The sequence below is a fragment of the Nyctibius grandis genome, chromosome 9, assembly GCF_013368605.1.
Source record: "Nyctibius grandis isolate bNycGra1 chromosome 9, bNycGra1.pri, whole genome shotgun sequence".
Lineage (NCBI taxonomy): Eukaryota > Metazoa > Chordata > Aves > Nyctibiiformes > Nyctibiidae > Nyctibius > Nyctibius grandis.
This window is the reverse complement of record NC_090666.1, coordinates 9,417,047-9,558,326: the sequence shown is the minus strand read 5'-3', so window position 1 is coordinate 9,558,326 and position 141,280 is coordinate 9,417,047. Positions and strand designations below refer to the sequence as shown.

The following is a 141,280-nucleotide window of genomic DNA, read 5'->3' as shown; positions in this document are numbered from 1 at the left end:
AACTAAAAAGTCGTATTCTTTCCCACTCTTTTAAAGAGTTCCAGTTCTGGCAAGTTCTGTATTATACTAGGCAACAAAATATCACCAGGCAACTTTAGTTCTGTATGAAGTACTTATTTTTTGTCAGTAAAACCATATTCGTATCTATGCACGTATCAAAAGAATTCAACAGTAATTCAGGTAGTCCCCTCCTAAAGGAAAGCTTTCTCCTGCTGTTCTTCCACTTGAGATTTGTGTTCAATTACTTGTTAAGCGTGGGTGGACGTTTCTAAGCTATGGTTTCATAATCACACAACAGTGTCTTTTTACAGCGGCCTCTGTTTAAATTTTCCGTGTTATGGTGCATTCAAGAATTTTTCTTCCTCCATTGCACAATCCAAGCCTGTATCTACACCTGTCTTCACACATAAGGGTGTTGCTTATCTGTGTCTGCCCAGATTGCTTAAAAAATCCGCTGCTTCAGCATAATGAGAGAAATATGCAATAGCTGGTTTCCCACGGGAGATTAGAGAAACGTTAAAAGCCTACAACTGAAAACAAGAGACCTGAACTAAGGTCATATTATTAAACCCATTTCTGAGGGAAAAAAAAACCCCAACAACCCCAAAACAGATCTAGCATTAACTCAATCAAAAAGCCAAACTAAAACTTTTCACTTTCTGATAAAACCTACCTAAACCAGGTACACCATGAAAACCAAGCTATTTCTAATGACAGAAAATGAAAAAAGTATAAACCCTGTAGTCCGTTCTCAAGCATATGAAATAATGTGTTTTGAAGAAGAAAATAACTATCAGAGCTGTTGAAATAAAACTCAGCAAAGACGCTACATCCCAAACCAGAAAAATCACGAGCGGGGCTCACAAAAAGGCGCAGCCCCCGGCTCGTTGGAGCAGGCTCCCAGCCCTCGGCTGGAGAAACCCAAGGCTTTTCGGGCCCGTTCAATCCGCGTTAGCACAGCTACGGGGGAGGAGAACCGCCCGGGCCGGACGGGCGGCAGGCTGCGCACGGCCGTCCCCGCTTCGCTCAGGCAAACGCCACCGCACACAGCCGCCACCCTTCACAGGGCCGAGGGCGCCGGGAGCGGGGAAACGGCGGCGGAGGGGCTGGAGGCTCCCGCGGGGGCGGCGGTACGCCTCGCCCGGCGGCACGGGCTCGCTGCCCGCCGCGCAGACGTGGCTGGCCCGGGACACGGCCGCGCAGGAGCCCGAGAGGGCGGAGAGAGTCGCTGAAGCGAAGGAGGTGCCCGAAGCCGGGCAGGGAGCGGCGGTGCAGCCCCTCAGGCCTGGGCGGGAAACAGCAGCTCCCTCCCTCCCTTCCCCTCCCACAGCGCAGCCCTCTGCCCCGCCCGCGCCGCGCCGACCCGGAGCAGGAAGCAGAGCATGGCGGCCCTTGACCCCAGCGTGGCACGGAAGAGCTCACAGGGAAGTGATGGAGGTGAGATGGCGCCGGGGAGGGAGCCGGGCGGCGGGAGCGGCGGGGATGCGCGCCGCCGTGCCGGGCGGGGAGAAGGGCCCGGCTGGGGGCGGGAGGGGCCGTTGGGGCGGTGTCCGCGCGCTGCTGAGCGAACCTCCTGCGCGCGCGTCCCCTCAGCCCCCTCGGCGGCGGGGAGCCCCTGCGGCGGGCGCGGGCGCCTCGGCTGTGCGTGGTGGGGCTCCCCCCAAACGCAGCGGGCCGTTGCCCCTCTCAGCCAACGGCGGGCCCTGGGAGCTGCCTGCGGCTCCGACCCGGGTGGCGGCGGCGGCTGGGCGGTGAGACGGGGCGAGCGGGGAACCGCGTGGTGGTGGCGCAGCAGGGACGGGACTCGGAGCCCGAGCCGGTGCTGTGTGGCGGTGGGACAAAAGCAGCTCCTGAAGTAGGTTACCGCCTCCCTGTTTGTGCTGATGCCGTTGGCAGAGAACTTTGTTTAAGGGAGCGTTCTTCCCCTTGTTTTCCCTCTGTCTACCCAGCACAGACTTCCTCAAGTGAAGGGGCAGTAGAGGTTTTCGTGAGGTGTTCTTAGAGGAGCAGTTTGGGTTGGCCTTTTTGCCCCTTTCAATTTATTTTTTACCTGTTGCAGTGCAAGAGTGACACTGTCTGGAAAGTTTCTGTGACACTTCTGTATACTACCAGAATGCACCACTGATTTATTTTTTTTTAATGTGTACATTTCATGCCTTTTGGTTGCCTCTTCATGGATTTCTCCTGTTAAGTGGGACTGTCTGAGGCTTTTCAGCCTCCGGCTGCTGTACGCAGAGTAATTTGATAAAACCAAAAAGAAGCATTGGTGTTAGAGACAGCTGAAGTGACCTGCTTAGAAATTAACCAAATCAAACATTTCTGTATGTAGCCGGTTGGTTTTATCTTTGTTACAATTTACAGGATTTTTCAGTAGTAAAATGTTTAAGCTAAAGCTTGTACAGATGTAATTTACTTTTTTAATCTAACAGTGTAAGATATTTACAGTTGGAAGTATCTTAACTAAGCTAGAATTTTGCAGGCTTTGCATGGACATCTGAAAAATCCTTTGTGGATTTATAGCTGTAGTTTCTGTTTTGATAAAGTAACGATTGCAGTTAGGCTGTTGCAGATTTTGGCAAAATAACTAAGGTATCTACACAGCAGATTTCCTTTATGTTACTAGCCTGTGGTTTGAGCCTGCCTTCAGATGGTAAGCAAGCTGTATACAGTTTGAGTTCAGATTTTATTCTTTGTCCTGTACAATAGTGTTCTTGTAAAACACTTGAGATAAAGACAATAGGTTTTCCTCTCTTGTCAGCTTTGTACGTAAGTATCTCTGAAGGATCTTCCTCTGATCTGATGTTTTTCTGTCCGTTACTAAGCGATAGCCAGGCTTTTATAAGTTTTACCTACCATGGCCCTCCTCCAGTGGGAAAATGCGCTCCATCGAATCTCCTCGAACTATAGAAAGATGACGAGGAGATCCAGACTGGGGTAATTCAGTATAGTTATTTTCATAGCCCTGTGCTGTTTAAAGTTACTACACTGCTAGCTCAGTTTAAATGTGCATGAGTCTCAACCTAGGGCTGTGAGCTACAGAATTGTACTTGCAGAGGAGTGAACTCTTGGTAGCGCACTGCTGTTGAAATTATTCCATGAAATATGGAAGTAACGAACCGTTGGAGTAGTTTTCCTTCAACATATTGCAGTTGCAACTGCCTGGCATCTCTGAGATGAAACTAGATATTTGTATATTTGAGGTACTTCAATCCAGTTTTGGGGTAGTGGACGGGGATGAGTGGTTGTGGTGCCCCTGCTGAGTATCTGACAGCCCTGTCAGTGGGGTAGCCTCCTCTGTGGTTGCTACACTTTTACTAAACTCCACATTTGTAGCTTTATCTTAAGAATATATATATAGTAAGACCTTTAAAAATTGTAAGTTGACTTCGAGTACATGGAACAAGTTTTTTTCCATAAAGCATAATTTATGAAAGCTAGTCTTTTGTGTTTTTCCTTCGCTTCCTTTTGGGTCCAGCTGTGTGTAGGACCCAGAACAGGGTGACTGATATCAGCTGATCTGTCAAGAAAGCTTTTCTCAGTTGCTTGATGAGAAGGTTTATAAGAACAGCGGGGTTGTTTGTTGTTTTGTTTTTGTGGTTTGGTTTTTTTTTTAAATATTATTACATGAATTGATACACTATGGGAAGGAGAACGAGTCTGGTGTTTTGGTTGAGTGTTTTGTTGGGGGGCTGGTTTTGGCTTTTTTTTTTTTTGAGTTGAATATTAAGATATTCCTTCTGACCATAACTGCAATAACAGCCCTGCTATTTTATAATGAGCAGTGCATAGTCGGGGAAAGAGCAAAACCAACAACAAACCACACATCTGTCAAGCCTAATGGTATGTGGCCTCATATGGGAGCATCTTTTCTACATATATGAGAACAGGGAGAAGGGAAGAAATGATTCTTGTAAAAACAGTTCACAAAGGATAAACAGTAAAAGTGGTTGATTTGAAACTTTAAGTTTGTCATCCCACAATTACATAAATGGTAAGCCAAGAGCAGATCTAAGAATTGCTAAGTCCTGAGTTTTGAGACAGGATGTGATACTTTCACTGTGATGCCGGTGACAGTGATTGTGCAAATTATTGTGCCCTTTCTGTTTTCCTGTCTGTAATGCTAATACTTCATTGAGTATACGATGATTAATTTATAAAATGCTTTGAACATCCAACCTACTGTGAAATTTCCAGTTAATGTCTTATTGCAATATCTAAGTAGTTTATGTAACATAAGCAAAATAAAATATTGTTTTTCTGAGCAGGTTCATGAATGATGCTCAAAATGGGTTCGTTTCAATTTGGTTAATATTGAGGAATTTGTTTTGTTTTGTTGTAGAAGTATACTTAATTTCATAAGTGCTAGCATCCTAAATGACAATATTTAATACATAGGGACTATGAGGAAGAAGGGAGGAACAAAGTTACTTCAGAAGGAACGGTTGATGTTTATGTAGGAAAGACTGTGAAAACAACTTCCATAATAAAAAAAATGAACTGTAGACTTCAAAAAGAGATTTATTCATTTTATCGATTGATGTGTTTGCAAAGTGGTACAGAAAAATTTACATGCCTTAGGGCATGGAAAACATGCATTATTAACTCTATTTTAAAAGGCTCTTTAACTTCATTGTTGCTAGATGGGATGAGAAAAGATAAGTGTCCTGCACTGCAAATGGCCTCCTGTTCGACGTTTATTGTTTGCTAGTCTGGAGTCAGCTTTGGTGGATGAAGAAGGTTGATGATTCTAAGGTTTGTACTACAAAGCTAATTGTGTGCTTGCATCCCATAATGTAAAAGTACCGTGAGACTTGGAAGCCCTTTGTGATTGGGCACCCTAAAGCATGTAACTGCATGTTGCTGCAGTCTTGGTTTAATTTAAAATTGTGGGATTCAGTATTGGTTTGCAGGTCTTCTGAGCAATAAGTATTGCTTTTCCAGTCTGGGTAATGATTTTGTGTGGTCTCGGTCTTGTATGGTTTTTAGGAGCATACATCTTTCATCTTTATTGTGAAGGCAACTTAGGAAATTAAGTAATTAATTACATGAATTTGACAAGGCTATTGCTTAATAATCTAACAGAGTCTAAGCTGTATTCATAAGTGTAGTATTTGACTTCGTTAATCAGATCAGAAATTAGCGCCTTCTATCAAAGCTAACGTGCATTGTTAAATATAATATTAGGGTAACCTAGTAAAGCAGAAATTTATTTTTACAACACAGCTTCCTTTAAGTGAAGTCTTGGTCTATAGCTGAAACAATATAGTGCGTCTGAACAGCTTGGAGCTTGGACTGAAAGATGAACTTGAGGATGGGCTTTACTGTGTTTTTTTTTTAATTTTTTTATTCTCAGTTAGTTTATTTTTTACTTACAGATGTTTGACAGAATCAAACCATCTGATGAAGCTTCTGCTTCTTCAGCACAAGGTGAGGAGTTTAAAGTAGATGTTTTTCTTGCAGTTATTCTTTTTTTAATGTAATAATTCACAGTAGAAGCATTAGTTCACATTGTAGTTTCAATTGCATGCTTTGATTACTGAAATTTCATTATGGAACTTAGACGGAAGAAGTGACTTCTGAATCGTCCACAGAGTTTCCATGTAGATGTAATTTTCTTGTCCCATAATAAGCTGTTTAAGACATGCTGCATTTTATCTCAATGGTCACAGATGTAGCAGTATAGATGTAGATTGCCTAGTCTTGATCCCAGACAAATCAGTAGAAAAATTCCCACTCATCTCATCCGTGAAAGAGTAAAGCTTACTTTCTGAAGCTCTTAGAGGGACTTTGAGGACAAAAGGATCTCTCTCTACTGCTTTGTTGAACTTACTAAACTTTTTATCTTGCTTAAAAATAGTAGTTTTGACAAATGCAATGTAAGAGAATTAACTAATTGCAGGTAAAACTCTATTCCATCTCTTTGATATACTGTTTTGTTCTGTGTTTTTTTTTCTGTAGGAATCAAAAGACATGGTGTTGAAGGCTCTCTACGACAGGACAGCAATAGCAGGTAAGTTAGGTGATGATCTAACTGGCATCTAGCTTACTGCTTATACAAAGTAAAACAGGAAGAATCTGGTTTTTAATCTTATCTGTTATCTTGTGTAGTGGATGACAGTGATGCAATATAGATCAAGTGTATGACAGAGGTCCTTTTTATCTTGTACCCCCATACTATTACAAACTGTGGGGAAGGCACACTGTAGTGTGGGTGTCAAGATTTCTTTCTCTTTGGTCTATTTTTAATTCCAAAATACTAAAAACCAGAAGAATGAAAAGATGACACTGCCTTTTTCTGGAGAGACAGTTCTCTTCAGATTTCAGCCAACTGAAATCAGCATTTGTGCTAGCTGTGCATTCAACCTGTTATCCTTTGTTCTGCATTTAAGAAAAATTTTCTCTAGTGAAATTTGCTTGGGAATACCTTAAATGCGTAGTCTTACTTGCTATTACAATTCTGAAATAGAAATGTTTATCTTGCAAGTTTGTTCCAGCTCTATAGTAAGATAGATATTCAGAATTTCCATGTTAACAACGTGAATTAAACAACCCAACATTTCTCATTTTTTTACTGAAATGTCTTGGTTATATTACCTGCTTCTTTCAGTTTACACATAAGAGGGCAAGAACATCCTCGGCCTGGAGTATCCACTGTGCAAAACAGACAAGGCTACTGCAACTGTTGCCACGTACACTACAGTAATCTGGAACAGGTGAGAAGGCTTCTGCATAATTCAGCAACAGGTAGCAAGGAGTACCAAAAGGCTTATATCAGCTTATAAAATATCAGTCTCTACACTGAACAACCAACACTGAATGAAAAATAGTCAATTTGTGAATTGCACAATGTATGCACCTAGAAGAAGATACCCTTTCTTATCTGTTGTCTGTTAAAAAGATGCTGGTGGAGTGGCATGGCTACTGCAGTCTGCTTTTCTGAAGTGGCACACTGCTGTACGTTGCATCCATTAGGTTTATTTCTGTGGCTTTAATCTTGAGATCTATATATATTTTAAAGAATTAGGATTAATATGTTAGATATCAAGACTGGAGACATTTGCTCAACTATTTTCTTTTCTGTTCTTTAACTCTGTCAGTCTCCTGTCTTTTAGACTTTTTTCTAATTAGAAAGTTGAAGCCTATTTCACTTTCTGTGCTTATGAAAATTCTCCTTAATTTGAGTGAATTATAGGATGTTTACTCATACGAAGTTCAACAATATTTTAATAGTAATTTATAGATACATTTAGAGTATTTGTACTAGTTACGAGAGATTTGTGAGCAGCTGTCAGAGCTACTAATTTAGGTTCCAACTCAGAAAGATGTTTCAATACATTTTAGTATTATTTGAGACTCCCTAAGCATGCTTAAAAACCTCGTTGAATCAAAACCTTAAAGTAGAAAAGCCTGAAGATTTTTCTTTTTATTTAAATATTTTCTTAACAACATGTAATGTTTAACCTGGGAAGTAATATTTAGGCTCATGCCAGTGTGTTAACAGTAGTATTAATCTAGTCATCTGTTTTTATCTTTCACCAGCATGTTTTCAGCTCCCAGCACAGACATTTTACCACTTACTGTAGGAATCGTATGGGTACCAGTAGCTTGATGGAGCGTTTCCTGCAAGATGTTTTACAGCATCATCCCCACAGATACCATGACAACAGGTATAATACAGCTGGCTTTTTTTTTTTACTAGTATTCTTATATGTATTATGAGTTCTTATTTCTGTTCCACTGCTGAGCAGTAAATTTTGCCCATTTGAGGTGAAACTTCCGCATTGAAGACAATTTAGTAAGGAGTGTATTTATATAAACATTGTCCCAGTATATTGCTTTTGTGTTGTCTCTGCACTTCTAAACTTTGTTTTACTACTTAAGGATTTGATACAACACTATTGGTAGCAATGAAATGTGAAAACCTGAAAACAAGAAGGAATATATGGGTCAGCAGGTATAATGGCAGACTGTACAGTCTGACATGCATTTACAAATTCTTATAATTTGGGCTTTATATATAATTATAATTTTTATAATCTGGGCTTTATATATATAGTAGTATATTTTATGGTGTGTTTTGAAAGAGTTCATAATTTTGGTTTGTTATTTGCAGATAATGTCAGGTGAATATTTATATGTTTGTTTTTTCATTGTCCTTGCAGTTCACACATTCAGTTAATACTTACATGGATTACATTAATTGCTGAATTCATTAATGCTCAGATTTTGTAAAGTGTTCTCTTTACTGATCATGTGCATGTTTAAGAGTGATAAGAGAGTCAGTGTGTAAGTTTTCTCTGTAGATGAAGGGAAATCAATTAAATCTCATTCCTCTGCAAGGCAGACAAAAATCCCAGCCTGAACCCAATATGGTATATCTTGATATACAACTCTGCTCTGGATCTGACAAACAAGTAGAAGGGTATTTTGTCTGAAGGCAGTCATGTTGATATTATTAGGAATGTGACAGAACAAGCTAATAGGCATGTCTATGACAAATTAGCCCACGACATGTACACATCACTACAAATAAATAAACTAATCCTTCCATCTTAAATAAATAAATTTAATCCTATCTTAAGAACATCCACAATTTTTTGCCATGGAGAAAATACAGGATTCACTTTAAGTCAACACCCAAATGAAAAAAGCATCTCTTGAGGTGTCACTAATACAAGGTTATTCCTTTGCTGAACAAAGACACAATGGCTCTTATCTTCTAACCTCTGGAAAGTAAACAAAAGTAAATTTTTGCAATATGAATTTTTCAGCATTTAGTGTTTGGACTCAGGAAAAACCTGGACTCAACTTTACCTATGGAGCCATAGGTAGAGAGTCTGTAATAACATCTTTTTTTAGGTGGTGTGTTAATGCAACTTGCACCATTATTCCAAATCAAGTATTGGCAGTCAATATTTGATATGTACATCACTTTAGTGAATGAAGAATAATATGCTAATAGCCAAAGTAAAATATAAGTTACTTCATTCTGAATAGCATGCAATGCTTTATCACTTTTTATAGCCAGTGTGATTTTTGTTACGAATTGCAATGATTGGAGAGGACTTGACTGCCCATGTGTTTCCTTGGAAGGCTTTTTTTTTTGTTTGTTTGATGGACACTTGTATTTGAGGCAGTCCTACAGACAGAACTGCCAGTTACAGAATATATCAAAATCTGCTGTTGTCACAGTGAAGCTGAACAATCATAACTTGGCTTTTTATAGAAGTGAGTCAGAAGCTGTGGTGTCTGTGAGAAACAGTAAGCGTGGAATTCTGTGGCAACATGTGCAGAGTTCCTATCTGGCAGTCATGTGTTGTAGGAAAAGGGGCATTTATACTCAATAGCATTTTTATACTTTGCCATGTTATAATGTTCCATTTCTCTACAAAAGCTCAATGTTAATTAATTATAGTTTTACCAGTGAAATAACCTCTTTATAAGCTTACAGCTTCAAACAAAGGAAGTATCTATACTTTTTCTTGTTTTGCTGTATTTATAAAATGATTGTAATGTATGTTTGGCCATTCTTAATGGGTGGTTGCATGAAGAGGGTAACTGACTAATGCCCAAATTGTTATCTTTAGCTTTGTGGAACGTTCCCCCCGCTCCCGTCTGCCCTTTGTAAAATGGAATATCTCTGCTAAAGTAGCAGAGCTGGTAACTTGAGTTTGTTCATGAGGTGTGATGCACTCTAGGTAATTATTCCCTTTTTTTTTAAAAAAAAAAAAAAACAACTGTGTGAAAAATCTTAAGCATATTTATAGTATTTATATAAGGTGTTTTTTTTCCCCTCCTCTTTAGACCAACGTATGATGACGTGCCATTCCCCATCACTCCAGAGGCTGCTAGGATTGCTTGCCTGACCCCAGAAGAGATGGAGAAAAAGAGGAACAGAGACAGACAGGAGATTTCCAGCAAAGACCAGGAGTCCATTGGAGAAATATGCTCTTCTGCTCCATGCCGGTCTCATGAGGGCACAAAGAAAACTTCTGTAACACAAGCATTTATTCAAAAACTAGAAAGAGGGCAGGAAGATGTTATAAGAATATCACAGCAGTCTATGGGCATTTGTAGCAATGAGAAATGGGATACCCTGAAAAATGCTCAAATTGCAAATCATAGCCGTGAAGGCCAGTTTACAGCTGTGAGCCCTGTACCTCAGCATTTTGCTGTCAGTCCTTTAATCCATAGTTCTGTTAATCCTAAAACGGGAAAAAATGTTAGGAATTTGACAGCATCAAATCTGATTCCGCATAGTGGATGTGGTAAGACAGGAATGGAGGTATGCAATAGCAATGTGTTATTAAACCCATGCTTGAATCCTGCTCCGGCACTGGTTCACCCAAAATGCCCTTCAGTTTCTCATCAGAATCCTATGTGCAGCCACAACAGTTCTTTACATATTACCTCAGGTCAATCTCTCTCAAAACGAGATGGTTTACGAACTCAGGATGAAACTTTGGTGTCTGATTTCCATCTCAGGGATACGGTGGGTACCAGAAGCTCCCTAGATCTTGGGACATCCCCACAACTAGCAAGATGCAAAAACGTGAAGACGAACAGAGGTGATGAAAGTTCAGTGGATGAAACTATTGAAGATGTTATTTTGAAATACTGCCATGGAACTACATCTGAAGAAATTTATTTCAAAGAAAAGAATAATCCCTGTTTAACTTTTTCATCACTTATGGATGATACTCATTTAGAGGGTTCTGAAATGAGTTTTGACTGTGATGCACCTATTCAGGCAGGAACAGACTTACCCAAGGCAGCTATAAAAGATATAGAATTCCTAAAAGAGGTCCAAATAAGTTTGCAAGATAAAGACTATGGAACACAGCTCTCTTCTGTTTTAAAAAGTGAGTCAGTAGAGAAAACAGAAGCAGTGAAACAGGATGTCGTAGTTCATACCGAAGAACCAGTTCTTCCAGCTCTGCCTCATGTGCCTCCCTCTTTTGTGGGAAAGACTTGGTCTCAAATAATGTATGAAGATGATATAAAAGTTGAAGAACTTGTGCGTGATTTCAGGGAAGGTCGTTTTCGCTGCTACTTTGACAGTGAATCCTCAGCCAACTGTACAGGGAAGAGAATGAAGAAAAAAAAGCAGAAGGATGAAAAAAAGAACAATATTGTTGAGGGTAATAGAACAGAAAGTACATCAGTTAAAGCATTGCCAGAATTTAATGATGCTTTAAGTGGTGACTCTGATTTTGATAACCCATCTTTAGCCTCGGATACACTATGCAACCCACAAATTCTTAAAATGCCTAGAAAAAGGACGTGGCGCTTGGCTTCAAGATGCCAGGTAGTTAAAGTCAGCCATGGCACCCAAACAAGTCTATTGAACTACCCTGTAGCAAAAAGAAAACTGTCTAGAAGGGAACCTGATCCAGCTGATCAGAAAGCAAGCATTATGTGGCCAGAGAATGAAAAAACTCCAAACATAAAAACCAGACTATGTGCCCTTAAGCTTCCTGAGTCCTATAGCAAGATTATGAGTCCTGTACAGCCCAAGACAGTGGTGTATGTACTTTCGTGCCCAGAGATAAAACAAGGTAAACCTATAGATATTCCCAAAATGAGGAGAAATCGTAACTCCACAGATAGCAAGGACTATGTAAGATACAAATACAAACAGTGTTCTTTTAAGTATTATGACCCACTGACAAATCGAATTCTGAAAACACCTCCAAAGAGTGCAGTTGGAGAAAAGGCCAAAAAGCCCTCCCATGTTAGACAGCTTTTCAGAAGTCTCAGCTTTGATACAAACATGAGGAAACTTGCTGATGAACAGAGAGAAAGTAGGCCATCAAAGTCACTCAATTGGTCACACTTCTATAGTTCATCTTCAGCATCTTTCCTGACAGATCCAGGTAAAGGGAATGATGTGGCCTCAAGTCAAAAGGCAGATGGATCTTCTGTTTCCAGAGAAAGAACAGATTGTCTGGTATCTGGTCACTCTGAGAACTGTTTTGAACACTTGATCATTTCACCTTTGGACTCTCATCAGTCTGCAGTAGAAGGAGATGGTAGATTAGCTCCATTTAACAGTAGAGTTACCAGAACTCCTCTGACCTCCATCAGGAGTGAGCGGTTAGAGAGGGAGAATCCAAAGGCACTATGGAAGAGAAACGAAGGCACTAATAAAGAACCCTTTTTTTCCAGAAAGGCTGCAGGACCTATGTCTGTCAGATGTACTGTTCGGAGGAGAGGAAACAGAGTAACCACAGGCAAACAAACTTCCAGAACTAAAAAACGGCAGAAAGAGGGGACGAGAAGGAAACTTCGTCCTCGTGCCCAGAAATCTGCTTTCTCCATCCATAGGTGCCAGACAAGGAAAACTACACTGGGAAAGCACCTTAAGAAAGAAAAGCCTGATGCTAAAAAATTAAAGGTGAGGAGGAAACCAAAAAAGACCTTTCTGAACTCAACAGTTGTCACAGGGATTCCTGAGAAGAGGCAGAAGGTCACATCAGAATCTTTTCCCAAGAAGCCAGAGCAAGCTGCTTCTGAAGTCAGGAACTGGGAAGTGAGCGGAGATCGTGGTCACCCTAGCACTGTGAACCAACGCTCTAGAAGAACAACTGCTGTACCATTACTTTGAAACTGTCTTGTTCTACCAGGTGAGAGCTAGCTACCAAAAGAACTTTTTTTTTTTTATAGCCCACACCTGGAAAAAGATTGAAGAAAAGGAAAGGGAACAAAAGGAGATCACAGATGAAGCAATTGAAGCACTAGAGCTGCAGAAAGTGCAAAGCCAGTCTAATGTGAAACAAGTACAACTGTAAACTCAGCTCTTGTTCCTGGGATATGGGGACGTAATGTATTGCACTGTTCTACTGTGTAAAGCTGCAGAAGTTGTGCATTTGAGTTAAAAGCACTTAGAATCCTATTTACTAGAATTCACCTGTACATCAGAAGAATGAGCTTGAATAGTATCATATTGGTTTTTTGGTATTATCAGTGCGTAATAGTGCACTATAATAAGGTAAATTAGAAGCTGTATTAATTAATTGTGCCTATTCTGATTTTTCTGCATAATTCTAAAGTGCAAAAAATTACTCGGTTGTTATGCTAGAAATTAAATGAAGATACATTAATCTGGGCTGAATTCTGTGTATGTATTTTGTGTTTGTGTATATGCACACCTCCTTCAATACGTAATACATACTTGCCTATGGAGTGGCATTAAAATTAATACAGTATGATACAATTCAGATCAATTCAGTGCTTCCTTGAAATTAAATATAATTGTACATGTTTTTATATTGACTTTTTTTTTTTTTTCCTGAAACCATGTCCAAAGCAGTTATTTTGGACAAAAAGTCACTGTGGGCTCTCATCAAGCAATAATGGACCATGCTGGTAAGGAAATATGTCTCTCTATGGCTAAAGTGAAATCTCAAATTCCAAAAGAAATGCAGGCTTAGGGTTTGGGTTGTTTTTTGGTGTTGTGGTGTTTGTTTGTTTGTTTTAATAGCTTATTGATTTAAGTTTATAGGTGAATTTCACATTCCTTAGTGGGGGGATGAAAAATTGTACTACAAACAAGCAGCAGTGAGTTGTTCTAGAATTTCAACCTTGAATTTGAGTTTCTGTGCTTTTTTGATTTTAATTGGATGTACTGTTGGTTACATTTGTATGTACTATACTTGAAACTTTTTTTTAAACTTTCAGCAAAATATTTAAATAAACCTAAAGCAGCATCCATCTAAATGTATTAGAGTTCAAATATCTGTTTAAACATATATTTGAGTATCTGTTTAAAATATTTAGTTGAATTAAAATTACATTCCATAGTGATTCATGTTTGGCCATTGATGCTCTAACTACTATGATTTTATGGCAAAAAAGACCATAGTGGTTTGTGTTTTTTGTTTAGGTTTTTTGTGGTGTTTTTTTTTTTTAATAGTTGTTATGATGACACCTTATTTAATCAGTTTAGGAGACATAAACCCCAGTCTTGCAGATGTTTCTATGCTTTAAAATCCAAGATTAATTGTTCATTTGTATTAAGTTAAGCATATAGTTAAACATCATCACACTCAGGGCTCTGGTTTGTAAATCTGCAATTTGGTATATTATATAGTCTATCTTACTTTAAAGGTCTTTGTAAATTCTGTAGTTGTACATACATCTTTCAGAACACAAGAAGAACATAGAAAAGACCAGACCCTCCTCTCTCTGCCATTGAACATGATATCTGTGCGTTTTGCCCTGAAAAACCAAAATAATTCTTGATTCATTTTCTGAAGTGTCAAGGGTCATTGGTTTGGATTGAGATAATGGTGGACTTTGAAATGTTTTATTTTAATATACAGTTATCTGAAGGAGATACAAAAACTGTCATCATAAACCACTTGTTCAAATAATATTTTGGGGATTTTTTTTTTTTAGTGTATGTGCATATTTCCCAGGATAAATAAAAGATGTGCATGTACTTAAGCCAGCTGGAAACTAAGTTCCTTTACAAGTCAAATATGGTCTAACAGATTTTTTTTTAATTTATTTTATTTTTTAAATAAAAGTTGATTTCTGTGGATAAATATTCCTATGGTTGTCAGTAGACACAGAATCTTATGACCATATTGCAAGCCACTGGAAAATGAAGGGTTATAATGTGAGTTCTTGTAGCTCTCTTAACTAATTGTGCCTGTATAATTTAATATTTTGTCTAATATAAACCTGATTTTTTTAAAGAAAGTTTTAAAGGAATGGTTTTTATAGAAAGGCTACTTTTTAGATAAAGAAAAGAAGATTTTTAAATAAAGTCTGTTTTAAAGCAAAGCTTTAACTATAGATAAGTCCCATTCTAACATTTTTATGATGCAAGAATGTTTTCCTATCTAACTTCTTCCATCTTATTTTTCACAATATTGTACACATGAAAAGCACGAATTGTTTTGTGTGTGAATAAGGTTTAATGCACATTATACTTTAAGATCACTAGTGCATATTTGTTTACAGCCAAAAATACTGTTCTCCACACTCATTCATTGCCACCTTGTGTTTTTCCAGCGCACAACTTTTCCTTGAAACCTTGAGTAATAAAAATATCTTGAGGACTATAGAATGACTAATATTTTTAGCCTGTAATGTCTTTTTTTTGTAAATAATAGACCACCTTGTCAGGGTGGGGTTTTTGAAAAGAAAAGGGTATTATATTTAAATAAAAGTGTAAGTAGCTATATATTTTCCTTAACAAAAAAAAAATCAACAATAAGTATGAAGTGTAACAATTTTTTTAAAAATGAGACTTGTACCCCAAGTCTGGAAACATTACTGTGGTTGACAGTGTCAAAATAAGATTTACTGTAAGCTTGGATGTTATCCTATGCCTTACTTCTGACTGTTAAGAAACCTCTTCTGTGCATGCTCAATGACTACTCGGAAAAAGAGGGGAGATTGTGATATGAGAAGTAAATGTAGAAACTACTTTGGAAAGAGAATTGATGAAGATAAGTGCAAAACCTAAAAAATTGCAGACACACTCAAAGTATCATGTGCATGAAGGAGAAAATAAGTTTTCTGGGGTCTTGAGGAATTAGTCAAAACACTTTCCTATTAGATAAATTATATAGATTCTGCTGCCATTATTGAATAGCACGTTGTTTTATTAGCAGCATGGCTGAAACTTCAAAACATGATTGTGAAGTCTACACCAGTGGAAAACTTAAGAGCTGAAATACTTTCTCACTGAAATTGATGGGAGGGTGGGTTGGTTGGTTGGCGGGGGGGGTGATTTGTTCGGGTTTTTTTTTATTTTTTTTAATGTTGGTGGACAAAGATGTTTATCAGTATGCTTGCATGTCAATCTAGAGAAGCAAGAAAAGATAACTGGATTAAAGAGGAATGAAGTCATGCTTTTTGAATCTAATTGGCAGCAGTTAGATGCAGGATATTTTATAATAGTGGAGAAAAATGTTTCTTCTTCTATGCATATGTAATTTGGACATTCTGCAAGTTCATACTTATGTTTTTTATACATTTTATAATTTAAAAAAAGTCTCTCCCCCACAAAGTACTCATTCAACCTTTTAAAACAATCTCATTCAAAGCAGCTTGATTTTATTATTTACTGGTTTTGCAAACCTTGAGTGTGACACAGACTCGTACTGTGCCAGGTGCAAACCAAACATAGAATTGCAAGTTCCCAAAACTTTAGATGCTTTGCAGCTGTTAGTTCTTCAGCTCCTTTTCTGATCAGATTTTTTGCTTTCTAGTTCTTCCTGACAAGTTTGCACCAGTGTTCTTGTAATTGTAGTATGAAAGTGCTCCCCTCTGGGAGTTGTATTTATAATGAGACTATGACTTATTCTGAAGTTATGTATAAGTTTCGTGCTAAATTTGTGCCCAAATGAGAATACATGTTTTTGTGGTTTTCATGTTCTTGTAATTGGTAATGTATTTTGCAATACTCTTGCATGATGCTGTAATTTTTTACCTGCTTCTCTGTCTCTACTGTCTGTGGTCATTTGCAACAATGTGAGTTTGTAAGAATACAGTGATACTACAGACTTGTCCAGTGCTATTGCTGGATGTTCTTTCTTTGTATCTTCAGCTCATTTAATTTCAGATTTATTGTTTCCATGTTTTTCCTCAGTCATGCATTTGGATTTTTTTTTTAATGTTATGAAGAGCTAGATTACAGGACAGGATATTCTGTTTGGAAGTAAATCAGTTACGGGTTACAGAAGTGGATGGTGTCCTGATCTGAAGTGCAGAGGACAAGCTGGTATACGTGCTCCTGTGCTTGGGAGTCCACTTACTTCACTAAGTAGTGCAAAACAGGAGTGGGATGATGATTCTTGATTTCTTTAGCTGTCTTCCTTTCTCTTTCCCCTAAGGTAACTCTGCCAGAGAATGGAGTAATCTGAATTCATGCTTACTCTGAAATAGAAAAGTGTTTTAACTGTTGATGTTTTGGGGACAGAAGAAAAGTAAAATGTATGTCACTTGCGAATGCAATTAAAATCCCAGAATTTTTGTCTTTAATGATTTATCTGCTATGAATTACAGCATTCCTGATAATCTTTTTCAGAAAACTTTGTAGTAGCATAGGGCTGAGCATGCCCAGAAGTAAAGGTTTTGTTCCTTGTTTGCTTATGTTTTGCAGTTATGAGTTTATTCATTCCTTCAGCAGAACAAATCTTGTTTTAATAAAATAAAGACTGAATTTGCATTTTTGTAGTTTCTTTATTCTTGAAGTGAAATTTACCTTGAAACTATTTGCTATAATTATTGTGGAAAGAACACCACAGAATGCTATGGAATAAGCTACTACTTTGAAGAAGGCCAGTCATAATTTAAACAGCTGTTCACAACTGTATGGTATCTTGACCCAGTGAAGTCTTCTGTTGACTTCAGTGAAGCCAAGATTCATCCCATCCTGTGGCAACTGAAGCAATGACATCCTAGGATGGCATGAAAAAAGCATCAGATGTATTTGAGATGTCTTAATTGCATTTTGGCAGCAGGAAACCATGAGGCACCAACCACATGGCAAGCCAGATCCCTGCAGAACTTACTAATGAACAGTTTTTTCAGAATGTGCACTTAATAAATGAGGGCAGGGGCTGGAAGTATCATAATGTTAAGTAGCTTTCTACTTTATGCAAAATGGATTGGCTTCTCTCTAATCATAGACCAAATCAATCCTGGTTATGATCTTACAATGCATGCAGAACTGTTTTCAAAGCTATGTGCAAAAATACTCTCAAGAGATTTTTCTCGTAAATAAGAGTACTGGAATACCTTGAACAATAGAATACCCTCTATAGAGTATATAGTGTCCATGGTCAAATCCACACTTGGGTCACGAGCCCATCCTTGATGGCCTGAAGCATCATGGGCCCACTCAGCTAAATAGTTCACCCTTATGTTGCCAGTCTAGGTCTACTTGAGACACTTCAACCTTAGCAGCCTCATCCACCTGCTGGTTGTTTTGATGTTCCTCAGTGGCCCGACTCTTGGGTACGTGGGCATCTATGTGACATACCTTTACAACCAGCTTCTCTAATGGGGCAGCAATATCTTCCCGCAATGGGGCAGCCCAGATGGGTTTGCCTCTGCGCTGCCAATTGTTTTCCTTCCATTGCCTTAACCACCCTCACAGGGCATTTGCCACCATCCGTGACTCAGTGTACAGATAAAGTACTGGCCATTTTTCTTATTCAGCAGTATGTAGAGCCAGCTGGATGGCTTTTACTTCTGCAAACAGACTTGACTCAGCCACTTCTGTGACTTGTGTAGGACTCCACACAGCAGCTTTCCACCTTCACTGTTTTCCTACAATACGACAAGATCCGTCAGTGAACAAGGCATGATGCTTCTCATTTTCTGATAATTTATTATATGGTGGGACCTGTCCATGGTCACGCAGGGGAAACCACAGGGTGCCTCATGATGTGTACTGTCCCTCCTGAGCAGGTCTTGCAGGGGAATGCTTGCAGCCTAATGGCTGAGATACTCGTTGGTACAGGCAGGGTGCAGGGCATATCCTCTGTCCAGGACAAGTTTTCCAGCACCTTACCGAGCAGTTCTGTGGATTTGTCACATGGGTTTTCGACAGCTGAGAGGCTGGCCCGTGAGGAGGAAGAGAGACTGTCTGCATATTACTGCATCCAATTATCTATGTCACCCACCACTGGTGCCTCATCAGCTTTCCAGCTAAATAATGGTAATGTGTTGGCATCCGACGGTGGCACGCTCAGTACTCACTTGTGCCACGTGGGTCCGGTAACTCTGTGTCTGGATCTAGTGGTGTCTGTGGGTCATTCAGGTCATCAAAAATCAGCTCCCACACAGCTATTTCCCTCAGATTCTTAACACCTCTCTCAACAGTTGTCCACTTGCCTGGGCGGTATATGACATCATCACCTGTTCCTTATGCTTTGCGGGAGTCGCCTCCAGAGAGTGAGGGGCTGTGCCTCTTTTCCAAGGCCTGTGATAATACCCACTTCTCTAGCCATCGATCCTAACTGCTTGGCTTCTTTACCCTCTACGTCCAAACCATCGGCTCTGTTATCCCAGCATCGGAGCAGCCAAGTAACAAGTTGCTCGCCTTCATGACAGCTGTAATCTTTACGTATACCTGGCAGCTCACTTAGGGATAGAGATCAAGTGGTTGCCTCTGGTTCGTCCTCCTGTGCTGTCCTTGGTAGACCTTCGCGACCTGCTCTTTTTCTGTATTTCTTCTTCTGTTCAGGGGCGACTGATAGCAGCGCGGGCTGATTGTCTGAGTGAGCTGCAATGCTTGTCGCCGAAGTCTGGGTAATCGCAGTGGGTGTCGCCTGGACTTGAGTAGTCACAGTACCAAGTGCAGAAATTTGAGTAGCTGCTGGGGTAACTGCAGTGCTTGCCATAGGGGCTGGGGTAGCTGCAAGACCCATTGTAGGGGTTGTGGCAGCTGCACAGCGCCCACCTCTATACCGATGTTTTACTCTACAGACCAAGGAGTGAAAGACATTCAAAAGGCCTGACAATACGTGCATGGTGGTTGAAGCATCCCAAGGGTATTCAAAATTCTCAAAAGCTGTTGAAATTATCCTCGAGGGAAAAGGAAAGCCACAAAGAGATATTCCCCCCCCGCCTGACTGTGCAAAATAAAACCAAAGGCATAATTATAAACAGAACCCAGTAGATGGCTCCCGAAGCGTGCGAAGGAAGCCACTGCTGCTGGGTGCCTTGGCACTGCGCCCACTCCCATTCCATAGAAATCAGAAATTGGCGCAATTACAAAAGAATTTATAGTACCTTAAACTAACACCAAACAACATAGGAAAGCAATACCTCTAACCCCACGCCCAGAAGCGATAAACCCCACAAAACCAATAACAAACAGTGGTAAAACCACCCACAGTTTCAAAAGCAACTCTGAAAACAAATACCGGAGAATTCCACCCAAAGCCCGTCCTGCCCACACCAACATGACGAATGCTCGTAACAAATTGGGTCAAATCTGTTAAAACTTCAACCCTTCGAGGCTCTCACATTAAAAGTCTGCAGTTCTCCCAGGTGAGCTATTTACGTTGGGCACCAAATAAACTGTCTCCGTTTAGCCAACGTCCAGGGCTAAATGATGGCCAGCTATTCTGTCACCCAATGACCCCTCCTCAGCCAAGAAGGGGAATCGGGAAAAGCAAAGACGACCTATGGATTGAAATGCAAACAGATTTAATAAAAAGATAAAAAAATAACTAATATTAATACCAGTGCTAGTATAAAGCGCACAGGGTTATACTCAGCCCATGTAGTGGCCGTGAGCTGTGCACTCCCTGCAGCGAATGCCCGACGTCAAACACTGCGAGCACCACAGCTCCAGCGACAGCGCGATGGTCACAATGAACAGGAGAGCAGGCCTTGGGAGCAGAATGACGGGTGAGACCCTCCAGGAATGGCAACCATTGAAGAGAGAGCCGTCCCCAGCAAACTTCCCAATTTCTAGTGAGCGTGACGTTTACGGTATGGCATACCGCCGTTGGCCAGCCTGGACCAGCTGCCCTGGCTTTCGCTCCTCCTGGCTTTAGCACCTGGCTAACTCAAAACTGCTAATGGCCTTGATCACCGTGGGAACCTGCACACCATGGCTGGCCATGAACTAAAACAAGGTGTCTTGTCACCTTTGTTCCCACCATATCGGGTGCTGCAGCCTTCTCAAAGGTGCAGCTTTTCTGAACAGCAAATTGATTCTATGATTCTATCCCAGTGAAACCTGGACATTGATTTTAAAAAAAAAAAAACATGCTGCATATGGCATAAAAAGCCTTTATGGCACTCACTGTGTGATGTCAAGGTTTTATCCATTCATATTTGTGCATGCACTGGGCTTATTTGTCAGCTAGAAAGTGTTTCATTGAAAGATGGGTGTGAAACAAATTATTATGTTGCAATAACTGAGATTTTGGAAAGTTTGGATGTGGATCCTAATTTTCGCAGTTTGAATACATGAGTTTAATAAATACAAAATAAACTTTAGAATTGCTATATCTGCTCCACTCAAGGGAGGGCAATAGGGCATCAATCCAGTAAGTTAGAGCCCAAACCATCTAAGAGAAAAACAGCAAGTTTCTGTCAGTTCAAGGGGACCTACTTCTGAGCTTCAGTTGAAATCTTTAAGGTTTTGTGCTGTTTCAGAGCCAGAATGTTGCATGTATGGCAGAATATTCATCCATATGGTTGGGTTGAAATCAGCTCATGTCAGTGCAAAAACCTCCAGTGACAGACATGAGCCTGGATCGGGCCCAGACAGGATGTGCCATTCTGTGGGGTATTCATTCCACTAGTCATACTCCAAGAATATTTGTGCCATTCATTTGACTTAAATGTACAAATTATTTTGCTATACAGTTATCAATAGTGAAAAAGCTTTACAACTACAGGAAACAGTAATTTTCACGAGTCTACCTGCCTTGTACCAAAACGCCCAAGAAGGTTAGTTGCGTTAGAGTTTCTTACATGCTGCTTCCAATTAAAAATCTATTTAGCTTAATTTTCTTCAATGGCTTACATGTTAGATAACATAAAATCAAAGACCACTTCCTATCACCCTGCCTCGAGCCAAAATGCTAATTCTTCCTGTGTTCTTAACTGGTGTTTTGGTAGCAAGTACCACAACACAGGCGACTGCAAAGATAGGCTGCCAGTGTACGCTCTTCTCCCAGCTGCGCAGCTGCCTCAGGCAAGCTAACTATAGCTTTGTTTTTGCGAGTGGTATGTCAAAGCCATCTATTTATAAACCAAACCAGAAAATGCCTTGGAACTGTAATTTTTCTTTCAGGCGCCACTTTCAGCTATCTAGGAGCTCAGTATTCCATATTCATAACTTGGTTATAAAATTTAACTTGCCTGAAGAATAAAAATACAAAAAAACCCACCCAAACCAAAGAACCCTGTTAAATTATTAAAATTTTGGAATATAGATATCAGTCATAAAAGATTTTAAAATATTTTTATACCTTTACCTGCAAGATGAAATGTGAAGGATGTGGGGATGCACTAACCAAAGAAAGAAAACGCATATTTATTTTTTCCATTTTCCATAATTTCCAAGTAGTAGTTATCCTTAAAAATATTTCTTAATGATAAACTGGTATTATGCTTGTTTTAAAGGTTGGAAAAGTGAGGTAAGATACCTAAGAGAAACATCCTAAACATGTTCACTGGTTTTGACCTTCAGTTTCAAATCAAGATACACACTGGCTAACTTTTAGAGGTTTGAATGGCCCAGATGCTGGTCCAAGTCTTTGATAGGTATTTATGAGGATCAGGCCCTAGGTAACCTGAAATGAATATAAATAAAAAGGGCATTCAACATAAATGACGATCCTTGATAATGTGAGGATAAGCAACCTTGCAGAATCCGCAAAAGAAACAAAAACCCTCCTCCTCTTTCCTATTTTCAGACCAATAAACTGTATTGTAGGGGCTTGACTTTTCTTCTGACTTTGTTGGGGCCTGGGTGAAGTGGTGGAGTTTAGATCTTGATTATATGGGCCAAACTACATTAACCTCCTGTGGAGTAATATTTTAGTCTGTAAGCAGCCAGCCTTTTCTCAGTGGAGCCGTTCTCTAAACATGAGAGCAGACAGCATGAGGAACGAATAGCCTATAGTCACCCATAGGCAGGTGATGTTAGAAGTCTATGCAAACGATTTTGGAAGTGTTTTCTTTATTAAATAACAGTCCTCTCTCGCAGATTAATCTCCTATAACTAAGCACTTTCTTTAAATATAAATGAGTCTGTGCCACTTTTAGAACACTCAGATTACTTTGTTAAATTATTAACCAGTTTTTATCATCAGTAGGGGAGTTTTTATAGAAATGAGAACAGAATCTTGCTCACTGGTTATTTTTAAAATGTGCCAACATGAAAACTTGTACTTGTGACAAGGCTCATGAAGCATAACAGAGCTGTTGTAAGGATTTTAAAGGAATTACAAAAATCAGAGATAGAGAAAATTATTTTTAGGTGTAAAGCTCCATCCAGGTTTGGTCCTTTACAGTGTATTTTATGTTCTGCTTCTGAAATCAGTGGATGCCGAGGCTGCTCAGCAGCTCTTGGTAAGTTTTTATCATATTTCAGGATCCAGCTGGTAAGCTATGAATATTGAAGCAACGGGAAAGCTGGTATTTAAGGCTTAATTTACTGGTAAGTATTTTCTGCCTTGACATAAGACATGGGTTGGCAGTAGGCTATGTCATCTCTCTCTTCTGCTTCTTCTGTTATTTGCAGTAGGGGCTGCAGGTAGAGAATCACTGAGGTTCTGTTTTGCTTGAAGGTCTGATAGGAGGACGGTCCACCCTTAGAGGTATAGCTGGTGGATTGCTGTGGATTAAATATTTGGAAGTCCTTACTCCCAAGCTCTCCATGATTTGCCTAAAGCATACCAATGTACCTGCTACCCAGCAATTCCAAATCCTGGACAACTGGAACGGGGTCAGGCATGGAGAAGTCTCTGTAATGATGTCTGCCAGCTTTTGAGCAGCTCAGCTTCTGGAGAGAAGAGACATAGGCTTTTCTGTCCTCCTTGGTAGGCAACTGAAAACAAAACAAGTCTGTTTTGCTCCAGACTGCAATGAAACATAATGCAAGAATATATCAAAATCCACCAGAAAATTGAATTACCTTTCTGCAGAGTACAACTTATCTGTTGTTGTAACTGAAAATATTTTGATGAAGGATGGTGTAATAAATGAGAGTTGAGAGAACACGGGTGTCTCTTCCTCCTAGGCCCTACAGCATTACTTTCTCCAAATAAAATTTGAAGACTCTGTTTTAAATCTCACATGCCTGTTCCAATTTTCCTATTCAGCCAGTTAATTACGTTAGTATTTGCTGAGCAAGTATGGATGTCATGAAGGTGATTTGTGAAATCTCTGAGAACTTGCATTACATGGCCATTTTTTCCTACTAGTGTCAGGGTGCCCAAAGGTAAAATTTAAGATTCAATAACATCACCCTCTGTGTCTTGTTATGCTGTGATACATTTCTAATTCTCCTTTTTGCACTACGCAAAATGAGATTTTATTTTCAATGGAAAATTACTAAATTTCAAAATTGTGTATGGATATATGCTTTATGCAGTTTGTATAGCAAAATGCTCTTCTGACATTGGCAAGGCATATTCAGCAGATGGCTGGGGAGAGTCTAATCTTCTCCCTCCTGGCACAAGGTGTGCTAATTAACATGTGCCTCAAGCAAAGAGCCTTCCAGGTATTCAGCCACCTTTCATATTGGCGCAGAAATGTCTGCTGGGGAAAGTAATGGAAAGATCTCTGTGTAAATTCCTTGAGGACATCTTCACTGTAACAATGAAAAAAATGAAGAAATATCTACTATCTCCAAACGTCAACTGGAAAAGTAACAGGGCTTGCTGTCAGCCTAACTCAGATCCCACCAGGGATTTGTGCTGGGTGGAGGTTGGGTTTGGCAGGTTAAGTGGGAAGAGATTACAGCTGCTTCCATCAAAACAGAGTCAATTTTCAGGGAAGGCAGCAAAGGATCTCTCTGTGTCTCCTCCTGACACAGCCATCTGAGACCTGCGAAAGATGTGGTATGAGGGTCACCAGGTGAGCATTTGGCACTTCTTGTCTCATTATTTGCAGTTCTGTTGAAGCGACAGTGTAGCATCACAGCAGAGGAGACGGAAACAGGCCAGGAAAGATGCTGCTTGTCTGACCGGGAAAATCGCTCAATGGAACCTGAGACACTTCACCATGAAAGCAACCCAGAGAGCTCCTGTACTGCCAGAGCTGTTCAAAGAGGGGAGGCACCCCTAATGCTGACCCAAAGTCCTCATTCGCAGGTGCCTCAATTCCAACAGCAACATGAAGAGAAGCCAAGGGATGGGAGAGACAAAAGGATACAGTGTTCACCCTGGCACCCGCAGAGACCTGGCTGCCCTTATCCAATTGCTACGGCCACCGAGCCCTTCTCTGCCCTTGCCCCTCCACTCAACACGGCAGGGAGTGTGAAAGGTGGCCTGGCTGCAACAGCAGGTCTGCTGTGGGGGCTGCTGGTGCCTGATCTGGCTGGCAGCAGGGAGCCGGGGAGTTTGGAGAGATGCTGACTAGCATCTTCACCTGGCAGTGAGGTTTTCTCCAAAGAAGAGCCTGGAGATGGCAGTGGGGACGGAGAAGGAGCTCCGTGCCTGACCCACATACCTACCTGTGTGTGTGTGGAGGGGAGCCTCCTGGGCTGTTGGGAGGCAGCCGGTCACCTGGGGGCCTCCTTGTCTGTATTTCCAGCAAAGGCCATCAGGCCTGAGCACTGCAGGTCTGGGGCATGATGCTTAGCCCTTTTCCCCGCGCGCTCTTGGAGCCTTTTACCCAGGGACTTACTCTGCCAAGATGACTCTCATGAAACAACACCCCCCCCTTGCCCAAGCCTGTTCCCAGAAGGTGGGTGCCACATGGCAACCCCGCCTCTGGAGAGACAGCAGTCTTGTGTTCTTCCAATCTCCTCTGCGGCAGTAAGCCGGCTGGGAGGATCTCCCTGCCCACAGGTTACGTAGGCAATACTGACCCATTCCGGCTGATATGGTGGCACCAGCCAAAAAAAATCCCAAAAGGAAGATTATCATTTACCCAATATCTGTGCTTTTTAGAAGTTAAAGTTGTTACTGCTATGTGCCATGTTAATACTCTAACACACCAGCTGCTAAAGCTTCTGTGCTAACTCTTTTCACATGCCACTAGAAGGTCCCATTTCCACTCATGGTGATACTGGTGGAAAAGCTCTTGGGATTCATTGCTCCTGGCCTGCACTGCTGCTGCTATGGGCCCTGCAAAGTCCAGTGCTAGAACCACAGTGGGAGCAGCTGAGAGGCAAACGGGGCAGTCCGAGCCATGGTAGCAAGCTGGGAAATGTGCTATCTGCACGCTCAGAGAGCGTTCCCCTGCCGTGTGAGCATGTTATTTCCTCAGTTTTATGGATAAAAAAGTCTTCCCTCTTCATAACTACAGCAACAGAGAATTTTATTAATGTTTGCCACTCTAAGGAAAAGGTTACTGTGTCTTAATTTTACTAGGTTGCTTTAAAACCTATAAGATCTTTATGGAAGTTAGGAGATAGCTTGTGATCAGCTGTCAGTCCTATGAGCATACTTCTTTTAGAAATGAGTCTGTAGGGATGACTCAGGCTTGGCAGCCCAACAAAAGATGTTCCCTCTGTAAAACAGTTACATCTGAAAATGTAAGACTGTTTCTTCATTGCTGTCTTGGCGGAGGGGAAAAAAAAAGATTGCTAGGATGATCATGAATATTTTAAATTTGAGCTCTGCAGTTCAGCTGCATGACAGCTAATATAAGCCAAATAACATTTTATACCCTGACTGGATAAGCACATTAGTGCTTCTAGTACAGATTCTAGTTTTGGCTCTGCAACACATTGCCTTTACACATATGTCTGGGACCAAAAAGGGTTCCAGAAACCAGCATTTAAATGTCACTTTAAACCTATTCATGTACTTACCTAGGCCTGTAAGGGCTAGGTAAGGGCTGCTCTAGCACTAGGAATCACTAAATATGAGGCATCTTTCCCTGTAGCCCATCAGCAAAGAGGAGGTACCATGTGAGCTCTGCCCAGTAATTTGCCTCTCTAAAAGTAACCCTTAAAAAAGCAATGCAGGGAGATTTAGGGTTGCTGCACTGCTGAAGATAGGACCATGGAGAATTCAAGGTCATATGAAAAGTCTGAAAGTCTTAGTTGATATCTGCACTTGGAAACCAGGGAGAGATCTCAAGCGTGGTAGCTCCTGGGTGGTAACCAGTGCTATTTCACACTGGTCTGCATGCTGCACTGCAGTGTACAGTGGGAAAGTTAAGTTTAAAATAATTGGAGTCAAGAAAATAGGGTGATTCTTTAGCTATCATAAAACAAGCCGACATCTTGAACTGTACTGTTGAGTGGCCAACCTTCTTGAAGCAGAAAAAGAATTGCATGGGTTTCTTATGGTTATAAGAATGCAAAATAATGGAAAAGAGATAACTCTGATCGCATTGCTTTCATTCTAAGCACGATTTTTTTTTTAGTGATGCTCCTTGTCCATATCTATTCAGCTATTGCTATTTCCCCCCTAAAGATTGTAGGTGGTATATGTTGTGAAAGACTGTAGTATTGCTTAAACAGTCGCCAAATCAAGGGATGGTTGTGGCTGTTTAGAAGCAGTTTTCTCTTCTACAAGAAAAGTCAATTTACCTATAGGCAGAATGAGGAAAAAGAGACGTTTTGTGCTCAGCAGGATTTCTTTGGTAAATGGAAGTTTCATTGATTATGCAACTGTGTTGGAGAGCAACATAAATTTTGGGATGGGGCTAAAATAATATAAAAAAACATAAAGGCAGGAAAACACTGTCCAGTGGGAAGGGCCTTGAACTGCCTTTAGCCTGCAGAGGTCAGATTGTGCTTTGGACTGTGCGTTTAATCTGCTTTGTACCTTTGGGCATGTTCCCCTGCTGTTTAGTGCTTCAATCCACCAAGCTGTACCAGTTGAAGCATATTTGTTTATGTATTTAAGAAATGCTTTTGCACTCCAAGCTCCACATGCAGTATCAGCACATGAGAACAATAATAAAAATTAAGAATAATTCAAGTTTCTGTGACTAAATTCTTTATTTTGCAGGCCCCATGATCCAAGTTCTGTGTATGCATTTGTTAAGGGAAGAGGATTTGGTCTGAAACCCAGTTTAATCAGAGGTGAGATTTCTTTTGATTTTGATTCTTGCTCAGGCACATCAAGCTTGCAATGCTTTGATTATCAGCAAACCGGTCCCTTTCAGCTACAAGTAGGAGCAGCTAATTTTCTGGAGTTGCTCACAATAAGCAAATATTTCCTGCTGCAACTTAATGCAATCCTACGGTTTTCTTAATATTTATGTGACATTCTGTAACTGTGATAGTGTAGTTGGTGCAACTAAACCTTAATTGGAGGTGTGAACTGCTTTTGGTGATGTCCCACTTCAAGCAGTAGCTGGCACATGTATGCATACAGACAGCTTTGCCGTGCCACTTTAGCTTGTGTGCAGCAAGAAATTGTTCTGGCATCATTATGCATTGAAGCCTTTGGTTTCTCAAGGCAACAGTCTTGAGAAAGGAAGTGACCTTCTCCTTCGTTTATGGGGCTTCTGGTGCCCACATGTAAAAGGCAGGATGAAGAGGATGAGAAACTGAAAGATGATTAAAGTTGGAGCATTTCTTAGCCATAAGATATGAATGGAATTTAAGAGAGAAAAGCAAATTAATTAATTCCCCGTAAGAAGCAATTTCATAAGTAATAATAGAAAAAGTTTTTTTAAAGTATGGGTTTTGAATAATAAACATGTTCTTGGGGGGGTAGTATAGGAAAACTAGCTCTTTTTCAATCATGCACACTACAAAGATACTCCATGCAGGATAAAATAATGCTGCTTTAATTTCCAAGGAAGTCTTAAAAAAAATGCTACATTTCCATAGTAACAACAAATAATAATGTGTGTTTAAACTTATAGTTAACTAGTGGGATAAGCAACTCCAGAAAATCACAAGGGAACACATGCATATAGAGAAATAATAAGATCTTTGAAGGGTGACTAAGTGTGAGTTCATGTGGGCGAGAGGAAGAATGGAAGCAGTGGGGTAAAGGGCGTAATTTCACATCCCCCAAGTGTGGGTTCTTGACATGACAATCCACATGGTCAGCCTGTGTGTGGCTCCTGTGGGTGTGAGAGAGGAGTAACCACTTACATGGTTGTGAGGACTTGGAGGTTTCTTGTGCTCTAGAGATTTGTGGCTGAGATTTTTGTCCAGAAAATTAGCAAGAAGGCTGAGGGGTGCATACTACATCCTGAAAGACTGTTTGGGTCTTATTTGCCTTTGTACCAAGCTGACAAAGCAGAAGAAGTAATCCCCTGCAGTATCTGCTGCATTATGGCACTGGCAGTTCGAGTCTAGTAAACTAGTGAAATATTATTGGGCTGCAATTCTTTCTGTTCTTTGGGAGATTGAAAATTTACTGGAGGTTCCTTAGGAAGCAAGAATCTGCTCAAGGAATTAACCGTAGAAATTATGCAAAGCATTCACTGGGATCTGTGCATAATTTTGACGCAATGTTACAAAACAACTATGTTGACATTACCAGATGCTGTGTTTGGCAGATGGGTCATGAGAATAACCAAATCTGACTGACATCTTTAAAATTTGTGAATCCATACATCCAGACTGATTGGTGGGGAGTAGCTGAAAGAGGACTTACTTTGGTTGTATATAAAATTTGTAAAGAAATTAGTTTAGGTCTTTGGTGGGGGGATAATAACACATCAATCTGTGATCCACATCCAGCACTGAAAGTTATTTAGGTGCCAACAAATGTATTTTAGTAACTCAAATGTGCCGGGGACACTCTAGGACTTTGGTGCAACACTTTGATAATACTTGCACTGATTTTTCTTAAAATTTCATATCATCTCTCTAGAGAAATGATGGTTAAATGTTTTAGGCTCTCTGGAGGAATCACTGCCAAATCCTAGATACATCCTCAAATAAGAATCTTTCAGGATAGTATGTTTCATGTCTGATTCATCCCTATGTCTAATTAGGGAAGAAGCAGGGAAACTGGTCCAAGTTTTTCTATAGACAAAAGGCAGGACGCCTAATTGGATATAGCAGTTTCTATTTTTTTTTCCTATTTCGTAGAGCTGCATTTTATGGAAATGCCAGGATTTTCCCCATCTGACTACCATTGCTGCTTCTCAGCTTTTTTACCTACCTTTTATAGCACAGGATGGCAGCAGTGATGGCAGCAGTGATGGCAGCAGCATCAGCACAGGTCCCTCGCTGAATGCAAGACTGTACAGAAGGCAAGACTGTGTAGAAGTCTCTTACTGAGCAGCAGCCTCCACACCTGCAAATTATTGGAGGAAGAATTTTTTTTATTTTTATTTTTGTGTGAACATAAGAAAAGCAACTCTAATACCTTTAAATGCTGCATGTCGATGCCCAGTGAACCAGCTTCCAAGTAGTAGTAGCAGTAGCTAGTAAGTTCCTTTTCCCAGTAAGGTTCAGTAGCTCATGCATTGTACTGGCATGGCCATATTCCTTCTGCTTCTCAAGCTAATGCAGTCCTTGCTATTCTGGGCATCTCTGTGCTGAAGATAACATCCTTAATGTTTTCAACTACAGTCTCATGAAATTTTCACCCATCATTTAGGCTTAGATGCTGTAAGCATCGAGAGTCTGGTCATTTCTACCCCCATTCTACCCCCATTCTACCCCCCTCCCCCACCAGCAGGGGGAATGAGCTATTAATGCTGGCGTTGGTACAGGAACAAATGGGTTTCTCTCAGGCGTGAATAAATTTAGGCTGAGAAGTAGGAGGATTTACCTAGTGGCTCTAACAATGAGCTTCTGGAACAGCTGCCCAGTGGTAGTAGAAGGGCAAAAACCCCAATTACTTTTAAATGCAACGTATGAAAGGCACAGTGCAATGCAATAGCCAGTGGTAGCTGGGGGTTGGACTTGATGACTCAAGACATCCCTTGCAGCCCTTTTCTGCCCTGTGTGTGTGCAAGTGGGTCAGGGAAAGAGTGATGATATCTTCCCTCTCCTTTGCAAAGTTGCACTGGGATAGCTGCAATCTGGCTTTTTTAGAACCTACCACTTGGAAGTATTTGATCAGCTGTGGCAAGTCCTTGAGATGTGAACATCTATTTAGTTTGAAGGAAATATAAATGAAAGTACATATTTAAGTAAGATTTCCCCTGCCACCCCGTCTTACTTTCTTGACGCTGTTTTTTACATTTTAACTCACGAGAGTGAAATGAGCTAGCAAGGAGCAGGTTGATGTCACAGCCACAGTTAGAAGTGCTTGCTTATTAGAAGAGCAGCATTTTCTGCTGGTGGCATATGTTTTACTTGCTAAGTATATCCATATCAGAACAGATGACAAATGTGTTCTGGATAGCATCACTGACCAGCATGTTTCTGTTGTTTCTCTGTCTCTTATTAATAAAAATTGGTCAATATGGTGAATAATTGAAACCTTTAGTATCATAATATTTCCTTTGATGGCAAAAATACCTCACTGCAGTATCTCATATACAATGACTTACATGCAGTTTAAACGTTGCTGAGGAATCCTACTAAACAACTTGTAAAATCCTTTGGCTATGAATGCTTAGTTAATTACACAAGAGTACACAGTGAATTAATTCTGAAATTACAGTCCGGTGTAGTTTATTCAAAATAATTTTTTCCTGCAATCAAAAGTAGATTAATGATGGTAAGTTTCACCTGGATACATCTGCAATTAATAAAACCCCTGACTCTTGTGCTATCAGCAGCACAGCTGTGTTCCCTTCCCTTCCTTGCTGAATATTACTAAGACACACTCTTTTTATCATCTTACTTTCTTCACTTGACTTTGCCATTAACGTTTCACAATGTTGAGGGGAGGGGGCTGGCAAGTATATCGTAATTACCGTGTATATTGTAACTTGTAGTGCTGGAACATACGGTAGTCACAGAAGAGTTCATTTGTGTAGTGCTGCTGGTGAGAGGAGTAGCTAATGATGATGTGCACACAGAGCTTGGTAAATGAGTGACAGTTCTGATGGAAAAGGGGCATTTTTACTGTATCTATTTTATAATATTACTGTGTTTAAAACAGTGTTGTGCCCAATATTGTACATTGTTCCACCACTGTACATGGAGGGGAAAGCTGGGTTTAGGGCTCTGTTGAACTACAGACTAAGTAGCAGGAGAAAGCTCTTCCTCTGAAGAGTAGGAGGTTGAAATAAAGAAGATGGAAACATGAAGAGAAATGGAAAGCCTGTTCTGTTAGATCTATTATTTGGAAAGTGATGCTTTCTTCAGTAGCATCTAGAGCCACAGCTCTGTTTCCTGAATCAGTCTTATGTGTTTGTCACATTACTGTGACACTTAACACTTTTTTTTCCCCACAGTCACTAAAAGGTATTTAAAGAAGCTAAAAGAAACAGTATAAATGAAGAGTACTTATTTTTCTGACCAAATGCTGGGTTGCTGCTGGGCTGTTAGGCTGGGATGTGTAGCAAGAGATGGCCACATAAAAAAAAAAAATTAACAGCCCTTCATATAGAAATATTCTCTCTCACACTAATGACTAAGGAGCTCTGAGAATAGCTGAACATGGAGAATCAGTGAGTATTCAAACACGTGTGATTAAAAAAAAGTTGTACTAATGCAATACATTGTTCATGGCAATTCCCAGGTTTCTTCTAAGTATAAATTATCCATACTTACACTGCATATGGCATACAGTAAGGAAGCATGAGTGGCATGAATTTTCAGTACAGCTTTGTCTTAGCTGTTAACTCCCTGTTGAGAAACAGAGAATGGCTACCACCTTCTTTTGCACGCAAACTACAGGCTGTGTGGATTAGTTATGTGCCAACTAATGAGGTTCTATTATTGTTCAATGTCCCCTGTGTAATTACTACTTTTTAGACCTGCAGTGTTCTTGGTACCCCTCCTAGAGCCGTTGTATTTCTCCTGTTATTTACAGCACTGTCTGACTTATTTGCTATTGAAATCAAAAAGAAATTTCTCTAACAGATCTGTCATTTTGTCCTGTGTCTGTACAGCATGGAGCACAGCGATACCTTGGCCTACGGCTGAGCCTGATAGTGATATGAATAAATCATAATCATACTTGACTACTGCGCTCACCTGATAGCAGAGTTCAGCCACGGCTGCTTCTGCTTTGCTGTTTGTGCTGTCTGTTCCCTATGGCGTTACACCCTTCATCACCCAAGGCCAGTCTTGAGCTGCCCAACTGGTACCGCCTGTTATTATCAAAGTAACTACCTTAGTCTTCCTATGCTTAACCTCCTCTTAAACTGAATATTTGGTACTGCGGTTTCCTCTTCTGTAATGATCACTGCTGTTGTAAACTTGATAAGCAGTGTTCTTAGGGCATCCTTCAAAGACTTTTTGATTAATTTGTCATCCATCTTTGTATCTCCTGAACTTGTCTCCTTCATATTCCATCTGCAACAGAAATATTCCTCTTTCTATTAAAATGGTAAACAGGTTGACTCTGTGAGGAATATCCAGGAATACCCCACCTGCTCATGTGTTACAGCACCTAACTGGATTCTTGAAATAAGTGTTAGATAAGAGACTACTGTTGAAATCCAGAAATTTTCTTTATTTCCTAGTAAGACACAGTCTTATTGTGCTCACTCAGCAAGATCAATATTATTTATGCCTTGGTAAGGAGCAAGTTTTTAAAAAAAGTATTCTACATAGAGACTTTTCCAAGTCAAGTGGTACGCTGACTTTTTTCTTTTTCCCGGTGATATCAGAAATGGCATTTGATCATGTTGGAAGGTTGTATCTTTACCACTAGGTTGACAGAGCCTGGACTAACATTTCCCAGCTGGCTGTCAATATGAACAGCCGAGACTACTCTCAACAGTTTTGCATCTGAAGCCTTTTTGATTTGAATTGCAGCATTACAAAGTTTCATCCCATATGCTCACTGACCCCCATCCTCATAAAGGAGGAAGGAATTAAAAGCTCTGGGCAATCATCTGGAGATGTGATATAAAGCTTATTTATCACCCAGACTGAAAGTATGTATATACCTTGCATAATATGCCTTTGCTCTCTAGTCAGTCTTGAAGCACTGGCTAACAGCGGTTTCCTGCGTGCCTCTGACTTACATTTCAATTTCTTTCATTTGGTACAGATGCTGCTATGATAATGCACGCTTCTGGTATTTTGTTTTCAGACATCTGCAGTGCAATCTATCCAGGATTATTTCATAGTGTCTTTCAAAGATGAAAGCAGGTTTAAAAAAACAGCAGCTGTCATTCCTAGGGGGGTATTTCGTCTTGAGCTGATTATGCTCTGTGAACTGCACATGACCATCTGAAGGTTTGTGGCAGGTTTATGAAACACAGCTTGAGTTACGTGTCCATCAGGGACTGGGAGACTAGGCATGTCTGCTTCAGATGGTTATTCGGGTGACTATTTCTGCTGCAGACTTGTACCTGAGCTAAAAGAACTTTTGAAAATCTTTGCCCTAAACAACCTTTGTAGAAAGAGGCAATCACTATTTTCTCCCCTCAAAATCTGGACAGCAAAAATAAGAACAGACAGTTTCGGAGAGCAGGTGTCTCTGGCATTTGTTGTTGCTAGACTTGGTTTTTTTGTTGTGTGGTAAAAGTTTCTGGATTTTATTATTTAATTGTATGGTCATTCTACTCTTTTGTTCTTTGCTCCTAAAATATTTTTTTTAGTTGTATTTATTTACTTTAGATCTAGATGCACTGACATAACTGGTCCTTTGATCTGTTTCTATTTTTATGGGGAGAAACAGGAGCTGCTGTTGGCTTAAATGTTCTAGTGATATCTAATGATGAGGAACAGCTGCGTGGGCTGCATGGAAAGTGTCTGGGAATGTGAGCATCAAGGAAGACCATTTTATGCAGAAAACTGGTACAGCTTTCTCCCTAGACCCAGACAACAGAGAAATCCTAAGGCACGTTTTCTGTTGTTTTTCACGCCTGGTCATCCCGTGGGTCTGTGTCTTCTGTGTGTTTGTCTGCCGTTACACACTTAGATTTTGAGCTTCCACAAGTAGCACCTATTTGACCAGCATGAGAATTCAGAATTAATTTTTTTTTAAGTAATAACACTACGGCTATGAAGTAGTCTGCATGGTAATGATTTGTAACACCGCTTATACTTTCTAAATTAGCAATGATAATGAATTCAGGCTGAAATCTAAAGAAAATTAAGTGAAGCAGAGAAAATTCCTATCTTTCTGGAAATCCATGTGGTATCCAGACATAGATTAGAAGGAATAAGCTGACAAATAAAAAGCAATATCCAGACAAAAAGGAGAAACATCTCTATTTCCTCAGCAGTGAGACCTGCACCAAAATAAAACATACCTATTCTTGGATATTAGAAGCTGGGCAAAATGTGCACTAAGAACTCAATATCTAAACTTGTCTTTGAACTCAGCTTTCAGGTTTTTCTGACTCCTGAAGCCATGGAATGAATACAAAGCAGCAGGTTAATCTTCTTATATCTCCTTGTAGTTATTTTTATCTTTGCAAATATTCTTCATATTGGTGGTTCACCCCAGGCATGCTGGACTGAAATATGAGATACTACCCCCTGTACAGAAATGCACTAATACTTCTGTTCGTGATTCAGGCTGACTGCTGCTGAACGCAGCACACCAGAGTGGATTTGCACCAGGTTACAGTTTGATCGTGTACCTTCCTGCAGTGCTCCTCTTTGCTTATTGTACACACATCCATTCTCTTTGTCAATATACATACACTCTTTTGGCAACATTTGGTTCTCGCCTCCACAACCACTTCATTGCAGGTTGGCTGCAGTCAGTAAAGATGAACGGTCACAGGGACTAAAGAACAGAATAATGGCAGAGATGCAAGGAACAAATCCCTTGACTGGAGGTGTCAGGAAGGAGGGGAGCGGAGCCTGAAGCTCCACACAACACTTGGAGCAGGAGCAGAGGAGGGTTCACGGGAAGGGCCCCTTGCAGCCCCCTGCAGCATATGAGGGCTGCAAGGTGTGAAATGGCTCACTGGCCTTACCCGTGCACGTGCGGAGCTCCCCTGGGAGCAAACTCACCCACTGCTTCCTTTGCTCGTCCCCCAGCGCCTCTTCCACGCCTTGCTTTAGGCTGCCAGTGTTCAAAGCAATTTCACTCTGTGGAAAGTTCTTAAAATAATTCGAGTATTTCTAAACGCAGCTTCCCGCAATTGTGCGCACTGCGGGAGCGGGTTTCTGGGTGTCACCCCGATCAGGAGATGATACACTCGCTCCTCGCCTGACCCAGGTGCAAGTTAAAATCCGTTAGTGCGTGTTAGGGCGGTGCGAGGCGTCGCCTGTCGCTGTCGCCCACCCCCGCGGGCAGCGCGGAGGCCGCGACCGTGCTGCAGCCGCTGCCGCTGCGCTGCGGCCTCCCCCCGCGCCGCGGGGCCGCAGGCGGCTGTGCGCGCAGGTGGCGGCGGTCACCCTCAGCGCGCGTCGTGACCCGGGACACGGCGGGGACGCGGCGTGGCGTGGCGTGCCCCGGTGCGCCCCTGAGGGGTGCGGGGGGGCTCGGGGGCGTCGTGTCCGTGCGTAGCCCCGCCAAGCGGCGCGCGCCCCGCGGCAGCACAAGGGACAGCGGCCGCGCGGCCACGCCCCATCCCACGCGCTCGCCGCGGGGCGAGGTCGGCGCGCGTGCGCATGCCGTGGGGTTGGCGGGCGGAGGCGAGGCGGGGCGGGGTGAAGGGGAAGGTGCGCGCGCGCTGCTGCCCGCCCGCCCTCACGCTGAGGTAGCGGTCTCCCGTAGCGGCGGAGAGAGGAGCCAGACGGGCGGGTGCCGCCGTGGGGAGCCGCACGCCTCACCCTGCCTCCACCCGCTGCCCGCCCGGGCCCCCCGGGCACAGCCCGCCGCTGGTGAGGGCGTCGCGCTGCCCCCCGGCTGGCCGCCCCCCGCGTCCCCCGGGGCGCTATGAGCCATGAAGCCGCCCGGCAGTACCTCCCTGCGGCAGCCTCGCTGCGGCCGCCGCCTCCCCGCCGCCTGCCGCCCCACGCTCCTGCCGGTCCTCGGCCGCCTCGTCTCGCTGCTCCTGCTCCTTCATGGCTCCTCCTGCCCCCGGGCCCGCGCGGCTGCCGCGGCCGCCGGTGGGTATGACGGGGAGGGTGTGTGTGTTGGTGTGCGTGAGGCGCCTGCTGCTCCTCGGTCCCCCCCTCCCCTAGCCCCCTGCCCCCGCCTTGGGTGATAAACCCCGATAACAGCCATTTCCCCTGAACGATTTTTTCCTCCGCCCCTTCCAGCTCTGTGTACGTGTGTGTGTTCGGTGTATAGAAAAACGGGGCTCAGAAAATGTTTCCTTGGCTTGCTTGCTTACCAGAAAGAGAGAGACGGGAGGTTCCGCCCCCGATCTTCTGAAGCCAGTGCTGCAGTGGCTCAGAGAGAGGATGCTGTGCGTAGAAATACGCTGGTGAGCTATGCGACAGAAAAAGGCTTGGGTGGCTTGTGTGTGCGTTAGGGTGCGTGTGTACGGGGATCTGACTGGGAAGCTCATTTGTTTGTTTGGGGTTGGATTTTTGTGTGTGCTTTTTGTTTGAGTGCTTTTGATTGCATATAGATGACGTGCGGGATGCTGGATGTAGTCGGTTTGTGCATCACGCTATTACTGTTACGTTGCTTGTTGATTGACTGTATCTTGGAATTTTAATGAGGAAGGATACAGGATTTCCTCTGAATAGCTGCCACTGAAGAAAAGGGCTCTTGTCAAAGTTAAAAGAGAGAGGGAGAAAAGTTCCTGTTATGTAAAAGGAATTGATTAGCATTCAGCGCGCACGGACTCCGAATTCCGCCTGCTTTGAGAACATGGAGAGCGTTCTTAGCCATTTGTAGATGTATATCTGGTGGTTTGTGTGTGTGTCTGACAGAGAAGAGAACTTAGCTATCAAAGAGGGTGTAGAGGGTAACTGCATATCCATTAAGTTTGTTTTTTTTTTTTATCTTGGAGGTTGAGAGGCATTAAAATATTTATAATCCATGACTGCACATGAAAATGTATATGCACTTAAATAAATAATGTTATTTCTGAAACCATTTTATGTGTGAAAAATGAATCGGATCTAGCTCAATGAGTAAGCTATCTTTTTGTTGCTTGAGTGATGAATAAAATATTAGAATACTGCAAGCTAAATATGTAGCTTTTTTATGGCACTAAACACATTCTGCCATCTAATTTATGGCTGGTATATCTTTCTTCCTCAGACTTGCATTGGAATGAAACGGCAGGCAGTATAGAGGGAGTACTGGCAGATGAAGAGAATGCATTTCAACAAAATAAAAGCAGTAACAGTAAAAATAACAGTTACAGCAATGCAATCCAGAAAGAAATCACGCTGCCTTCAAGACTAATCTATTACATCAACAGAGACTCTGAAACCCCTTACCATATCCTGGATACTAGGGCAAGGCACCAGCAGAAACACGACAAGGTAGGGTAAAAAGAGGCTCATCTGCAGAATTTTCAAAACAGTAATATGAGATGTGGATCTATGTTTGAATGTTTTATTCTGTAGGTCTTTGAGGCTTAATGGTGGTCCTTCCCACCATTTTTAGGAATTAAAGGAGGACATGTAATTAAACAAGAATGTAATTTCCCTTGTGTTAAATTAAAAATAATTATTTTGAATTTCAGGATGGTTCAGGAGGTGAACTGTAGATAAAATGAATGGGAATTATGCAAAGTTGACTTGTCTGATCAGAGTAGATTCCGGTGTCTTGACTTACAGTATACCATCATCAACAAAATGCTTCTTCCAAAATAGCTCTAGACTACAGAAATGTCTGCGTAGGGACTTTCTTTAGAATCCTGAACTTACAGCATGAGTTACTTGGCTTTAAGTGTATCATGCGCTACCCAATAAATGCAGTATTGGTTTCCTGCCAGTGTATGACCAGTGAAGACCACTGTAAAGTGTTACCAGGTTTTGTCAAATAATACCTGCATTTTTCATTTTTAATGACAAGATCTGATATTTATTTTTGTACAGATGCAGATAGTAAATTTTTTTTTTTTCTGAAATTGCATGTGATTGAACAAACTTTGGTTTTGTGAAATAACTTAGTAAAGAAGTAAACCTGTTCTAAACTATATCGCTTAGGAGGCACCCCTTAAAATTATTCCATCCTATTTTTATAAATTTTTATTTTAAAAATTAATTTCTTCCTACAGGTTAAAAAGGTAAAGTGAAGGTAAAGATGGTTTGTATAGGAAGAGATTGCCATAGTAGAGAAGAGAGACAGCAAAGCAGGTCAGCGTGTATGATACTATTGAAGGATTTAGCTATAAGGAAGTTCCTATCTATTGAATTGCCTTTTGTTTTGAAATTTTAGAAAGTGAATTTATTATGCATTATATGTGCTTTTGTTGATATTGATTATGTGTCATGTCGGATGTGGAATTAATACGGAGGCACTGCATAATCTTTGGAAAAAAGATGAGATAGTGGTATAATTTTGATGTTTTAATGGGGAGAAAGGTTGTTTCCTAGCTTATTGAACTTGGATACCAGTATGTGCCTTTGGGTGCATCTAAATACACCAGTATGTTACGGATGGCACAGAAAAACCGTTTGATTGCTGGAAAATGGAGCTGCTTAAAAGAATACTACATTCAGAACTAATACCCCTTTAAAGTGGTATATTTTTAAATAAACTTAAACACTAGGGACTTTCTGTTCCGCTCTTTAGAGAGGGGTGTGGGAAGAAAGGATTTGCAAGTGCTTGCAGACCTGACTTTGGGAATAGTGCTTCCTCCATGTTTCTATGTGAGTTTTCTTTTGGGAATCCACAGAGGAGAATGTCTGCCAATCTCTTTACTTACCCAGCATTCCCACAAGAACATTGCTGCTGTTGCCTATCCGTCCTCTGACCTACCTTATATCTACCTGTTGGGGTAAAGCTCTGCAGAAATCAGTGCTGACAGAATTGATATTGATTTCCTTGGGTATGCTTGGTGCTGAGTATTGTGTAAAGTGGATCTCCTTTCTGCTCACTGTATCCCTTTCAAGCGTGGGGAATGCTAACACTGCAGTTTTTCCCACAGAACAGTTCTTCAAGCTTGGGCCTTCATGGAGAGTGACATTGTGTTGACTTCATTCTTCTGGCATGAAACTTCTGTTGCTTTGATGCATTTAGTTGAAGGAAAGGGTTGATTATGTTCCTTGCCTGGATTGATTTTTGCATGTCTTGCTTCCAGAGCACCACAGAGGCCTTCCCCCCCTCTCAATTTGCATCTTGTGTCTTTCCTTGCATGAAAAAATTTCTTTGCCCTTCCATCTGTTTTACTAATAATATAATAACTATTTTGGTTATTTTGTTCTGTTTAACATTCACTCTAATCATCTCTGTAGAGCAATAATTGGGGGGGGGAGTCTGGGAGTCTGCCTAGGATGTAAAAGGAAAGCAACCCATAAACAAAACAGAATGCGATTGGATTGTGAAAGATACATGAGGGTTTTGATTTTGGGGGGGGGTGGGTGGATTTTTTTAGTACTTGCTTTTATCCTTTCCCAGAATTAAAATAAATGATATATTGTAATAAATCCTACTTGTGAGATTTTGCTGTCTCCCACAGAGATATTATTGGTAATAAAAAGAAATAACCAAAATACCTTTGAAGTTGCGTAAAGAAAGAAACCTATATTTAGGATCGATTTTTAGCATGTGAATAAAGTAAAGTCAAATTTGTTGACCTTTGTATATAGACAGTGGACAGCTGAGGAAGAAAAATACCTTTTTTTTTTTCCTTTTTTTTTTTTGTTCTTGGAACCATACATCCTTTTAACCTATATTTTCTTGTCAGCCTTAATATACCATTTATAGGCATATGATATGGATATACTCCCTAACTATGGATATTATTCAGTAGACCCCTTTCTGTGGAACTTCATTATAGTGGCCAGAAGAATATAAGCCATATGGATAGTTTGTGGGATTAGGTCTGAATGTCTCAGAAATGCTGAGTCACTGTAAGGAGAGGGGAAGAGTAGAGGAAATTATGTGCACATGGGAAGAAAGAGGTAAAGCTAGAGAAATATAATTATGTAAAATGATTTAAAATATTTTATTTTTTAAAGTCTCTTCCTAAAGGCAAGGGTCTGCAACCTTCTTCATAAAATGTATGTAGAAGTGAAGGACTGGAGGAGAAAACAGTGTACCAGGGAATCAAAAATTGAAATAATAAATTGCTGCCTTAGCACTTATCCTGTTTATCCCCTTTTGAATTTGGTGAAATGACATTGTAATGAGAGGGCATTTGTGATCTAAATGTTGGTAGAACCTCTTTCTTCCTTCTTATTCTTCCAAGCAGCTTTTTCTCACTGAAAAAAAGGAATGTTCACCATAGGTTTGACTAAGTGAAGAGGTCTGTCTCCAAGGTGAACAGAGTTCTAGCATATAATCTATTTTCTCTGTGTTCTAAAAAAAAAGCATATTTTAAATGCTTGGTGCTTGAAGACTCTAAAATCTGTATACCTGTTTCCTCATAGTCAAATTAAGGCTAGCTGGTTTTGAGTTCTGAAGTTATTTTTAGTGTGAAATGCTCAAAAATGAGCATCTGTTTATAAAAACACACTGAAGCAGCTCACAAGAATCCTTAAACTTGCTGAAGAGGTCTGAGTCATCTGCGTTCTGTGGCTCTGTCTTTCTAAACTTGTGCAGATGGAGGTAGTGTTTTGAATGAACTGGTAATCTCTTTATTGAACTAGATGACTGCTTTGATTCGTTTTTGCAGTCTGCATGTACAAGATTATTAGGACCTAATGGGAAGACTGCGTGGGACACAACTTGTCACAAAAGGCTAGGAGCAAGTCCTTATGGTGGCCAGCAGAGGGGAAAAGATCTTGCAATGCAAGATGTGATCTCAAGATAATAGGATTGCCAGAGAAACACAGCTCAGGGCAACCTCGCCAAATTTTGAGTGGAAAATAGCTTGAACTAGGTGCATATGAAGGAAGACTGTATCTGCTGGGCAGTTTCTAACTGTTTTTAGATCACTGAATCATAAGTTCTCAGAAGCTGTAAAGCAGCAATGTCTTCATGCATAATTCTAAGCTATTAGTGTAATTTTGGGGAGGAGGTAGGTGTTAAGAAAACTGTTTTGCAGACCCTAAGGACTGGGAAAAAAAAGTGTGATAGTAGTTTTGACTGTGAAGACAGTTCCACCCCCAACCCCCCCCCTTATATTAATTTTGTGCTGTTTTTCTTGGGATGAAAACTCCAGGTGCTTCTGTTCAGCTCAGGTGTTTGTCATTTAAAGAAAGTATTCCTGCCAGGCTGAATGTTACGTTTTCTGCTATGTTGACCTGCTTTAAAGGTTGAGATACAGTGCTGTCTCTGTCCTTCGTGCAACTTTGATATGTAGCATACAAAAGTTGAGAGGGAAAGCATCCTTAAGATGAAAGGAAAACAACTGTATTGCAGCCATTGCAAAGGAGGTGGTGTTGAAGAAAAAGCAGACCCATTTTGTAAAAGGTGAAAGATCGTGTTTAATAATCTCTCAAGAGGCAGCATCATATGAATTTTTACTAAAATCCGGATTAAAATCCTATGCATTAATTATTGTTTTCCTTTCCCTTGCCTGTCTTAGGCCAGGTCTTCACTTTTAATCCCCATGTAATTAAAACTGATCAAAATAATGAATGAACTTCATGTGGCTTTTGTGTATGAGTTTAAGACTGTTGGAGAATCTTTATAGTATTTCAGCTGGCTTTGCATTTTTTTCAGAATTTTCTGTGGTGAAGCTTCAATTTATACTACTTGCAAATGGGTGATTTTGTGTACTTTGTCTTTTTTTCTATTCTATATTGAATTAATGCAAAAGGCGTATCTGGACTCTGTCTTCAGTAGTTATTGACTAACAGGAGGGTTGAAATTGGTCTTCCTATCTTCTTTGCTTTCTGGGGGTAGAAGGCCATCTTCCTTATGCCAGCTTCTCCTCAAGTAGATCTACATCTTGGTTTTCTGGCTGAAATGTGGGTCATGATATTTCTAACACTTTTTAAATTATTATTTTTTAAATATATTTCTGCATCCTGTCATAAGCTTCAAGTGATAACCTGTAAAAGATTTCAGTTCCTAAATGTTAGGTAGTGCAACACTTGCGCTTGTTAGGACTTGTTTTGAAATTAAAAAAATTAAGTTTGTAGACTGTGTCTAGCATTTGTGGGAAGCTGGGCACTGCAGGAAAGTGGTCCAAGATATGGCTGCACTAGTTTGTAGAGTCTTGTGAACAAAACCCCAAGAGGGATATGATTTTAGAGGCCAGTGTCAGCACTACGGACGGGTATCTAAGTATTGTCATGTTGGGAGAGAATGGTGGGTTCTGGCCCCTGGGGTTAAAAGAGCAATAGCAGGATTGCTTTCGGAGGTAGGCCTGAGCCTTTGTTCACATGCAGACAACCGTTCATGCAAAGAACAGCCTTCAAGGCTTGAGTTTCGAGTGCGTCAAGGTAACCTCTCTATTAATCATTAAAGACCAGAAACAAGTAATCGACAGGAACTTTTCTAAAATCCTGTATGTTTTAAGCATGAGTTTTTACATGCTGCTGGGACATTTATGTATGCTGTTTCAGTATGAAATGCTTTACTCCCAATGAATGGTGGAAGGTTATCTTGGCATATGTGCCATATGGTAGATGTTTTCCAAACACTAAAGAAGGATAGCTTCTGTATGAAGTCTGAGGATAGGCAAACAGGCTAAAAGAGTAAGGAACTAATATATAGTAAATCACACTGATTTGTGACAAAACTTGTGATATTATCAGAAGGAAGGTCTAGATGAAAAAATGTTTTAATGGTGTAAAATCCATCTAAATCTGTCTTGGGTTTCTGCTTCCAAAATGGGAGTGCTGAAACCCCTTGCTCAGCTACTGAAATGACAGAGGCAGCTTTTGGCCATTATTTTAGTCAGCAGAACTATATGCAAAAACAGATTTCTAAAAGCAATAAGCTTGTCATTTGGACATCACATCTGTATGAATATAGCAAAAGACCCATAGGTAGTGTGAGTCACTTAAGTAATGCTTTTACTTTTGTTTAAAGACTTGTGACAGAACTTAGTACTTTTGAAAGGATAACACATGGCATTTGGCATAGCTTTACTGTGAAGAAAGTAAAACCAGTATTGAACTTTACTTTTTGTGATGATGGTTGTAAAATTCCTGAAAGTCTGGAAAAAGTGAGTTATGGACAAATGATGCCCAAGCACAGTAATGAAAACAATGAAAGCGTTCAAGTTGTGACATGGATCAGTAGAACTGAGGTTCCAATTACAGCCTTCTAGTCCGTTTTTATCTTGAAACTTGCAGTAAGCTAATGATTGATTTGAAAGAAACTGGAATTATTTATGTATATGGATTTTTAGCTTGCAAAAAACCTGAGAGCTACTGCTTTGCACAAGTAGCTACAGCAATCTTAGAATGTCCCTAGTATGAAGAATCTCTTATTACAGGGACTGCGCTAGTGATCTGAGCTTCCAGAACAGTGAAAAAAGACTTTTTTTCTCTAAAATCTGGGTTTAGGGGTAGTAAAGATTTTAAAAATTCAGACCCTCCTTCAGCCTGCTGCTCTATATATCATCAGTAGGTCTTTGCTGCAGAAAGACTTTATGTAATTTTGCAGCTTTGCCATTGGAGTAGCTTATAGATGTCAAAGCGGGAACCTCTGTGGAGGTTTTTAAATGAAAAACAAACATGTACAAAGGAACTTGGTCTCCTGTTTATGTAAGTAAAGAATACTCATGCAGATGTGAACGTGTATGTGTATGCAAGTGGTACAAGAAGGTGATGTTTATTTTTCCTGTGAAAAGACATGGTAAGATATCTAGTCCATATATATTATTCAAAATATATGCTAATCTACATTATATTCTTGTTTGAATTTATATTTCTATGCCAATCAGAAGAACACCGTATTTCAGATTATACTTTAGGCATTGTATTACACAGCAGCTGATAAGAGAATACTGTGAAATAAGCTGTGTAACAGAATTCCACAGACAGGTTTTTGAAATACTTCCTCCTATCTTGGTGGCACATGACGATTGTAGTGGCTGAAACATGTGGTGACAACTCGCTGGTAGCTTTCTGTGCTAACTTGTTACATGAAAAATGTCAGTTTCAGGATTAAACACTTTACTCTCATTACCTTCACCTGATTTCTGGTTTATGGCTTTCATGGGTGGTTATCTATTATTAAACTGGCTTAACAAAATCTGTATTTTGCTGTAGCAGTGGTGTATCACATTCACCTGAATTCAAAGGGTGTTTTTGCTAAACTGCAGGGATTTAAAATCCAGTGTTCTTTTTGTAACCAATGGTTTGAGCTGAGTTTGGTGGAGAACACGCCCTACTGCAAGGTAGCAAATTAGTCTCAGCTGCTTTGCAGCAATTGTTTATGTGTACAGGCTACATCTGTTAAGTGAGGCACAGTAATAGATAGCAAATGGTGTTTTTATATACAGAAGTAATTGTTCTCAGAAATAGCAATGATACTATAATCCTACAAGATGAACTTCTTCTTATGATATTGTAGACTGAGAATACAAGTTACTTTTTAAATAATTTTAAATTGCAGAAAGATAAAGAATACATGGTTGATGGCTTAGTAACTTAAAGGATGATATACATGTATTATTGAATGGGCTTGACTGAACAAAAAAAAAGCTATAGCAGATCAGACTAGATATCCATCTAGCTGTCCCTGAGAGCAATCAGTAGCAGATGCCTGGGGAGGGAAATAGGAGCATAATAGCCATGGGGTGCTACTTCCTAGACTGGTCTCCCAGACTCCAGCAATTTGTGGCTAAGGGTCTTCTGGGAAAAAGAACTTACCTTTTGGATTTAATAGCCCTTGATGGGAGTTCCTGATCTTGAGATTATCCAGGTTTTTTTTCATACACCTACAGTTTTGGTATCTGTGATGTCTTGTGCTGAAGTTTTCGGATTTTGGCATGTTTCAAAAGCTGAAGACGTTTACCAGTAGATCATGATTGTTTTTGAAGTGTGTTTTGTTATTTGAGGTGGTATGTCATCCACACTTAAACGTTTTCTTAATCAGTTAAGTAGCTTGAATCTTCTTGAAAGATATTCAAGAGTTTGGCTTATTTAGTTGGTTTGGAGTTGGCAGTTGGAACAACAGTTGTGGCAAAACAAACAAAAAAATAAAGTGGGAAGCAAAATACTTCGGTGTGTCTCTCTGGCAGGTGATTACTTAGCCTTGATGCTGCTTTTGTTCTAAAAAGTGTTTCAAAGAACACACATTTTGGGTGATGTGTAGTCAGTTAGGAAAAGTGAAAGAAATGCTGCACTTTTGTCAAACTGAAAAGTGTGTGTTTATATTTCTAAACTAACGCTGAAAAAAGTATATAGTCACTTTTGATGTTACTCTTTTTCCTCAGCTTGGCTGAGTACAGTGTTTGGGATCACTGGTAGTTAGTATTTTTTCTAAAATGACTTGTAAACATTGTTAATAATATACTACACTGGGTCAATCCTGATAGGGCGGTCACTTTTTGCCATGTTACCGTGTTGCAGAAATGTTATGTCATAGATCTGTAAATTATTATCTTATCTTAAAGGCAAGACTTAGTCTTCATAGTTTGTATGTGAAAATGCAACATACTCAAAATTACCATGTTTATCTTTGAGCAGGAGATATTTTGAAAAACTTTCAAACTGAGGTAGAGAGATACATTAAAAAAAAAAAAAAACCATAATAAAAACTAGGTACTTGAAGTTATGTAGTTCTTATTTCTCATGTTTCAGAATTATCTTAATGGAATAGTACATGTTCTTTTAAACTTTCCACATAAGTTAATATTGAAGTCCTGTTTGTGGCAAATGTATGATGACACATAGTTTTAGGTAAATGCTACATGTGAAGAAGACTCAAAGCAGTAGCTCCTTGTCCTGGTTTTGCAGGGATAAAATTTATAGAATCACTTTTCTGTTGCATTTTGTTTCAGTGTGTGGCCAGCTGTGGGATGGTGGTCAAGGCCATCAGCAGTGAGAGCCAGGGCAGCTGCCCCAGGCTGGCCCACAGGTGTATCCTGTAACGTTAATGTCAGGGTCACTATAAATGGAAAAGCTGCTGGGGAGGGGGGGGCTCTTTGCTCTGCTCTCCTCTTCCTTCTTCTCAATGGTTACTGTCTCTGGAGAGGCTTGCCAGTACTCTATGAGCTAAGTATAATTTTGTGTCTTTTGTATTAGTAATGATACTGGTTTTCTTATTTTATTAACTCTGTTTAAATTTCAACCCTTTTCCCAATTCCCTTTCTCGGTTGGGGAGGGGAGATTGGGTGATAGAACTGGGTATTGTTTAGCCCTGGGTGTAGGCTAAATGGAGACACTCCTCTAACTCTAAATGGAATCTTTATGGGATAAAACTAATTGCAACCCTTTTCCTGCAACAAATTTTTGTGCTTTTTTTTAAAAAAAAATAAATAAATGCATGTGTGTGTTGAAACGTGAGTTTTTTTCACGAAGAGATGCTTGAAAAGCTCTTTCTGACACTTTTTGCTTGATTTCACTGTGGAAAAAAGTGGAGCAGGGGCTGAAAAGCCTCTCATACTAGGCATTGCATTTAAATTGAGATTCTATGCTTTTTAAATATATATATGCTAGCTTTTATCCTTGCAGTTCCTCTTAGGTTCCCTCCATCAAGTCATCTGTTTGTCTTTATATTTAAACTGTTTACCCTGATGATTCAGAGCAGCTGTAAACTCAGTTTGCCAGGCCAGTGTTATCTCAGTGAATTAGTGAACTGCTGAGACAACTGTTAATATTCATTTACCAAAAAATGTAACGGAGAGAAAGCTTGATACTAGTTTGCATCAATATTATTTTAGATATTGCCTAGGAATGTTATCTTTAAAATTCTTGTTTAAACTTACTGTATTTTTTAATAAACAAAAAACAGGCTTTAGGTAAGAGATTGTTTAATGATGTTAGAGATCTTTAAAAAAAGGGTGTAGTTACAAAATATTTTAAAAGAAGCCTGACAACGAAGCTGTGTGACCAGGCTGAAAGGGAAATAATTATTCTGGGGGCAATGAATGATAAACTAACACAGGAAACATCACAGCTTATTTTAGTCACTATAGCAACTTTTAGAAATAGTTTTTTAAAATTGTATTGAAGGGTTTTATGGAAAGATGATGGATACCTTTGCTGAGAAATAAGATGAAAATTATTGCTGCTCTGTGTAGTGCAAGAATGGAAGAGGAACATAAAGAATTTACCTTTTGTGGAAGTATTTCTAAAGGAGAACAAAACTGTAGGCTTTGTGGGCTGTAAAAGCTAACCTTCATATTATTTAAGTTATGCCATAAACTAGCTAGAACTTTATTTAGTTTTTGTGACATATGTAAAGATTCATTGTGGTGTTTCATAAAAAAATAGTATTTTTTTTCCTTTTTATTAAAGGGCTTAGTCATAATATTCCAACTTCATGTAATTATTAATGCTGTATCAAATTAGTGTATAAGTAAGCATGATTTGATTAGAACATTATCAGGGGAGAGGTTCTATGAAATTCAGATATAATCTCTTCTGCCCTGCTTGGAACGCTGTCTTCACAAAAATAAATTCTTCGTCATCACTTATCTTCTCCTTATTTTTCTAGAAAACAGATGAGCATGTTTTGAATGTCTTTGGCTTCAATTACAACAGTATTGAATAAAGAATACAATTTATATCTCTGACAAAAACTGAATATCCTGAAAGTTAAAGTTAACTCCCTAGGCAAGACAAGCTAATGTGGGTTTGGGTTTTTTTGTTGTCATATGTTGAGCAGCATCAGTCTTATGTACACTGGTTTCATTTCAATGGCAAGTACAAAGCCTTTAATTGTGAAGGGATTACTTTGAAGAAGCATTTAATAATATGTAATACAAGCTTTGCCATGATTTTCTTACTTGAAGGCGTGTATTGCAAATGCTTTAATTATTTCAGGCTTTTTAAAGTGAATGAATGCAGTAAAATAATTAAAAGAACAGTATGCTACATATGCTTTTGTTACATAGCCATCTGGTTATGGCAAAATATAGACACTTATATGAATCTTTTTTCTTTTTTTTCCCTTCTTGTTTTTGTGAGGAATGAGTGTGTATTGGAAAGCATGCTTTTCAGGTACTGTTTGCTTCTCCTTCTTCATTTAACCTCTAAGAAGGCAAATCCTTTTGAATCTGAATTTGGTACAAGGGATAAGCTTTTCATATGCCTATGAGATTCATGAAAATAAGCATGTTTTCCATAACTTTCTTTTTCACAGGTGTTTGTCACATATTTGTTGCATATAAAACTCAGTGATTCTTTTGACCACTTTAAATGTTCTGTAAAACTGTATAGTACTCCTGTGTGTTCATGTTTACAGGCTGTACATCTGGCCCAGGCAAGTTTCCAGATTGAGGCCTTTGGCTCCAAATTCATCCTTGACCTCACATTGAATAAGTAAGTGCATAATTTGAGGTTTCTTTCTTTCCTGTTCTAATTGTCTTTAACTTATGGTACAAGGTCAGGGCACGTGAAAACCCAAGATCTGCGGAAAAATACTCTGTTATCCGAGTTTATAAATACAAAATAATATTTAGCCTTTTTTAAGCGAGGTAACTGTTACCCTTGCTGATGCCCATAACATACATACCTTTAAAATTTTATAATTCGTGATAAAATAAATGATGATAGATTCCAGTACCAGTAGTGCTTGAAAGGTGTGGATTTTTTGGTGCATTTTTTTTACTTACTGATGAACTGTCATGCCAATGTTATTTTAGTTGCTCAGGTTGGTGTGGAGGAATATTGTAAATAATTGTATGAATGGCTCATCTTTTAGTGATCTGGAAAACATGCTATTGTCACTATAATCATGAAGGTGGACATCCTAACAGTTTGGCTGTACTGAAAGGTGCACCTAGGGTCTTTTACCAGTAAGACAGACAAATTTAGATAACTGTCAGGTCTAGAAGATCTGGCTTGTAATACAGGTCAATGTCAGTTTAGTTGTTTGTATCACATCTATTTGTATCCCCAGCTGAAGGTGTGGAACTATGTGTTTTTCTAAAAATTGTAATGAAGTTTTTTGCCATTGAAAGTTTATGCTCGGAGAGTTTAAGAATAAGGTAGAAATATAAAAGCAGTACTGAATACTGGACAGGTAAAATTATCTACAGTATCGCTTAAAAGTGCATTTGCCCCCTCTGCTGCCCTTGAGCCTTTCAGCACACTTAAAAGAGATACAAATGTACAGAAACAATTGCATACTGGTTTGGGAAAACCCAACGTGTTCCTCTGGTGTTGAGGTCCATATGAGGTCTTATTTTGGTCTTAAATGTCATGTAATGAAAATTTTATTAGGGATAAAAATGCAAGCTTATTACATCTAATAGCTTTTCAAAGCAGCAAGCTGTGGCTTTTTAAGATTTGCTGAACTGTTACATGCACACATTTTGCTGCTTGGTTACTGGTTATCAGATGCTTTACTTGTAAAGGTGAACTGGAAACATTTTTCTTCATCCATGTGTGATTTTAAAGTTAGATTGCTCTTGTAGCTTCGTCTTTTAAAATGTGACACAAAGTCTTGAGTGGCTGGCAAAAGATTAATTAGTATGAAGGCAGGGAATGGTGCATAGAATGGAAGGAGAAAGAAGGCTTGAAGATAACCGGGTCTTCTCTAGTGTCTGGAAGAACTATAGTGCAAGACTATGATGTTTTATGAGAGTTGGACCCATGCAGAGTAGTTCCAGTGGGATAATAATGACTTATTTATGAGCGGAACCTGTATCTGGTGGGCTATTAGCTACAGGGAATTTCTCTTGGTCAGCTTGCCACTGTTCCTGTTTGCACATCCAGCCAGCAGTGAGACTGAGCACACATTCATAGATGGTACTATACATTGGATGTGGCTGGTCACACAGACCATCACAGAGGAAAAACATTGCCTTTACTGGCACCACATATAAATGCAAACAGCACTCAGGTGAACAAGAATACAAACAGCCTGATAAAATTCTTCTCCAGCTGATGGGAATGGGAAGTTTGCTAGTGAAACACGCACACCAGCCCTCTCCTGATTCACGAGCATGCCCACATTCACAGACTCAAATGTTAATATAGGGTTTAAGTTCATCAAACGTTTGTGTCTAGGCCTGAGGTCTCTTACTTGGTCACTGGCTTAGACCTTAAGTCTTTCCAGATACAAGTCTCTTCGTAGCTGCTGACTGACTCTGAAGTTTGCTTGCAAATCACATTGATGCAGAATAGAGAGCAAAGTCACATATAAAATATTACAAGTAGAACTCAATAAAAACATAGGACAGACTGCAGTGATGAGATGCAGGGCTGGGCCAAACAAACCTACTGACTTGCAGCTTATACTAATGACTCCTCTTTATGCCACTTTCTCTTCATTTTCCCACTTGTTCTGTCCTGATTCACCTTCCTTACCTTTGGCCCTTCCCCTGAACATCCCATAAAAATGTTTGCATGTTTCCAGATGTCCCTGCAGACATCCTGTAATAAGTTTGTTTTTTCCCAGAAGACCCATGATGATGGTGGTTACCGCTTTTTATCTGTTCTAAAGTTTGGGTTGAACCTCTTCAAGGCCATGCCTGAGTGGCTTCTTCCATGGCCTGTCAGTCAGTGACCTAACAGTGATAATAACAAAGACCAGAACTCTTATCTCCTGTTCATTAGGATTTGCGTCTCTGTTGGTTGCTTTTCCTGTCCTAGTCTCTCATGCTGAATGACTGTTAGCCAAATATTATCACAAACCTGATAGCCTTACATTCCACATATCCGTGCAATGTTACCCATTGTCCAGCCACGCTGTTTGTCCTTGCTTATTTATTATATATATTTTGCTCCAGGCAAAAATGCCAGGAGGCCTGCATGGATGAACAAGGAACTCCTCGATAAACTCGGGCACAAGAAGGAAGCCTACAGAGGGTGGAAGCAAGGGCAGGTAGCCTGGGAGGAATACAGGGAAATTGTCTGAGCAGCCAGGGACCAGGTTAGGAAAGCTAAAGCCCTGATAGAATTAAATCTGGCCAGGGATGTCAAGGACAACAAGAAATGCTTCTACAGGTATGTCAGTGATAAAAGGAAGACGAGGGAAAATGTGTACATTTACCTTCTTTAAGGACCATTTGTTATGAATCATAGAATCATAGAATGGTTTGGGTTGGAAGGGACATTAAAGATCGTCTAGTTCCAACCCCCCTGCCACAGGCAGGGACACGTTTCCACTAGACCAGGTTGCTCAAAGCCTCATCCAACCTGGCCTTGAACACTGACAGGGAGGGGGCATCCACAGCTTCTCTGAGCAACCTGTTCCAGTGTCTCACCACTGTCAAAGTAAAGAATTTCCTCCTAATATCTAATCTAAATCTACCCTCTTTCAATTTCAAACCGTTCCCCCTTGTCCTATCACTACACGCCCTTGTAAAAAGCCACTCTCCCGCTTTTCTCTATGCCCCTTCAGGTACTGCAAGGCTGCTATAAAGTCTCCCTGGAGCCTTCTCTTCTCCAGGCTGAAGAGCCCCAACTCTCTCAGCCTGTCTCCATAGCAGAGGTGCTCCAGCCCTCTGATCATCTTCGTGGCCATCCTCTGGACTTGCTCCAACAGCTCCATATCCTTCTTTTGTTGGGGCCCCAGAGCTGGACACAGCACTGCAGGTGGGGTCTCACGAGAGCAGAGTAGAGGGGCAGAATCACCCCCCTCGACCCGCTGGCCATGCTGCTTTTGATGCAGCCCAGGATTGTTGTAACAATGTATTTGCGTAATCAATGATCCTAGTATATCTGAACAATTTCTTATTTTTTTCATTTATGTATTATATACATAAACGTCTGTGATGGGCTAACAAATTACTTTTTAATGATCTCTTTTCCACCAACGTGTAAAAGACACTTAAGTTGCTGTTCTTTTGTTGAAGGACAAGTGTTTCTGCAGGTAACTCTTATGTCCTGCTTAAAGCTAGCAATCTTTATGTTCCGATGTAGTACTAAAACACGTGAGAGCGCAGTACTACCAAAAGCAGTGAATTAAAAATGTCTACTTGCTGTTTTTTTTGGCGATGAGGGAAGTTGGCTATATTGTCGAGCAGTTTTCAGCTAATGGTCTAGCACCAGTCTCTAAATAAAGGAGTCTCCTTCAGCACTGGGGACTGGAGCCATGCTAGAGCCTTGCCCTACTGGGGTTGTGGTGGCTGAGGCACATGCAAGGAATGGGGAATTAGGTACCTGAGCTGGACAGAAACAGAAGGTAAAAATCAAAGACAAAAACTTCTCTCCCTTCCTGTTGAAAACTTCCCTCAAAATTTAGGATTTTGGGGGAAGAGGAAAAAAAAAAACACCACCAAAACCAGCCTGTATTTTTCAACTTTTCTTTCTTTTCCCTGTAGAAGTCCACCTAGATTTCCAGGAAAATGTATTTTCTTTTCAATGAAGAAATCATATGAAAAATCTGGCATCTTTTGCATGAACTGAAACCCTACCACCTCATTTGACTGTAACAGGACTTAAATATTTGAGCCATTAAAATATGACTCTTGTGAGCAGTCAGTCTCTTATACAAAGTACAGCATTACAGCTAACATATTACAACCGATTTTATCCATCAGTTTAAAGCTTATAATTGCTGTGTAGTCTTTGTGGTGCATGTTTCCGTAGGGCTGAATTTAACTTGACTATAGTCACAGAGGAGATTACATTGTTCGCATAATTTAAAAAACAGTAGGGCAGTAGCTGGATTATTTGAGAATCTGTTTGATTCTTGTTTTTTCTCAAAATTCTTTTTTAATGGAAGTGGGAAAACCAGTCACAGTTTTCCAGAAGGAAACTTCAAATATTTATAGCATTTTCTTAAATAAAAGCCTAAACATGTAGGTACTAAATGGATCCTATAAGATATATAAGCTATGTAAATTTCATGTGATAATATTACTGTAGCAAGTTTAACTCCTGTCTGCTTTTTAAAATTTGTTACAGATGAGATGCAAATAACTCGGTGTTAGGATTGTACAACAATGAGTGTGTACTCCTGTGAGTAAGTGCAGTCTTGAGTGTCTCAGCTGTACATAACAGAGCTTTACTGCCACTCCCAGAACTGGAAGCAACCTATTAAACGTAATCATTTGCCTCAGTGGGCATTTCGCATGCAGAAAGACTTAGAGACAGATACTAAAACTTCTCCATATTTTTCAAGACACATTAATGTGCAAAAAAGCAGCTTTCTTCTGTCTTTTTTAAAATTATAAAAACCTGATGGTGTGAAGAAGCTTCCTTCTCAGTTACTGTGTTCAGCCGTAGATTAGAAGCATTAATTATAAGCAATATTTCAGTTATTCTGTCTTCTCTTAGTATTTTGTTTCTGTAATTTTAAGTGTTATGTGCAATTCTCTTCTGGCATTCTTTTCCATCCTGTCACTAAGGTTATAATAAAAATGTATATTTTATAATACTATGTATGCATGCGCATTTGTGTTCACTAATGTGCGCTGTCTAGTGTTTTACTCATTCACTCTTCCAGCAGTGCAGTAGGAGGCAGCACCAATACTGCCGTTGACCAAGGGCTTGCACTCTTAGCTCAATGTCTCAAATATTTCTCAGCAGTATTTCCAGCTCTTTGTCATCTGCTTCTTTCATTCCTCCTAGAACTTTTCAGATTAGTCCTTTTAATTTTTTTCTTATTTTTTAATCTCATTTTTCTTCTTGTCATCTGCTTCTTTGGCAAATATTTATTAAATAAAAAGTGTGTATGTGTGTCTGTTTCTATCTATGTTTTATAGGGGAGAACTTATAACTGTAGCCATAGAAATTAATGTTGCAGTCTCTGACTTTCAAGCACTCAAGTTTTGGATTCCCCTGCAGTAATTAAGTAATGTCCCTATGCCTGCTGTGCAATGCATGAGTAGAGTTGTGCTGCATAAAATTGCTATCAATAAAGTAATTGAGAGCAGAGCTTATTTCAACAGGACTATAAGTAACTCAGTATAGGCTAATTTGTTTGGAATTCCACTTTTTTTTAATTCTTGGTTTTGGGGGTTTTTGGTTGGGTGTTTTTGTTTGTTGGGGTTTTTTTGTCCTGATTTAAGAGCTCTTGGCAAGTATGTTCCTGCATGAGATCTGGGAGCCTCTGGGAAGAGGCATCTTAAAGAACTTTTTTAAAAAAAAACCCAATAAAACAACAACAACAACAACAACAAAAAAAACCCAAACCAAAAAACCCACCACCGTCCAAACCAAACCAAAAAAACAACCACAACAACAAAAAAACCCACTAAAAACCTGGAAGAACAGGCTGTTTGTCTTTTAAAATGCAGACTTTGATGTTTTGAATGCTAGCCTGTGTCAGACCACTTGCTTGTGGAGTGAAAAGACTTTATTTTGTGCACTCCTGTTCCTTGATTTAATTAAATGTGGATCTCAATGCATGTTAGCTGAGATGCAACGACAGGCATTGATTTGGTGGATTGTTAGGGTCAACAAGCTCCGGGCAAGGCAAATACACATATGGGGCAATCTGACAATGCTATAAAATTCTGTGTGTCAGGATGAGGATGTTTATTGCCTCTTCCTGTGTAACAACTACAGATATCAAATACAGGAGGAGGTTTGAAAGTAGGTGCTTCTCACAAAAAAAATAAAATGCAGATCTTCTTGTCACAGAATATTATGCCTATGAAAGTATTTACAGGAGTTAAAGTATTGGAAGAACTTACAGAAATCTAGTGAGGGCCATTGAAAACAATTATACTAACTCTGGTTTATGAAATCCTGGTGTCACAGATCACTGGATGCTGAGAAAACTCCCTGAAAAATTGCTATGTGTGTGTATTTGCTGTCAAACAAAGTGCTAAGCAGTTGTCTGACTTGATGTGTCCTTTCTCAGGTTATGTTCTTGTACTTCTTGCTCACATGAAACCACCGTAATGTGCACTGGTGAAGAACTGTTATCTTTCTAATAGAGTAGATTTTTCACTGTGTTTCTGAGATGGTCCAGTCTTGTCAATAGTGAGATCTTTATGCTGAAACGAATTACTGGGATCTCAGATCCTGTAATAGGCTGAAATCTTTGCATTTGGAACTAGTACAAAGCCTGTGTATGCTTGACATATGATTAATTTTTGTCAAACTAGCTCCAAAGAGCCTGTGTCACTGAATTTAACTTGATTCAATGACAGAGCTAAAGTTGTGCAATATATTTCAACATGGAAGCATAGATTAAAGGAACCAAAATAAACTTTTAGTTTGCTGGAGTACCAAAATGTATCTCTGATTCTGGTATAGTCATTAATCTAATCTGAAGGTGGTCAAGTCAACTCTGTATAAAAATAAACTTATTTCACTAGTTTTAGTATTAGAAGTAAAATAAAATAATAGTAAGAGTTGGTTTAAATTGGACTATTATCATTAGACACAAAGTAACAGAACATGTGGAGCATTCTGTGAATTCCTTAAGAGGAAAAGAAACCCAAGTTTCTTTTGTATATAAAAAAGCTTGCTTTAAATGAAGAAAGCTTTGGCAAATAGGATTATCATTGAATGAGACCATTCTGGCAAAGACAGACGGCAGCCCTCAACCTTACACTACAGGTTAATAAAATTCTTATTGATAATTCAAAACTACCTATTTTCCAAACTAGTGATGGAAGAAAGAGATCAATGAAAATGCAGTATTGAATGAACTTGAACAGTTGTTTAAATAAAATCTTTATTTTGTCAGTTGCTCTTCTAGGAAAGCTCTGTCATAGTAAATTACATTGAGGTATTTTCCATGACACAGTACTCGTATCTTCTGTAATATTTTCTAGCTGTTCATTTCTTCATATCCTTTTACGTAGCATTTTTTAAAGTGGTATCATCTTCAGTGCTATGGTAAAGGAAAATAGGGCAGGAACCGAGCAAGATGCTGTTCTTAATATTCTGAAGAACTCTTTAAACTCCCACTTTCAAAATGCTTGCTGAAGTAGCCATTAAAATATAGCATGCTCCATTCTCAGGTGGAGGCCTTCAGGACATAACTAGAGAAAGGATTGTGAAGAATTTGTTGTCTGAACAACCTTGAACTGACTCAGGGCTTCTTGCACTGAGGGAGGCAGACTGATCCACAAAAGAATCTCGAGCATTTTCTGTACTGTTCTATATGACTTCAGAATATGCTTTCCTGTCAGTCTTTTTTGGAGATCTTTCACCATTTCAGGACCTCTTAAAAATACCTAAAATACCACCTAGGTAATTTCAGTTTAATAAATTTGTTGTCACGTCGTCCTTTTCTCCATATGAAAGACAAGCCAAACAAAACCAAACAAGAGCCAGACCGTGCAAGAAGTGATTTTTAAATAGCTGTACTATTTACTGTTACAGAATCATTATGGTATTAATTGGACAAGTGCGTGGGGAATTCCTTTGATTCCATAGTTATGAAGAAGTTAACCTATACACCTGCATCATCAGTTCTTTCTTTTAATTGCTTTTAAACACAGATGCTAGATCCACAGTATCATGTTTTGATTTTTAAGTCCTTCGAGATAATATAAGCAAAAGTAGTGAAACCTTGTTGTGTTTTAAAAAATAACAATGAATATTTGCAGTATATTTATTCCTTGGAGACACTCTTGTCAGAGCAGCTTCAAAGACAACGGCCAAGTAAAGACTACTGTAAATACATACTAGAAACTGAATAATAAATTCCCATAAGAACAGTTGATTCAACAAAGCTTGTGGATGTAATTGAAAATTATAATAGAAACAAGGCTATAGATGGCCTTTTCATTAGATGATAGTGTCTTGGTGATCTTACGAAATGCTGTAGCAAGGTCTCAATTTGTTTTTTGCATCTTTATGTGCTGCTAAACTATATATGTCAAACAGACAAAAACATCTGATGGGCGTTCCGTTGAGTAATACAACTAAACTAGGTTGCTCAGACACTGATACTGACCTTGAATCATTTCAGAATACTTAAAACAATAAATTATTGCTTGGTAGTAAGTTAGTATAAAGATAATTTAAGAAGTATGCAAGAAAGATAATTCAACTGTAGTTCAATTTTCCGTGTTCTGCGTACCAGGTTCCTGGAAGCTAACCTGGTTACTTGTGTATGAGAGATTTTTTAGTCGTTTCATATCCTTTACCTACACAAATCAATTCTTTTCATCAGGATAGTTAAATGCTAGCTGAGGTAAGCCACTTTTCACGCTGCAGCTCTCCTGCTAATGAAAACAGCAGCAGTGAAATATGTGCCAGGGAAGTGGATGTGAGTTCTTCAGAAAGCATCTGCTGCTTGCTTTTAACAGCTGGCCTGTGTCTTCAAAGGCAGCAACTACCAGGAATGGCATATCCCTTTGCTGCTTATTTTGCATCTCTCAGTTAAATCTGATAGAAGAGCTGGTGATGCAGGACAGCTTAATAAAAATAATTACCTAAGACAAACAAGGCAGGGTGGGAGGAACACAGCAGACTAAAATTTTTTTTTTATGAGTTCATTCAGCACGTTGCAATTTGATGTATTCATTGTAAGGCATCATACTAATGTGTCACTAGCCTAAAGATGCTTTTGTGTGATGTGATCATGACTTACACAATTGTTTCAATTAAAGCATGCACTCTTTTCTGGTGCTCATAATACTGAAAAACAAATGTGCTGTACTGGATGCATTTCTGCTCGATCAAAATGTAATTGGATCAACTGAAATGTGACAAAACCCTGTTCCAGTGTAGGTGAGGCACAAATGTATTTTCTAAAATTCAGGGCTGTCTTACAGAGGTAAATTTAGGCATTCCGTTATTGATAATGAAGGAAGAAGAGTTATTTTGTGATGTGGAGACTCCTACTTTATGCATGAGTTCTGTATCTCATTCCTCAGGCACTTGTACTTCTTCTTGAGCTCTTAATCAGCGTATTCCAGGCCTTCCTTTTTCATGCCACTTGCATAAAGGATCACATCGCACCTACTGGTGAAATTATAGTGCTCTTCTGTGTATTTGTCTGTCTTGTTGGAAAAAATATTTGAAAGTCACTTTGGTTAAGTGTCCTTTCTTTTTTTCTTTTCCTTAAATAATTTCTCCTTTTGTCAGATTTGTCAGCATTAATAACAGGTAAAAGCTTTTGTACGGCTAAGTTGCAGTAACCATTTTACACTTATTTTTACAGCTGTTGTTATTCCTGGAGCTTTAGCAAAATGTAGAACAAATTCCCATAAGCAAATTCTGTCTTTTTCTTTGTGGCAGTAGTGGAATATTTTTGCTGAATTTTTCAGTCCTAGACTACTCTCTGCAATACCACATTTCAATACTAACCATTTATAAGCACAGTTATGGATGTGTTTGTACTGATTTTGCTATGAATATAGAGAACAGGACTGAGATTAGCTTTATTATAGAAGTAACTGGTTGTGTGTACTAGCAAAGCCGTGTTGGAAAACACCTGCATACATACTGTCCTCTTGCCGTTCCCCACTCTTCCCCTGGATAAGATCATGATTGTCTCAAATTAGCAGTATACATTGAGGGATTTCTGGATTATTTGAAGTAATGTGTTCTTCAGGATGTTTGCTAGTGTAGACAGATACTTGAAATAGAAATAAGTGATAGAAGGTACCTGGCAAAAATCAGTGTCCTGGTTTGTCCTGGGTTCGTGTCCCATCTGGGGTGCCAATAAATCTGTCACGGTTTAAAGCTGGGCCGGCTATTAAACCTGTGGCAGACGTTCTCTGTTAACCCTCCCCCCCGCCAAAGGGAAAGGGAAAAGGGAGAGAGACTTACGGGTTGGAAAGCTAAAACAGTTTTAATAAACTATAATAATGAAAAAGAGTATAATAATAATAATGGAATAATCAAGTATATACAAATGTATACAAAACCAAGATCGAGCTCCCCCGATGTCAGCCACGTCACCACTGGCACTGCAGGGCAGGCTCCGGGAAGGCCCAGGCTGCACCCAGCGATGGTCGAGAGCTGGATTCAGGGATGCACGGATCAGGATCGGGGGCAGCAGGAAAACGGACAGAGTCCTCTTTGGACACCGGCCATAGCAGAAAGAGAGCGAGACCCTCGTGATCCCCCCGCTTTATACTGAGAATGACGTGTATGGGATGGAATGCCTTCGTTGGTCAATTTTGGGTCACCTGCCCTGTCCGCTCCCCCCTGCAGGTGTGACCCCGCTTTGGCTCTTCACTTGTAAGCAGTGAGGAATTTAGCAGTGACCTTGGTTTCTCTAGGAATAAGTACAGCAAGAGCCTTTCTGCATAACATCCCTACCGGTGCCTCAGCGATAACTACAAACTTCGAGCGTTATCAGTTCTAGAAGCGGACACTGTCTGCAAAACATGCAGTTAGTTTCAGAAAATGCAGTTACTTAGAAGAGACTTAGCTGAAAGTAAAAATCACTGAAAGGAAAATTGGCCTGGTTTAGGCCAAACCAGGACAATCAGGTACTTACCAAGGTAGAGGCATATAGTTTAAGGAGAAGCTGACTGATTTTTTTCAATGGAAAGTTCAAAATTCTTGCTGTCCTGTGGGAAATGTTATGAGAAAAATGCCCTTGCAATATGTTGGTGGTTATGTGTAACAAGCTTAAGAACATAATAATGATCAGAAACTAATGTTAAATACCCTGCTACTGCATAGCATGAGAACGAGTTTGTGAAAGATAACAGCCTTATAAAAGATTTTCTACTCCAACTTCTAGGTGGTAGATACTGTGTTACATTTGGCAAAAGGGTGGTTTACAAACTAAAGGTGTGTTTTGTTTACAACGTGGCATTTGGGAAGTATATCACGAATAGCAGGCCTCAGTTTTCTTTGGAGGGAATTTGCTCAGTGTGGAGAATTTCGTCGATACGCCTTGTGTCCAGCAGATCCCACAGGACGGTAGCGTTGGAAGGTCAGCGATGAGAAAAGTGTAGTCTGCTGGAAAAGCTGCTGTCTGCTGCATCCTTGCTTTATACTTGTAACATATATATAGGAGTATTCCATCATAAGCATGTCATGTTAGATATCCTGTCGTGTGGGACACTCTATTTCTGAATCAGGAATCCCTTTGCAGTTGGAAGTAATGAGAAGCTAAAGAATGAAAAGGTTGGCAGATGAAGGAAGCAACTGGGTTACAACAGAAGTTCAACCAAAATCCAAGAGAAGAGCACTGAACTCTGGAAAGATTCTGCAAAGGGTGGACTAAAGTAATTTTGAGCGGCTCTTATGTCAAATAAAATGAGATAAATTAAGTGACAAATGCTGTAATTAAATTACAGTGAGTTGTGAGTCAGTAGACACAGTGGGAAATCACCTACTGCAAGTCTTAATGCGATGCCAAAAGCACTAGATAGCATTGAAAGCAGTTCTGAGGTCAGTGGCGTAAGATTACTAGAAGAGAGCAAAAAAGGGAGCATGAGAGTTTGAGCTTGATTTAGAAATGGGTAGATAAATGCTGATCCTTGAATGGGTTTGAGGGAAACAAATGGTGTCTGTGAATTCAAGCAGAAGTGTCTGTAAAAATCTGAATCTGGTCAAGGCTCTTTCAACTTGAGCATAGTTCCGGTGTTTAACCATCCTTAGTGATTTTTTTAAACTTATATCTAATCAGAATTTTCCATTTTCCTACTTATGTCAGTTACCTCTAGCCTTGTTTATACCATCCCATTAAGTACTGAGGACAGCAGTCCTTATGCTTCATAAGTGTAAAAAATGCAAAGAAGAAAAGGACATTGTCAACACTCTACAGTTTAATTGCCTTGTCTATGTAATCCTCTTTAGAAGCTTCAAACCTTGACATGTTGAAGAATTCAATGTTTGCATTGTAGTCAAGCACGCTATTTATAAAGCATTTGTATTCTCTTGCAGAAAATTTATAGCTTACTATGATACAAATAGAGAAAGTTAAAATGATTTTATGCAAGTGAATTTATTTTTAAATCTGCACTTTAAAAATACATCTATTAAATGTTGCTGTCAAAATGAATGTTAAGATGAATGATGAGACTTAAGTAATTATTCATGGCTATTAATGTTGGTTTTGCAGGCACAGAGTGCACATAATGTGGTCTTTCAGTTCTATGAAAAAGGACTTTTAAGGGAACCACTGGTAACTCTCTTCTGCAGTATCTTCTCTGATAAGTGTAGTGCCTGATAAATGCGGCATGAAGAATTGATTTTGTGAGCCAGTAGTCCCAGAGTTAAAGTGTTATCAGGATTGCTAATAGCCTAATCTGAGCTTGAGATACCCTTTATCATAAGTTGTTGTTAGTCATGAATTCCCATCAGAGCTGTTTTGTCAGACCATGCTTCCATAATGATGATATTTTTTATTCATAGCAACAATATTTTTGTTGTGATATATGTACCACTATCAGACCCTTAAATGATTTTTTTATTTGGAAGGGTAGAGGCTTGCAAAATGGTTAGAATTCTGGATCACATTAAGTAAAATGCTTATCTTGCATTTATGATGGGGCCAGTTAACACATATAATTGCTTTGCTCTCCCTGAGCCACTGGGCTGCAGCCCTGATTATAACAGGGTGAAAGGTGAATGGAGCATTGAAGTTATCCCAGGATATGTGCGGGCTAGCTAATCTTATTTAAAAAAAAAAAAAGAAATTTTAACTGTAAATTATACAGTATAGGGAATTTTTATGCTTCAGAAATTTGTCTTGCAGAGTTAGGAAAAAAATAAGAGTGAGGAAAGAATCTGAGAAGAAAAAGTGAAAGGAAGAAAAGGGGTAGTACAGTGGGTTTTTTTGTGGTTTTGGTATTTGTTTGTTTGGTTTTTTTTTAAAAATTGAGTATTTGCAGTTGTGAAAGTGAGGTACAGGTAAAGTATACACTCTTCAGAACAATTGTGTATATATTTGCTCAGCCTTGCATATAGTCTGTTTTAATTTTTATATTTTATCTAAAACTTATTTGAAGAAAATAATGAACTAAACATGCATTTTGTTGGTACCAGTTACTGGCAGCAAACAAAGTTCTAAAGCCATGGGATATTTTTTTGCATATTTAGAAGGCTGATAATAGAATGGCAAAGCTAAAATACAGGGGATTAGATTGCAGAATGAAATTCCCCTTTCTGTAATACACTCTGACTTCCAGTGCACCAGCAAACTATTTACTGGACACAAGCTGCTTGATTTTTTTTAAACTAATTTACAAGGAAAGAAAAAATGGTTTAAAAACTCGTAACAAAAAACCCCAAACCCACCCATAGCAGTAGAAATAATATTCAGATTTTTCTCATCTTGATTCTTCCTTTTCTTTGACAGTGACTTGTTATCTTCCAATTATGTGGAGATTCACTATGAAGATGGAAAACCAAAGTTTTCTAAGGTATTGTGCTCTTAAAATGTGTCAGAATGGTCTTTCTGAGGAAACAATGACAGTAAAATGCTAAAAAAGAGTTTTGCAAGACTTTTAAAAACACCAGAAGCCTTTTCCCACACAAACAAGGTAACTGTGATCTCATCTTGTAAGGATACCTCAGCAATACAAGAAGAATTGTACAAAAAAAGAAAGCTATGTGTCGGGGTGAGGTGTTGGCAGTGGTAGGTGGTAGTAGTGAAGATGATCCAGATACTGCCAGAACAATTACATCTCATAAAATGTAGGGTGTAGAAGGGTTGAAGTCACCATCAGTATAGTCTTCTTTAATTATTTACATGTACTTAGAACAAAGTGCAAGGGAAAGGGATAATGGTAATAGAAGACATTGAAACAAACAAAAAAAACTTGCAGTGACTTTTCTTTGCAAGAATTATACAGTTGTGAAATAGAAAATTAGAGACTTAACTGCAGAGGTTAAGGTTTCAATTATTACAAAACCAGCATATTGCTTGACATCCAATTAATTACACTTGTCAAACTAGCTCCCAAATTGAGTTCAGTGTCATAGGCTATTGACCGAAAGACAAAAAGATTAAAGTTATGCAAGATAGTTCAGCCCTGACTAAGGGAACCAGATCAGTGTTTGTGTTTGTTGTAGTAACAAAATTGAGGACTGGTAAGTTCCTAGGAAGGTTATAAACTACATTTTCAGGGAATGTTTTTTTTCATATTTGGTATGAATGCTGGAATATTTGTTGTGAGCTTATTACACCTGAAATATATCTCTCTTTAGAGTGGAGGAAAGCAAGCATTCAAGTTGCATTTATGCCTTCAGCAAGTCGGGACAGTTGTTTGTCCAAGTATTAAATGTCTAGTTTATTATTTTGCCCTTGTTATAGAGAATCTCAAATAAAACAATATATCACAGATTAGGGCAAAAGTAAACAATTACATTGCAATACAATTATTGCAATATACCATTTTGTTTTCTTCCACTGAAGAAGAAAAATAGTTTCATCTAACATACTAAGGAAGTTGTTTCATTTCATTAAGACTCAGTACTCTGCAGAATAGGCAAAAATGCTAAATGATGCAAGAAAACAATTCCCTCTGGCATTTAGACAAGCTCATGCAATTGTCGGCTGCAGCACTAGCATTGAGCACTGCGGTTGCTGAATCATGAATCTGACTGGAAAATTATATTAGAACTTTAGACTCAGCAAATGGACTACCTTTGCATGCTGCAGTAACTTGATGCAAACTTCCCAGGGGATGTTTTCTGAATTGATTTATTTAGAAACAATAATAGAGCTCCTGAGGTCGCATTAATCTGTAAAAGGCTTCATTATAAGTTCAGAAAATATACACACAATTTATGTAGGAGATCAAATAAGGACTGTATCCTGGTCTTTTGCAATATCTTATAATCCTTTTTAGACTTGCATAAGTAAAAGATTGTTTTGTTTCCTGATGTGGACGTAAAGAAGTGAGATCTTGATGAGAAGTATTGTATTTTCTAGAAGGGGGTGGTTTATTACAAGAGTGAAAACACTGAAGAACAAACAGCAATTTCTTTACTTGGATGACTGTCTTTTAACAAATATTCTTGAAACACTACTTGTGTGAGAAAGATAATAATGATTTAGTTCTTAAAAGCATGGCTTACGCATTCTCATTGATGGAAAGTAAATATGTAAATATTGCTTTCTGTGTAGTACTTTGATTTAAATTATGCACAATAGTCTGCTAGGAATTTCATTCAGAATCTGAATAACTCATTAAATAAGATGCAAAATGGAAATAATGCTGTGCATACTTAAACAAAGAGCATTTACATTTTTAGTACTTCCCTGAGTTATAATAATAGCAGAAGGAATGGGTCCAATATGCTAGTTGGAATTCAGATGACATGACACCAGAATTAAGAATATTTTGATGATGAATGGTACGTTTTTCAAACAATGTGAGAGAGACAACCGCACTTAAGGGTTTTTAATAAACCTTTTTGAGAATGCTTTTTATCTTTAGTTTAGCTGGGGTTATTGTTGATAGACATTAAAGACCAACTACTTAAATGAGGTAAATTAGGATCATTCAGTTTTCCTCATTTTAGCTTCACTGACGTATAGCAGCAGAATTTCTGGTGTTTAACAGCTTCTAAATTCACTAGTCCTTTTTCTTTTGAAAAGTCAAAGTAATGCTTTAGAAAGTCAAAGTAATTTTTCTTGGTTTCTTTCTAAACTTTCATAGCTTGAACAGTCTGTTAATGTTGCTCTTGATGCTTTGTTTCTGTTGATAGAAAATGAATATACTGTTCTTGTTTACTCAGTTGAACCATTCCTGTGAAGGCAGTTTATTTTACCCTTAGTCATGATAAGTAGTTCTGTAAGCCTCTAATAGTCTAATCAATTTATTCCTCAGCAATTTATGGAATTTTAGGGATTAGTAATTTTGTTGTCCAGCAATAAGGGTAGAATTAATTTCTGTATCAGAATAGAGATAAAGGATTTAATAATTTGCCACGTGGCTGCCTATGGTATGTAATCCTAAAAATATGCTATTTGCAATCAAATAATACGTAACTCTTGATAGTGGAGTAGAACTTTACTTTCATTACGTGGAGAAATTAAATCACACAAGTTTAGTACATAGAAGAAAATGAGAACATTTAGAGAAAAATGACAAATCCTGAAACTACAGAAAGTAAAAAAAAAAAATCAGATTTAAAAAGATCTTCATGAAATTACTTTAACACTAGTAATTCTTGTATGTGAGTAGATGATGCTTTGACAGAACAATTATTTCTTAACTTCTCTTCTGAATCATTTATTTATTGTAGTCTGCTGTTAAGACCTCTTCCTAGAAGCTTCCTAGCCTCTGGGGTACAGAATCATGCTCCCTCTTTATGACTTAAAAATCTTTGTGTTTTCTACAAAATGAGACTGCTTTAGCTTGATTCATGTGGAGTGCTCTGACACAAAGTACCCAGTAGCTTTGGAGATGGAGCACACTTTTAGAAGGTGGGGAGATGTGAGCTGACTCTCCTCAAGGTGACCTGGGAAGTTGTTCAGCAGTTGGGAAACCTGGGGTGAGTGCTGTAGTTGTTAGCCTGAGAGGGGCATTTGCATGTAATGGTCTATATTTTGAAAAGAAAGCCACTGCAACTCTGTTTTGTGAGGATCTGTCTTGTCACGCTGTCTTATGTGTGTTCTGAGCATGCTTAAAGTCACCTTGGATGATTTGGTTGCTTCTCTGCCCACTTTAAGGAGAGCGTAGACAGGAGCTAGTTGCTTCAGGAGAGGAGAGCTCAACTTAGCTCATTCTGTGATGAAAATCAGGCAGGTCCAGGGAACCTGTACTTTTAATTCAGAGGAAAGCGTATAGCATTCACTAGAGTTTAGTTGGCATCTAAGCAAGGCTTTTCTGGATCAGAAATTTAAGTTTTTAAGTATGTACCAATTCTTCTCTGTGGTATTTTGGTCTCCTGTGTTGTCCTGTTCCCCCTATACATACACATATTGCAACTTCCCTTACCTTCTTGTGGAGAAGTGGAAGGCTATACAGAGTTTCATTCACACCCATTTGCTAGCACATTTGGCAGGAATTCTGTTCAGCCTAATCCCTACATCAGTTGACTGTTCAAATCTTGTATTGCAGCATTCAGCAGTCTCCCTTACTTTATATCATTACGGCCTTTGAAAACTGAGGTTTTTGATTGCAGTTTTGGATGTAGTTTGCCTAATTTGTGTTTGTTTTTTTTTTTTTAAAGTCTCTAACATTTTAACACAATTGTAGGTAATTTAAATATTATTTTTTAAATAAAAGGCAGGACCTTGTCTAAAACATGACTGTTGACTTGCTTAGAGAAACACAAAACTCCTACCCTTGTTGGAATAATTTGGGTTTTGCATCTATTTGGAATTTTATGCAGTTAAAATCAAGAGTTGACTTTTAGTACTCTTGTGATATGTACAGTAAAAATCCAGCTGTATAGTGTTGCTAAACTGGGTTCACTTTCTAGCTCATTCATCATTAGTGATATTGGTACTTACAGTTTAATGATGTAACATTTTAATTGATAAATTTTTAGTGAGAAATTGGTAAAATACCAATCTAAGCCAAATACCTGCCAGGCAATGGATGAACACTGTATCACTTGTAATTTTAACAGACCTGAAAGGCATCAAGAAACAGTTCAATGCTCATTACATAATGTTTTTAAAGAATCAATTTACAGCAAAGAAATGCACTTAAAGATCAAGAATATTGTGACTTCCACAAAAGCATAACCCATGTTATGGCTTGAAGAGTTCTATAAATTAGTCTTTACTGGGCACAGTTTTTCTATTATAAGCAATTAGGGCTAGTCATTGGTATTTACTTCAGCAATCACTGCTTTCTTGGAAATTTTACCTAATACAAGGTGTTAGATTTTTTTTTGCCTTGGTTTTAAGCAACAGACATTAAATCAGGGTAATTTTGTGTGTGTGTAATTGTTTGCTTTTTAAACATTCTTAGGGTGGAGAACATTGTTACTACCATGGAAATATCAGAGGTATCAAGGATTCCAAAGTTGCTCTTTCAACTTGTAATGGACTTCAGTAAGTGCACACTCTCATTTTTCAAACAAGGCTATTAACTAATTATTACTCTTCAATATTATCTCTTAATATGTGAGGGACTGAAACTCTCCAGGCCCAAAGATTTTTGATGTTTTGAAATGCCAGTACCAGCTATACCAAACTGCTAGCACTTTTTTTTTTGTTTCATTGGGATTGAAGTCCTTTGATGCCGTCTCATGAAACCTTTGAATATGGTAAGTGCAAATAAATATTTCACCAGATGACTTATTATGGTAAAGGATAAACAAGAATTGTACATTAGCAGCTTGCATGCTCAGTATTCATGTATGATTCTGTCAGCCAATAGAAAAATTGATCTTTTTGTTAGATTGTACACAGAAAAAATGTAAGAAATTAGTCCTTACTAGGATTAGTTACTGTTAAGTGCAACTCAGCTGTTGATTATGTTCTGCATGTTAATATGTGTCTTAAGACTTTCTCTTTCCAAGGTCAAATCTTTACTCTTTTTGGTGCTTTATCATTACATTGCCATTACATTCAGCGTTAGTTCATTGAAATGCATCTGATCTCAAAAAAAATTATTAGCTTTAGCCACATGCGGTAGTAATGAACATATATGGACTTTATTTTAATATTGATCAGTTTTTCAGCCCTAAGTTTGGTTTTGTCTTATCAGAAATCGTATCCTGGAGTCAAATTAATTGCTATGTAATCCTAAATATCACCCCTTTTTCTCCATGTTCTAGTGGCATGTTTGAAGATAGTACTTATTTGTACTTGATAGAACCGATGGATCTGACCCACAGTGCAGTAAGTTTATTTTTATCTGATTTATTTGGTTTGGGAGAGTGCTCAAGGAATAGCAAATAAAAGTATTAGAATAAATCAATAAATGAGTGACCTCTCTCATGCATTTATATGAAAAACAAAAGTATCTTAAAACACTTGATTGGAGCCTTTGTTTAAGGCTTTATTTAAGCCAAGAAACGTGTAAGTATGAATTGCCTAAGATTTTTCTCTGCTTTTCTTTAATCTTTCTTTTCCTAGTTCTTGTTGATCATTTAGATGTTGGAAGCAGACTAGTAAGACTGTTTCCGTAGCAAATGGTTATGGACTGTCAAAAAGCGTTTATCAGTTTGCTCTAGTACTTGAACTAAAGGATTTATAAATTCATAGAAGGGATCTCTGGAAGTCATTTATTCATCCCTCTCTAAATAGTTGGATCAGATTGCTCTTTGACCTACCATATTTCCACAAAGAGCTTAATGAAGTAGATAATTATATCTGGGTATCTTACACTTTAGATACGTTAAGTCGGTGGTTGTTGTATAGCTTAAATGATTCTGGTCCAGCATATTCAAATATATGACTATGCTGGATCAGCATTTAGGACTGCATTTATGCAAATGTCTTGCTAACTACAATTATTTTTGTGCTCCATGTTCCGTATATTATAATACAGTTGTTCCTAAAACTTTAGCTGTTAATAGAGCTGACTCATAGACAGTAGTAAAACCAGGTAGATTTCTACCTCTTGAATGGTTCAAAGATTTGAGTGATTTTCACTGAAATCATTCTGCAACATAGAGACAGAGAATTCTTAAGGTTTGTATCCTGCTTGATCTGTAGGATATATTCCAGATGCTGTATCACAGCTCTCAAGCTTGTCTCTCTCTAGTACTTACCAGTATATGACAAATAATATAATGCTGCAGAACTGATACGTTTTAGTGACTGTAAAGCTGAACTTATAGTGCAAAGAAAGATCTGCAAAATCTTTGACTCCTGACACTTTCAGAGAAGCTGGATCAACATTCGGAGGAATCAGTGTCATTTGGATGGTCAATTATTGGGATGAAAATGAAACTATGGAGTCATGGGAAAATGTTACACCCCAAAAGATTTCTCAGTCTCCTTGGGAGCAATATTACATACCATGTGTTAAGCTATGTAATGTATTTTGATGTAGCACATACTCGTAAAGGCTGTAAGGCTGAAAACTGACAGCACAGATACAGTAAATTCATGGAGATTCTATTTGTACAATGGTATCCATATAGTAGGCAGAGGAGAATTTGACTAAACTGTTTTCTTGCTTGGGTGGACAAAGGAAACCAGAATATCTCTGTGTGATCATAGAATGTCCTGAGTTGGAAGGGACCCACAAGGATCATCAAGTCCAGCTCCTGTCCCAGCACAGGACAACCCCAGAATTCACACCATGTGTCTGAGGGCATTGTCCAAATGCTTCCTGAACACTGTCAGGCTTGGTGCCATGACTGCTTCCCTGGGGAGCCTGTTCCAGGGCTCCACCACCGTCTGGGTGAAGAACCTTTTCCTAATATCCAACCTAAACCTCCCCTGGCATATCTTCCTGCCATTCCCTCGAGTTCTGTCCCTGGTCGCCAGGGTGAAGAGGTCAATGCCTACTCCTCCACTTCCCTTTGTGAGGAAGTTGTAGACCGCAATGAGGTCTCCCCTCGGTCTTCTCTTCTCCAAGCTGAACAGAACCAGTGACTTCAGACGCTCCTTGTACGGCTTCCCCTCTAAACCCTTCACCATCTTTGTGGCTCTTTTCTGGGTACTTTTCAGTATATACATCTAGGATTGCCATGTCCCAGGTGCAAAATCCGGCATTTTCCCTTGTTAAACTTCATGCGGTTGGTGTTCGCCCACCTCTCTAATTTATCTAGGTCTCTCTGCAGGGCCTCTCTGCCCTCAGGAGTGTCAACAGCTCCTCCCTATTTTGTGTCATCAGTGAACTTGGATAATAGTCCTTCAAGTCCTGTGTCCAAATCATTAATGAAGATATTGAAGAGCATTGGCCCCAAGATGGATCCCTGAGGAACCCCACTAGTGACCGGTTGCCAGCCCGACGTACCCCATTTACTATAATTCTTTGAGCCCTACCCGTCAGCCAACTGTTCACCCATTGCGTTATGTGTTTATCCAGCTGTATGCTGGACATTTTGCCCAGGAGGATACTGTGAGAGACAGTATCAAAAGTTTTACTGAAATCCAAAAAGATTACATCGACTGGCTTCCCTTGGTCAACTAGGTGATATTTCAGTAAAACTTGGAAGTAGAGCAAAAGTTCTAGTTATAAAAGTGAGATACCATCTGCTAACTCTTGAGGATTCATGTGGAATTCTAAATGATAAGAAGACAGATGAGATGAATATTTTTCTCAAAACTACTGAAGATCAAAATAATACAGCTACAGAGAGCTTGCAGAGGCTCATTTTTTGATTGTACTACATGACATAAATATCTTGGACACAGCCTTCAGCATGTAGTTTATTCAGCTTGATTAATCTTAACTATAGTAGATGCTATATAAAGCTTTTTTTCTTCTCCCCCGCCCCGCCCCGAAAAACCCAGCAAAAATGTGCAGTATTTTCCTTCAGCGTGTTACGTATTTCTTACAGAAGTTACAGAACATTAACATCCTACCCTTTGAAAAGAATTGCTTGTTTTGGCAGGCTTTGCAGAGGAGGTGTTACGGAAGAAAAGATAGTTGTCTTCTAGAGCAGATACCAAAATATGATAATTTAGGGCATGTCAGACTTCTAAAGAAAATACGCATTAGAAGTCATCTCCTTTTTAAGTATTGAATACACCAGTAAAACAGGGTGAAATAATCCTCTTAAAGGTAGCATATTGATTAGTTTCTTACATTTTGCTGCAATTAAAAAGATTTTCTTTTGTGATAAATAGTAATAGTTGCTTTTCATCTGTGGAAGGAAGATTTTAGCTAGATATATATTCTCTAATTTGATTTATTTGAAATCAAATCTCTAACACTCAGGCTTTTAAAGGACTTTTTTTCAAGTAATCTCAAAGACATCTGTGATATTCCAGTTTTGTAGGCCAGTAAATGTGCTGAAGCAGAGAGACTCCATGATTTGCTCAGGATTGCAAATGGATTGCTTCAAATTAGTACTATGCCAAATTGGTACTATGGTTGCTTGCATTTTATGGAAAAATAATAAAAATTATAAATACTGAAAGAAGTGTCTCACTTTTCACTTGACATTATTAATTAGAAGAAAATGTCACATATTTTTCTTATCAGGAAAGTAAAAGTAGGCCACATATCATCCAAAGAACTTATGGAACACAAGCCTCCAAGCAGTTGCAGGACCTTGGTATGTTTTTGCTTACGTTATGAGTTTTTCAATGTTGGAAATAATTGTGTATATAACTTGAAAAATTTGAATATTAGGCTAACGGTCTATATAAAATTGCTGATTATTTAGAAAAACTTGAAAAATTGATACTAACCTGACTTTTTTCACAATTATTGCAATGGAATTGAGTTGTCAAAAAACAGCTGAAAGATTTCTAACCATGAAGACCTGCATTTAGCTTTCTTCTGCAAATAATTTAAATTAATCAGTGATATTAATGCTATCGAGGACACGAGACGGAAGAAAACTATATTCTAAGCCCAGGTTACAATCTTTACCTCCCCTTGCATGCTTTAATTCTAACTTTAGATTTCTAAATTACTTGAGTTTTGATATGAGGTATTTTACATTTTGTGTATTTTAAAAAATGAACTTTTCAGTATCAATGGTTCTAATTTTGGTGATCTTAGTCTACTTTTGGTTTGGACAGTGTACAGAAGTAGTTTAAAATAATGCCATGAAATTCTTAAATTGTAATTTGTACAGAGACTGAATCTAGTTCTGAATGGCCCTTTCTGTCTGAACTACAGTGGCTGAGGAGAAAGAGAAGAAAGAGAGCAGTAAGTAGAAGTGTGACCCTGAATTAAGACCATTTATAAAAACAAAACCAAAACCACTAATTTCTGGATTGTTTAATGTTGAGAGAACAAAGGCTTTAGAAAACAAATATTTTTGGTAGCTTGATATTGTCACATAATACAATTATCAAATGATAAAACAAGAAGATTATTCTTTAAAAATAGAAGATTTGGAGAAAACTGGATAAACTTTCCAAAGTAACAGCAATACTATACATCAGTTGAATGGAAGTTTAGTAGTGAAAATGAGTTTAGAAAGTGGTGAATTCTAAGTTTTGAGTCTGCTTGAGGATAAAGAATAATTTTGAATGAAATTTTCCTACTTTGTAGATATCTGACTTTATTTTCATTTGGCTTGTTAAGTAGTGTGATTAAATTAAAAATCCAAACAAGGACACCCAGAACTGGCTTATTGAGAGAATAGAAGTGGACAGTCCTCATGATCTGCACATGCATGTGTGTCACAGGGGAATAGTTGATTTAAAGAAGATGAATCTGTTTTTCTTCAGAGTTGCACAGTCCATAGCGTACGTTTTGAGGGCACATATATTTTTAGTGACTGACTTCCTCATTAAATCTGTGATGAATAGTACAGTAGACCAAGAGCTTTTAGTGTTTGAGATTTTTCGCCATTGTGAGAATAAGAGATGAGGGAAGCAGTGGTGGCTTCTGCGCTGAACCAAGAAGAATAGACATCTTAATGATGTGACCCAGATTCTCAGCCAGTGTCTATCATAACTCAGTAAGTTACTGGAGCTGTGATTATTTGCCCTAGTTGAGTGTCTGACCCAGGTTTTACAGGTTTACACACCTTATGTAATATTTATGGGTAATCCTATTAAATCAGCTGCAGTTATTTTTTAAAATCACTACATCTTCATGATTTCTCACAGAATTTCTTTTAACCCATCAGGTATCTCGTGGAATCTTTGAAGAAATGAAATATCTGGAGCTCATGATAGTCAACGATCATAAAATGGTAAGTATACCAATTCAGTGGTAATCTTCCTTTAGATTATAATTTGTAGGTTGATGTACAGCACTGTGCTGCATCAGCTACTTTTGGGTCAAAAATTTTGTTTATCAGCAGCTATTAACATTTGTACTGTAAGACAGTACAGGCCATAATACCTAATAATGCTTAATGTTACCTAAGATTTTCTACAGCAATTATATATTCAAAATACATCTGAAACACAGTAGTATCATATGGATAATTTAATATGCCGATAACCAACACAGTAAAGCAACAAAACATTTACGTCCAGAACAAACACACTGACACATTCTAAAATTACATCCGATCCTTAAAGTAATGAAGAAAGAGGTCAGAGCTTGTTACTCTGAGTTTAGGGTTACTAACATCAACTTTAATGCAGCAAAGCATATGGACAAAACTATCTGATTGTTCTTCCTGGGTATTTCATGTTCATAAACAGGCTTCATAATGAAGTGCAAGGTAAGTTGTTTGTTCGATTCAGGAAGTGCTTGTCATTTGATTAAAAAAAAAAAAAAGGGGAGGGGCAGGAAAAAAAGCCAGCTTTTTTCCCCTTTTTGTCTTGAGGGATGACTGGGAAAAAACAGATCAACTAACATGTTATGTAGATGTTACTGCTTTCACTAATTATGCCAAGTAAAGCTGTCTATGTGTCTGTGTGTTACCCCTATGAAAAATCAGGAGAGAGGGGCCTGGGGAGTAATAAGTTTTGTAAACTTAAAGAACTATTTTAAGGCCCTTCTTGAAAAGCATCACAGATTTGAGTCCAATAGCTACATTTTAACTACAGCATATCTGTTATGGAAAAATACTCAGTGTAGGTTTAAAAGTTTTCTAGTAACAAAGAATCTCGTGCAACCTACAGCGAGTTACTTTAAGAACAACTTTGTTGTGCCTCATTCTGAGCCCTTGTCTCACTTAGCTTTCTCAACTGTTGATTGACTAAGAGGCAAATAAGGGTCATCAACTCTTTGTATGACTTTGCTTTTGTTGAGCAAGACTTTTTTTTAAATCAAATTCTGTTGATAAAACAGTTTCTGCTTATTTTATATGCAAGTCAAATAAACTTTTAAGTTTCAGTAAGAGTTCCTTGCATCTCTCTACTGCATGTTTTCCCAAAGCTTTATGTTGTTGTGGGCTCTTCTGTCAACACTGAAGGATGATTTTAAAGAGCCAGAAATAGCAGCTATCAGAACAGGATACTGTACTTGCTCCAGTGCTGAATAGACAGATAATATAACCTTCCCTTATCTGTTTGATAAATCGTAGAAATAATCTGGGCAGAAATAACCTATATTTAATCTGTGTCAATTCAGCAGTGTAGGGGGAATTCAAATGGGTGGGAAGAATAGGACAGAAATTTCTTCAACTGTTTTCACTTGTAAGGCCACCTGGTAGGAAACTATTCTAAGAGTGCCCACGTGTTAGTTGTGTAGGGGTAGGGCATAGTAACTGAAGTTACGGATATTTTGTTGTCTTGTCTGAGGTCTGTGGTTGATGTTCCTTATGAAGAGATAATATTTCTATGTCTGTCTGCTATTACAAACATGCTTAAAGGACAACCATCCTGTTCACCACACTTGTTACAGACACTAACTGTTGTCTCCTCTGCAGCTTTGTTTGTTAGAACTTTAGCCCACAAGCGTTCAAGATTTTTTGCTTCAGAGTTGTCAGTGACTCAGAAGCAGATAATAATTCTTTTCAAGGAATAAAATGGATATACTTAAGGACGTGTTCCCAAGTATGAGTTAAAGCCTGCCAATCCAGGAGCTCACTAAATGTACTTTTAAGGTTTTCTGCTCACCAGTAGAGGGCAGATTTATCCTGCAGCAAGGTTCTGTGTTGGAAGAAATATCTTAAACCTCTTTGGCAGTTGTGTTAAGTGGTTATAATAATATGTATTTTCACAAAATTGTCCTTTCCTGTAACACTGAAGACACAGCTAAACGTATTTAATTAGGTTGTTACACTTTTTACTGACTTACTTGGCTTAATTTCTGGTTTAGGAGCTGTGTTTAAACATATCATGTCATATATTGCTATTGATTTTGGCATTTAAAGACTTTAATGAAAACCAGAATCATTTTCCAAAGCATATGATTTTACCTTTCCACTTCTGGGAAAGTTTGGGATTGGCTCAAAACAAAAAAACAAAGCCACACTTTCCCCCTTCCCCATTTTTTTCTAGTATCACGGTTCCCTAGGGAGCAGAGTCCTGTGATATGGATACTCTTCTTGCTGTACATCCTAAGTGCCTACTAGCACTGTAGCTGAAAGTGTTTTGTTTTGAGAATAGATATAGGGAAGGAGGTCTCTTCAAACCTATGTTGTAGGATCTTTGGATATTAAAACCTGCTGTGGATGTGCTGAGGCATTGTGGAACTTAACAGTGAATAACTGCATATGTAAAAAGTTTATCCTTCTGCAGTCAAATGAGGGAGCATCATCATTAAGTTTGGTGAACTTTTTGTTATCTCTATGGCATTTCGTCCATATAAAACTAGATTGCTTGTGCAAAAATAACTGGAATTTAAAGGGATGGAAAATTTGTTATCTAATAATACAGTGTGTGTGTGTGTGTGTCACTCTTCTGACTTTTAATTTGAGAAACAGATTATTTAACTTTAAAAGCATATATGTTTTCCGGTTTTACTTTCACCTTCACACCAAGCATAATTCTGGAAAATGAAGGATTTGTCTGTTTTGTAACTCTGATTTGGGAAGGTAGTTAATCATCTAACTTATGATGAGATGTACTTTGATGAGAGTAGCTACTCAGTTGCTCAGAGAAGAGTCAGACCCTCTTGTTTCAAGGCCTCTTTTTGGGTACTGTGTTTCGGAGTGGGAATAGCTGACAGTTTCATGGAACTTGATAATGTTTGCTCATTGTGAGATTTGTCGCTTTTAATCAGTAGTTGAAATTAGTGAGACTTTTTACTGTCTTCTATGCAATTTTGTGTTCCTTTTCTGTGAAATTTTGAACACTTATTTTTCCTGCCTGCAAATCATATTGTGTAATGCAATTTTAGTTTATAATTTTACAGTTTTTTGAATCATGGATTCATATTCAGATACCATAGCAGTATCTTTGGAAAATTTGACTTGGAACAGAGGGGACTTGTGGAGCAGGATGAGGAAAGACATGAAACAATAGTAATGACATGCACAGAAATGAGGAAGCAGAACTTGTAATATAGCTCATCTAAGTTTATAGAAATGGAAAAAATTTGAAGTTAAAACTTAAGATATTCAGCTTAACTCTTTCCACATTCAAACACAAGTTTACTTTTATGGTGCACTCCCTCTTCCTTTTTGCCTTCTGGTATAATTAATGCTATTTGTCATAAAAGTCTGGTGCTATAGTAGAGAAAGGATGCCTTTGCAAAGAGCTGTACACAGGACAAGTAGTAAATGCTTCATCTTCATGTCTCATAATTGTAGTCATGGAATGTGGCTAGTACAGTGCGATATTTAACTCATCAGGTTAAGCACAGCTTTAATGGGTACAGCAGTCTCTCAATTTTGAGCTCATGTTTATGTTCATGTTTACCTGTAATTTATGTCTCAAACATTTGAACTCTGATTCTAAATAGGATATTTCTTGTGGCTAAATGCTCCTTTTATAGATGTGAAAGGCTGTCTCGCAGACATGGCTTCCTTTGTCTTCCAGGAATTCTTGAATATAAGATATAGACTGTGATCTGGAAAGCTTTTTGAGTTTTTCCCTTACTCTTTCTTAAAATATTAATTTTCCTTTCTTGGTGTAAGAATAAAGTATTAGTAATAAATGTTTATAAGTTCTCACTGTATTCTACTTTTTCTTCTCCTTTTAGTTCAAAAAGCACCGTTCTTCAAATGCATACACAAACAATTTTGCAAAGTCTGTGGTAAACCTTGTAGATGCTGTAAGTATCAATGTTTCTTCTGAAAAATCTATCACTGACTTTGTTAGTTTAGTGCTGTTTTTAAAAAGTTAATGTTAGCAGATACCAGGATAAAAAAAAAAAAGCTATAAAAATTACATTTAAAAACTCATTTTCAGTTTCTCTGCAGAAGAATAAGCTGGGGTGAATGTGTAAGAAGCCACCAAATTATCCTTGGCATTTTTTTTCAAAGCTTGCAACTGTCAGAGTTTGCCCTTGGCAGAGGGGATTTCAAACCTGAATGAGCTTTCAGTATCTATCACTGCTTAAGAATGAGGATTAATTGAGTTTTGATTAATAAAACAAATCTAACCACAAGTGGTTGAAGCTGCCAGTATAGTTCACAAAGGATACACATATCTATTGGGAGAAAAAGAGAGTGTGAATAAAAATTGTCCTTTATAACTGTGTATATATAGCTTAAAAACAAACAAAACCCCATTGTAGTACATTATAAATGGGTGGTACTGACACAGATATCATGCTTGTATCTGTGACTAAATTTAGAACAATTTCACATAGAGCGTATAAACTAAAAATAAGATTTGTGGTAAAATTTGATTTTTTTTCTCTTTTTGATATACGTGTAGTGACCACACACTTTTCTGAGCTGTGTTTGTAGTGAAAACAGGATAGATTCTCTAGTAGTGATGAATACAACAGCTAGCAAAATTCTGACTCAAAGTCCCCTTTCCATGTGACGTTAATGATACTAGTAGAACTGTGTGATAAGATTCAGTGCAAATCATTGTCAACAGGGTGTTTAGTATGGAGGAAGCAATACAGTATTTGTTCTTAATATTTTACATATAAAGTGTTGTGTATACTGTATCTATATTGAAAATTTAGGTGAATATATAATACATGAAATACTGGAAGTGTTTTGGAATATTTTTGTGTAATGGTCTGAAGATGCCAATAGTCTGAGAAAAGTTACTAGAACAGACAAAAATATAAATAATTGAAATCATATTTCTGCAATTTATATTGGACATTCCCAAGGGTGGCATCTTCATTTTTTTTCTTATCTGATCATTATTTCTTTGTATTTCTTCTGCATTTCAACAAAAGTTATTTAATCTGTCTTTCCTTTCTCTGACTATTCCTTCTGTTTTTCCATTTTTATTTGCTGTATGTGTGTATACAGAAACATTGACCTTCTCTCCAGTGTAGAATTTAGTCCTCTTATAGAGATCTTGCAAAATGACATCTTAATGGCCTTTTCTTTAAACAAAGCATGAAAAGGAGCAGGAATTTCTGCCTTGTTATCCCCTTGTTTTCATAGGGAGTGGGCTGTGTTTCTTACTGATATATTATTGGGAAGAGGATATTGGCTTTCAGAGGCTTCCAGGTTCTCTGCCCCCTCTTCCATTCTTTCCTTCCCGTTTGCTTCAGGACATAGTTTTCCTCTCAGCAAACACAAGTAAAGTCTTACCACCCATATATAACTTTTGAGGTTTAATTTTATTGATTATTCTTATGTTGTTAACCATTTTCTGCGTACATTGTCAGCCTGTCTCCCTCAGATTGAAGCATATTAATATTCTTTTTTCCTTCAAAGTTCTTGGACAAAATTGAGCTGGTTGCTCTCTCTTTCTCTTATATTTATTGCCTTTTTTCTAAGCTGAATATTATATATTGACTTTTTAATAAGAATAATGCTGCCTTGATACAAAAGGCTGGCATGCTAGTCAGTGCTAGTTTATTCAGTATAAATATCTATCATAACTGCAGGAGGGTATTTGCAATTCATGTTGTGTATTGTAGATATAATTTGGCAAAAAGATAATAAAAGCGTATATTTAATAAGGTCCTTCATGGAAGTGACCAAATAACTTGCCTTTTGTGTATTTTATGCATTAGGCAGCGAATGGATTAATTATCCAGTGCTTTTAGATCATGACAGTATGATCAGTAAGTGTCTTTGTGTCCCATGTAGGGCTTTTGATGGGCAGTTGTCTATTGCAGATAAGGAGTGCATCTTTTGTAGATCTGCAAGTTCTGAATAACCTTAGTTAATAAAATTTGGCATTTTATGACCTGAACCTAAAGAGAGCAGCAGTTTTATTTCAGAATCAAGTGTCATGCACAAAGTTAAAATGGATATTTTAAAGCTGTTTTGTAATTATTACGGCCTGATTGTTGTTCCCTTGTCTATTGCTACAGTGACATTAAAATTAATAGAAAAATTAATATTCTTACTTAATTCTCACATTACTTGAGTAGCATTAAGTGATCATACTATAAATGAAAATCAAGCATTGTGTGAATTAAATTTTGGATATATTGGAGAACTGAGAAATTATTTAATCTTGACTTAAGAATTGGCTTTGGCTATTCTTTGTCTTTGAGATCTTTCTTTTCTTTTTCTTTGAGATCACCCAGTGTACCTTTACATTTCCTCTTTGCTGATTTTTGTTCAGTTTTTCTGCAAAAATCAGTGGTGAAATTATTTGACATGAGAATTTTAAAGGAAAGGGAGTAGCTCAAAAGAAGAGCAGCAAGTTTTTTTGTCCTCTAAAACATAAAGTCTAATTTGATCAGAATATTAACTTTTAGGAAATCCAAGGCATTGCCAGCTAACTGTTTCCCAATGTTTCCTTCCTGCTTTATCCCTCTTGTCCCTCCGCTTTACTCTTACTGGCTAACTGTGCATGTTTGACCCAGTGTTCTACTCCTGTGCCTGTCCTGTCTCTGCCCTCAGATATACAAGGAACAGCTGAACACCAGGGTGATTCTTGTTGCTGTGGAAACTTGGACAGACAGAGATCGTATTAATATCCACCCTGACCCTCTGCAGATGCTTCATGATTTCTCCAAATATCGACAGCACTACATCAAACAGCATGCTGATGCTGTGCACCTGCTCTCGTATGTACCATTATACGATGGTTTAGACTATTACAGTTTTATATACTTTTCTGTCTACTGCTTTTGTCTACCTGTCTCTTCTTGCCTAATTTTTTACTGGTAGTCACTACATCAATCAACATCTGCCTTCCTTAGGAAGCTTAATCTATTTTTTAACATGTTAGTCTATTTTTAATAAGTGTAGTACATACCATGGTCATGTTTATATATCTATAATTAAATTTTAATGTCTTTGCAACCTGGACACAGTGTCACATATTTGAAGTGTCTTCTGATGAGCCGTTAAGGACACCTGGATTTGCTAATCAGGTGTGTAATGTACTGCTTTCCCTGTAAAGAGCAGGAGAGGGCAAAGCTGACAGCATTGTGTTGCCACAAGAGCATTCTAATTACTATATTTATTCACACATGTTGCTGCAGTGATGATTTGTTAATGGAAGGTTTCCTACTTTAAAGCTGTAATGAGTTGTTTTCTGGGACACAATGCATTTTGATTCTGCTTGCATCATTAGGCACAACATCAACCTTGAGCAACAGTATTTTTTTACTTCATCGCATTGTAAGCAAAGAGGAGGAAGAGTGTGTACGCCTGTGCAGCATAAAAATCTTAAGCCTTCTCCTAGCAGCATGACATACTACAAGGATGGAGTGACAGATGTGTTCCATGTGATTCTCCTATCATTCTTCTTCTGCAGAGGAAGATAAAAATAGGGGATGAAGAATTTCCTTCAGCCTCTGTCATAGCTGTACTGCCTTAATACAGGCATTGCAATACAGTGCTCATTGTGTTTTTCATAAGATATGCAAAGTGCTGATGATGTGCACTCTTAGTTACTTTCATGCATCTATTGTGTCACTTACTGGAGAATTTGCTGGCAGGCAAACAGACACTTCTTAGGGGTGCATGGTGAAAGGTGCCAAATACAAACTGAAATACAGGAAATTCCATTTAAATATAGGGGAAGAAAACCTTTCACTGTGGAGGTGGTCAGATGCTGGACCAGGTTTCCCAGAGAGGGTGTGAAGCACCCGTGCTTGGAGATATTCAGAAGCCAGTGGAACATGGCCCTGAGCAGCCTGCTCCAGCTGAGCCTCCAAGCAAGGGGGTTGAACTAGACCATTTCCAGAAGTGCTTGCCAACCTCAGCCCTTCCTGTGGTTCTGTTTATTGTAAAGCATCTAGCTTTAAGCATTTCATATAAGTTAAGCTGCAGTTTGAAAGTTCTGATGGCTGTCAGAACATTCTGAAAAAATAAATATATACCTGTCTGGAGTATCCTGTCATTTAAAAACCAAAAGGGACATTGATCCTGCTATTGTAAAAGGATTTTATTTTCAAAGATTAGGGTCATTTTCTATGCATGCCCAAGGCTGTGTAGATTTATTATTATGCCTATGAAGTTAAAATAGGTATCTTTCGTAATAGTTTATAGACATTTTATAGAATAATTTATATCTTCCAGATCACGTTCTTAACTAAATTATTTGGAGTTTAGATGCTCTTTAAAAAAAAAAGTATTTAAGTAAAATTATCATGTGGTATATCAGTTGTTCAGAAAAAAACACACAGTGATTAACCATAAATGAATGGATGCAGGGTTAAAGAGCAGTATTAAATTACTTTCCCTGTAGGTATACTTCTCAGTCTTTTAATTTGGAGTTGAAACTAGGACTTGAATTTGTTTGGATTAAGAGCATAATTAAAAAACTTCTCAACACTGATACATTTCAGTACAGAATTCCTTCTTGACAGATTATAAATTGGAATATATTGTTATCTTTTTAAAGGAAATGTTATCATTTGGTTTTCTTAGGAATCTGGTACTCTAGCTTTCTCTGCTTGGTTTGTTTATGGGTTGCAACTGATTCTGACTCTACAAGATAAAAATAGTATTTTTGTTGAAGGTTGTATCTAATTGACTCTTGATGTCGGTGTTTGTAAACTTGCAGTTGCTTTTGATGTTAGATGACGATTAATGTGTATGCGATATATCATAGTATGTGTGAAAGTGTGATCTTTCAAAAAGTTCTCGGTGCCCCAGGTCAATGTGTTATATTTTCTTTTTTATTTGTTTGTTTGTAAGGAATGTGACATTTCATTACAAAAGGAGCAGCTTAAGTTACTTTGGAGGGGTTTGCTCTGTTACCAGAGGAGTAGGAGTGAATGAGGTAATTTTTTTTCATGACTAAAGTGAAATAAAATAGAAACTGTACATTGTAACCTTAAAGTTCGTATGTTTCAGTGTTCAGGGCTTTAAAGATAACTTACATATTAAAAAGTTAGGATTCTCACAGCCAACCTTCTTGTATCATCATTAAACTGCTGCTCACTGTGCTTTTCTTTTTAAAAAGCATTTCTCCTGTCTACCTTATTCTCTTAATAAGATCTTAAATTGGCTTTTAGTATATTTGACAGAAATTTAGACCCAAAAATCTTAGGAGTATTTGAAATACAGCACTGAACATCCTTTTGGCTCTTCTCACTATAAGAGGCTTGATCTTCTGAGGTGCTGATGATATGTCATTCTTACTGATTTTTTTTTTTAACATTAAAACTAGAAAAATTTGGTCTTTGTGTATAGATTTTTAAAAATGTTATTTCTTTTTCCTCAGTGCAGTGTTAAATCAATAATGAAAATCACCTGTTTTAACATGGGTTAATCATACCATACAAAACTATATTATGTGTATGTATCAAACAGATTCCTTTCTGTAGGTTAACCAGTGGACAGGGATTCCCTCAGGTTAAGAGAGGAAATTTTTTTCCATTAGGTACTTCATTGTGTTTATTTTCCTTATATATATGCACACAAAATTGTGATTGGCTGTACAGAATTATTTAAGTACTAGGTATGTGGTAAGACAGAATGAGCCAGTGTAGTGTTTGTTACAATAACTTATGTTTTCTTTTTTTTTTTTTTTTTTTTTTAAATTGCACTCCTCTTGAAATGCAGTATGGCCTCCCTTTGGCCATGGCACAGGAACTAGCACAAAGTCTTGCTCAGAACCTTGGAATACAATGGGAGCCAGCTGCCAGGAAACCGAGTATGTACATGGACATGGGGTCTTCTTTTGTCCTCCTTAGCTAAATATATAAATTCTTCCTCTGTAATATTTGAAACACATACCAAACTTACTGTAACTGTAGAACAAGAATTGCTGCTTTTGGAAATCTATGCACCAAAACTTGAGTTTAACCAAAATAAGAGCCACCAGTTTAGCACTCATTTTGCAATGACCTCACTAGTGTCCTGTGTCAGGAGGTTAGATTCATAACCAACATTCAAAGGTATAATGGTAAAAACACCATTAATTTAACTCAGAACTCCTTATCTATAATAACGAAATCTGTAATTCCTATAGAACTATCATTCACTTCTTAAAAATCAAAAATACCTGATTTATAATTGAAGAAATGGTAAGAAGCTGTAAGCTAGCCCAGGGTAATGTTTGCTCAACTTATTTTGCTGCTTCACAGCCAGAAGATTAGACTGATGTGGCCCTAACATATGTAGAGTGTAGGTACAAAAGGTGCTGCAAAAGCCCTTTTGGGGGCTAAAGAAAATTAGTTTTTTCCACTCACATCTTGTAAGCAATTTGGCTACCTTCTCTCTTTGTTTCTTCTTTAAAAATGTGAATTATAATGCTGACTTTATTTTGGAATCCCTTCAGAAATCTGTGAATTAGGAAACTATGGAAAAGTTTAGGGAATGTTGCTTTGTAAAGCATTGCTTTTGAAGTGTGTAAACTTGGAAATTGCTAAAATGTTTTCTATATTGTTGTTTTTTGATTACAGGTAAAACAGAGTTCATATAATTTGGAAATCAGAATTTTTTTAAACTGTAAAATAGGGGGTTTTAAAATGATAGCTTAGTTTCCTTATTGCAATACCCTTCAAAGAAAAAGATTAATGAAAGATCTGGGTAGAGCAGAAATAATCATGGAAATAATCTGTGAATATATTCTGTGGAGAAAACAGTATGGAATTGCTGTAATAACTGCAATATACAACCTTTCTTCTTGAAAATATAACTTGTTTGATACATAATTTTTGTGGGTAGTTTATAACTTCTGTTTTACCAACCATAAAATGTTGATCTTTTTATTTTATGAATTTGGTCACTGTTGACTTACATGCTATAGCTGTAAGTAAACTGTAAATCCATTTTCACTCAGCTACTTTTTCTAATGAATGTTTGATTGGTTGATTCACATATTACTATTAATAATTCTATGCCAAAGGGAAAAAACGTGGCCTGTCCAACAACAATTCACCTTCAGGGTGTTCTGTACCCGTTTTAGGGAGGAGGAAATGTGAACATTTTTTAATCATCAGTATCATGTGTACTGCACATACCCTTGTGCTGCCTCTTTTGAGAGCCTGTAGGGAAGAACATTGCCAGCTATTTTTAGCTTTCTGTACTGCCTGAAACTTTGAGTCTAAGAACGTGCACATATAGTAATTTGAAAGTACTGCGTTTATATTAAGTACGTTAGTGTCTCTTCACGTGGGCTGGATTCCTTTTTAGGGCCAGAATCTGTACAGCCAAGCAACCATTTAATCTTTGTATAATTAGTCAAAGTCCATTTTTATAGTAAGTACTTTATGTTTATTGTAAGCATATTTATAACTGCTTTCCTTTTCTGTTGTATTTTGGTCTTGTCTGAGAAGAGTGTGACTGCACTGAATCCTGGGGTGGTTGCATCATGGAGGAAACAGGGTATGTCATAACTATCAGTAACTGAGGGCTCTGGAATGAGTTCATAGTTTACATTATGACCTAAATATTTATGTATTGGGTTTTGTTCATGTGTTTTAGTACTAATAAATGAAAAACTAGAAACAGTTGGAACAACCCAAACATATAGATCAATTATTTCAATTTTCAGCAATTCATTCCCTTTGCTGTTCACATTTTCGGAAGTTATTAGTAAATCTTATATTTTGAAGTGCAATGCAGTGTATTCACTATGCTTTGCTATACTTACAATGGTTGAAAAGCAAAGAATGGATATTTTTCATTAAATAAATCCAGTTATACTTTCTACGTGCAGCTGAAAAAAGTGTTATAATACAGTTTTGATAAGTGATATTTCTATTTTCCTCCTGAATTTTAATTATTTTTCCCCAGTTCCTTCACAATTCTAATTTTGAGTGAACAGATCTCTCTGCTTCTGTTCCTGTGAATAAAAGTAGGAACCTGAAGCTTTCAGCAAGTGCTCTCAATCTTTAGTGAAATGGTCAGTGAAGTCTGAGGGAAAAGCACATCTATATAGGAGAAAACCAGGTTTCATGCTGTCTAACCTCACACGCTGCCAAAGATTCTTTTCTCTCTACTATAAGCAATTGATTAGAAAAGGATAGCTTTTGAAACACAGGTTTTTGAGTTTTATAAATCAATTCCTGTCAGAATTCTTGCTCACTGTAGAAGCTTGATTGCAAAAATCCTGGAGGAAAATAGTTAAAATAAGACAGAAGGAGGTTAGTTTCTTCTTATGGTATTTGGAAATTAATTCTTCAGTAGAATTACTGTGTGGCTTTCCTGTCAACGTGTAGTTGTCAGCCACCGTGTGAATGCAACAGAAAATTATTCAGTAAGTTTGCTTGTGGAACCTGAAGTAAGACATTGATCAGAATAGATACTACCTCCTTCCTGTGGTGAACTCATCACAGTATCAGTCTCGGAGGGAAATATCAGTAGAAGAGGTTGTGGAACAAACCTCTTCTGTAGATAAGGTAACAGTAAAAAAAAAAAAAAGCCAAGTGCAGATGATAGTCACCCAGAAGCTGCAAAAGGACTGGCTAATGAAATGAGTGAATAACTAGCTGCTATGTAAAGCCTTTTCACTTAACTCCATGAGTGCTGGAAGACATTTTTTTCATATAGAGTAATTCAATGGGGAAATGTCAGCTCAGTAGCAGTGAGCTGCTAGGAAAGGAATGGAGAACCTCCTAATGGCATGGTTACCCCTATCTTTAATAGTGTGAATAGTTCTCATTCCCAGATCTCAAAACACAGCTAGTAAAAATATTAAACAGTTTCTGTGTGAGAAATGACTAATAAAGTATGTTTTCATCAGGCTGGGAAAAAGATGGAGATGAGGAAATATGAGAGGTCTGTAATATCATGAACAACATAGCAAGTGATTACTGTTTCTTCCAGTGTAAGAACTAGAGATATGAAATGAGACTAGCAAATAGGTGACAAAAACCAGAATTAAATTGTTCTTCTACTAGTCTGTAATTAAGCTATGAAACTTCTTGCTGTAACATCTTGTAGATGCTACAAGATTTTGGGCAAATTAATGGGAGAAAATACGATGAAGATTATTAAGTAAGACAAAACAAGGCTTCCCAAGAAAGTAACTGAGCTGAAAATTGTTGGAAGCTGGAAAAATATTCTGCAAGTAGTAGTGCAGTGCTCTGTTCTCTACTCTTCCCTGGGCATATTCTCGAGGCCAAAATCAGCGATGGGATTTGGGTAATGTGGATTTTTAGTCTGACCCTATACAGCTGTTCTGCCGGCTGCAACTACTTTTGCTTTAAAAATTAATCTTATTAACAGGATCAGATGAATTGAGCAGTTTTAAAACCCTGGCACAAAATCAGGGATCTGGAATGTAATCCCTCTTTTAAACTGAAGCTGCAGGGAAAACAAACCCAAGAGAACACTGAATCATGCATGCAATCGAGAGGGTGCATAGCAGCTATTATGATAACGTGCTTTCACATTATTAAGAAGATTAGAAGACTACAGTTTCATATACCATAGATCCATATAATAGAAATATAAAAATGCAAAATATTTTAAAACTTTTGTTCTGATTTCGCTGCTTGAGAATAAGACTGAGCTGACGTACTGTTGCACACAGTGGTTGTAAGAAACTGGGATTTACAGTATTAAAAAAATGTTGTGACCCCTCTGCCCCCTTCCAGTAACTGTTGGTGTTTCAAGGCATTTACTCAGCTAATTTGTTGCCATTTTAGGGTATACCATTCCAGGAAATTCTCCAAATGCAGCATTGCGGAATACAAAGAATTTTTACTTCGTGGGGGAGGTGCCTGTCTTTTCAACAGGCCAACAAAGGTAATAAATATGTTGGTAGTCAGCACATCTGCTACACATTGTAATGGAAGTGTAATAATTTCACTAACGCCCATCTGTTCTCAAATTTATTCAAGCATCTATGTGGGTATTTTCTTGAGGTTGCTTGTAATTAGCTGACTGTTCATTCCTGTAACATGTAAAAATAATCTTAAGAGGAATGCAACTTGTTTTCCATCAATTCTTCATGCTCACACAATGACAAATATCGCAGTTGATTTTTCACAGCTAGATACATCCCCATTCAGCATAAAGGTACTACTTATTAAGCTGGAAGTAGTGCAGAATAATCCAGAAGTGAGGTCGTAGTGCATGCTCCACATACACTCAGTTCTCGGACTTTTTGCATGAGGTTGTTAAAAAGAATGCTAATTACCACACCAGGAATAAGAAATCAATAGCTTACTTCATATAGGCAGTAGCAGCTTGGGGTTTTTCTCAAAGTTGACTTCATTTCAGTTGTACATCTAGCAAACTCTGAAATTTATAACTGTTTCCTTGTACCATCCATTGCTTTTTTCACCTAAAAACTTACTAAGGTCATAATTTTCTCTAAGACAGTACTAGCGTGACATCCTCCTAAAGCTGAGTCGTACAAAAATATTCCTTGTGACTTTTTGCAAAGTAAGATCGATCCAAAGTATTAATATTCTATTTAATTATGGTGTCAAATGTGCTGTCCTTGTAGAATTTAATACCATGTGAGACTACCAGGCTGTTCTGTTTGCTGTGCTGTATCCTTTGGTAGACCACCACCTTGCACAATTAAGTAAAAAAAATTCTGCTTGTTAGAGTGTTTTTTAATTTTTTCCCAGGGTAGCAATCTTTGCTTATAGAATAAGAATGTAAGAATTCTTACAGAAAAGAGTAAGTAGGGAGAAAGAAAAACACAGCGTGATTTTTTTTGGTGATGGTTGTCTAGCAAGGTAATGTGAACAAATTGTCAAATCAACTATATACAGAATAAAAATCTGGTTTACTTCTGTGAAAAGGCTCCCAGGAGAACAGCTGAATTATCTCTATATGTTACATGTATCAGTGTTTCACAGCTTTGAAGTTAAAAGTACTTTGGGGAAAAAAAATCATAATGACATTTTGAATCCTGTTACTTGGAGGTTGAGAGGTAAGGTAGAAAGTGGTGCGTTTCATCTTTAGTTAAATAAAATGTAGTTGTGTTACAGAGTCACCATGATGTAATTTTTAATTATAACCTTTTAGTTATGCTCGGATACGTATATGAACATTTGATGGTTCCTGATTAATGCTGTAGGAAATTTGTGTGTGTTCTGTTATTTTCTTGCATTTCTTTGGTTGACCCATTTTTGTTTCTCATGAGCTACAGGTCAGATAACCAGGTCTGTCTGATGGAGAACTGAATTTCAGATTCATAATAAGAGATCTTGCCGTTTCCACTGAAGCATAGTTGTAACAGTGGCTTATAGAGAAAAAAAAAGAAATTTCAGTTTTCTGAATCATGTTGACATTGCTAGAGAAGAGGAGGACATATGGGTATTGCTACAGTGTAGTTTTGCTTCTGGCACCCAAAATTGTAGGTGCTATTGATTACCTGTGTAGTTTGTGAAACTAAAGTAAAATGTTTTCTTTCTTTTTGATTAGGCATTATGATTCTTCCCACCCTCCCCCCCCCCAGAGTACCAAAGAGGAATTCCATTCAAGTTTATAAATAATTTGTATTGTATTATATGTTACGTTTCATATCTTGGTGATCCTCAGCAGCTGTACTGCCACTAAGCCCATGCAGAAAGAACATCTTTACTCCCATCTTTTACCCTTATCTAGCTGTAGATTTATCTGTTCTCATTTTAACTTGTTAACTTCTAACTTCTCATTTCAACCACATTCTAGTGATGAATGTGTTTCTGTTGCTAACATCCCAGTAAATTGGAGATTCCTGATATTCTTATAGGATTTTAAAGCAGAATTATTATATTGAAAACAGACAAGGTTTTTGCAAAATTATTTCTGTGACAAGACTGAAAAATATCTTAAATCACCTTTAATCAAAATTATGGTATGTGAAACCAGTACAGAATCTATAATATCCTGAACTGTAGAATGTATCTGTATTCTATATATCTGGTCCTAGGAGTAACTGTTTAGCACTATCTCTATATGGTTGTGTTATTCTAACTTACCAATAAGGCACGTAGAACTTCCTCTTGGCAGTGTTTCTTAATGTTTATTATTTTCATGCACAAATATGTTACACTGGAATAGACAGTAGCTGATTGCATGAGAAAGTATGGGTGAGTAGATCCCAGAGATCATACTACTGACTGGTTTCTTGAAGGAATTGTCAGAGAAATTGGAGTCCACAGAATTGGAATGAAGTTCAAATGTTATTCCCCTGAGAACTGTTTTATTGTCTGTTTATTGTAATTTTCTGAGGTCAGCATTCTCCTAAAGAGGGCTAGCAAGCGATTTAGCTGTACATCTTTTATGTCTTAACAATTCTGACTAGCAGCACTTGAAAAACATGCTGCCTTCTCCATTGCAGTAGCACAGCATGTATGTTCTCTGTGGGAGTGCATTTCTGTAACATTGCAGAGATGGGCTGTGTGTGACAGAAAAGTCATTTGATACTAGTTTCATTCTCACTTTTTTTTTGGCGGGGGGGCCTTTTTTTGCTTTCAGCTCTTTGAAACCACTGAGTGCGGGAATGGATATGTAGAAGCAGGAGAAGAATGTGATTGCGGTTTCCGAATGGCAAGTAGAGCTCTATATTACTCCACAAGTCCTTCTTACAAAACATATTAAGATAAATTATGTGATTGGTAAGGGAAGGGGAAAGGTTATGGAAATGAATTGGCTTTGCCTATTGTTAGGGAACAACTTAAAGGACCATGTTAAAGCATTTTTTCAAGTGAAAATGAGTGCAAAGACAGAGTGTGTCCTCAGAACAGTCTTCCTTCATGCTAATGACAAGATGTAGCTGTTTCCCAGCAATTTTTTGAATTGCACTGTAGAAGCGCTTACCCTTTTACTTTTCCTGGATAGCGTGCCTGGAGTGGCAGACTCCTTATCTGTGCTGTGGAGATAGGTGCCTGTGTTCAGACAGCATCAGTAAACTGTTGTTTTCCTTCTCTATTGTGCAAATATCCCAACAATGTTTTTGCAAAAATCTGCAGTCCTGCTTCTATGATTGAAATATAATTATACCTATAATTAGTTTTCTTAATCTTTTTTCTGCATTGAATGCAATTTAACTAAGCAGCATGCATTGGCACAGGTTATTCCAAACCTGTGAAGAGGCTTCAGAAGGTGTGAATCCTCTTGTTCCTATAGCATATATGTCACTGTTTTCCCTTTACTTTAGTATTTGAGTGTTGCAAAGAATTCTTCCAGCTGATAATTTCAAGTCATCAGCGCTGAACTGAAATCTTGTGTCTGCTGGTACATAATAGCTTGTTGAAAAGATTGTGACAAAAAAACTTATTTAAAATGGAAAACTAAAGTCGTCACTTAATATTTTCTTCAGGATTGTTATGCAGACTGCTGTAAGAAGTGCTCACTTTCTAATGGAGCTCATTGTAGTGATGGACCCTGCTGTAATACATCATGTCTTGTGAGTGTTGCTGCAGTATATCTTGTTCTTTTCAGTTGTCCATGGAAGTCATATGCAGCCTGTTATAGTTCAAAGTGTGTTTTATGTAGAATGAAAAGGAACAGCTTATGTAGACTAAGACTGTTATTCCAGACAATAATGTGGTTACTGCCCCAAATATAAAGGGAATAGATTGAATTGGATATTATTAATGTAAAAATGCCTTTTATTTGCATCTATATATCAGAGAATAAAAAACCCCTAAATTTTCAAAGTATTGTATACTTCAGTTTAGCCTTTAGAATATTAAGAAACTGAAATCTTTTTCAATACTTAGAAATAACTATTGAGATTGTGGTGTTTTGTTGTTATCCAAGCAAAAAAAGACAATTATGTGTGAGTATAGTGTTTACATATTGTTAACATGAGTCATTCCAAACAGGAACCTTTCATTTTGCTTTTACATAATCTTAGTCCTGAACTGTATTTTTAATTTTCTAGTTTTTCCCACGAGGTTATGACTGTCGATATGCAGTGAATGAATGTGATATTGCAGAGTTCTGCCCTGGAGATTCTGGCCAGGTATGTGTGCAGAAGTTTTGTCTGCTTACACTATTGATGTTTGCACTTATATCAATTTACGAGGAAAATCCAGATTAACAAACTGCACTCTTATATACCCACAAATAAAATTTTTTTTTAATTCTAACAACATTTTTTAAACATAAGAATAAATTATCATAAGCTCAAAAAAAATTAAGCTAAGCGGACTCAAAATATGACTTCTGTAGGTTTGTTTTTTAAAACTCGTGGAGTTTTGTGTATCTGTATAGTATTTATGTCAGACATCCTCCTTTACTCTTTGCCTGGTCTATAGCGTCTGGTCTATAAGAATATACTGCAAATATGAACTGATTCAAAGGTAATAACAGTGAGATTTTGTGAAATAAAATAGTTTAAAATGTAAATGTAGAAAATTACAACTAATTGAGTATAGAATCATAGAATCATTTACGTTGGAAAAGACCCTTAAGATCATGGAGTCCAACTGTAAACCTAACACTACCAAGTCCACCAATAAAGCATGTCCCTAAATGGCACATCTACACGCCTTTTAAATACCTCCAGGGATGGTGACTCCACCACTTCCCTGGGCAGCCTGTTCCAATGCTTGACAACCCTTTTGGTGAAGAAATTTTTCTTGATATCCAATCTAAATGTCCCCTGGTGCACCTTGAGGCCATTTCCTCTGTCCTATCACTTGGGAGAAGAGACTGATACCCACCTCACTACACCCTCCTTTCAGGTAGTTGTAGAGAGCGATAAGGTCTCCCCTGAGCCTCCTTTTCTCCAGCCTAAACAACCCCAATTCCCTCAGCCGCTCCTCATCAGACTTGTATAAAGTGTTACATTTTCAGAGTGTGCACATGTATGATAATTTGAAAAGTTCTGGATTTTATGCATTTCTCTTGAAAACATTTAGCTAATACTCAAAAGTATAGGAATAAACAGCAACCAAAACATGGTTTTAACTTTAGTTCTTTTAAATAGTCAACATTCTGTACATCTTCCATTTTCACAGCAACTTTGATGCTTTAGGTGATATATGCTCCTTTTCAATACTGAGTATTTAGCTTCAAGATTATATAAGAACTTCACAACTCTGCTGCAGTTGTCTACAGCATCAACTTCTTAGCTTTGAAAAAGTAAGATTCAGGATAGATCACCTCTCTCTCTGGGCATTGGCTGTAATTATAGATGCCAAGAAATTAACAGTAACCTCTTTTTATATTATCATCTGAGACATCCGCACTTACAGATAAGTAACTCTTGTTGAGATTTTATTGTAAATCTTTTATTCTGTAGATGGAGCATTCTTAATGGGAGAGAGAAGGGCTTGCTTAAGCTAGAAAGACTGCCCTCAAAGTATTGGCTAATATGGTCCATTGCAGCAGCATACCCTTTTCAAATCTTCACAGGTCCCTTTTTGATGAGAAGTTTGAGAATGGTCTGCTCCTTGCTTTAGTAATCTGAGACTTCTGGACCTAATGACTTGTTCATACCAAAAAAGTTTCCAAGGCCAACAGAACATGACAATTAACATCATAAAAAAAACACAGCTCTCTAAGCAGTAGACTGGTAGGCTACAGCTAGGTGCTCGTTTACTTTCCTAGTGGAACTGAAATGAATGCAGTGGTAGTGTTGCAAATGTGGTCCCACTATTAGCTACCAAATATCCTGTTACTGAACACATTTCTTCTGCTTTTTATTTTGCCTCGCCTCCTTAATTCCTACTTGGAATATGCAGAAAGTTAGGATCAAACCTTGTATTTCATGGCTCAAGATGTTCATTTTTTTCATTTCTATTTGTAGCTATAAAGATTCCTGCGCTAATTAGGTTATGTACCCACTTTATATGTTGTGCAATTGTCTTTTAAAACTGGGAAAATTCCATATGTGATCCTTTGATGTATTACTACAGTACACATGATACAAAAAAATTCTTATTTTTTTCAGTGTCCACCAAATCTTCATAAACAAGATGGGTATGCCTGTGATTCTAATCAGGTATGCAATGTTTTAAAATCCTTGCACATCAGCAAACAGAAATCAACCAAATACAAGTTTTCATATTTTTTTTTTTTTTTTTTAATCCTGTATTCTATATTTCTTCACAAATTTTGTCTTTTGGACATCAATGTTGCTTGTGCTTTATGCACTATGAATAGTAAAAAGTTCTAGTTTGAGTAAAATCTGCTTGGTATCTTTACATTTACATGTAGATCTTTTATCTTTACAACTATGTAAATGAGAAGTATAAAGCAGCTGCTGAAATGTCAGTATGTATTAGACACCAACTACTTTGAGAATCTGGGCCAAAATGTGTACTTCATCTACCCAAATTAATGAAAACTATTACACATCCTAATATGTGTGTGAAGAATCAAAATGAGACATTTGTTGGGGGAGGGCAAGGAAATGAAATAATGTTCTGTTCTCATTGCTAACATGTTGTGTTTTATTTAGGGTCGTTGCTATAGTGGTGAATGCAAGACAAGAGATAATCAGTGCAAATACATCTGGGGATCTAGTAGGTTGACTTTAACTACCTTAAATGTATTTTATTTCTGGTTCATTTCTGCCTTTGTTTTGTATTTTTATTTTTTGTTCCTGCCATTGTAAGTTAGCTTTCTGCTCAGTAGAGTAGGCTGCAGTGAGAAACTGTGGTTCGATTGGCAAGTGAAATTTTGAGTTGTATGCCTGTGGAGCGATGACAGTGAGATTGTTCTGACGTGATGTGGTTGCAGACATAGGTAGGGCAGCAAATGCTGGACTCTGGTGGAATTAGGTGAGAAAACAGGCAAAATATTAGCAACTTAGAGTTACTGTTACCAGGGGGAAAAAGAATGGGTTTGAGGATTTTTTTGGAATAGTTCAAAACAGATGTGTTTGGGTTTTTTAATGACAGTTGTCAATTCCAGTGTCTCAGCCGTGGTTCATGGTAAAGCTGCTTCACCTTGCCTCTCTTTGCTATACCATCCTGTAGTCAGGAAAATTAGTACATTAGTGTGAATTTAAATATACATAGTATGAGTTTAAGCCCAAAGGTGCTGAGTAAAATAGAATTGCAGTTGCAATGGATTTTGCTTGCAGCTGAGAGGGGATAACTGCTCTGTGTAATGACTTTGTGACAGTTCAGCAGAGCAGAACTATCAGGCTGTCCCATACTCCAGCACTTAATGTTTTCTTTTGCATTTTGTCTAATTATAGCTGCCACTGCCTATTTGAGGCAGAAGAATCATTCCATTCTAGGGAAGATGGAAGGGGAGGGATATAGTTTTCCCGTTTATTGTTTGTCTTCTACAATACAAAAGATGCTATGTAAGCGTAAAATTTGATGGAGGCAACATTTTCTTTGTCTTCTTATGCCTTCTTGAGCTTTCTGTTGCCATCTCACATTTATTGATAATATTAAAGGCAATAGGTGTTTTTGTTAACTAATTTCTTTGTCTCTTACCCACTTATATTTTAAAAGATTTGGTTTGTCTTCTGTACAAGTGATTTTACGGAAAATACTGTCTTATTTACCTTTAATATTTTATCTTTCTCTTTATAATTGTTGTGCTTTTTTCTTTTTTTAATTGATTTTTAGAAAAAACAAATGGGCTTGTTTGTAAATAATTGTGGTTTTAAACGTATTAGTTCAGATTTCTACTGCTAAAAAGCAGTAGAAATTACACTCTGACTGTTCAACCTTGTTTTCTTTGTAAACTCCTAAAAAATAAAATAAAATAGACATTGAGTTGATGTCAGAACATATACTTATGGTACATGTCATATATAAATCATATATATACACTAAATCTATGTGCAATTGTTATGAAGTGAAGAAAATTAGACCACAGATAAATTCAAATGCAGAAGACAATGCAGACACTGTGGAGATTGCTTTTTTTAAAAGTTCAGAGCCAATTTTGAACATTGAGTATTATTTTAGAAAAGCCATCTGTAGGTATTGCAGTTCAGTCTACTAGGTTCCCACCACAGTCACTGGAAAATACCATCTGCGTGCATACACATGTGGTTGGATTTATGTTTTGTATGAAGAAAATGCAGAGAACTGCTGCAATAAATTATGCACGTTTTCAAAGCTCTCGTGTTGCCAGTGGAAAGTACATTCCATTTTGCTTTCTTCATCAATAGAGTCTTCAGGATCTGACAAATTTTGTTATGAAAAGCTTAATACAGAAGGCACAAAAAAAGGAAACTGTGGAAAGGATGGAGACCGATGGATTCAGTGTAGCAAACAGTAAGTTCAGCTTGGTAGCCATAATTTGTATTTTAAATAGATTAATGCTGGTTTTAATATTGCCTACTTTTTCATGAATGTTTCAGTAGTTTGTTTTGCATTATTTTGGATCTTCTTTCCCTCACAAGGTTTGCATCTTGAAAAAGTTGCATTCTGACAAAACCATGGGTGACTCAGCAATACACTTGTAAAGAGTTCCAGAATTTCAGAAGAATGTACTGGGACTTCAATTCTTTCACAGGAGCTGGGGGACAAGGCAGCAAAAAGTCACAAGTTCATAATATACAAACACCTCAGACTCGGTAGGGATAAGTTAGGCTGCAAATACACACACTGTTTTTGCTTGCTCTGGGATTGATACCAGATTATGCTATTTCAAGTTTGTTCCAACCTTTATTTTGACCGGAGAGGACCATTAGACATTTGGATGCTGTAGAGAAAATGTCTGATTCATTTGCATGTGATCATTACTAGATGGATATTTGATTAAATTTACTTTTCAAGTTAATGATCATTAGTGGATAGGCTTAAATTTATCCTGATTCACTTACTGGTTTGTAATTTTTAAGTATGCATGTAAAAATTTCAGTCTCGGAATGGTGTTTTCCTTCTTTGACTATTTGGTGTTTGTCAAGTGGCTTTTATTTTTTTTTTAATTACATGATTCACTTTTCAGATAGGATCATAAGGAAAGGAGTTGTTTAATGGATTTTTTTTTTTTTTTTATATTTAGATGAGAATAGTGTTGTTCTGATACGTGTATTAAAAACCTCATTTGTATAAAAGCTTTTCTTGGTCAGTAGAGAGCTGCAGAAGAATGGCCTAGCTAAAGGGCCATTTAAAATTTTTGCAATTGTAACAAATACAATTCCCAGCTTTTGTACAGCTACTTCTATGACTTAGGACAATTAGAGTAGGAGATGGAAGTTTTAAGCTGATATGCTTCTATTGAAGATTTCACATATAAAATAACATCCAATAAAGCAGATTATTTACCAGAATTCAGGCACACACACTGCATGCTAACAAGTGTTATTATGGTTCTCTTGTCATGCAAGGGGAATAAAATTCAAACTTCACATTAACGTACAGCATCCCAGCTGGTAGAGAGAGGAAAATGTAATTTAGCCTGATATGACGAAGCTTTGTACAATTTGGCTCCTCTTTATTGTAGTGTATTGTATTTAGAGCACAGATAAAGTTTTTGTTCATGTGAACATTCACTGGTACATTAGAATGGATGATTACTTGTTTCTGCCTCTTGTCATTTATATCAAATAATATTTTATTTCCAGACTTGTACTCTGAAAGTCTATCATCTGGCTTATGGTAATATATTACTTAATGTGATCAGCAGCATCATTGCCAGGCTTTCTTTTTTGTAAGTTTACTTCATATTATTTCAGTAACTTTTTGATTTATGTTTTCATTTTACAGTGATGTTTTCTGTGGCTTTTTGCTCTGTACTAATCTTACCAAAGTTCCACGAGTTGGTCAAGTTCAAGGAGAAATTATCCCAAATTCTTTTTATCATCAAGGACGAATAGTGGACTGCAGGTAAAAGATAATGCAGTGTTCCAACATGATTTTGCTCTGTCAAACCTAATTGAATTAAGATAAACATAAATGTAAAATTCTATGATTTTTTAGGTAATTAATATCTTACAGCAAAATCATTGTTCTGAGTGGTATTTCATTTGATTAAAAAAAAATAAAAAAGCCTAATGCCTAATATTCTACATTTAAAGAGGGCAAAAGGTGGGTTATCCTCCTGATTACTCTGATCTCTCCAGTAGCAGAACATCACAGTCAGAGTTTAATGCTCAGCATTATTTTTCTTTTTTTTTGGGGGGGGGCGGGGGAAGTCTTTTGGGGGGGGCGGGGGAAGTCTCTAATTGCCAAAGACCCATATATTAAACAATGTTTCTGAGCATTATATCCTCAGAGAAATAGCTGTAGAGAAATAAAGCCTAGAGGGAGGAAACTGAAGAGTTGTGGCAGCATAAGATGTTAAGCTACAGTTCTGTTAAAGGGCAGGTAAATGGGTTTGTCTACTGTCCACAATACTGGATTTGTATTTTAAAGACGTTGACAACGTTGCTGTCATGCTAAGAATACTCTCTTACATAGTTAGGTCCTAAGTGAACAATGATTCTTAACTCTTCTACTATTACACTAGTATTTTTATTTAAATGTCATCACAGGGGAAGTTAGTTTTTTAACACTTTTCTAGCAATAGTATTTCATATCATTTTGGGGGTGGGGGGAAGGAAAAAAAGAAAAAAGCATGGCCCATCAAAGACTATTAAAACAACTCCAAAGCCTAAGGTGCCCTTTTTGAGTATTTAAGTCATTATCTAGACTTCTTTTTAGTCTGACAACTGGAACACCTTGTCAATGCTGCGGACAGACACTAAAACTTAATAACTTTGTTCAATCTGTCTGTATGCTTGAATGAGAGAAAGGTATGAGGCTTTTAGTATCTACACTGACACGTTTAATATTTTCAAGAGACTCCAGTCATAATACTAATAGTATCTTACAACTTATTTCTCCCAGTGGTGCTCATGTTCTTTTAGATGATGATACAGATTTAGGTTATGTGGAGGATGGAGCTCCATGTGGACCTCACATGATGTGTCTGGACAAAAAGTGCCTGCCTATTCAGTCCTTGAACATAAGCAGCTGTCCCATTGGTTCTAATGGAAAAGTCTGTTCTGGTCACGGGGTGAGTCTGTACTGGGAGTTAGCAGCTCTCTCTGCTATATCTGACCTTAATATATCTTGTGGAGTTCTCTGCCTGAAAGTGTTCCTAACACCTGTTTGATCTGAAAACACAAATGTTAGATTCAGGGGAGGGCTGCCATCCTGTGAAGCACAGATAAAATTTTAGAAAGCGAATTGTCAAATTAGTTCTGCAATTATATCTAAAGTGTTGTTTGTGTTACTAGGAAGAATGAGCTTTGACATCAGTTATTGTAAAGAATTCTGTAATGTACTACCCGTATTTCAAGCTACTTGCCATCTTCAGTTAAACTTTTTTCTGCATACTAAATACCTTTATAAAGTTGGTCCTGTGTTCAGGGATTTATACCTCATGACTTAAATAATTAAAATTCTAAACTGTTGGACCTCAGCAGAGATCATATATTATTCTTGAACAGATGCAAAGTATACCATTTTACATTCAGGCATGTTATATTCTGTTATTCTACCCCTAAGTCCATTTGTCTAAGACATTGGGTGTGTTCTGATGAACACATTCACTGTTCGATGTCTTAACTGTAACACTGATAAAACCTTTGCACTGTGGGATTCAGTGGCCAGATACTTGCCTAAGGGGCTAGACTTTATACAAGGAGGTTTTTTTTCTTCTTCTTGTTATGTGTAACTGAAGATGAATTTGAGTGCTTCAAAGAAGAGGGTTAGGTTCAAAATCAAGAAGAAAAATTTTAAGATTGGAAAGTAAAGGATCTAGGAGATCTAGAAATCATCTTGGTACTTGTGGAGAGTGGCATGAGTGGTGAGAGAACTATGTTAGCTATTTTGTTTTGCTTTGGATTATTCCAATTCATAATTTTAAAAGAATACTTCAGTTGATCAAACCTGACATAAGATGTATTTATCTTCAGCTTTCTAGGTAAGATTCTTCAGGGAATACTTTAAGAAGCAGAGCGAGATAAAAGTTAAATTAAAAAAACCCCACATGTACTACTTACTTGTAATCCCTAGCATGTAGATTATTTTCTATTTTTTTTTGACATTATGTTCCAGTGTCCAAAAGACATTATTAGCTGATGCCTTATGACTGACTTCGCTTCTAGTGGCATTATCAAAACTTCATGCTTTGTTTTGTGTCTATTTCTCATGTCATGCTTTTTCCTTAGTAACCTTTTCTAGCAACACATTCCATGTTCTTTTTCATAGGGGAAGTTTATTGCTATTAACTCTCGCTATTGTTTTGGTATTTTAGGTTTTGTCAGTTGGATATGTTTTCCTGTATCTGATAAATGTACTGCCAATTTTAGTGAGTCCTAAGTCCTTTTTGAGAGGTAAATGTAGACTGAGGAAGAACTATTTCCTCTTTCTAGAAGATAAGCAAGCACTTCTCATTGCTGCTTAGAAAAAAACGCTGACAAAACCAATGAAAATCTTACTGTTTTTTTTCTACATGGGAGCAAGCTGTAAATGAGAGGTTGTACAACATAACCATGTCTTGAACCTTTTAAACACAAATGCTTGTATTCCTCTGGACATCCAGGCTCAAAGTCTAGATAGTTGGTTAGTGACGATCTAACTAGTCTAGATCTAACTAGCGTAGGGGTTTTTTGGATGAGAATTTCTGTTATTTTTTTTACATCCTATGCAAGTGTGTAGAGCAAGTGATGATGGAACCACTGGGAACACTTCTGCTTTTCCTAGCATCTGAGTGTATTTAGAGGGTTAAAGCAAACTTTCAGGTTATTGATGTATTATAGTCATTCTAAACACTCAGTGCTATTGTTACAATATACAAATGGATGTTTTATACTGTGAATTAAACACCTAATTATATGTTACATAAACTTAAATGTAGTTAAAAACCAACTGCTGTCATTTATTTTCTTTTCCAGGTTTGTAGTAATGAAGCCACTTGCATTTGTAATTTCTCCTGGGCTGGGACAGACTGCAGTATTGATGATCCTATCAGGGATACTGGTAGCAAGAAGGATGAAGGACCCAAGGGTTTGTGTGATTTCAGTTTTAATGTCTTTTCAAGTATTTATGACTTTTTTCTGTTGATACATGGTAGTAGAATTAGCATATAGAAAGATAATAATATTGTACAGTCCTGTTTAGACCCAGACAATAAAATTCTGCTTCATGTAGATGAAGTAGGTCTTTCTGCTTTGAGAATTGATGAAACTTTTATTTTTCTAACCTAAATTTGGGGAAGATTTCAATAGGTAATGGTGTGTACTTTCTGTTTTTTCCTTTGTCCCTTATGCCTATTTTTTACAATCATTTTCTTTGTGATTGGAATCTGTCTAAGTGTCGCTCTTATTATTTATATGATAATTGAACATTTGTTTTTACTAGAGATTTCCAGTTCCCTTAGTTGTTCTCAGCTAATTCAGAGAGCTGTGGCATAAAAAAAGGGAAGGGTGGAATGTCCCTGGTGAAAAAAAGCTTTGGTTCCTTGAAATAGGATTTCAATGGGAGGACAAATAAATCAATTAAGATTTTAAGGACTTAAATTATTCTTATGATCATTATTGCTTAGTCTTTTATTTAGTAGGTATGTCAGCTGCATATGAAGTATAAATAAAAGGGGCTGTAGAGGAAATAATTCATCAAAAAAGTTTTTCAAAGAGGAAGAAAAGCACTTGAGATTCTTTCTGACTTCTCTGCCAAAGAATGTTTTTGGATTGTGCTGTCCAGTTTTTTTTATGTCTTCTCTGTCCTCAGGACGTTGTCCAAGATCAGTCTATATTTATCCAGTGTTATGCATTTACAGGTAAAGTTCCCAGTAAACAACTGAGAAACCCAAACCAAATTTTTCTGCTATGTCCCAGTTCCAGGTTCTTCCATCCCTTATACAAGACTGATGGAGAGAAGAGAGAGTTGTTCAAAAATGTAGTTCTTGGAGCTCAGGCTCTAAGTGATTACTCTTTATAATATCCAAGGTTTCAAGGGAGGACAGGATTTTGGCATGTCCCTCCAGAATGGCTCTACTTCTGTCTTGTGTGCCTTATTCTTTTGCCCCTTAGCAGAATGGTTCCAGTAGACCTTTACGAAGAACTGCTGAAGAGATCATCTTAAAACAAGTTGCCACTGTGAAGGAGGCTCTCTAGAACAGTCCCAATTTGTATTAGGGAATCTGTGCAGGTGCTTCCTGGACTCCTAACCCCACGACGGGTCCGGGTAGAGCCACCTGGTTTGCACTCTGCCTTACAAAACTTCTTGTCATTCCATTTCCCATAAAAACCTTCCTAAACTGAGGAATGCTGCTTACAGAGTCTTAAAAAAATAGTGGAGAACAGCACTATAAGCTGGTTACTTCTCTTTGAGTGTGGATGAGGAGAGCAGTATTTACAGTTGTGACACTGAGAGCACATGAATTTTATATTGGTCATTTCCAGATCCTGTAGGTAAGAAATAATTCCCTCCACTGTAAAAAGGTCTATAGGAAAGACAACACAGAATTGCTTATCTTGGTTAGATTTTTGTAATTCAGATTAACTCGTCTAATTCAGAATGAAAATAACCTTTATGAAAATTAATATGTCAATGCTGAAATGTTCTGGGAAAAAGTCTTAAATGAATAGTATGTGCATGGATTTCTGCCAGTAGGTACAGACATAAAGTTTAGACTGCATTTTTCAGTGGAGTCCTCTGCAAAAAGGCAGAATATGTTTTTGTAGAAGGTGGCTCAATGATTTCAAAAGATGGATTATTTTTAGTTATGTTATAGTAATTTATTGATGTTGAATCACCTAGAAATGAATTTAAGAGCATGAACACTGACAGCTACTATAATCTCTTTTGCTGTGCTAATAAAGGAATTCCTTTGCAAGAAGTTGTCAGAAGAATTACAGTAGTAGTTTTCTGTATTGTAAAGATCCAATGTACTAAAGTAGTTTCCACCAAGTTTTTCCCATTATTACCAGTACTTCCTATGTCATATCCCAGTCTACAAGTCTGAGACAGAAACCAAAATGCTTGTTTTTCCTTAGCCTAAATTTCAGTTTTGTTACATTTCAGAAGCAGAACACTCATGATGTGCGAATTCACCTAATAGATTTAAGATTTTTCACACCATAAATCCAAGCATTTTTCTTACTACAATTAGAGCATGTACAGCTAAGAAGTATTGTTGTTATTTATGTATTGTTATGGTAATTGACAATTGTCTGCTACTGCTGCTGCACTTTTCAGACCTTTCCATCATCCATCAATTGCTTTTGGCTCCATACTGTATTTCAGGATTTAAAAAATAAGTGGTCCTTAATTATGTTGGTATTAATACATAAGTCTTGATTTACTCTAAACTCAGCAACCTACTGTATCCTGTACTAGCAGACCTACGCAGCATGCTAGCAGTTTTGGGAAGACAGAGTTCTTGCTAATAGGTTTTGGCTACTGCAGAAACTTGGAATTACTTTAGTGTGTTGGCTAGTAGTTTTGAAATCAGTAGGACTCCATGTGCACACAAGATTCTTCCTTTGCAATTTCATTAGCAGAATTAGGCCTTTGACTAGTGGAATAGTGTTTGTTTGTTTTTTTAATATAACACTTATGTCTCAAGTGTGTGTGTGTGTTTGTGTATATTTATGAAACAGGAAAGAATTATGAAACCATTTCAAAACAGACTTTACTCAGCATGAAGACCATAAAGTTTTTGTCACTTAAAAAAGTTCCCGTTAGGGAATTCAGCTGCTTGCTTGTGGTCTATTCTGACTTGATGAATCTATCAAGCTTTTAATCTTTAACATTGGAAATGTATAGATGTTTTTTCTCAAAAGAGTTCCCTTAAAAAGTTAAAAATAAGGCCTCAGCGTCTTAAGAAAGACTATCTGAACATGCTGAAATTTCCAGGGTGTTACCTGAAGCACATTTCTAGGGTAGGTTTTTCCTTTTAAAAGGTGTTATCTGTCTTTAGGTCATATAAATAAATAGAGAATCCTATTGATAAATGCAGTAACAAAGGAAAGTAGTACTAACTAGTAAAGGAATGAATTTAAAAGTTGGTGTTTTTTTTTCTTTTCCTGCAATGGAACTGCTTCCAAACAAACAGTTTTCATTTGCGTAGTTATATTATGGATACAGTAAGTTTCTGGTGATCAAAAGGAAGTTTTCTTATTGGTGATTTATATACATTTTGGCTGTTTTAAATAAGCAATAAGTTGAGGATGTTCCCTTTTTTAAGTAAATAATAAAATCACAAGCTAAAAGGAATAGTGTTACATTTACAGAAAACTTCTCGTTGAAATATTTGTAAGCATTCAAAGAAAACCAAATATAGCTCATTTCAGAATTTTTAAAGCTACAGTATTTGCTAAATAAAGGTTTGTTAGGAGGTTTGAATTGCTTATCGGACAGTGGATTATAGAGTAAAATATTCCTTTGAGGAGTTACTTCATTTTTTCATTTCAGACGTATATGTGATCATTTCCTTAAAAAATCTTCCCTTTTCCCTCCACACAGTGAGCATGGCCACTAACAGGCTAATAGGTGCAGTGGCAGGGACCATTCTGGCCTTGGGGGTGATTTTTGGAGGCACAGGGTGGGGAATAGAGTAAGCATTTTTCTTAGCTTGAGTTTTATGTGTGGTGCCTAGTGTGTGAGGTAACCGTATGCACCCGAGCCCTCTGTGTATTACCCCGTTAGCTTTGTCATGTGGTGACCGTATTTGTCATGTGATTTGACTGTGTCTGTGTCATGTGGTTTGCTCATGCAGTGTTGAACCTTCTCCTGTCTGGGATAATGTGGGGCATAAAACAATAAGTTTGTGAATTTTTACATTGTCACAGTAAAATGAAATGTCTAAATGTTTCCATTACACCAAATTATAAAAATAATGGGGAAAAAAGAAAGTTGGTGATTGTTTTGCAAAATAGACTAGCATGGACTATTTCATAAAATGCAGAAATTGTTTATTACAATCCGTGGGGCTTTCAGTCTAATAATAGGTCACACGACCTAGCTAGGAAGGTGAAAGCTGGTGATAATAGTATAGAGAGCTAGTTTTACAGTAGAGCTGCTGAATGTTCCATTGCCAGGAATCTGTTACCTCAAGGCAGTAGAATGCTGAAGTATAGAATTCATCTCTAGAGAATATGTATGAGCAATTTTAATTGCCTTTTCATAGTTTTAGGAAACTGTGATCTTACGTGTTAGCCTACTGCCTCAATTTTAACAGCGGCTGTTTGATTTATGCACATGTGTGTATATGCATATGTACACATACAAAAATGCCCACATAAGAACTCTCTTCATTCTGCATTCACTGTGCAAACTACAGAATAAATTGCTGTTATTCTGCTCTTCTGAGATTTCCAGCTTCACTGTGTTTCGATGCTATACGTTATCTCTGTCCTGTGGCAGTGCCATCTGTCTGAAGGGGGAATCCTAACAAGACAGTCTGTGATTTCTAATCAGGCTGTGGGAAAAGCATTCTTATATGGTTCTAATTAAGGCTGCACAGACAGACTTCTGGTAGGCAGCATTTTGTGTGGCCGAGTTTGGAGCCCTAGGTGTAACCTTTTTAGCTTTTGCTGAACTGGGCTGTTACATGAAACTCATCTTAGAGTCTCAGAAGAGTAGAGACCTTTGCACTCACAGAGGACAACTAATAGCAGGAAGAAGGTAATAGATCATCTGTTTGAGAAAGATCAGCTCTGTGTTTTACTGGTGGCTTTTACAGCTGTTTGCTAAAAACTGAAGACTCAGATTGTAGAGGTTTGGGACCGAGATTCTGGACCAGAATATTTATTTACCTACAGGTTGAGGACAGTTTGCCTTTTGCATACATTCTGCCTTGTACCCATCTGTCTTTATCTTCCCTTACCTACTGTCTCAGTCCACTCAGCTCTGACCAACGTCCCTGAGCATTTGTTCGTGCTCCTGTATCCTTCTGCTCTAATTCCAGCTTTTCTTCATCTTTCCTCTCCTCTCATCACTCACTACCTGACTCATTCTTCTTTTTGTTTCTATCCATTCTTCTTTCCTTGATCCCATCAGTCTTTTCTCTGTCCTCTGGTTCCTTCAGATACAAATGTACATTCAAGGCAAGCCGCTGCTACTTTTCTGTTGCTTGGTTTAAAGGAAGCACATGGGGAACACAAATACCCTCTCTGTTCCTAATGCCCTTCAGGCCCTGGTGGCTGTGACCATCAATGGCTGCAGGGGAGCTTGTGTTCATCACAACCTGATGCCAGGTCCTGCTCTTCTTCCTCCTTCCTCACCACTTCACTTGCAAATCACAAACTTTTCTTCAGCGTGCTGAAAAACCTTTAGTTTCTCAATGCTTTATGAATTTATTTTAATAATCATGGGGGACAAAATGGCTGACTTTTTTCCAGATTTCATCCTAAAATGGATACTTAGCTTTGATAACTTAAACCAGCACATTTGGCTGAAAAAGTGACGGGCAAAAAAAAGACAACATCAAACCACTGCAGTATGTTATTAATTACCTGCACGATGATCTGCAGTAAGCTTGCCTCTTCTCCAGCTAGCAGAGTTTCAAAGCAATGTATATCAGTTCTTGTAGAATCTCTCTGATGATGATGAAGATTTAGGGAACAGTCTGAAGTCCACTGAAATGAAAGGTGTGTTCTGTTCTAACACCTTCAGTGGGATTTGTATCAGGGTCCTAAAAGACGACTAGAGATGATGCAATAGCCACACCAAAGCAGAGCGCGCCTTGCAGGAAAGGGCGGTGTGCCAGGCCGTTACGGTGCAGTTAGTTGCAGGAGCTTCCTCATGATAAATCTGTGTCTGCAGGTTATAGCAGTACTATGGCGGAAACAGCGAGTATACCAGTGTTGTATCTTGTGATAATCTGGATGGAAGATGACCCCACAGTATGGTTGTTGTTAAAACCTTCCTCTTACTTTCGGTTTGCATGTATTTATGGTAAGCATCTGAGTCCAGTGACTAGAGAGGCTTATTTAGCTGAAACATACTGATGTATACTTTTCTTCATAAATGTCACTAACTAAAATGAGCTGATGCAAAGTGGGCTTCATACTGGTAGCAAAATTCTGATTTACTAATAATACAGTTTCCTTGATAATTCTTAATAAAACATAAGGCATACACCTTTAAGGTAAGGTATAACATGTAAAAGTAGACCCATTGTAAGTACTTCTATGTGCACAGTCCGTTAAGGTCTTAAAACAACTTACCAGTAGTCCGCTTAAATCTCTGTATTTCACAACTGGAATTCATTAATTGGAGGGCTCTGTTCTGGTAAACAAGTGGTTGCTGTTTAGTTATCATAAGTTATTTCACCAGCTTTGTTTTTATATTGAAGTCAGAAATGAGATTATAGTCTTGTTGATTGTCAGTGACATTTTACCTTGAATGTAGCCTTTTAAGTTTCTTTACTAGGAGAAATAGCTGTTTCTCTGCATTCATAGGAACTGCCACTCCCAGCATACTGTGAAACAGTTTTAAAATTACACCAGAGGAATAGACAAGCCTTTATGCACAGCCACCTATCGTTTACTCTGCTCTTAGGCTCTCTCCAGCAGATAGCCTAATTCTCACAGGCGTTTGATTTTCAGAGGTTTTTTTGTGTTAAAAAAAAAAATCACTTCTTTAGTCACTGACATTTTATAAAGTTGGGTCAGATCCAAAAAGTGTTTTTATCAGGACCCATTTATTAACATAATTTTAGTCACTTTTGTATTCACTGAACCTAATTGTTTTGTATATTATTCTCTTCTGTTTAAATTTTGATTTAATTCTTCCATATTTATACTAAATAAAACCAATAATGATTTCCTGTATTGAAAGTACAAACTGCTGTTTGCTGAATGTATGTGCACTATGAAATAGATTCCCCCCACCCAAACATTTAACAACCAGGGAACATAGTAAGAAGAGGGATGTAGAAAAGTGGCCAACTGGTACTTCCTTATCTAAGTTAAGACTATATTACTATCAGTTAATCATTGTGCCTGTTGTTGGGGAGGTAGCATTCTGTGGCTAGAAAGAAATCACCTTTAGAAGGTTTCAAGGCTTCTAAAATTTATTACAGATAAATTTCTTGCTGTGTTTTCAGTCGTTTGTTGTGTGCAATCATTTGATGAAATCCAGAGTAAGCCATAGGTCTGAATCAGATACAGTAGCTCATTAGGCTGCTGTTGAAAGCAAGCCTTAATTGGGAATGGCATTCATTTGCCTTCTGCCATGCTCACTCCTGTTGATTTGAGCCAGGTGTGACTTTAAAGGTAAGTCCAAATAAGATGCGTTCTTCCAAATTGTGAAAAATTACCTTTTAGTTATTGTTGACAAATTTGTGCACTGCTCCTATCTGTAAAGCTCACTATATTTCTGTTCAGTCTAAATCCTCTATTAATATTCCTGAATACTCTTTGTGTGGGAATTGCAGGAAGCAGTTTTTAAAGCTTGGTTTTCTTTTAGCTAATCTGATCTCCAAAAGCACTGCTATGGGAAACGCATAATGGATGCAATGAAGTTAGGTCACTGCAGTCAGTTTTAAAACTGAGGGCACGTACTTATTGTAGTGTCTGGGACTGGGCGGAAGGTTTTGTGATACTGACCTAACAGCTTAAAATTTTGGGTTGTTGCAGCTGCCCTTGCTCTTTCCTTTGCTGATCTCTGGCTGCTCCTCTTTCTTCCTTATGTTAGCTGTCTACCGTTTTCCAAACTCAGCTTCAGAACATTTAAAATAGGAAAATTTCAATTGCTGTGTAGAAGCGGTGGTTTGGGGAGACTGGGATAGGAGGTAAGAACTGTTTTTGAAGGCTGTTCCTGGAGATGTAAATGTTTAAACAAAAAGCGTGCAATACGCTGCCAAGAACTGTTGGGTTGGTTTAGTTTTGCCTTGAGCGCAGATGCAATTAACGTTACATCAAAGACTGCTCAATAGGAAACTTTTGTACAGAGCAATTAAAATGTTACTCGAGCCCATTGTCAGTTTTCCTCCACCCTGTGTAAATAGAGCACTTAAGGGTCAATTATGAATGTCTTATTTAGGTGTTCTCTTGCCCTCTTCAGAAAATTGCACAAACATTTTGTGCTCCTTCTTTTTGTTGCTTTTTTCCTGCTCCACCTTTCCCCACTTTGTTGTTAAGTAGCTTCTTGAGGATGATGAAGAGATGCTTTGATGTTCCGAAGGTGTAATGGCAATACAGCTTTTATTTCAACTTCTGTTCCTTATTATATAATCCTTTGCTTTTGTCAAACAATTGTTTGTCAATTTAGCATTGACATAACTGTAGGGAGTCTGGACTCTGATGAGCAAATGCTGCTAGATGCTCTCAGCTCAAATTAAAATACCTACCCTCTTTCAGGATGTTCATGAAAAAAGTTAGGCTTTGTGATTTTTTTTTTTTTCCCTTCTCCTTTGCTGTAGTCATAAAACATACACCATTCCTACTTTTTCCTTTAAGTTAAGGAATTATTCACAAATATTTTAGTGTCCTCAGTTGACAGTTCATTCACTAGATAATGGAATAAGTCACAGTGGAATTTACTGCCTAATACTAGATTTTTATCTGTGGTAGAAGTCAACATAGCACAATGCAGAGACCAACAGCTTTGTTCATTCTTATTGTTAAAGAAAAGTAAGCTGGGCGTGCTGAAATCGTCTAGAGACGTCACCTCGTGTGCTGTCTGTATTCCGTGAATTGTTTGACTACCCTTCAGTTGCTTCACTTAATGTGAATAAAGTGGTTGGTTCTTATGTCTGTCTTACCATAATCCTTTATCACAGGTCCTAGTGCCACCAATCTTATAATAGGCTCCATCGCTGGTGCCATCCTGGTAGCAGCTATTGTCCTTGGGGGGACAGGATGGGGCTTTAAGTAAGCAATGCCGCATGTCTTCTCTTCAGTGGCTATGGCGTTTCTCTTTCTTGCTTACATCACTAAATGTTGAGTTCCTGCTACACGACTTCTAAGGTAACCGCCCAAACTGTAACAAACTGCTTTAAAGAGAAAGAATTACACAGGCACTGAACAAGAGGAGGAAATGGATTTGAAACTGGCAGATGTCATCAGGGTGCAAAGTTGAAGAACAATAAAAGAATGAATTCAAACTGTCATGAGTTCACCCTAACACTTAAAGAGCAAGGTCTTTTTTTCACCTCTGATTAGTAGCGTTGTTCTCAGAAGCTGACTGCAGTGGTTAAAAACTCCAACAGATACATGTCTTGAAGAGCGTTTGTTTTGGATGCAGCAGTCCTTTCAAACTGATCAACTTTTTTTATAATTAAAGACTTCACATGTAAATGGTAAGTGGTGGCAGAAGCCGAGTAGTTCTCAGTAACAAATGTGTTGACATGGTTGACTTAGATGTACCACAGCTAACTGTTGTTTGTGGTTACTGATTTTTTTAATCAGTTCACAATTTTTAAAAAAAAAATTCAAGTTTAGAGAGAATGTTTTGAAATCTTGAACCATCTCCTGAAAGAGGAAAACATTTCTCATCCAATTCTAGTTCAATGTGTTTTATAACTATGAAGGGTAACACACCAGTCGTTCTGCTTGTGCCCCTTAAAGCAAAGAGAGAGCCTTGTACAAAGGTATTTAATTCTTGCCTTTTTTTGTAGTGTCAAGTCTACCTACATGCGTGGTCCATAGTTGGTAAAAAAGGATCTAAATTTAGAATCAATATTTATAACTTTACAAATCATGGAAGTGTTAAGCACAAGAACAAGTAATTTCTCATGGTATTCAAGCTGCTACTTCTTTTCAGTAATATGAATCAAGATTAAGCCATGATACAATGATAAGCTATAGTTCCTCAATCAGGTTTTTATAACAATTCAAAGAGTATTTTATATGGCTTATATTCACGTCTAAGTTGAGAAGAAAAAAAAAATTATTCCCTTATTGACGAAGAAGGCTGTCAAATTAGAATATAGTGATTGGGTCATATCTATCTGTTAATTCACTTTCAAAGGTCACCTGAAAACGCTTCTTTATTTCTGGTTTAGACTGTTATATTTTCATAGTGCCTGGTGGCTTTAATTACACATGCATATAGAAGCAAAATATTTCTAAATCTCTCTCAGCCCTGCTGAAAACAGAGAACAGACTTTGCCCCCTTCTGGACAAGGCAATTACTACTTCCTGTTGCCGTGCCTGCCACTATCGGTGCTTTCAGAAAGACCCAGCACCTGCCCCATTCCTTTTTCTCTAAATGCTTGTTCTGAGGGAAGTAAGATTCCCTGCCCTTCCCCTTGGCACTGCAAGAGCTGCAGAGCTGCATGTATCAGCTGTGGGAGTCAGTGCTCCTCGTTTGCTTTAGTAAGAAAAGATTAAATGCAAAATGTATCAAAACATCTGTCATTAAGCATGCATGTATGATCTTCATAAACTTTTTTAATTCTTGCTGATAGACTTACCTTGAGCTGCTGTATTTTTTTTTCCTTACAGCTTCTTCTCAGTTAAACAAATTAAATCCACTTATATGTAAAATAAATACCCCTAGGTCAGCTGCTAGTATTTGTAAGTTACTACAGGGCAGCTGTAAACAACATAGCTTTAATTCAGTCCTCTGTCTTTTGCATTGTGTCTCATATGGCTGAGATCTGTATTTGTAAACACTAAATTATTTTACTATTTATGCATTTTTGATTTCTTATGTTGTTTCATCAAATCTATGTTCAAAGGCAGATACTCAAATGAGGCGTGTATTTTAGAATATGCACTGACAGACATGGATTCACCTGTGTTGCTACCTGGGATTCTTTTCATTTGATGGATTGAAAGATTTCTTCTGTGTAAAGGCCTAGTCTGGGAATAATGTTTTTGGGGTTTTTTTGGGTTTTTTTTTTTGTTGTTGTTGTTGTTTTTTTTTTACAGACTCCCTGTACATATTCTATAGCATTAACAAATACACAAGTATATTTACATTTTTTCTACTCTATCCTACTAGATGCAGAATTATAGGAGAGAGTTGTCTTTTAACCTAAATAAAGCACAAACAATACATAAAGATTTCAGTTAGTTGCAGAACTGAGGGGTTTTTGTCCCTGCACTTCACCGCAGTTAGCTTTTTAAATCAATACAGCCCAATTTTCTGCGAGGCTTGTGTTAACATTTCTGTTAAAATCAAAAATTACTTAGCAATTCATATCCTTTCTAGACACAGAGTACTTGTGCCTAAATAATACATTTGTATTGCAGAAGATAATTTGTTGAAAACAGTACAAGTCATTAAAATATAAAAGCTTTAGGAAGTTTCTTCCTCCGAATCTTTTTAAGCTGTCTTGTGCTGTATCAACCTTTGCTCTTTTACATCAGTGGCGCAGCAGTCTGGGGATGCCTACGCTTGAGAGCTTGCGTGAGCACAGATCTGTAGAAGAATCCCCCCTGTCTGAAACAATACAGTATTTAATTGATTGTTTATTTCTTGTGTTCCACATCTCTCAAACTACTCTCACAAGCGTTCAGCTTTGCATCCTGGTGTCGTTTGTTTGCCCAAATGTAGAAGCTTGTTATCCCTATGGAGGACCTGTATTGGAAAGGTCTCTTGAAGCTCTTATTCTCAAAAGAGCGAGAAACAACTGGTTATTCTGTAGCAGAACCTCAAATACACTGGCCTGGCCTAGCTCACAGCTTGAAGTGCATGTTTCTTCTGGGGGTCAGAGGGGAACTGAAAAGGCTTTTCAGCTACAAAACAGGGCTAGCACACGTAGACCCTCTGATATTTTGCTTCAGATATATCTGGAGGGACAGATGAGGGTAATTAATAAAGAGGATTTTAACTTTTCCTTTTTAAGCAAGTGATACGTTTAGTCTCTGCAAATACGAGAGAAGGTAGCTAATGCTTTACAAACTGGGAGATGTGATTTCTGTTTCACAGGTTATCAGATGTTCATATGAACATACGGTACTGTGGTGTCAAGTCCATATCAAACGTAAGCTGCAACTAAGCAAACTTTGTTCATGAACTGAGGTGGTGAGGGGTGGGGGGTTGGAGGGGAAGCGTAAAAGAAGGCTTGATGCAAGTTTGGAGAAACAAAGTAAAAAAAACCAAACAACTTCCAGTTTCAAGAACCAATCCTAGGTTAATTTTTCTAATCAAGTTAATGTGTGGATAGAATAGGAAAGAAAAAAGTTAACTGACAATTTTAGAGGGCATAGAGCCTCATTACACACGTCAGGTGGCTTAGAGGTAAAGGCTGGGGAGGGGAAGCCTTGTTAAGTAGATTTTACTTCAGTTGAGCCTTGCATAGTATGTTTAAAGCTGTTAGTGTTTAGACAGCAGTGAGGGAGTCCTGCTATTTCTATGTGAACTCTTCTGGGTAATACACAGAAGTACAGCATTCATGGAATGTAAAGTTCATTTGATGTAGCTAGTCTGTACAAGATTTCAATGTACAGTGTTTAATATAGGACCATTACAGGAAGGACATTTTTACCGTTAGATTAGTTGTTCTGTGTAGTGGCTGCAGTCTCAGGGGCCTGTGCTCACTTTTTTTCCTAGCATACATTCACTTACTTTTGCAAAGCTACTGCAGTAATGTAAGCCAATTAAATGCTTTTGTTGCTGACTTCAACAGTATTAAAGCAATTTTTGGTAACAAAGCAACACTGCTAAGAGGCAATGCTAGTAAGAGTGATGTGGAAATGCATATGAAAAGCTGCTTCTCCATATCAGAATGCAAAAGTAGCTGACAGAGAAGGGTTGATTGTAGGCACAGTTCTGTTTCCAGCAATTGTTTCTTAGACGAAGAGCTGCAGGGCTTTCTGTCCTGCTAATGGATGGACCAAAGACTTACCCCTCCTTACAGATGCCAAGTTTTTAACTGGCCTGTGCAGATGCATTTAGACCCCAAAAGTTTCTGCAAGATAAGGCAGTGGAATGCTAATGGCAATTTTGTGAGGAAGGATGTTTTGGTCCCTTACCAGCATTTCCATAAAGTGTGTATCATGACCTAAATGCAGGCATCGCTACACAAACATCAGCATTAGAATCAAACATGAGATATGTTCTCACTTTTTTCCAAACTACTAGAATAAATGGCAGGTCAATGTCTTATTTTAAGCTGCTAATTTTACTCCCTCATTTTGTTAATTTGAATCAGTTTTGTAGCAAAAGGTCACCTATTTAATCTCCTCTGCAGCATTTGAACCATGCTTTAGGAGTGCCTATGAAAACATTAGCCACTTCAAATAGCTAAAGTACTGGGTTTTGGATATATCTTTAAATACTTAAGTAAAGCTTTGTATTTATGTAATCACAAAGACAAAGACACAGATTTGCAAGTAATATACTGCGTAACCACGTTCCTAATTAGTTGCAAAAAAAAAAATGCAGAGGATTGCAGCAAGGTATTTCTTATATACATCCAGCCTTTTTTGAAGCCAGTTTTCTTTTCTGAAATATTTTTCATTTGTAAAGATGACCACACTACAGAAGCAGTGATGTGCTGTAGCATGGTGTGCTTTTTTGATTCAGAATCACCTATAATTTTGTTTTTTGTTAGAGACACTTTTCCTGGTTGGATTACAGACTGAAAGGCTGACCCTCATTATTTAAAGAGGCATTAAAACATTAAATGCAAAAAGAAGTTGATGTTCTAAGATCTTCCATGTAACAAAGAACTAGGAAACACCATCATTCTCCTATGTGTCCTTTCACAGAGGACTCCTCTGCCCCTGCCTTACTGAAGCATACTGAAAGGAACCTTGTACTACTATAATACATAGCTATAAAGAGGAGCAAATATCCAGGACACGATGCTTACCTAGTTTCCTTTCTTGTAATTTTCTTGGGGAAGAGAGGAAGTTATTCTATTTGCCTATTTAAGTAAGACTACTGTCTTCATTTTGGTATTAAAATGGTTAGTAGTTCAGGATGAAGTTGTTAAAGGAGGTCAGGGAATCAGAATAGAACACCCGACTGCCTCCCTCTGTGGAGTGCTACAATCACAGCAGAGAGATGTGGCAGGCTCTTGTTAATGCTTTGCACACACGTACTGTGTTCCCTTGTTGACACTATACCTGGTGTTCCGTATTCCAGAGACTATTTCAGGCTTTTAGAAACGTGAAGATCTAAAAGAACATTTAACCTTTCTCATACGACACTGTTAGCAGAATATCCTAAGTGAGGAAAGGCAGTGGTTCGGTTAGTATCTTATTCCTTGAAGTGTGTATTTCTGCTGGATAAAACTAGGAAATGAGGAAATACACGGTTTGGGCAGATCACAGAATGCATGGCGAGGGCACAGCAGACTTTGCCTGCTGCCCCGTGCCATGGGTGCTGTCTGAGCTGTTGTACAACCGAACGGTCCTTACTGGAATACTACGCTGGTGGAGATCAGTTAGAAAAGATTTGATAGGATAAAAGTCAAGAGGGTTTTGTTACAAGAGTTGTACTGGGAAGCTTGTATAGCATCTGGTCCTCTGTACCTTGTACTAAGACTTATAAAGTAAATTTGTTTAATTAAAATAAGCTCAGATAACAGAATGTAATTCAGTGTATGTTTTAATGACTTGTCCTCTTCAAGCTAACTGGAACATGGTACTTTCCCTAGAGTAGGAGGACAAGTTACGTCACCTGGATTTTTCTCTTGCATTGACGATTTGTTTTAAGGGGACTGACTAATTAGTTGCTCATCAGTAGTGTTTGAAGTCAAGTATGCTAGACACTATTTAAAGGCTGGGGCTGGGGGGTGGTGGAAGAGAAGCAGACATTTCCTTTCCCCATTGAAACTGGCAGGACAAGCAGACACAAAGCAGGTTTTAACTCACATTTAACCAAGTTATATTATATTCATACTTCCTAGCATGCAGTTCTGCAAGTTGGCCTGAAAAAATACTTCGCTCATCTCAAATTTACCTGTAGTACAGAGGAGGATGGACTTGCAATATTGAAGTAATGTCAGCCTAATGCAAAAGGAGCATTAGTACAGTGCTCCTGGAGGGGAAATGATTGAAAGATGAATATAGTGATCTTTCAGAAAGCAGCAATTCTTAAGCATTCACCTTGCAAAAATGTAGGCACTGGTACCCAAGGAAAAAACAAAAGGAAACAAGAGATGCCCAAGAATTGCCAGTCTCTGGAAGTCTTCTCAAAAAGAAGTTGCCTTTGCATACATCCATTAGTCTCTTCAACCACCAGGCAAACCTTGTGTGTAGTATATTTATAAACGTTGTAGTAGCGATACTAGTTAGCAGGGCTGCAGAAAACAGAAAACCCTGGGGTTGGTATGTAGCTTTAGGGAATTTCTGAATTCCTGTTCTGTATTTTTTGCATGTCAGTTTGGTGGCGGTAGTGGTGCATACGCCCAATGTTAAAACTAAATGCATGAGCCCCTTGCTTGATGCCCCACATAAAGCCAGATACTGGGGAGGTTGCACCCAACTTTTGTTGTTGCTTCCTAATGTCCTGCTGTTTGACACAGCCTATCAGTATCGCAGGAGACTGGATACCACCGACCAGCTTGCTGTCCACTGTTAACTTTAAATTCTAATCACATCATTTACAAAACTGTCCAGTCTCCTTCGAATGCCGTGTCTTTGCTATGTTTTGCACCTTACTAAGATTCACAGCAGTTATGGTCAATAGTGTGGTAAGAGCTCACAGAGGCACGCACTTTTTCGTCACACTGGAGTATGTAAACTAAATTGTGGTATAGCCAGAGATGGGCACCTGCTCCGAGAACTCCAGTCTCCGTGTGCTCATGTATTGCCAGTACTGGCACTTCCAACTCGTTCCCTTAGGAGGTGCATGCTTTCTTGGCCTAGTGGGGACACATGTTACTGGGGGCTGAAAGTCTCTACAAATTTAGAGCACCACTTAAGTACTACAGAAATAATTGAATTCCGTATGCCGGCATGATCTTTAAGCTGCATAAGGAAACCAGTACGTGATACTATGCTACAGAAAGCATGCAACCAAATTCCTTAAATTGTTACTTGTTAAACTGTCTCAGTGTGAGCCTTTTACTTTACTATGACCTTAGCAATGGCTTTGTTCATGTTATATCTAACTAATGTCTTGCATTTTTCTCTTTTCATCTCCTTTTGATGTAACCTGGAAGAAACGTCAAAAAACGAAGGTTCGACCCAAGTCAACAAGGCCCTATCTGAAGAAATGCGATTCAAAAAGCTGCTTCTTGCACTACTGGATTTGGGGTATGATGCCTTTACTGTAGCTGCAGAGGAACTAAATCAGTAAGGAAGAACATGAGAAGCAGTAACTGTAAACACAATGTTGGGATGTTAGGATTTGAGGTGGTAGAAGACTGTCCTTTTTGGAGATAAGTTCAAAATACTTCCTCCATTCACCTTTCTCTTGTTAAAATTAACTGACAAGCATTACAAACTGTTTCAATATCAGGTGGGTTTTTTTCTGTCCTCAAACAAAGGAGGAGACACACAGACCAAGTGCAATAAGAGAACTGTTCCAAAACAACGAAAGAGCAGAAGAGTTTTTTCCCAGCCTGTTGCCACTCTACCTTCACTTGAGTTCGCATGACTTCCTTTTTCTTACCAAACTCCAGCGGCATGAGGAGCTAATTTTGAAAGGGTAACCTGCATGGCTCACACACAACCAACCAAGCTAGCAAGCTGACCCCAAGCAGAATCTGCAGCCCAATCACTACAAACAACTGGGAAGCCAGTGCCAGGCTCCTATAGCTTTTCCAGCCACGCAGTGCATTCTGCTGCTGGACTTTAGAGTTCCCTGCTCCGTGAGCTCGCTGCCCACCTTGCTGTTGTCTCCTGGGCCAGGAGTCTGTTGGGTATGGAAGCTGTCGAGTGATGGATGTAATTCTTCCAAGAAGGAAAAAGTGTAAATACAGAAATAAGATTTTGACATATCGTTTTCACAGATTATATATAAATATATATATGAGAGAAAAGGATTTCCATATAAAAAGGTTCTATTCTTTATGTATATCTATTTTTGATGTTGGGTTTGGTTTTGAGTTTTTTTGCTCCCCTTTTTTCGGTAGCATGTTGTACAGCGGATGTTCTGGGCTTGCTCAAAAAAGGCAGATAACAGCATGCAGATGCAGGGAGTTATGACACCAAACAGATGTGATCTAGAATTTGTATGCTTGAAACCAAAACCAATTAAAAATGTATAAATGCATATCTATGTACTGACTGTAAGTCTGGATTACCTTTTTTTTTTTGGCTGTTTTACAGATTTTCTGTAATATAACATAAGTGACACTAATCACAGAAGTGCCAAGCTTTTATTTTTTTTAAACTATTGTTACTTTTTTGCCTGTCTAGGTCCTGTGAAATAAAAACTTAAGTAAGCCTTAAAATAGTCACAAAATGTTAAAAGCCTGGAACGAGTTATTCTTCTCTTGCCTTCTGCCCACCCACCCCAAGTGGCTTGCAAAGGTGACTGACATTTCTAACTCCCTGTATCTCTGATGCATCTCACTCTTCAAAGCATAATGCAGTTACTACTCTGACCCTTGGCTACTAATGGCTAGTTACCATTGCAAAGTGTGCAAAATCCCGTGTCATTTCAGGGGCTTGTGTGTTGTAATTCCTTTTAGATACGCCTCGTGTACAAACAGAGCTTTTGGCAGAGAAGCACTGGGCAGCAGTACTGTTCCCCAGTAACCACGCTAGCTGGGGTGGATCTGGCTTGAGAAAGGTATGAAGACATCTAGTTTACGCCTCCCTTAAACTAGAGTTGAGTCTGTGGAGTCTGGCTCATCCTTTTCCTCTTGATTTAAAGCTTAGGTAATTCAGTTTGTGTAAGTGAAGTGACCTGAAAATTTCCTTGCTGCATCTGATAATCAGAATTAAAAACTTTTGTAATTTTGGATTTAACTTAAAGGTCGACTATTAGTAACAACAAAAGTGCAGTTAAGCTACGTACTCCACCTTTGTTCAGTGTAAATCCATTTCCTGAGTTAGCTTTAAGAGCCAGAACGTTAAGTCATAGGAAATCTGCAGCATTTTCTTACAAAATCCCATTTCAATTACATTTCTTATTATGATAATGTTCAATCCAATGTCTCAGAAGAAAAATACAATGTATTGTTTTGGTTGATAGTTATTATTAAATGTTTTTAAACAGCTTTAACATGATCACATTAACACTTACTGTGTTATGAGTTAAAGGTGCTGCACACAGGTAGTCAACACTGATATATATTGTAAACCTTATTCTGAAAAATTCCTGCCTGGCTTCAAGCAGAATGAAGTTAGTGACAACACTTTTATGGCAAACCAAAAATACTTACACCTGTGTTACTGTCCTCTAAAAGTAGTTTGCTTGGGAACATAATCCCCAAGTTTGTTAGGGTTCTGCTTCTAAAGCAAGTGTAACCCCCAGCAGAAACACTAGTGGTTACCAAAAATGAAAATAAGTAAAATCAACTGGATATACATAAACTGCCTGTGTAATAAACCTTTGAGAAGCATTTCACAAACAACACTGTGATTTGATGTTTTATATCTGACCACAGTGGTCCCCAACTACTATGTACATAGGGTCAGTGCTGGAGTAACTTTTTTATTTACACCAGCAGTTTCATACGAATGATGATTTCGTGACTGAGTTTATGCTCCCCTCATCAGCCGTTGTGTGTACGTGGAAGAATGCATTTGCTTTCTGCCCTGTGCATACACAAGTGCCAGCACAGCTCAGAGCTGGTACAGGCTGACGTACTTACTGGGGTGGCAGACAACTGAAAAACTTGTTTGGGTAGGCAGGATGGACATGCATACGTACATCCCGCCTTTGCTGTGCTTTGGGAAGTACATCGGCATCGCGCAGCGTCATCAGAAGATGACCTGGTCAGCACTGCCTCCATTCCATCCCCTGTGCATTTGCTCCATTATTTATCTATTCATCTGGACAAGAAACTGTGGTAACTGTAGAGCTCGTTCCAGTTTGCTGCATGATCTCACTGATTTGATCTGATCCTCTTAAAAGAGAAGTCTGCCACGCAAATCAGCTGTATTGGTGCATGTTAAAAGAAACAGCTTACTTAAGGCTGGAGGTCGACCAATTTTTCTTTACTATGCAAAGATGGGTATTGCACAAACAAATTTAAGACAAAAGCGTGAGGAAATGCCACAGAATACTTGAAGTTGTTTTAAGCCGAATCAGTCGTGTTTATATTCACTATTGCTTCCACTGTTACTCTTCCTTTTAAAAATGATTTGTAATTATTTTTTTAAGTGCGCAACTTGATGTTATAAATCAGTTTTGTTTGAAGTTAATACTCATTCATATCTTGTTGGCTGCCAATGAATGGAAATTCAATAATCCTTGTTCTGCATCTTAGCAAGATGAGTATTAAAAACGTCATGAACATGGAATGGAGTAGTTTTTAATTTTCAATCATTTTTTCCTTATTTGTTCTCTCCATTTTACTTAATTTCTGCGTTCAAGATACCACCACCTTTATAGTAGGGGAAATTTCTTTCACTGAAGATCTCTAAAACCACGTCCCATCTCACAGCGAGGTTCTGTCTGTGAGAGGACATTGCACGCAGGCTTAGGAGCATCACCTCAGCACCCAGGGCTGAGCAGACATACAGCAGGAGGGTTGCTGGGCCTGCTTCGGTCCCATCTGCTGGCTTCACTGAGTTGAATGAGACCTGTATGCATTAGTTAGTCGAGGGAAGCTTTTTGCCGTTCAAAAGTCTAAAATGATGTAATTATTTCACAAATATTTTGAAGGCCTCATAATAACCAAATAATATGGGTCATCATTTAATGGATTACTGAATAAAACTCAGTTTCCCTTTTTGTTTTTTTTTTTGCTGGACTAACTGTAGTGAAGCCAGCCTGGGAACACTAACTGCATGCCTGACAGAGTTACCACGTAACTACTGATATTTATGTGCTTTCTCCAGCTCCAGATAGGGAAACAAAGTACACTTTTGTCTTATCTCCCAAGGTTATGTATGAAAGCATGTTTCTCATTGAGAACTATAGAGTGAGGGAACACGGTCATTAACGGATCCACTTTTATTTCCTGTCATCTGAATATAGGAGGATTTATCATCTGCAAACTCAATATGAACATGCAACATTTTGTCTATAATTAGAAAGTCATTCCTAAAATAGGAGTTAAGCCTTTTGCAGTATGTGAATACAAAAGCAAGATATAGATAGATGCATATCTGCTTTTGATTTTACAAGGAAAATTCTTAAAATTGTTTTTGAAAACTTCCACAATTACAGCACCAACTACTGAAGAGTGATCTTGCTGGGGCACTATTTTCTGTTTGTTCTATTAAGAACAAAACCAATGCAACACAACAGCAAGTCATGTTGTACAAACCTGAAAAAAACCTCTTTTATTCTAAATGCACTACCCACAAGAGTGGAAAAATTAATTTAACGTGAATCATCCATCAGGAATACAATAGAGACTGTTTAAGTGCCCTCAGAATGCTTGAAGAAAAAAAAATAAGGAAGTAACTAGGAATTGTAGTAGTAGTGATGCTCAAACTCATACTATTGAAAGCAAAAGGTCACAAAAACATATCTTAAAGCTGCCCATACTATAATTCAGTTCGGAGATGTATTGTTCAGAACTCGGCAAGCACAGCAGCACGTCTTCACATTTTTGTAGGTTTGTTGAGTAAGTTATTTAGTGGAAGCGTGGAATGCAAGAGCACATACAGCCTCTAGGTAAGTACAAGAGCTACACGTCAGAACAGCATAGTCATCCACTTCACGTGTGTTATTTCCAAGCAATCAATCACAAACTGCTGAAGGTAGCATAATTCAGAACGCTCTAGTTGGTAGAAACCCAGTAACCGAGTGTCAGTCTATTTGTTCGTGTTAAAATTTTCTTTTAAAAGAGCTTGGTTTTGTCATAAGCCACAGGACACCCCTCATCTTTACCACTAATGGTGTAACAGGCCGTGCCTTAGTGTGGCACTTCCTGAGGCAGTACAAGAATTTCCCTGCCAAAGCTGGAAACTCAAAGCATGAAGGAACTAACGATGTTCTTCACCTGCAGGACACAGCTGTGCCCAGCATCCATTGTACAACCCAGGGGAAGCTGCTGCTCTCAGCACTGACATGACCAATGCATCAGTCTCCCAGTAGTCCCCCTGCAAAGGCTGGGTTTAATCTGAAGTGCTGACCTCAGAACTGGTCCTCTTTAGGGTATACACTGCTATGTGACACTTAACTGTGGAGAGGCAGAAACGGGAACAAATCTCCTGGTCCCAGTCCAGCTCTCAGACTTCATAAGCACAACACTTCACCACTTCAAAAAAATTCTCTTAACTGTTCATATATCATCTATTGATAGATTTCCTCAGCCATCAGACCAAATATTAGAAGCTTTGAATTTGCTTTTGGGACTGGGAAGCAATAGGTTTTCATCTGCACTACCTATGGCTTTGTCTATTGCTTGAAGTCCAGCAGACACAGAGAAGTGCAGGTTATTAAAGCTGTGCTTTTAACCGATGACCAAGGCGTGAGCATATGATGCGCTCATTACAGACTGGTAACATGCCGTGGTTCCATAACACCAGTTTGGCCTCTTCTGCAGAAAGGAAGTGTTCCCACACATAAACACGTGCTGCTTCTCTGTGGTCTAACCTGGACAGTGCCCAGCTAAATAATGACACAAGCCAACAGTACTTTTGACTGGTTTCCTGTCTCCAGCTAAGATGATGACCAGTTTCTTCCCAAGAATTAAAAGAATCTAGATACCTCAAAACCTAGTGTTATTTGCATAAGCTTTCATTTAAGAGAAATTTTAAAATGGTAACTTCATGGCAGCGGTGCTAAACTTGCTTCCACACACTAATTGCAAGAAGCACTGGGCTAACAACTGACAGCTCCAGGTTTCCCCATTTGACTCCTGAAAGCATTGTGTGCGTATTCGTGGTTATATGGAAACACGAACCAATACCCTTATGCACACTGCCCTCACACATTAGACCCAAGATATAAATTTGACAATTTGCCTTGGAACAGAATAAGCACTGACCTTATTAATTCAGGACAGTTTTCCGTAGATTGGGTCTTTGGACTGCAAAGGTTGAGGTTTTAAATGTCTACTACGTATCTGCTCTTTAGAGGGGACTGCTCACTACACATACTACTTGGGATGCTATGGATTCACCGAGCAGCAAACACCCCTAATCAGCACATGAAAGCGTTACTGTTCCCACACAGGAGCATTTAGTATTCCAGAAAACTGAACAGGTCTACCCCAGTGTCTAACCCAGGCAGCCTTGCGGAGCTGCAGCACAACCAAATAACTCACTACTTGTAACAGTGGAGGCATTTTCTTACTTGAGTGAGAAACAGCCCCCTCTTCCCCTCCCAGCTAGCTACCAAGCTACAGACCACCTCAAGTGGAAGTCCCCTCGCCCAGGGGGTTACAGAAGAAAATGGCACTAGCAGCAGCACCTGGTTTTCCTGTGACCCTGCAGCTTTGACTCACCATGGACAATGTCCGAAGGACCTTTGCACAAAGGTGAGGGGAGCTGTGCTGAATGGTGCCTTTTGCTGTCAAGTGGAAGGAAGAGCCCAGATTCGTTCTGGCACAACACTCTCCCTGCTTTCCACTGGCCAGCGTGCTGTGTGGCAGCAGCATTACGAACACTCAGAGCTCCGACTGTCTGTAGCACTTCAGTCTGGCAAAGCCTGACTATCAGCCTTAGTGCAGTCACACAAAGTATGCTTCCCCTCATCTCTTCAGCTTACGTAAACAGAGATGTTTATCTTCCTAACAAGGATCTCTTCCCAAAACACGATTTATAGCAGTCTAGTTTGCTCCAAAACATGCCAATAACTATATAATTAGAGAACTGACTGTACAGAACTTGCTGTAGCAGTGCTCGTGGTTACGTGAAATGATCACAGTCAGTGCTTTCAAAGAGAAGGCTCAAGTTACTTTTAAAATACAAGGACCACAGTCTAAGCCTCTGTATTCCATTCATATATTTACGTAGGCATTTGACATATTCTGACCACCCATTTCCTTCCCAGACCTATTCCCTTGTCACCATTGCCCACTGTAAGCAAGGGTGGCACAACAATGAAATCAGATGGACGCAAAGTGCACAAGCAGGCCTGTTTGCTCCGGAGTCAGTCATTTCTCCCCTATTACCTTTCAGGCACATCTGAACTTTGTATTGCTATTGCAAGACTTGCTCCATTGTGAAGTTACTCTTACAGATACCGTTAACAATAACTTAGTTAACAGACAATGCATTCTTGACTAGGACTTCTGTGTAATGAGAAAGCAGTTCCAAGAAACTGGAACTATTATAGTGCCCTCCAGCATTCACTGAAAAGCCTCAGGAAATTAAAGATCTTAAGTTCTCCTTTGTTTAACGAGGAGGCCCTGAACTCAAGACTGAAAACAGCCTTGTTTGCAGGAAGAAAGAAACAATTCCCTTACGTAGCAGGATCCTGACTGCGTGCTGTTGGATCAGAGCACTGGACAGGTAGGTAAAAGATTCAGGTCCCATTACATTTTGCTTCAGTTTTCCTTCCTCTGATTTGGCTGGGTTGTTTCCACTTCAAACATAAGATCTCTAGGACAGGAACTGTCTTGCTCAGAGGTGAGCTTTAGCACCTAGCCCAGGGAGCTCTGGTGACCTTTTACCTCACCATCTGGTTGGCTGATATATCTATGACAACCCTGCACACAGGCATACAAAAAAAATTCTAATTATTCATGAAATATGCTGCTCTTTGGGCATGCCTAATTAACAATAGGAGAGAAAGGACCTTGTTAAATCAAACTACAGTCTCTTCAGAAGCTCTGATTTAAAGATAAACTTACTACATAGCATTTCCACTCTATCACCTTTGTAGCCTCTCCTTTGAGAATAGGTTTCAAAGTGTACATTTATGGAAGAAAAATGGGGGTTTCAAAGGCTGAGTGGTCTGAGCTATTAAAAAAATAAAGAAGAAAAATAAAATAATTTAAAAAAATAAATAAAAAAGTCAATGCTTTATCTGCCTCTATCACACTGTTCCTTACTGAAAATATATGGGTTTTTGTCCAGTCTAAGTGTACTAAACAGTTTGTACTACTTCACTTGGAAAAATCGTTCAATAAAGCAGATTTCCCTGCCAATAAGTTATGCATGACAACATACTGATGCTTCTAGTCAGATTTTGCATGGAAACAACCATTTTCCTCTGACAACAGCAGTAGCATTAGTGTATGTATAAGGCATCACACCTCTGGTTTAGTGAGATGCAAGTACTTCATGGGTGCCAAGGAACCCCAGGCCAGAACTAGTAGCAGAACATATAATAAAGCAGATTGTTTGCTGGACTATCTGAGAATCAGCAGATAACTAACAAAAGCTGAAGATCCCACAAGTCCATCCCTTTCACATGACACAGAATATTCTTGTTATTCTCCAGAACCTCCTGTGACCCATTTCTTGGCCCTAAATAATTTGCTGCCCTCCTCTCCAATTTCTTCTTGCAGACTAGTTTCCCTAAACAGCTTCAGATCTGAATGTGCAGGCTCCCAGCATCAGGTCCTGGCTGCCAGGGAAGTGCCCACGCTGTGGGATGAGCGTGACAGTGGCAGGGCTGGCACACTGGCATGGCACAGAAGCTGCCCTGAGGCAAGCACACTCAAACACCCTTTTCTCCCAAGAGCTGCAGGAAAGAAACACCCTTAGAGCAAGAAAAGGTAGGAGAGACCACGTTACACTCCTACTCACCTTCAAGAAAGAACACACTGTGAAAGTGTTTTTCTTCCCCAGAACATTTGGCTGTAACACACTAGGAGACATTGATCCCATAAAAGGCTTGTTTTCCTAGATGTTAATGGCAGTTTTATGAAAGCATGTTTCACTGAACTGTTCTTTTAACCATGACATACCCAGGCTGACTCTCACTTCTGCCTGGAGTGCCTCAAGGTAAGAAGGGTTTCTTTATTGCCTGTGAATACTGTGAACTAATAGTTCTCTGGATATAAATGTCCTGGATGCCATTAAAATTAATCAAAAGCTCTCTAAAAACTTCACTGAATGGTTAAAGTGAGACAACCTGCCCACAGGACATGAACAGTTAACTTTTAATGTACTATATTAATCAGTTTAGGTTTTTTAATTATTTTCTTGGAATGTTTCAGTCTGGATAGAAATACACGAGGTTCATGGTCACATTCTTTACAGAGGTCATTTGCATTTAGTGTCACATGTCACCACACCACATTTTCAAAAATATGTATTAATTTTCTAACCAACATTGCTTAGTTTGCACTTGTAAAATACCTGTTCCAAACGTCTTTTCAAAGCTTGTGTTAAATACATTTGCCACAAGAATTGTTACCTCTTTCACAAATTAATTTAAATCAGTGTCAATGATGAAGCCACTTCAAACTTCTGACTACTGGCACCTAAATGCACTCTTGGGAAAACACTCCACATATGCCCCTGCTGACAGAATTGCTCACATATGACAAGCTAGTAGGCAAGAAGAGATAGGAAAACTTCTTTATCAAAGACAGACAGATCTCTTCTAATAAGGAACCGCACGCAGTTCCTCACATCTTCCAGTGGAAGCAGAAACCTGTGGAGGTAAAAGAACACACACTCAACCCATTTACACAAATGCCAAAATATACCAGTGATTCAAAAGGCCTTAATAAACAAAGTCGCTACACACTGCTGAAACAGGATGAGAAGATCTAGCAGTAAGAATTAAATGTCTAAGTGCTAAGATCTAGACATCTGCCACACAGTAGGAAAACGAGAACAGGAATAAGACCCATTCAATAACAAGTGGGGGAACAAACAAAACACAACACATGGCTTGCATGCCACACAAACAATCACTTAATATCAGATTTATCTGATATCAGAGATTAAGAACTAGAAATCCTGTAAAAAATTAGATGGGCTTTGGCCTGGTTTTCTTATATGAAATACGAACTACAGCACCAGCTCACGGTGAAGATCTGTACCCACATTTCTCTGAGGATACCAGTTAGTAGCAACTGGCAAAACCCAATGATATTCCAGACAAATACCACAAACACTTGCTCATAACTCCAGCTGTGTTCTAAACTTTAGTGTCAAAAAAAAATCTATGCATTCAAATTGTCTAGAAATTAAACAAGAAGTTAGATTTCACACTCTAGACAGGTTTAAAGACAGGACTTAACAGCAATGAGAACATTGCCTTTTAAAGTTACAGGCAAGGAAGATAGCTAGATACAGTATGTGTCAGGAAAGAAATACCAGAATATTGTAATTTATAACTGACTAAGGTTTAACCAAAGACGGTGACAAGTCAGAGGCACTAACAAGCTCTGTTAGGTGAGATACTGAAGCCCTTTGACAATGGCGGTGGTGTATGTTCTCACAGGGCCAAACAACCGACGGCAACCAAGACAGGCTCCTGCTACCTCATGAAGGCAGGTTGAGGTAACTCCTACCTGTCCCACATCTTGTCTGCCAGCTCCACAGAGATGTTTCAGGTCACCCCCAGTAGTGTATAGAACTGGTTAAGTGCCACATCACATGCACTGACTTTCCCGCTGACCATTTCAACAGAGAATAGATCCAGAGGATGGTTTAGAGCAGTGCGGGGTCATCAAACACTTTGTGACTGCAGATTCAATCCACCAGAAAAAAAATTGGAGGACTTGACATCGGAAGTGTAAAAAAACATGTTTTGATACCAGTACTTTGATACAGACTACTTATCAAGAGTTACACAAGCCATGCTGGATAGGGTGTATGGGAGTGATCAAATCATTTGGTGAAGAATTTGTTCAATTTTGCCCCTCTTTCCACTTATAAAATGTCAGTCTCCCACTAATAGGATACAGACTGCTCACTATCCTACATGATGTCCTAGCTAAAATTATTTTTTTTGAAACAGATACTCAAGTTCTGCATTCAGAGGCTTTCATTGTTCTTTACTAGGCAGTAGCGTAACTCTGAGTGCACTCAGAGTCCTGACTCAAAGCCCTCTAAATATAATTTTAAAAATTAATAAAAAATATCTACAAACAGCCTTTGGATTAAGCATAAGTATTTCATTTCCAAGAAGCTCTTAGGTATATTTGTCAGTGAGCCAATTTTAAGCACAGTATAATTTCCTTCTTAAAAGAGAATTTGCAAAGGTATAAATGGGAGTTAGATTCCTCACTTTGCCTTTGTAGATTTTGAAGAAAAATCAAGTCTCTGCCATGTACTATGAATTAAAAAACCAACAGACCTTTGTGTTTCTCAGAGAAGGGAAAACCCAAGTTTTGTCTTTGCTGTTGCTTAGCCAGGTTTCACACAAAGCTGGGATAATTTGGAACTCAATTCAGCAAAACACTAACTTTCAGCTAAGAATATGTCTTTAAGCCTTAATCCAAAAACTGCTTTAAACAGGTATCTTTCACCATGCAGATCATTTTACAAAGCTTAATACTGGGTCCAGGTGTGGCTGCTTATGGCAGTAACAGGCAAGTAGTACATACCATCACACATTGCTGTCTCTCAGTCTCAGTGCTGAGCATAATTTTTTTTAATCTGTAAATGCTTACTTAGCTCAAGCAACCATAAGCCATTACCTATTAACTGTTAATGTTAAGCCACATTGGAGGGTTTGCAGGGAGCAAATGCAGGAAGGAAGCAACTCTGCACATAGTTGTTTATGCCTTTACTCTATTCAAAATACAAATACCAATTAGATGACCTCATACTTTTCTCTCTTCCCTTTCCCTACTCCTATAGCCTGATCACTTTAACATTTGCTTATATTTTATTTTGATATTTTTCCAGCAGAAATAACACCATTTCTGTAGTGTTACATGATTTGAAATCTCTCATCTATGAGGTAAGGAATCAACTTTTCTTCACAAAAATCTCCTTTTGCAAATGACTCTCGATATGACCTGCAGCCCATCTGAATTAAATTCATTCATAAGATACAGAGACCCACTGAAGATGTGAACACTGGCTCTCAGGGGAATACATCATGCAGTGCAATGAAGGAAAGATTACTGATAGCCTAAAAAGGGCACAGAAAGCTTTACTGAGGGAGGGTACGTGGAACTGAATGAGCGGTCAATCCTTCTATGTTTCTTCTCCACTAGGAGACTGATGTGATGAATCCAATTATTAAAAACCTCTTTCCCTGAAATAGAATATGAATGCTCTAGTTCAGAGGGAACAGAGGGTAGTAGGCTCAGCAAGTATTTGTGGAGCCAAGTATTTTATCTGTGGCAGTATTTCCCTTGAGCAGCAACTCTCATTTCTCCAAGAACCCTGGTTCAGCATCCTTGGGTCTACCAGAAGGATTCTGAGTGGAACGAAACCAATATCGTTCTTGATCCAAAACCAGATAAAGTGCTCCCCAGAAAGGGACTCAAACTCACATCTTAACAAGGAATCCAGAAAGGTTCCAGCTTAGAGGAAATGTATCAATTCACAAGACACATTTTGACTTTTCCTTTCCAGTTCCAGGCTTTTGCTCTACCCTTAACAGCATGGGGCAGAGTCCTTGGAGCAATGCATCATGGACCCAGCAACATCAGCAAAAACCACTCCTGTGGCATCTTAGTCCTGCTTTGGTCTGGCCTCCTGCACCCAGGGCCAACAACAAACACAAGTGGCCTCAGAAACTTTTCTCCCCAGGAGCTGCTCTGAAGTTACATCACAACACCTACATTTCACAGGCACACTTTCCTTCTCTCTCTCGCCCAGTTCAGCCCCCAAACATGGAGGCTAGAAGCATACTGGTTACTCACTTGCCAAGGGGGCTCCAGATAGCACATGGGCCCAGAACCAGCTCCTACAGAACAGACTTTAAAAAAAAAAATGCTTAAGGATCATTTTAGCCCTAGAACCAGAGAGAAGGAAGTCTACTGGCATAGCCTGTATTTGATAGCACAGAGAAGAAACACTGGAGATCCTATGTGCAACGAGAGGCTTCCCCCTGCCAAATTGCAAGGGCTTCTTGCAAGGCATTGCACTCTTCAGTTCCTCCAGAAGTCTGTTTCAGTGGATGGTTCTCACTATTCCCCCATTCCCAACCTCACACCTCTTGAAAAATAAATGGAACATTTGCAAATTTGCCGAAGTCTTACAATATAGTTATCTACATTGGTTCTAGCCAGATGTTCTTTCACCCCAAAAAGTTCCTTTCAATTTTGTTAAAAAGTAACATTACTTGCACGAAATAGACTTTCACGTGGATTGCTCATTGAGAAGATGAAATAAAGCATCAGAGAAAAGAACAGTGTTTGTCATAGACACATTGTAATATCATGGGTTAGGAAAGGAACATGCTTCTCCATTTACACGGACTGGATGCACAGGAAGATGTAAATTATAAGGATATAGATGACTAACAGAAAAAACAGTGTTTCAAGCCAACTCTCCAGCTGGTATAAACTAGTGTGGCCCCACTGACTTCAACAAAGAAAGCCTGGTGCTACTGAAGCACAGCTGCTTCATGGAGAAAGGGTTATGGTTCAAAGTGCAAAGACAGAAGGGAGCTGTCAGTGAAAGTCTTGAAAAAATGGGCTACAGCCCAGTTGGCATGGACTGGTGCAGCTGCACTGGCTTCAGACAGTCAGCAGAGTGCTACATGTCTATAGACTACACAGAGTTATGAAAGAATGGCCCCACCCTCCCTATTTCTTCAAATAGCTAGTACTAAACAAGTTAAGCCTGAAACGGGTTAGTAGCCTGTTCCTGGAGCCCCAGCTCTTTGAGTTGTATGTTTAACGCATGCAAGGGGGGGGCTGCAGCAGGGATAGCAAACATCGGCAGAGTTGTCACTTGCAGAATTGAGCTCACGCTTTCCTCTCCACACTGCATATACCAGGAGATGGCCCTTTCCCCAGTGGCTTCCTTCCACTTCCCTGCTAGCTTGGTCTATTTCCTTAATGTGTACAGAGGTTTTGCAGCTGTTCCAAAGGGGTGGCAGTGGAGAGGGGTTGCACCTGAGAACCTCATAGAGGGGAAATGCAACAATAATAGACCACAGTATTTTTTTTTCCTGAGGGAAAATGTAGCCAGGGCCCTCTCCTTTTGGAGAGTCTGCAGCCCTCCTTTATGTAAAGTTGTGTGAATTGAGCTGCAGTGAGCAGCTCAGCCCCGTTGCTGCAGTTAATGCCTTTACTGGCTTTCTTCTGGGACTCTGCTCTTCTCTGAGTCTCTGCTTCAATTCCCAGGAGAGCTGGACTTGTACGGGCTAAGCCTTATCCAGCAAATAGCTCTAGTTGTGCCACACAGACTCCTGCTCTGGGGTGGAGGGACCTCCAGCAGCCGAGCACAGCAAGCAAGATGCCTGGGGGCTGAGCCAGGTCCGGACAACTTGAGCCCCAAGGTGGGGACCTGCTTTTTACCCTTGGCCCTCCCGCTGCAGCACAGCTAGGAGAGGGGGCGAGGGGAGGGCTGCAGCTTTGCCAGGTGCCCGGGTCTGTTCCTCGTCCACCGCCCCTGCGCACGGCTTCCCCTCGGCCAGAAGCAACACCGCTGCCAGGCCGGTCCCCAGGAGGGCCCGGGTCCGCGGGGAGCGGAGCACGCCTCGCAGCCGGGGCCGCTCCGCCAAGAGAAGGAGGGAGCGCCGGGTGCCCGGGAGCGCCGGCCGGGGCCCCGGGGGTGGGGGCTTCTCCCCGAGCCCTGACGTAAAAACTAAGCGGGGCTGCCCGCTGCGGCTTCTTAAGGAGCGCGGCGGCGGCGGGCGCGGAGAGCCCTGCCCTGCCCTGCCGTGCCCGGCCCGCCCTGCACGCCGGAGCGCCGAGGTAAGGGCTGCGGGCGGCGGGGCCGGGGCGGAGCGGGCGGGACGGGCGGGCGGGCAGCCGGCGGCAGAGCGGCGGCGGTGCCCGGCGCCCGGGGTGCAGCCGGGCGGGACTCGCGGAGCTCCCCACGGCCGATCCCCTCGGCACACGCTCGGCAAACACCGCCCGCCGCCGCCCCGTGGGACCGGCTTCGGCATCGCCCAGGTTCGCGATCGAGTGACCAGTCAGCACGGAGAGCTCCAGCCGAGTGCAGCGGTGCTACCGAACGAGCTAGTTAACTTCATAGCTATTGTAAGGCACTCTTCAGGACGGGGAGTTAAACTGCGAGGAGAGGGGAGGAAAAAAAAAAAAATCAAAAGAAAAAAGCCAGAGGTGTAAATAGCCCACACGAACTTCAATTTATGGACAGAAAGACCTAAAGATTGGAGGGCGAGGGGGTAATTACATGGAAGCATTCACCACAAGCACAGGTAAGAGATTAATGAAAACTGACATTTCCTGAGCATCCCTTCAGCTCTCAGCCACCTAAAAAAAAAATCCTGAACCTTGTAGAAAACTAATAGCAAAATGCAGCCTGAGTTTGACCAGACCATAAGGACTAGTGGTCTTGGATACCGGCCCTGACCAACGCCATTCACACCACACCTGAAACAGCACCCACCCTCATATTAATGCCCTGCCAGCTCCCTGCCCAGGGCAGTCCCTTTGCTCACACCTCTGACAAATCCAGAACCCTTGTCCTTGTCTTACCCAGTTTTGTAACTTAGAAAGTTTCCGAGGGGGCTGCGGGGCAGAGAGAGCAAAGTAACCAGTTCAGTTGTTAACCAGTGCAAACCAGATGGCCCCTGTAAGTGACAGGACCATCCTTAAAACCCAATTTTAGTATTACTTCTTTGTTTGAACTATCTGTTGTTGGTGGGGATTTTTTTGCTCCCCATGGGCATATCTGAGATTGCTAAGCTGTTTTGAAAGCTAGAAGCCTGATAAACAAAGTTAATTGTGTCCCTTGGAAAAGTCTCAGTAAACAGATAGGTATGTGCATATTGAATAGCACATATGCACAGGTGTCTGCTGCCCAGTGGAAAGGCTCTGATGCACAAACAAGAATGGAGTAGTGACTCACAGGATGTCCGTGGTTTTGCTTCTGAGAAAGCAATCAAAACCTGCCCTGTGCAGTAGGGTACAGAAGAGTGATGCTTCTGGAGATCTTGGGAGCAGCATGAGGACAATCCCATTACTACCACCACTGTCGTAAGTGACATTCCACTAGGCAGAGCAGTGTGGGAAGAGTGTGCTGTCCCTCTTCTAGTCATTAAACATAAGGTTCAGATCCAAGGCTGCCAAGCCAATTCTCCTCGTGAGATCCCAACTCAGATTAAAAAGTGACTGTAAGCAGTTGGAGAAAAGTCTGAATACCTCCAAAACGTTCCCAGAACCTGACCAGGTAGCCAGATAGGGGGCTAGGTAAGAAAATCCTGCCAGGACTGAAATCTCTGAGGAGTCCTTTAGCTCTACAATGAAGCATGTTCCACAAAGTAGCCTACCCTTCCCTGGTCTTGCACACTGGCTGTGGCTGGGCTACCTTTCACACACAATCCATCTGCACACAATTATCCTGCCTTCGACTTTTTTTTTTTTTTCCACATAGCAGAGAAACATTGCTTGTGCTCTTGAGGATCACACATGGAAGAGGCTTTCTACACAAAAAGCCAGTTGATTATTAAGTTAAGCTCATTAAGAGAGGTAGCTTCTCCCTGCCCGCCCCAACACCCTCCAACAATCAAACTGAAAACACAAAAGTATAAATACTCAGCACAGACCAGCACAACCATTAAACAGAATTGTTTATCCTAAAAGCTGATCTTGTATGTTGCCAATTTCCACAAATGGGAGGCCCTCCATACACCATGGGCTACACTAAAAACAGCCCTCAAACCTGTTACACATTAGAAATGTGTATCAGAAAGGTAATACTAGAAATACTAGAAACATGTTAGAAAATGCATTCCTAATACGTGCTTCTATTGTGAAATGTGATGGACACAGCTGTGTCTTTCTGTCCCCAGAAGGTTATCATTCCCAGGATTTCTCCCACTATAGCTGCTACTTATAAAGTTCCACAATTTTAACATAACAGACAATTCTTACAGTGATCTGCAATAAGCATCTGTACTTTTATACACATACATGCATGTATACACGCTGTACAACACAGCTGCTATGCTGTGGCTCTGCTATACCCTTTTCAGAGCTGTTCTGCCTTTTAGCAGGTAAAACACTTCTGTTCAATGGATGATTTTGCAACCTACCATTAATTCATTAGAATACACTTTCAACAAATAGTTTTCCACTTGCTGTCCACAGATCTCTGCAAGTCTGCAGGCTCTTTTAAAGGGCTCATACAATTTTGAGGAAAGCAAGACTACCTAAAGGCTTAAATTCTCCATAAAAAGGAGTGGATTTTTACTGAAAAAGGTTGTAAATCAAGAAAGGCCAAAAACTTTGAATATGAAGAAGTTCCAGATAAGAGAGTTCATCATATGGATTTGAGGATGATTAACAAATTTTAACGTACGCTTCTGCTGCGCAGAGTAATGCAACTCCACTAGTATTTATATTCATACATGCAAAAAAGCATACACAGATCTTTAAAGAGCAGAGAAACAATTATCAACATCTGAAGTGCCTTCTATACAATGCAAGGTGCCTGGGCTCTGTTCCAACATCTAACAGTGAGAAGTTTTTCAGCTTCTTTTGTTTTTTTTACATTTCAGTGACAAAATGGACCTTGGGAGCAGGCGAAGAATCCACTGCAACATGAGACTCACTTGCTCTCTGCTAATCATGGGAGCATTCTGCGTAACACCTTTCCTCTGCCATAGCCAATTTGATCCACTAGCTCTTGGGCGAGCAGACCCGCAGTGCTGGGAATCCTCCTCAGCCCTCTTACTGGAGATGAGGAAGCCTCGCATTTCTGATTCCGTCAGTGGCTTTTGGGACTTCATGATCTTCCTGAAATCATCAGAGAACTTGAAACACGGGGCCCTGTTCTGGGACCTGGCTCAGCTCTTCTGGGATATCTACGTGGACTGTGTGCTCTCTAGAACCCACGGCCTAGGGAGAAGGCAGCTAGCAGAAGCTAAACAGAAGATTGCTGCTCTACATTCTCAGTTCACAGGGAGAAACCAAGGTTACTACCTCTTTAATACATGTCTTATGGGCAATAACTAGAGTCTAGTAGGAAAGAAAAGAGATATAGGCATGTATTATGTGGTAATAGTACAGAAACAGAGAACGGTGCTGCACAACTGCCCCCCACGCCAGTACAGAGCTATGTTTATGTTCAAAGTCATCTCAGTAAAAATTTGACCTCCATATAACCTGAACTCTAATGACAGCTTTTAAGTTTCAGTTTGGTGGGGGAGGAGGGGCAGTAGAAAGTGAAACATAGGAGGATTCAAACAAAGAAGGCAGCTCAGCAGCTGAACAAAGATATTCTTCCACACCAGCATTTTTACCACTATTGTGCCACAGACAGGCTAGTTCCGAATTCCTCATTCCGAGAGGTGCGTCACCGCAGGAACGCGTCACACATGCTGCTGGGGAGAGTGGCAGACTTTCAACAGAAGAGTAAGGATATATTTACTTGCCATCTAGTAGTCAATCACTAGATATTTCTTATTTCCACACTAGTAACTTTGCCCAACACACAATGGAAACAGACTTAGGACTTGGATGCGCACAGGCTTTCAGACACAGCTACAGCAGGAAGAACACTACCTATGACACTAAATGCTGCAATTCCTGATCTCCAGGTTCCTAGCCCCAGAGCAGAATCCGCAGGCTTAAAGGAAGTGTCTCCATATGCGGTGAGAGCTGGTACCTCACAGCAGGATCTGCACAAGGTAGCATCTCACTTAGCCTCCCCATTCCCAGCAGGAAGATACAGCACAGGTTTTCCTAAATCTCAGTCCTTTCCAAGGCTTCAGTTCTGATCCTGCTACCAACAGATGCATCCTTCCCTTGAGAATGTCCACTTTCAGAAAGGGGCAGGTGCTATAATTTGGTGGAGGAGTAGAAGTGTTGCTGCCGTCACCAACAGTGTAGCACATAGGGCCCACATGGAGAAGGCAAACACTTGAATGGATTCAGACCCTTATCTCCACTTCCTACATCAGTGTCTTAAGATGTTTGGGGGGAACGCCCATGGAATAATGAAGAACCTTTCTGGGCAGTTACCCATTAAAGAGTCTCTAAAAAAGGGACTTGAATGCAGGATTCTTCCACCCCAGGGACACTATACCATGGACAGTCCAGCTCTTGCACACAAACCTTAAAATGTTTTGTGTACTGAAAGATAGGATTTGAGACAGGAAGGATTGAGAGGCCTTTACCCCCGTTACCTAGAGAGAGTATCCTAGCCATTAAGCTAGGAGATAGGGGTTGTGTTTGAATCAATCCCCTCAGACTGAAAAACAACTCACATATGCAGGGCCGATTTCTAAACTGAGCCAAACAACCACTATCTGCATTTTAAAAGCAAGGAGTGGATCCTGCTCTGCAAAGAATCTGAGCTATCACATAGCTGTGAGAATGTCTTTGCTGTGTTGAGGTATGCTGATGGCAGGCAGCACAGAACCCCCTTCTGGTTCACCAGTGGCCTTAGACATCACAAAGGCAACAAGTTGCTCAGTCCTGACCAGACTGATGCACCTTTGGATGCAAACAGAATGCAGCTCTAGATGCATGAGGCAGTAGTACTACCAAAAACTGAGATACCCACCAAGCCGAAAGCACCAGATGAATTTTTGTTTTCAGGATTGCAGCTTTGAATGCCACTGTCTAAATACCCCCTTAGCCTTTTGATTACATCTGCCTCTTCATTTCTATATCACATGGTGATTTTCCTAAGCAAAGAGCTTTTGTTCCAGTCAAGATTAACAGTCTGATGTATTTTGAAGAATCAGATTATGGCTTTTGTGATTAATACTGACTTTTGTTTACTCTTATACAGACAGACTTTAAGACACTACTATATATTCATACTTTAAGACAAACAAGGATTCCTCCCCTTCTCTATTCTTTTACCTCTTTGTTTTGTGAATTGTAATCAGTTAATCTGGTTTCTCTGTACAATTGATTAACATCAGTCAGTAGCAGGCAGCTTATAGCAGTGACAGCCTAAATGTTACTTTTTGGAGGAGCTATCTAACCTCTGATCCAAGTTTCCCAGTTTCTTAACAAAGCCAGCTGTTTTAATCTTTATAACCTTTGACCCTGCTCCCTTGTTTAGTCAGTGAAAGCAGAAAACAACTGTTAATAACTGCAGATAGAAATCACATCCTAGCAAATGACGAGGAATAGAATTACCACTTCTTATGCGTAGAGATGTACAAGCCTGTTTTCTTAGATCAAAGAGCAGCACTAGCAGCATTTGAATGACCTTGCATACTTCACGTCCACACAGGTGGGTATGAATAGCTTTCAGTAGGCTTGTTTTAGAAGTCAAACAATAAAGCAAGATTTTGTGCTTTATACTGTTACTTTTGCAACTGCTGATAACATCTTTATTGCTCCATACTAAAGGTTTTCATCTTATTCCTCTTAAATACAACTTCAATTTTTTTTTTTTTAATTGCAAACAGGATCATAAATCAGGAGCAATCTGTAAGCTGCATTCACTGTAGTTCCTTAATCATCATTAAATTGGAAAAGCAAGACAGAGATCTGAACTTGGCACAGAAATGCTGATGTTAAGGTGTTATTATTCTAGTGTCAGATTTCAGAACTAAAGGATAAATCCCATGAGCTCACTGTGAAAATTTAGTATCGGGAACTAAGCTTTTCCAAGAAAAAACACAAAAGCCCTCCAAGCCAAAAAAACTAGTGAAGTCCTCAGTAGAGCTTCTCAGGAGTACTGAACAGAACTACTCCGTCACACCTAAGAAACAATTCCACAGTTCCCCATACCATGCCCTCCTGGGAAACAAGTCTCCCTGAGCGTACACCAAGACAGTGGTAGGAGTAGCCCAGGTCCAGACTTACGAGTTCAAACACTGTTTTCTGAACCAATCTAGTCCTGCTAGGCTCCTGGTTGTAGCTACTAACAGGTCTGAAGATACTCTTCAAAGTCTATACAATACATGAAAAACACAACAAAATCAGAACAGCTGTATATGAATTCTCTGACAAACTGCCTCCATCCAACTAACATTCTACTTAATTCAGCAGCATTTCCACTTCCCTAGACATCCCGCAGAGAAGCATTAATCAGCTTTAAACTGAGACAAGTAGGGACAGTCCTTTACAGTTGCCTGGACAAGGTATCTTTAGTAATTCAGCCCTTTCCCCTAACAAAACCCAAACACTATGAAAAAGCAGGTTTCATAAAAACATTGCCAATATATTACAACATTGGAGTTAGATACATTATAGTTGTAACAACTCTTAATGAGCCAAAATAAGACTTAAGAACCACAAAGAAAACAGCTTTTGTACTCACAGCAAATCTTCTTGAAGAGCAGCTGTATGAGAAGACCCTCCTCAAGAAGCCACATAGCACATCTCCAGTATAACCATTTGAAGAATACAAACAAAAGCCTCTCTACCTCTTTTCTCCTCCCAGCAGTCCCTCTGCTACCTCGCCACTCAGAGTGGCCACAGCTGTGCACACTTCCCTCACAGGTGAAGGACGTTGGGCTCAGATCAGCCCTTGCACCTGGCCCAACTGCCAGGGACAGACACGACCTGCTGGGCTGCAGGGTGCCAGGGAGCGTAGTGGGACAAAGGCTGCTGTATTATGCCTTTGAGGTCTGATAAATAAACTGATACTGTGTTAACCAGTTACTTTTTCGGAAGACAAATGTATCTAAAAGAAATAAAGCCAATCTGCTGGCTTTTTGGAGATCATTGCAAAGAAAATGCCCCATATTTCCTCAAGGAAATAACAAATGTGCTACTAAACAGCGTGAGATATCTCATCCACTGTGCAAGGAGGTTGATGACAAGCCAGTGAGACAGTATGACCATGAGCAGACTCGAGTGCTTTGACTTTGCTAATTACAAGTGGAAGAGTTTTATAGGAAGACTGAAGGAAAAGGTCCATGCAAGGGGAAAAGATCTAAGTAAGCTGTCACTGAAAGGCAACTGGCAAATGGAGGGATAGGGCTATCACCAATGCAAGAGGTTTGGGGGCAATGCTGATAAAATGGGGACCAGTAGCAGCTAAAGACGGATGAAGCATGGATGTGGGAAACTGACTATTCAGCTGCTCTTTGTTGTTTGGAAATTGATTACTTATATGCATTTTCATGTCACTTTTCAGGGATATTTTCTCATATTCAGAGGTCACCAGTTCTGAAGAAGAAAGACTCATTTGAAGATTTAACAAGTATCCACATGCATAAGAATAGAACTACATTACTTGGAAGAATCACTGGAGAGCTAGGGAAAAAGAGGAAATGACACATTTAGTCCAAGATCTTCATTTGTAGATATTTTTAAACTACTTCTCTTTAATTTTTGCATTTTAATCCTCATTTATGTTAATCTACATGGTGGAAGAAGGCCTGTAACTATGAGCACTGTACCTCTGATTAACTTGGACTCGTGAGTTTTTTAATTACCTATGAATTCAGTCTCCTTAATAAACTGCATGATTTATAAGCAGTTGCGTACTTTAATCTGTGTGTACGTCTGGCTTTTTATAATGCATATGACCTATTCAAACTATTGTCTTTTGGGTGCCCAAACAGGAAACAACTGATCCTTCAATACGACAGAAACAAGCAGAGCAGGAAGTTGCCAAAAACCTCCACTGGCTCCAAGACAGGATTAGAGATGGTTATGTTTTATTGGATGCATAGCTGTACACTTCTACAAAGCAACCACTGCTGAAAGACATCATCCTACTAAAGAATAGTACACATTTTTATATTAAAAATACCTTCCAAAAAATGTTTTCAGTTTTCCAGCAAAAGTGAAAGTTTTAACAGGTTTTTACCAGCTCCTCTGTTTGCTTTCACATGATATTTTTATGGTATTTTCCCTAAATTTTTAGTTATAAAAAATGCCACTTAAAATGTTACACATTCTCACTTAAAGTGTTTAATCGAAAGAATTCTCATACATAACTTGAATTTGCTTCTTTTTAGTTTGCAAGTTCTTTGTAGACAAATCAGTTTCCTCTGACTGTTATTGATAACTCTAATAGGAAATTTGATATTAAACTAATGCAACATAACTTTGGGCAGGGAGCATTTGACGCTTTGATGAAATGAAATATTTCCATTGCCTGCTGGCTGAATGCAACTACAAAGTTCAGCTTTCCAGGGCAACGACATTTAGTTGCTCATTCAAAGTTTCTTTTCTTGAGCATGTGGCAATATTTGGTCGCCTTTTTTTTCCCAAAAGCCCAAAGGAAAACTTGTTTGCTGGGTGTTCATCAACTTGCAGAAATAGCTTCAGGTAGCAAAATGTGTAAATTAAATATTAAAATGGTTACTGGGCCTGAACAAAATAAAGCTTAAACCTAGTCTCATGGGGTGAAATCCTGATCTTATGGAAGCAGACAAAAACTAGAAGAGGGCTGTCAGCTTCAATGGCATTGAATTTGTGCTTAAAGTTAAGCATGCAACAAACTATTTAAATGTTCAAGAGAGGAGGGAACACTAAAGCAGGATGAGCAGAGGAACACAGTTTACTGTACTCAGCAATACCCCCCAGCTGCCTCTGCCTGGAGCCACAGCCTATGAGAGTGCTCTGCTGCTGTGTGAGAGGGAGACAAGAGCATTGTTACAACAGATTTGCTCACTCCTGTACTAGTGTTGTTAATTATCTACATTATATTACTACATCGAAAATCCCCATTGTGCACAGCTTTGTATTCACATAAGAGACACAATCTTCACCCACGGTCCCTACAGCTATTAAGACCAGCAACTGACAAAGAGAGTGTTAAGGGCTGGAAGCCTCAGCCAAGTCGGATTGGTATTGTAGTAGACCAGATGTTACCTGTTCCCATATGCCCTCAAGCTCTAGAAAATGTTAAACCCAGACAGATTATGTGAACAGGTACTGTTTATCTTAGATCCTCTTCCACAGGGCCTGCTGGGAAGAGGCTAGTGTTTCCACTTTAGATATGTCCCACCTGTAACAACAGGTTCCCCTAGGAAAGGGCTGCTGGCAGCTTGCTTCCTCCCTTCAGACAGCAACAGAAATGGTGAAATACCACTATGGGCCAAGCTGTTGTTTAGCTTACACAAATTTGCAACACTTCTCTGCTGCAGCAAGCTTCTTAATTAACAGGAAAGCTGGTACAGTTCCAGTGATTCAACTAAAATCTTTAAAAGTATGCAAATTTTCTTGAACCATAACTGGTTTTGAGCCCACATGCACATACTCATTCACTATTTTTGATGCACCTCCTGCAGCATAGTGATAGTAAGAGGCTGAATCTATAGTTTTTCTCTCTGAAGTGGTACTGAACAATTTCCATTTCTCAGTTCTTTAAAATACTTCCGTGCATTATCAGAAAAAAATGTTTTCCTTGTTGCTGTTATCAACAAGAGCTACAGCACAATTCCAAGGAAGTAACTCGACCATGGCATATCAACAGCTAAGGAGAGAGAAATGGGCAATCAGTTGCACTGCTGAGGAATCACACTTGGTAAATTTGCCGTTAGTTCATTTTGTCACTTAACAAATAATTAACAATCCAAAGAAGTATAATATCTGACAATAACATGCAAATCATTAACATGCCATATCTTAACCCATTATCCCAACCTTCAGAACTGCTGTCACTAAAACAACGTGCATTTGATGACACTATCATCACAGACTACACCAATGTATCTCACTGAGTTGCACTGTTGTAAGAAACGTGTAGCAAACAAGAAGCAATGAAAGGAAAGCAGTAAGCATCTATTATTTTTCTTCTAAAAATGTTCTAAATTCTTTCTAAGGCCTTCACTTACCCATCATTATAAGAAACGAAGCTAGACTGTAATATGAATAGATCAAAGCAGTATGCAATATTTCTTTTGTGTGGTATCTTCCTTTCTCTTCAAATTCCAGCTTCATTCCCTGATGACGTCTAATAGATGCTTTGTAATCAACTTCAGCAAGTACAACTTGCTACCTACAGCCAATCATCTATCTGTTTACAAACTTCTGTGCAGCTTATATGTTTACTTACATGCAATCAAATTCCTTTAAATGTTCAAAGCATCGTTTCCTTTAAATATGAATTCAGTAGTTTGGAAGAATGTGAATATGTAAATATCAAGTATTGAGAAGTCTAACAGTTATGAACTTATTCCTTCCTTTAGTCTAAGAAACAATGATGTGATAGAAAATACATCACTGAAACCAGTTGACTTAAGCCAG

At 38.8% G+C, this 141,280-nt stretch overlaps 3 protein-coding genes across 3 annotated transcripts; all 3 read left to right on the top strand.

The window, feature by feature from the left end:
- Positions 1 to 1,354: 1,354 nt before the first annotated feature.
- ZDBF2 (zinc finger DBF-type containing 2) lies at positions 1,355 to 13,748 on the top strand. The gene is made up of 7 exons (XM_068407710.1): positions 1,355 to 1,437; positions 4,641 to 4,752; positions 5,376 to 5,427; positions 5,959 to 6,010; positions 6,608 to 6,713; positions 7,540 to 7,667; positions 9,805 to 13,748. Exons 2-7 carry the CDS (start codon positions 4,729 to 4,731, stop codon positions 12,605 to 12,607), a joined length of 3,165 nt encoding a protein of 1,054 aa, XP_068263811.1. The 5' UTR covers positions 1,355 to 1,437; positions 4,641 to 4,728; the 3' UTR covers positions 12,608 to 13,748.
- A 22,762-nt stretch (positions 13,749 to 36,510) lies between these two features.
- ADAM23 (ADAM metallopeptidase domain 23) lies at positions 36,511 to 116,365 on the top strand. The gene is made up of 27 exons (XM_068407994.1): positions 36,511 to 36,676; positions 37,785 to 38,011; positions 48,954 to 49,030; positions 62,838 to 62,901; positions 67,414 to 67,496; positions 68,225 to 68,288; positions 71,554 to 71,626; positions 72,155 to 72,228; positions 73,160 to 73,225; positions 77,077 to 77,148; positions 79,871 to 80,037; positions 82,121 to 82,205; positions 82,991 to 83,081; positions 84,709 to 84,757; positions 87,025 to 87,124; positions 89,798 to 89,869; positions 90,642 to 90,728; positions 91,209 to 91,289; positions 93,225 to 93,275; positions 93,735 to 93,798; positions 95,412 to 95,517; positions 96,955 to 97,074; positions 98,077 to 98,245; positions 100,131 to 100,242; positions 108,968 to 109,058; positions 112,066 to 112,120; positions 116,252 to 116,365. Exons 1-27 carry the CDS (start codon positions 36,511 to 36,513, stop codon positions 116,363 to 116,365), a joined length of 2,580 nt encoding a protein of 859 aa, XP_068264095.1.
- A 17,307-nt stretch (positions 116,366 to 133,672) lies between these two features.
- Positions 133,673 to 138,355, top strand: FAM237A (family with sequence similarity 237 member A). Its single transcript, XM_068408214.1, has 2 exons — positions 133,673 to 134,081; positions 138,216 to 138,355. Exons 1-2 carry the CDS (start codon positions 133,673 to 133,675, stop codon positions 138,353 to 138,355), a joined length of 549 nt encoding a protein of 182 aa, XP_068264315.1.
- The last annotated feature ends 2,925 nt before the right edge of the window (positions 138,356 to 141,280 follow it).

Bases quoted from the DNA above. Each gene is read 5' to 3' on its own strand.
- ZDBF2 (XM_068407710.1), top strand. From the start codon at position 4,729: ATGAAGAAGGTTGATGATTCTAAG. The intron at 4,753-5,375 runs GTTTGTACTACA...TTTTACTTACAG, and splicing joins AGAAGGTTGATGATTCTAAG to ATGTTTGACAGAATCAAACC. The intron at 5,428-5,958 runs GTGAGGAGTTTA...TTTTTTCTGTAG, and splicing joins TTCTGCTTCTTCAGCACAAG to GAATCAAAAGACATGGTGTT.
- FAM237A (XM_068408214.1), top strand. From the start codon at position 133,673: ATGGACCTTGGGAGCAGGCGAAGAATCCACTGCAACATGAGACTCACT. The intron at 134,082-138,215 runs GTTACTACCTCT...GTCACTTTTCAG, and splicing joins GTTCACAGGGAGAAACCAAG to GGATATTTTCTCATATTCAG.
- ADAM23 (XM_068407994.1), top strand. From the start codon at position 36,511: ATGAAGCCGCCCGGCAGTACCTCCCTGCGGCAGCCTCGCTGCGGCCGC. The intron at 68,289-71,553 runs GTAAGTTTATTT...TTTTCTTATCAG, and splicing joins TGGATCTGACCCACAGTGCA to GAAAGTAAAAGTAGGCCACA. The intron at 93,276-93,734 runs GTATGCAATGTT...TGTTTTATTTAG, and splicing joins ATGCCTGTGATTCTAATCAG to GGTCGTTGCTATAGTGGTGA.